The 121,896-nt window shown below is 41.6% G+C and overlaps 1 protein-coding gene across 1 annotated transcript; it reads right to left on the bottom strand.

Moving 5' to 3' along the window:
• Window positions 1-22,061: 22,061 nt before the first annotated feature.
• On the bottom strand, window positions 22,062-114,837 carry CD109 (CD109 molecule). Its single transcript, XM_068408608.1, has 33 exons — window positions 114,767-114,837; window positions 114,250-114,410; window positions 94,383-94,411; window positions 90,479-90,709; window positions 90,208-90,333; window positions 79,208-79,247; window positions 78,497-78,581; window positions 71,519-71,615; window positions 70,297-70,432; window positions 69,293-69,402; window positions 66,828-67,067; window positions 66,373-66,474; window positions 66,216-66,278; window positions 64,550-64,726; window positions 62,068-62,220; window positions 61,252-61,326; window positions 60,746-60,806; window positions 60,062-60,197; window positions 59,173-59,290; window positions 56,311-56,424; window positions 55,879-56,097; window positions 54,804-54,948; window positions 53,618-53,794; window positions 47,930-48,011; window positions 46,414-46,642; window positions 45,704-45,869; window positions 44,366-44,556; window positions 38,705-38,860; window positions 38,554-38,619; window positions 32,095-32,231; window positions 27,711-27,867; window positions 27,072-27,174; window positions 22,062-22,252 (listed from the first exon to the last, which is right to left on the bottom strand). The coding sequence occupies exons 1-33, from the start codon at window positions 114,835-114,837 to the stop codon at window positions 22,062-22,064; spliced, it is 4,344 nt and encodes a 1,447-aa protein (XP_068264709.1).
• Between the last annotated feature and the right edge of the window lie 7,059 nt (window positions 114,838-121,896).

Raw genomic sequence — 121,896 nt, forward strand, 5'->3', positions numbered from 1 at the left:
TAACATACAGTTCCTCAATAGTCTGACTGGAGATGCTATTGATAGCAATGTATTCATCTGCTAGTATTAAAGGTGATGTTCATTGTTTTATGAGTTTGGAGCCATGAAACTGGAATTTTAAGAACAGATAAACTCAAACCAGGCCAAAATCAGCTGTTTTGGGAGGTTTTGGGCTTGAGGTTTTGGTTTTCAGCAGCTGTTTCTTCTGAAGCAACTATCTCAATATTGTCTCTCACCAGAATCCGAAGTTTTGGTTTAGTTTGAACGCCACTTCTTCCAGTCTTCTTACTACTTCGGTGTAGTCTTGATTTCTTTGAGGTTTTTAATGACAAAAAAAAAAAGCATTACTATAAGGTATGTCTTTTGGCTTAATAGTTTTTTACCCAGAGCTCAGAAATGTAAAGAACTTTTTTGGGGAAGAGTTTCTTTAATTCTCAATCAGAATTTCTGGTCCAAAGAAAATCAGTCCGTAAGAGGATAACAACAGCTGAATATTTAGGTATTTATTTGGAGATGCAGGTTTCATGTGATGTACGTCTTAAAATTCAGCCTTTTAAATAACAGGTGTGTTTAGGGCTCCATCAAATCAGACATTGTCTGATACATAACAAGAGCAATAGGCACTACCATAACTGGACTCTTCTAGACAATACTGTGAGAAAAACAGTATCTTTTTCAATATTATCAAAAGGGTTCAGGGAAGTGCAAATACCCCCCACTCAGTGTCAAGTTTCTGAAATATCAAAGACTAAATCAGTCTGGAGTTTAAGGTATTTTTATTAAATGAAGTGAGAAAGATCATTTAAGGAAAACTATCACAACTTGGTGAATCTGGAATATTTGAATCAAATCTGAACCTCAGCTTACTCAAATTTCCAAGCTTCTGCTAGGTGAGTTAGACTTCGCAATTTTTCTGCAATTCCAGCAATGTTTTATGGTCTTTTCCCTAACTTTATGGTGAATTACAACTTTTACAGAATGAAATCATTGCCATAAAGTGCTGAATGATGCTATTGCAAAGATATGTAATGCACTCATCGTGAAACACTCTCAAAATAGAATTCTCTCAAGAATATCTTGAAAATTCACATTCAACATCAAAACTGAAAAGAAGAGAAAGAGAAAATCAGAAAATTCTGAGAAATTTCTGCTGGTATCTCCTGGAATTATATCAACATGATCAATACTTCTTCTTTTATCCCAATGCACTGGCAATAATAAACCTCAGGCTAAATCAGCCACCTGAGCCATCTTGAAATCTCGAAACTGGGCAGTCAGGTCCTTGTGCTCACACCTCAGTTTGGCAGGTAAAATATGCTTTCTGAATGTGTATGTCTGGGGATTCACATCCACTTCTTGCTTATTTTCCTGTTGTTTTAAAATTCAACCCTTGCAAACAAATGCTCAGCTTTTGTAGCACCTTCTAACAGACCTCTGGGCTTGTGAAAAAGTACAAAATGATCGTAGCGCTGTTTATCAAAAATACTATCTGCTAGTTCCAGATGTTCACACACATCACACACCACACACAGAGCAGTACATACAGTGTTCTGAAGTACAGCCAGATGAGCACATATCTTTTTTACCTATATAAGAATGTATGTTACCATTCACTCAGACCAAAATATTTCCCAGTATAGTTGACGGATAAAGATTTTCCCAGTCCTAAAATACTTTGCTTCATAAGCCCTTGCAATGAGGTCAATCTCTTGGAGGCGTAAAACTGTTGGCTTTATTACAGTACTCAGCAGCATGTGTGCCTAAGTTGCAGAAGCTCTCTGGAGCTAACTCTGAATTGAGCTGCTTTATCATCTCTCCCCAAGCTGCAAAAAGTCAAGTATTAAACCACTGGACAAGTTGCACAGTTCTGATATTTCCAAATTACAGGACAGAAACTTGGAAACTTTAATGAAGTTCAGGTTTGGTTCAAATTTTCCAATGTTATTAAATCTGGAATCCTCTCTTCTCACCACCCCTATTGTTCTTCTGGACCTCCTCCGTTGCTGAATCACCTTCTGCACGGCAAGGCAGTTCCAGAATACCGTGGTCAACCTTTCTATTTATGAATATGGTATTTGCTGATCAGGAGACGGAGCCAGCAATTTTAGGGTGCTTTTAATTTCTTTCATTTCTCGGTTTCTTGTGTGATTTTTCCACTCATCAGTTCTGCACACAGAGGTGGAGCAGCAGTCATCCAAAAGGGAGAAAAGCTAATCATGGGAGTGTCACTTCTATTTAATTAACTTTTTCTTTTAAAAAAGCACAACAATTACATCTGCAGAGCTTTGACATTCAATTACATTAAAAATCTACTGTTTTCCATGGAGAAAACTGAACGCAATGATGAAACTTCTCTTACGGGTAACATTTATTTTTAATCCATTTTAATGATATTTCCAGAATAACTATTTAGTTACATGGGGGAGTAGTAAAAACAAAGGCAATTTTTTTTAAAATATTTATACCGAGAGGCTATCTGTCACCCTCAAATTCGCAATCACTTCAGAAGTTTATAGCTGAACTCAAATCCCACTGTGGTTCCTCCTCCGACCCCTAAAACTGATCATGACACCACTAAGAGTCCTACTCAAAGCAATCTTAATGATCTTAACGTGCCCTTAAATTATCAATCATGCAAAGCAGCATAAGCCGCATTTAATTATACAGATAAAGTAAGTTTATCAGTGCTCTACCCAACACATACTATGAAGCAAAATTGATCTACCTGCTATTTTCTAGTTGTCTCCCTGTTTCCTCACGTTCCTTCATCTGTCCGCATCCTTCTGTGTCCTCCCTGTTTCATGTGTTGGTAGTGAGTCTTCTGGAGTAGGAACCACATTTTTGCTCCATGATTGTACGATGCCTGGCACAGGGGGGTCATGGCCACTGAGAAGGACTCCTTAGCTGTCCCAGCTAACAGTAACAATACAGTCAGTGACAACCACACGTGCACCAAGTCCTGACCTACCTGAGCATGCTGAAGTGAAAACTGCTCCTTCACCACACCTTTTAAAACTGGATGTTGTGTGTGCACGCCTGAAGTTTCACATATCCCAGGAAAAATAACATGAAGCAGCCGTTTAATGATCTGACTAGAACATTTTTGGTTGACAAGTTTTCAGTTAGGTTACACTCAGCTGAGGCTGGACGCCATAGTCCATTAGTTTAGTACCTGAAAGGCTATCCAGAAGGTTGATCTGAAGTAGAATCTGGTTTCAGAAAATCTGTTTAGGAAATGAGTGAACCATTTACAATCAGTTACAGGAGGTTTTTCAAAATGGGAATTTGCTGCTTATAGCAGCTAGGGACTAAACTGCTTCTCAAGCTGTTGAAGTTCTTCTCTTTGTTTACAAAATATTTTAGTGAATGCGTGTCCTGGTGATTGGGATTTTGTTTCAGTTTGTGGCCAGTCATGGTGATCAAGTTAAATGCAGGGCAGCAGACCCAGGCTGGCCCAAAGGTGTATTCTATATCATTAACATCAAGTTCACTATAAAAGGGAGGGCCTGGGGGAGGGAAAGGTTTTTGCTTTTCTCTTTTCTGGTCTTTTTTTTTTTTTCTCTCATTGCCAACAATTGGTATTCCTGGAACAACCTGCTGCAACTCTGTAGCTAAGTACACTTTTGTGTGTTTTATGTTATCATTTATATTGGCTTCTTTATTTTATTAAATCTGTTTAATTTTAACCCATGAGTCTCCCTCTTTTTCCCAATTTCCTTCCTGGGTTGGGGAAGTGACACTGGGTGAGAGAAAAAACTGTTATTGTTTAGCCCCAGGTGTGGGCTAAATGAAGATAATGTATCTGAAATACTTTACCCAATACATTTCTATAAAACCAGCTATAAATTCTTTCTATAATTACATTTAAAAGAAAATCCGGTTTAAAAAATCTTTGGGTACTGAACTGCATAGTCTTTCTTCAATTAAGGCATCTTATTTTGTATCATGAGCCTACACAAGACTTACTGAAATACTTGTAGATCATCCAGAAGCTTGAAAGGGAACTCAGTAAGTTCCTGTGGCTTTGGGACTCTGCAATACGATGGTTTGGGCGTAAGATCCAGTGAAAATGGACTGTAGTTGAATGCGCGTTTTCTCTAAACTAGTGGTGTTTCTCAAGTAAGCTAAAAAGGTGGCATTTTCAATCACAAATTATATGTGAACCTCTTCTACTTGAGCATCAGCCTCCTTCATAAAACATGATGGCATATAAGCTTTGTCTGCTCTGCTGTAAGTAATAAAAGGAAAAAAAATCTAACAGTGTAGTCATTTGATCTTTCTACCTCCTTTATTTTCTCTGGTTAACTTCATGTATGGAAAGCCTTGCACAAAAACTGACTACTTTAATAAAACCAGATAAAACCCAATACAGCAAGCTGAGGAGTAGAACTAGAGTTGCACCGGGCTGTTTGTTGGCATCAGGAGAAAAAGAATTAAAAAAACTTTTTGTCACCTGGTTCTCGGACCCTGCCAGGCTCACTCACTAGGCATTACCCAAGTTACGCCAATACTGTATGTGCAGATTTTTTTATTTTGACTATTGGCAATGTTTTTTCTAATGTGAGCCTACCAGTAAGCTCTTATAATTGTAGTTAGGTCACCAGAGAGCAGTGAGCTCATTTTCGAAGAAGCAGATCACTTACAGCTCCCTGGGACTCTGGGATTTTCAGAAACCAAGAACTGAAATTCATCTCCATTTCTGATTCTGAAATATTCAATGTAAGTACTTGAAGATGGCCTAAAAAATCAAAATATGTGCAGCTGGCAACTGAGCATTACATCTGCACTTTGAGAAGGTGCCTCTGCTGAGACTCATTGGTGGCCTCCACAGAAAATTCCATGCCTGACTCTGTCTGTGCTCTAAGTGATGCAAGGTGTGCACCTATTGGTGCTAATATTTAGATTACTGCTCTCACCAATAATAATTTAAAAAAGTTAATAACACAGCAGCTGATTTTTAAATGGACGCAATTAATTGTTTCCCATATGGGAAAATTACAATGGCTCAAGGGCAGCAATTCTGGTATTTGCTCTGGCCAGCATTGTGGTTTCTTTCATGGGCATCTGCATCCCAGAAAAATGGAAATACAGAAAGTATCTGGTGAGTGTGTATACCTCATCAACACTCATTTGGACATGTTGAGTTGAACTCCTGCCAGGATATAAGACCTGCATCATTGGGGATTTCACAGATTTGGGAGGATTTCAAATTTAAAGTTTATATATGCATCTGCAAGATGTAGAACAGAAAATAACAAACTGCTGTGCTTCTCTTCAAGCCATACACATGTGGATATGCAAAACTACTAACTTGCAGAGGTCAAAAATCTCTCCCTATATTTATTGCTGCTCCCACATAACCATGCAGGTTGGGTTTGGTTGATTTCTGCTCAACAAGTGTGTGCTACCGGCTACGTTCTCTGCCATTCTCTCAGTCGCTTGAAATGGTGACTAGCAGCTCTAGCAAGCAGTGTTGCTGAACAACCAGGATAGACTTCCTTCTGTAAATGTTAATGGGATATTTGAAAAGACACAGAGCAGTGCCAAAGAATTTTTCAAGAGCTATAAGTTTAAAGATGTTGTATCATTGCTCCTTCTGTCTCCGAGTTGCCTTTATGCAGGTAGTGAATATTCTCACTGGGAAGAGAAATTCCCTGTTTGTTTTATTACCTATGTCATCAATCTCCATCTTGCAATTGTGTCAGCCTCCCAAGGAACAGGGATTGTTTCTGTTTTGAATAATCAGGCCAACAGTTGTCAGCTGTCATTGTCAACAGCCATGTCCAGCAGCCAGTGTCTCCTACCTAGACTGATGCCCTACAGTAGTCTGTTGCACAGTAGATGCCTTCAAGGTTCAACCCTCAACACAGTCTTTCCTGAAAAAAGCAGTTTGTTGATAAATATGAAACAACCACCTATCATACTGTGCTTTCCAGCACACCAGTGAATGTATTACGTGTGATAAATATTTAGTCACTTAAATAAGGGGTCTTTTGCCCCCTCCACCTTGGTGCCAGGGAACAGCAAGAGCAGGACTACTTGCTAAGAAAGTTCATGAGGACTCCTAAGCCTACAACACCCTAGAAGGGCTCTGACACTTGGGGTCTTGTGTAGTGCTGGACTCCTAAGGCCCTTGCACATCCAGCCACAGCACTTAAAATGTGGTAAAATGGCAAGTACAGCAAGAAATATGATAATATGAAGCACTGGGACCATGCCAGCCTCATCTATAGATGTATTTTAAAGGTACTGGGTATAGAGCTGCACTTCTGCCTAACAGCCTGCCTTCAGCACACACTTAATTCAGTGACAAATAGTTCATCTGTTCAACATCTGTTTGGACAAGCAAACATCAGCTCTGGTTTCATAGAAAAGTGTAACTAAAAATCAAAATGTTCTTGTTATGCTGGTTATCACAATCTTGTCTTTTGTGAGTGTTATTATGTGCCCAAGGTATATTCAGTATCGTTTTTCTGGTTTTGTAACCTCTCGCATTTTGATTTTGTCCTTGGGGAAGAAAATGGTGAAGAAGTAGGAAAGTTCAGGAGAAATATGATATGGAGGACAAAGCTTGGCACAGAATTGTAGCCACTAATGAAAACACTCCCCGGGTAGTTTGCTCGTACTCTGTAAAGCTGAATCTGCACACTGTAATCTACCAGCACAGCTGTAACCAGCACAGTCACAAAGACAACATTTAAATATCTTTATAATAATGAGAGGCTGGGCTTTGAAACCTATAAAATGTATGATATGATTCGGCCTCACCTTAGGAACAGCCTGGGAAAAAGGTACCTGGTGTATGTTTATGCAACTCAGACCTGTAGTTAGGTTGCCTGCTCACATTTATTAGGCATAGACAACCCCTGAAAGACTCAGGTCACTGTATCTGATACCCCTTCTTATAGGATGCCTGATCCTACACTTTCCAATGAGGCATTTTCAAGAGCAACTTCTTCATTCTGCAAATACTGTCAACCCTGTTATAAATTAGAAGACTGATGTCCTGGCAGTCCCAGGGTGCTTTTAAGAAACAGCATTGACTTATGGAGGGAATTACGGGCTAGATTTTCGTTTACACCACATAACCCCACTGTAACTCCAGTGAATTCAAAGCAGCTTTTCAGCACTTACCTTAGCATCAGAAGAAAGTTACGCTTAGCACATCTCAGTAGGTCTCTTATAAAGGCCATCCAATGCTGTGTCATTGCAGCAGAGCTTGCAGACATCAGCTCATAACAAAACAGTACTGGAAAGGACATCAAGAGATTACTTATTCCATCTCCACCACCTAGACAGATTCGTACAGACCCAGGTCATTATTAGCAGATGCTTGTCTAACTCACTCTTAAAGAGCGTCTTGCTGAAGAAGCAGGCCGTCTCCCACAACAGCCTATCCCACAGTTTCTTTGTCCTATTAGGAAGATTCTCCCTGATGTTTAAACTGAAAGTTTCTTTCTGCAATTTAACCACCTGCTTCTAATCTTACCTCTCATGGTCACAGCAAACAAATTATTCTCCTCTACTTTTCAAGAATCATAGAATCACAGAATGGTTTTGGCTGGAAGGGACCTTAAAGATCACCTAGTTCCAACCCCCCTGCCAGAAGCAGGGACACCTTTCCACTAGACCAGGTTGCTCAAAGCCTTATCCAGCCTGGCCTTAAACACTGCCAGGGAGGGGGCATCCACAGCTTCTCTGGGCAACCTGTTCCAGTGTCTCACCACCCTCACAGTAAAGAAGTTCTTCCTAAGATCTAATCTAAATCTACCCTCTTTCATTTTAAAACCGTTCCCCCTCATCCTGTCACTACTTGCCCTTGTAAAAAAAAAAAGAAATTTTGATATAGGTAGACATAGTTGACAGAGACACTTCTCATCCTACATCCTTACCTCCAGGGGCTTCAAGCAATCCTAATTCATTTCACCTTCCCATGGTGGCTGTGCTTTCTAGACAATCCTTGTTGTCTGCCCCTGGGAACCCCACAGCCAAACCACTGGTTTCCTGTTGCAGACCTCAACAAAACACAGCCGTGGCATTTCCAGTAGCTGAGAAGTAGAAGGGCGTCACGCGTCTCCCAAGCTGTACTCTTGTTTATATATCTGAGTCTGTTGTTTGCCTTTTTCCACTGCAGCTTGATGTTGTTGACTCTTACTCTGCTTGTTTATGTTAACATGTCCTGTTCCTTGACATCCCTCACAGAGTGACCTACATTACACGTACACTGCACGTGATACAGAGCAAGAGATTCATGTTCAGGCCAATAAAGCACATCTTGAATACATGTAGGAATGTATTTTGCAACCTGTAAAACAGGTCACGTAATGTCAGTCTGAAGAGTCAGTTTTGCTGCCATTAGCACAGAATAAATACTGATCTGTACATTGGTCTAGAACCAACAGTCCAACACCAGCCTGATTAAAGTTTTGCTCCTTCTCCCTCTCTTGCTTTCCTTCTTCCACACAGCCAGCTTTCCCCATGTCTCTCAGACAGACTCATGTCCCATTGCCAAAGGTGTTTTTTGGCTGGTGAGCAGGCACAGAGGCTGGCTGGTGCCCTGGGTGGCTGCTCTCATGCCTGGGCGTTGGGGCAGGACAGTGCAGAGAGCAAGCGCTGCCTGCCAGGCTGCTCTTGCTCCAAGCAGCCACCTTTGCTCACTGCCTCACTCCTCGTCACCCCATGCCTGCAGCTGCCCAGGCTTGGGGAGCACAAGGTGGCTCTTGGCTTTGCTTGCAGTTCACACAACTTGTTTTCAATCAACTCCAGTAAAAAGGGCCAGGTACTAACCTCCCACAAACCAGATCTGCCCCACCAGTTTCCAAGCGAAATGTGCCAATCTAGAGGGACTTGAGGTTTAGGTTTGTGTTCCTGTGCTTCCTCACAAAGAATTCACACTTTTTTTTTTGGCTTTGCTTCTCCTGTATTCTGTAATAAAAATCTTCTAGACTGTTGTTGGTCTCTGTGTATTGGAAACATGATGGACGGAGTCAGGGAAGGAACCACAAAAACTGTAGCATCCCGTTTTAAATGGAACAAATAGAATATGAAGCAATGGCAAACTCACTCCTTACAGCTGTCCCAATATAGTTTAATGTTGTTAAAAATTAACAGTGTTCACATTTTTATTACTGTAACTAAGATCCAATTAAAATCAAGAAGGGAGAAATAACAGACCTAAGCTGCATGTGAACAACTGACCAAGGAAGATGATCATGCACAGGAACAAGACACATAAATCATATTGACTCTCATCTAACAACCAGCCAAGCCATTAATCTTTAAATGATCACTATTGTGATGATGCATAGATCATTCCTGAAATCAAACTGCAAACTATAAAGGAAAAATCATATGGCACCTTGCTGATACATGCTTTTGTACTGAACTTAGAATACAATGTACAGAGAGATCTCTGGCTTAATTAGTTGCCCACTAAGCTAGAGTTGGCTGCTATCTTTTTCTCCATATGAAACCACAGAACTTTCTCAGTACATTATTTCCACATGTGCTTGTATTACTATCCTTGCCCCTTGATCCAGCATTTTAATAAGCATTCTTCTCTAAAAAAATATAAAGAAATGTCTATCCACTTACCTAAAGTATCCCTCAGCCCAGTCCTGCCTTTCCATCAACGTGAGCCAGAAGAATCCCCAGGGAAATCCATAGTCTCTCCCTGGTAGGCGGCTGCTGTAAGGCAGATCAAGAGGCTCTTTTTTATATCATTTTATTCCTCCTTATTAGGGATAGATTTCTCATGCTTTCCTCCAGACATATTAAAATCCTCTCTTGCCTAAGTAGCAATGCCTAAGGTCTTGGCTGGTTTCAAGACGTGAACACCCTGCTAGTGCCAGACAGACATGTGCTACCACAGCAAAGGGAACGGGATACTGAGGTCTGAAAGTGAGCACCAACAACTTGCTCTTCCTCTGCAAGTGGTAACAGGTATTTTAAAGGCGTCCATGGGTCAGAAAAAAAGAAAGGAGTCAACACTTCTGTACCACATATGTATCTGCCTGACACTTCCAGTACTGCTTGTGTAGGAAAAGATGATATGTTTATACCGATATTTACACTTAAGCTCTGGTTGCTTCTATGTTTTATCTTGTAGCCTGCACCAAAACCACCTTTCTAGGAACTGGTCTGTAGTCAACTTGTCTCGTCTTCCCAATTTGCTTTATTTAGGTGTAATTTCAATATTGAAACCAAAAATTTTAAATCTAATACTTTGAGGAGGCTCAGAGGTGACCTTATTGCAGTCTACAACTACCTGAAGGGAGGTTGTAGTGAAGTGGGAGTCGGTCTCTTCTCCCGGGCAACTAGCGATAGGACAAGAGGACACAGCCTCAAGCTTCGCCAGGGGAGGTTCAGGTTGGACATTAGGAATAATTTCTTTTCAGAAAGGGTTATTAGACATTGGAATGGGCTGCCCAGGGAGGTGGTGGAGTCACCATCTCTGGATGTGTTTAAGAAAAGACTGGACATGGCACTTAGTGCCATGGTCTAGTTGACAGGGTGGTGTCAGGGCAACGGTTGGACTCGATGATCCCGGAGGTCTCTTCCAACCTGGTTGATTCTCTGATTCTGTGATTCTGTGATTGACAGCCAAAGTTCATTTAAGATGTTGTTTCATGTTACATTTATAAAATCTTGGTTTTGTTCATATTTAATACGAAAATCTTTTGAAATTAAACAATTATGGACAAAACTGAATAATTCAAATTTCCATGTAAGTGACTCAGTCTGGAGACCACAGTACCAAGTATCTCCAATCAGACTGCATAATTAACTTCCTGATATCTACCACGCCACAAATTTTAAACTGTCTGAAAATTTAAATTTATATGAATTTCTTTTCTAATAATAAAATGATTGGCATTGTAATAAACTCAGTGGGTTTCCCTTTTCTTACAGGCTTTCACGAACAGTGAATCGGTCTTATTGCATTCTCAATGACCGTAACAAAAGTGTTGGCCTAGAAGATAGATACACTTTTAAGTTTATTAATCTGTTCACGTATCAGCTGGGAGATTATGGCAGACAATAGTGCATAAAACTACATAAAATATATTACAAGGTAAAAGTACAAAGCAATCCTTGTAGTCAGTTTGGAAGGAATCAGTGGTGTGGATTTCAGATAAGACTTAAAATTGAAGGCAAATGAAGAAAATAAAACCGGATACCAAATGCAACAAACAGTACGTAAAACACAAGACAAAACCTAAATGTAAATTTCCAGTAGGAATATAAACACAAAGCAAGTTTTGCATCTAAATAAGCCTATTCTGCTATGCAACTGTTTATTCAAGCACTTGCTATGGCCTGATGGAAGTAGAGTCAATGATAGGTTTCTGGACCAGGATAAATAAGAGTGTCAGGGACACAGAAATCATGTCCATGCCCCAGGCAGGATTTACAACAGCTCCTCCATGACCTGCCAGTGTCTTACATCGGCCTTTGTTAGTCTCCCAGTTCAGTACAGGCATTCCTAGCTCGTTTGTACCCAGCTGCTTAAAAGCTCCGCTATCAGGCTTGTCCAGCTACAACAGTTGGGTTTCATATCTTAGGCTTCCATGATATTGTTTAGCCTACACGCTATTTTCAGAAACTTAAATATTCAAGATCTTTTTACTCTTTTTATTAATGTCTACACTAAATGCTCCTTGCTGCTATTTAAATCTTTTTGTTATTTTTATTATCATCATAATAACCTCTATGATAAACTGTTATCACATTAACCTCTGCTCTCTGTTCTGTAGATTAAACCACTGCTTTCTTTAATCCCTTCCTCGTACATCTCATCTGTGAGGTCCCTGATCATTTTGGCTGCTGTTTCCATTGGGAGCTCCTTGTCACTCGAGTGCTGTGCAGCTGCTCCGGCTGAGACTGCAGCAATGTCGGCTGGAGAAAGCACTGCTTTTCAGACAATGCTCCTGTTTACGCAACCCAGCATGTTTGCTTCTTTTGCTATAGCTTGACAAATGTTGTCAGATGCAATAGCTTGGCCAGTGTTCAGTGTATGATCCATTCGCATCCCGGCTTTTCTTCTGCAGAAGTTCTACTTTGTTCGTCATTCCCCAGCCTGCATCTGGACAGCTGAGCACTGTCCTTCCTGAGAACAGAGCTTTGCTGTTATCTTTGCTAAAGTGGAACTGATGCTTTTAGAGCATTTCTGCATATTGTCAAGGTCAACTTCAATTCTGGTCTCTGTGGTGCTGTAAGTTCCCCCAGCCTATTGCTGCCTGCAAATTTAATAAGGCTCTCTTCTAGCTTTCCTATTTGGATCCCAGCACACCCCTGTGAAACTTGACTCAATGTAACTTTCCCTTCTTGGGCTTCATAAGAACTGTCAGACCTGAACAGTCCTTCCTCCACTGCCACTGTCAGTTGTTTTAAGGCTTTCAAAGTCCAGAAGAGGATGATAAGCAAGTGGCAGTTCCATCCAGGGATCCTTCCACCAGAAAGACTTAGGGTTTGCCTTGTTGTGGTTAACAGCACAAACACATCCAGCCCACTAGCGAGGATGAGGATGCTTATGAAGAAAGGTATGAAAATCTAGCTGCACAATACTCCCTGTTACATCCAATTTACTTGTCATCTCTCACAGTTCAAGGCTAATTTAAACTCTGATGCATGAGGTTTTAACTTCTCCTTTGCCCAGGTAAGTACAGCTGTACTCACTCACAGTATGCTCAGAGGTAAAATCAACCCTGGAAGTCATAGCTGTGTTAGATTGCAATATTTTTTTGCATGGAAAATATCTTACCACAAAGGTGGACCCTGTATGAAGCAGCTCCACGCCTCATGGGGCATGTCTCACTGCGGGGCTGCTCTACCTCTTGACAGAGACCCAGGACTTTCTATATCATGCTGGGGACTTGGGTCATTCCCAAGAGAAGCCAAAGGGTGCACTGGTGGTTAGTAACTAACCCTTTCTCACCCTTACATGCTAACTTTGTAGATGATCTAGACGTAGGGATTGAGTGCACCCTCAGTAAATTTGCAGATGACACCAAGCTGGGTGGCAGTGTCGATCTGCTGGAGGGTAGGAAGGCCCTACAGAGGGATCTGGACAGGTTAGATAGATGGGCCAAGACCAATGGCATGAGGTTCAACAAGAACAAGTGCCGGGTCTTACACTTCGGCCACAACAATCCCATGCAGCGCTACAGGCTGGGGGAAGAGTGGTTAGAAAGCGGCCTGGCAGAAAGAGACCTGGGAGTGCTGATGGACAGCCGGCTAAACATGAGCCAGCAGTGTGCCCAGGTGGCCAAGGAGGCCAATGGCATCCTGGCCTCTATTAGGAATAGTGTTGCCAGCCGGTCTAGGGAAGTGATCGTCCCTCTCTACTCAGCACTGGTGAGGCTGCACCTTGAATACTGTGTCCAGTTCTGGGCCCCGCACTTCAAGAAAGATGTTGAGGTGTTGGAGCGAGTCCAGAGGTAGGCGACCAAGCTGGTGAAGGGTCTGGGGGGTCTGACCTACGAGGAACGGCTGAGGGAGCTGGGGTTGTTTAGCCTGGAGAAGAGGAGGCTCAGAGGTGACCTTATTGCAGTCTACAACTACCTGAAGGGAGGTTGCAGTGAAGTGGGAGTCGGTCCCTTCTCCCAGGCAACTAGCGATAGGACAAGAGGACACAGCCTTAAGCTTCGCCAGGGGAGGTTCAGGTTGGACATTAGGAAGAATCTCTTCTCAGAAAGGGTCATTAGACATTGGAATGGGCTGCCCAGGGAGGTGGTGGAGTCACCATCTCTGGGTGTGTTGTAAGAAAAGACTGGACATGGCACTTAGTGCCATGGTCTAGTTGACAGGGTGGTGTCAGGGCAATGGTTGGACTTGATGATCCCAGAGGTCTCTTTCAAACTGATTGATTCTGTGATTCTGTGATCTCATCTCTCCCCCTAACTTATTGAGTTTGATGGATCTTAAGATACTTTCAACAGAGTATCAGTCTCCTTAGGCTCCCTCTATAGCAGAAGCACAATAAATAAATAAATAAATCAAAAAGTAGATAATTTAGGTGCTCTGACTTACCCTTTTCAGAAACCCATCTCCTTCCATCAATTATTCAGACAGTACAGGAAGATCTGCCTCCTCGGTTACTCCCCTAAGGTCACCCCTCAGGCCCGCGCTGTGTTTACCAGGACTGCAGCAATATGCTAGCGACAAGTAAACTCAAATGAAAGGAATCGAAGGGAAAATAAGAAAAGGATAATTTGCAGAACACGCAAAGCATGAAAACAGCATCCACCATTTTATATTATTAGAAATTTATATTCTCCACGTTCCGCAGTCACAGCATGCTGCAGTTCTTGTTGCCATTAAAGATTACCACTCCTCAGTCCCTAATGTGCTACTAACAGGGAGAAAGGAGGCAGAAAGGGAGCAAGAACAAATGTCAGATATCAGGCAAGCGTCTTGAGTGTATGGGAAAATATTTTTAGAAAACAGAAAACCATGAAATCATCTTCTGCTTTGGGAAGTGCTTTTCTATTAAAGGAACATCAGCATAAGTTATGTGTTAAGAACACACAACTAAGACATATGGCAGTAAGACTAAGCAGAGTATTTTTATTGCTTTATTATCTTCTCATACTGGGCAAAAAAAAAAAGAAACCTACAAACCTGCAGCTCTTAAAGCAGTTACACATACAGGAGGAAAAAAACAAGACTGAAGCATTCTGTATCTTTTATCATCTGCTGCCATCTGGAAATAGGTGTCTTTTCTACAAGGCCTGAGGACTGCAGGGAGAGCTCTAGGTGAGCAAAACAAATGATAGAATGGGATTTTTTTTCAAAGCTAACATACAGTCATTTTACTTCAGTGGATTCTTGATCTGTACAACTGAGGTATTTTAAATTCTATCAAAATAAAATATTTCTGAATTTACACTCCTAGGCTTTGCTGCATATTTCCCTGTAAAAGGGTATTATTGGAACATACAGTGAGAGACCCTATTGCAACAAACTTGCACCAACGCAGGAAAAGGCAGGCTTTACCTGGATGGCAAGAGGCTTGCAATCTCACTAGAAGGGAAGAGACAGCAGCAGATACACACACGCAGAGGGCACAAGAAACAGCGAGGAGATGCTGGTCATCGCAATAGCTCTCAGCTCCATGGGAGTGAGCATAAAGCTTGTCAGTGCTGACACACACCACCACGTGAAAAATCACAGCAAAGGAGACCTGCTGCCTGCAGGAGGGGTTTGCAGGTGTACCGATCTGGCTGGGATGGAGTTCACTTTCTTCATAGTAGCCCGTATAGTGCTGTGTCTCAGATTTGTGACCAGAACAGTGTTGATAACACACCGACGTTTTAACTGCATCAAGGTCTTCTCATTTCTCATGCTGCTCTCCTAGCAAGCAGGCTGGGGATGGGAAAGAGGCTGGAGGGTGGGACACAGCTGGGACAGCTGACCCAAACTGACCCAACGGATGTTCCATACCATATAATGTCATGCTCAGCAATAAAACCGGAGGTACTTTCCAAAGCAGCTGTGACTCAGAGACTGGCTAGGCATCAATCTGCTGGTGGGAGGTGGTCAGTGATTACCTTTGCATCACTTGCTTTTTCTGTTTTTTTTTCTCCTCTGTTTTCCCTTTCCCCTATTAAACTGCCTTTATCTCAACCCATGAGTTTTTCTCTCTTTGCCCTTCCAATTCTCTCCGCCATCCCACTGGGGTGTGAAGCGAGTGAGCGGCTGGTGGGTGCTTAGTTGCTGGCCAATGTCAACCCACCACAGCGGGAAAGCAGTGATGCAGCTTTCTAAGTGCATATAAGAGCATGTAAAGCATCATGCATGTATCAACCCCTGAGGTACGCCACCAGTGACTGCTCTCCAGCTGGGCTTTGTGCTGCTGATCACAACCCTTTCAGTCCAGCTGGTCAGCTAGTTTTCAGTCCACCTCAATGCCAACCCATTTAGCCCACATTTCATCAGTTTATCTATGAGGATGTTATGAGAGGAAGCCTTACTAAAGTCTATGTAAACATCCACTGTTTCTCCTCATCCACACAGTCAATCCTCTCATCATAGAAAGCTATCAGCTTGGTTAAACATTATTTCAGCTTTATAAATCTGTGCTGACAAGTCTCAAGTGTCTTTTATCCACCCTGAGTTTGAGTTGATTATTTATCCGTAAGTAAGACCGAAAAGGATTTTAGTTTTCACAGGCAACAAAAGCTCTGAAGGAAAGGGTAGATCTGTGAGAAATCAGTACAGCGATGGCTGCTGAGCTCATGGGCGAGATCACTGAGAGGTCAGGGTAAAAGAGGTGAGCAAGGCTGAACAGAACGTGACCTCGAAGCTTAAAAAGGCCAGGAAGCTCTTCCGAAGGCAGGCAGGAGGAATGGTTAGAAAATTGTGAGGAGAATTAGGGAAAGGCAGCATCATGAAGGCCAAACCTCTAAAGCATGAAAAAGGATAGTTAAAATAGCAGTTCACCTGAAATAAAATTAATTTGCACATCAATTAAATTAGTTTTTTTATAAAATACTTTGGTATAAAGATTACTTGGAGCTCTTTTACTGCCAATTCAGGCTCCATGCAACAATAAGCTCTGTATCTGAAAGGTTTGCTCCTGTTCACAGAAACAGTACAGTTCCTGAGGTTCTCCATGGCCACAAAGTGCCTGCCTTGAGTTCACCACATAATCTTAGGTGTACTACTTCTGCTGACGTTAACAGCAAAGCTTCCAATAACTTCACGTTGACTAAAATAATACGCTTTTAAAATGCGGCAACCCCTAGTCAGAAAAGTCCCAAACAATGATCTGTAAGGTCATGGTTAGCAGTCTGACCATGGAAGTCACCATTGCACCACTTCCAATTATGAGCTTTAAAACACAGGTGAGGCAGCCTCTAAGACATGCTGAGGATGGGCAGTGGTCAACACAATACAGAAACTGCAATCTACTACAGGTGGCTGTATTGTTAAACAAGCAAACACTAGACATATATTATTAAAAGTCATCTTTAATAGAATTTAAAAATAGCTATTGCAAACTTTATTTGAAGAAAAATAAATCAATGACAATTTTCCAAAATCCTGTGAAACAGTCTAGTTCCTTAACATCTGTTTTATTATTTGAAAAGACAGAAGTAATTTGCATAGCTGGCATGTTAGTTCACATCTGTTTGCTCAAAACAGCTCATAAAAGCATTCTTTTTCTACCATTTCTGATTTGATCAAACGTGGAAATGCATATGATGATCCTAAACTAGATCAAAGTGGGTATCCGACTAAGTCTCAAGGCAGCCAAGAATTTTAGTTCAAATTGCTTAAGGCCTGATATGGAAAAAGAAGAGATGCAATAGCCAGTAGGACAGGTAATGCATGGTACATTACACCTGCTTGTATGATCCTTCCTTTGAGTCAGCGTTTTTTATATTTTCTTCCTCATATAAGTATCCCACCCAACATAACAATACTAAAAACCGCAACAAAAAAAAAACAATGCATAATATAACATCATAAGATCTGAGCAAGGCTGATGAAGCTTTTGGGTAACCACTAAGGAATACAAAAATGAAATGTATGATTTGAAATTAAAAAGAAATCTTAACACTGGAGTTCTGGTGACTCAAATGTAGCATATAAGCAATTAATGCTCATACACATCTGAAAATAACTAGCTGTTCATTAGGTAAAATAATCACTGGATTGATCTAATACAGCACACTGTCAGACTTGGTTGCATAGAATAGCATTAGTGCAATGATATTTCCAAGTGGCACACAAAAATATAATAAACTGAGTAAGAAACAACACTGAAGCCAAGTATTTTGACATGGGGAAAAGAAGAATCTAATAATAACTCAAAAGACCTGATCACATAACTGCTGTTATTTTTTCTGGATAAATTACTAGTGAGAACATATAATTTCAAAATCTTCTATGTATTTAGAAGACTAAACACAAAGATAGTTCACTGCATAAAGATTTTTGGTAGAAGAACAAAGGCTATAACCGAAATATTACTGGCCATCAGAATTAAAATTGAATACTCTTTCTTAGTGTTTGAGACAGAAAAATTATGCCATTAGGCACCAGTTGCTTTCGACATATAATCTTTTCCAAAAACCTAACTGTATGTTTTGAAAAACAGAACATCACACAGTGTTGTTGGTTTGGGCACTTTGTGAAGATCTTGTATGGTTTTAACTGCACATACATTGCACACTGCAGTACGCTGGAGCCTATATAATGGCTACGTGTATACATATGCTTTCTACAGGAATCTGCTCAAACCAAATATTGTCAATACTCGTACCAACTTGAACAAGACATTTGGAGAAATATTGTTAGGATAATATTTTTAAAACTGAATAAAACCAATTTTTGAATCTTAGGTTCATTTTTCAACAGTGACTTTCAAGGCAAAAGAGAGGCACATAACTTTGGACCTTGGCTCTGCTATTTCTCCTGCACCAGTCTGGCCACTTCCCCATTTATCATGTGCCATTGATGTGCACAAGCCGCAAGCTCCTGCTTGTGAAGTAAATGGGAACATGGCAGTGCCATGCTGGGAACAAACCCAGCTATTGAGCTGGCCCAGCACACAGACTCTGAGGTGCTGTGAACCCGTTAGGCAGTACTCGTTCCCTGTTCTGTACAACAGCGTTTGGTATAGAAGGTTTCTAGATGACACACACAGAGAAATCCATAGAGAAAGCCTCAGCTAAGATCATGGATGACAGTGAAGGTAGAATTTGGGGAGGGAGATCCTTTAAAATGCATTATGGTTTTGTTTTAAACTCAATCCTAAACAAATGATTATTTCTTACTGATTTAATAGTGTATTAATGGCTCTGCATAGACTATGTCCATTGACAGCATGTGGCTGAAAAGGGCATGGGGAAGTACCAGAGAATACTCCAATTTCAAACAACAAGCAACCACACAAAGATGTCCAGGCAATGCAACATGAAGACTTCACAAAATACTTTTTCTTTTTAGCTACTTTTAGCACCACACCTTAAAGCTCCTTGAAGACCTTGTTTCTAAAGAGTTCCCAAAGATCTTTTGCTAAAAGATTTCCTAGTAACTAAGGGGGAGCATGGCCCCTCTAACATCAAAAACTGACACTACAGAGCAATGGTAAAAATACATATGCTGAGCATTTGTGTAAAGGTTCCTACAAAACAATGAGGAAAACAAAACAAGTCACTATGCCACATAATATTCCCTTTCCTGTGTTCCACTCACTGTCAACACACAATGCAAAATTTATCCTCTGTAACTCATTCAAAGCTCTAGCCGCAACTGCAAAGTGACCAAAGGCATCAGTGTAGGAAAGTTCAAGGCTATCTAGTGTAAACATTTGTTTGAAGTCATATGATGTACACTGTTCCTTTAAAATAGTTTAGCACAGAGACAGATTTGGATGTCTGTCATGATATGCCTATAGAAAAAAGTAAAATAAAAGAGGATGTTTGTTCACTGACTGACAATTTCCATGACATGGTGCATTATGACTGATGCTTCTTAGTAGGGTGTGCAAAGCAGCCAAGAGTCATTTAAAAACATGTGTTGTTTGTCTCAAAAACAAATGTAAGGGAATACTAATAAAAGCTGCCCTGTCTGAAATTAGGCTGAGCAGTTTAAATTAATTTTTCTGGAGGATATTCAGGAAGCTGGGACTGCCTGCAAAATAAAACTAATTTATTCCTACTATCAACTGCAAAAGAGTAGTTTATCTCCAGTACATCTTGTCTAGAAAATAAGCCTCTTTATCCTAACATTAATCAGGTATCAATGTTCTTCTTAGAAGCTCTACGTATAGTAAAAATTGAAAGTATGTGAGCTTTGGGTTCTTGAAATTATAGTAAATGGAGGCAAATGACATGTCAAGGCTGCTGTCCTCAAAGGCAAAAAAAAGACCTGCTTTCATAGTTCACCCACAGCAAAACACATCCCAGTTCAGAGTGTGAATGCTTTCCAGATCTTAGACTTGGCACAATTCAATCTATGCTCCCATTGAGAGACATTGATTTGAGACACAAAGATATATTTCAGTTTGTATCTTGGTTTCTTTTAGCTCTGGACCCATGTAACCAAGGGCATGATTTATAGAAGGTCAGATCCTGCATCCTATTGACTAAGCAGTGCTTTGTATTTCAATAAATACGATATTACTTCATGTGGGTCAGAGAGTAGCACAGGCACTCGTGTTAAGGCACTAATCAGCTATTCAAGGGGCTAGATCCAAAGAGCACAAAAGGCAAGTGAAAAGCATGAACTGACTACAAAGAACCAGGTCCAAGCTCTGCCAGAGAGACAGAACAGAACTCCAAGTTTGTGAAAAACATTGAAAATTCTAAATACAGCTAAAGTAAAACAAATAACCCCACCTAAACTAGTTTTGCCATTAAAAACCTATACTTTGGTATTAGAAGGCACTCAGTTCAGGAAGTTTGGTCCTCTTCCCATGCTACCATGCACTAATTTCCTTTTTGAACAAAAGTATAGATGAACATAAAATACAAAAATATATATTTTAAGCAGTAGCAAAATTTGAATAAAAATTATAAATTGCTCAAGGAAAGTGACTGCCATATTATTACATGTGCACACGTACACACTCCGTCTCAAAAAGGTATGAAAGAAAGGGAATCAATAGCCTTAAAATTTCTAACTCTGTGAGCTGGCATGACAGCTATTAACCTCAGTTTAGTAACTAGGAATGTTATCAGCTTGAATTCCTTATCAAAAAGAAGCAAGCATTAGATATCACAGGCAGTGTTCAAGAAGGATAAATCAGTTGCAAGACAAGGAAGACGTTCATACACTCAGGAGGGAAGAGCTCCCATGCTCACACTTTTCCACATTCACAGAGACCTGAAATTCTCCCCACGTGCAAAGAGCAGGATCGGGTGTAAAAGTGCCTGCTGCTCTTCACCGTCCCTCTCCTCCATCCCACTTCAGCAAAGCACTTAAGCATACAAGGATGTGCTTCAAGTTAAGCAAGCATGTCAACTGTTTTGCTGGACTCAATGCACGTGCAGCCCACACCTCCTAAATGCCTCTCCCACCAACCAACAACAGGAGTTGCACATGCAGAGGGCATTCAGGGCCAACCAGCTGACATGGCACAGAGAGCAGTAAACAGCTGTTTAGGATTATGCCACTTAAATCGTTGACAAGATGACACTGCAAACACAAGACATAAATGATGCCCCAGAGTGACATTTCTAGAAGACTTCCAAAAACCAGAAAAGGATCAAAGCAGTCTTCATCCTGCTGGCCACAAAGTGGACACCAGTATTCTCACATGGAAAGAGAACTAGGTTTGTTTCTGAATAACCCTGGAAAAATGAAGTCTCCAACAAAGACTCCATCTTTGATACATTTACAGTAAAAGCCTTTCAGAGTAAAATGCATGAGAACATCCTGAAGCCTTATTTTCTAACACGATTAGCTTATGAATTGGCAAAAAATCCACCCAGCTTCTCTGTGATGATAAAAAAAGACTGACAATTTTCTGGAGTGTTCAGCAGTTTGTGAATGCAGCACTTTTTGGCTCTTGGATCTGCTCTGAAGCCAGCTCCTTTTATTTTTCATATTATTCCCCATGAGCATACAGAGAAATTCAATATTAATGTTAAGTGTCATGCCTGCAGAACAGAACAAAGCGAGCTCTGATACCAAGCTCCCAGCACTCTGCTTACCAACACCCCAACAGAGAAGCAGATAGTGTTTCAGAAAAGCACGGTAAACTAACATATGTCCCATAAAAACAAGCACAATTGAAAGCTGGGGTGAAAAGGGAGTGGGAACATGGAGTTAGGTTTGTATTTTCTCAGACTTCTTTCTTGGTTAACTCCGTGCTTCTTCAGAAAATAACTTCAGTATGAAACTAACACTTGGAAAGTTTTTCCAGCAGACACTTAAAGAAGTTTTCTGGCACAGCCAGAAATTTACCATATGGGCCAGCCCAGCTCTCCCTGAACGCAGCAGGAGTTTGGTCACTGTAATCACTAAAGACAGGCTAGTATCTGAACATAAAATTTTCTTTGGATAATTTATGGAAACCTTAAATGTGAAACATAATCTCTTTCCTTTTACAGCACCCAACTGCACAGCAAGTTTACATGAAGGACAAATAGCACACAGAACAAGGAGGCCAACGAAGAGTGCTGAAGCAAGGCTGGAGAACCATCTCGGTGGCAAAGACTGCAATCGCTTTCACAGAAGTCACAAGTGGTTACACTTTGCATTACTTCTGAATTGTAGCTTCTCACCGCTCTTCTCCCTGTTCAGAAAGGTTAGTTAACATTAGTTAATGAAATTCTGAGAACTGACAAACAAATTAGCTTCACAAAGAAAGCATTTTTAAAGGATGCACTGAACTCTGATGCAGACCTCATCATACGCTGCAAAATACTTTCCAGAGTGGGTGTTTAAGCCTAGGCATTAATCTTTGCTCTTTTCCCAAAACATCAAAACGTTCTCAATATATTCAGGCAAATGCTTGGTGAAAGGCACACTTTCATAGATTCAGTCTCAACTGTTAGACCCAATCTGTTCAGAAACCTCAGTGAAACATTTTAAAAGGAATTTTGCCCCTACCTACACAGCAACCCCCATGACAAAGGAATTGGGACAGTTTACCTGGCAGGTTACTGGCTATGACATTTAAGAGCTAGCGCTCTCATAACTGATGCTTTCTCTCTCACTACATTTGGGAGCTTCAGCTTCCTGAATGTGAGACTGCCCACCTCACCTAGCTCCTGCTCCTGTATTTTGCTCCCCAGTTTCCTGAACGGTTGCTACAGAGCTGAACAGACTAGAAGCCTGGAAAGCCACATTAATTTCAAGCACACTTCAATGCATGGTAGTTGCTCACAGAACAAGCTTTTGCAAAGTTTCATTCCCACAGTGGGTTTTGTGGTTTGAAGGCTTTCATTCCAACTAGAGACACTGCAAATTTGTATATTAACCCTGCCAGATCTCCTTGCTGGCACTGCTATATTGGCATCCAACCCACCTCTTACACCTATACCAGTTGTAATATCTGCCACATAGACATAACTTTTTGATAAATGCCAGAGAATTGGGAATCGTTAAACATCTCCTAGCTCTGAAAATGATGTGAATCTGATTGTTAACATCACATAAAATATACACCTGCAGCTTGGGTCACCAACTATGAGTGTGATGGAAAATAACAGATTAAAATAAAAGCATGTTACAGAATCACAGAATCAATCAGGTTGGAAGAGACCTCTGGGATCATCGAGTCCAACCATTGCCCTGACACCACCATGTCAACTAGACCATGGCACTAAGTGCCATGTCCAGGCTTTTCTTAAACACATCCAGAGATGGTGACCCCACCACCTCCCTGGGCAGCCCATTCCAATGTCTAATGACCCTTTCTGAAAAGAAATACTTCCTAATGTCCAGCCTGAACCTCCCCTGGCGAAGCTTGAGGCTATGTCCTCTTGTCCTATCGCTAGTTGCCCGGGAGAAGAGGCCGATTCCCACTTCACTACAACCTCCCTTCTGGTAGTTGTAGACTGCAATAAGGTCACCTCTGAGCCTCCTCTTCTCCAGGTTAAACAACCCCAGCTCCCTCAGCCGTTCCTCATAGGTCAGACCCTCCAGACCCTTCACCAGCTTGGTCGCCCTCCTCTGGACTCGCTCCAACACCTCAACATCTTTCTTGAAGTGCGGGGCCCAGAACTGGACACAGTATTCAAGGTGCGGCCTCACCAGTGCCGAGTACAGAGGGACGATCACTTTCCCTAGACCGGCTGGCTACACTATTCCTAATAGAGGCCAGGATGCCATTGGCCCTCTTGGCCACCTGGGCACACTGCTGGCTCATGTTTGGCTGGCTGTCGATCAGCACTCCCAGGTCTCTTTCTGCCGGGCCGCTTTCTAACCACTCTTCCCCCAGCCTGTAGAGCTGCAGGGGGTTGTTGTGGTCAAAGTGTAAGACCCGGCACTTGTTCTTGTTGAACCTCCTGCCGTTGGTCTCGGCCCATCTATCTAACCTGTCCAGATCCATCTGCAGGGCCTTCCTGCCCTCCAGCAGATCGACACTCCCACCCAGCTTGGCGTCATCTGCAAATTTACTGAGGGTGCACTCAATCCCTACGTCTACATCATCTATAAAGATATTGAACAGCACCGGCCCCAGAACTGAGCCCTGGGGAACACCGCTAGTGACCGGCTGCCAGTTGGACTTTGCCCCATTCACCACCACTCTCCGGGCTCAGCCACCCAGCTAGTTTTTAACCCATTGAAGAGTCCACCCATCCAAGCCCTGGGCAGCCAGTTTGTCTAGGAGGATGCTGTGGGAGACAGTGTCAAATGCCTTACTGAAGTCTAGATAGACTACATCCACAGCCCTGCCCTCATCTACTAAGCGGGTCACTTGGTCATAGAAGGAGACCAGGTTGGTCGAGCAGGACCTGCCTTTCATGAATCCATGTTGGCTGGCCCCGATGCCCCGATTGTCCTGCATGTGCCGTGTAATGGCACTCAGGATGATCTGTTCCATCACCTTGCCTGGCACCGAGGTCAGGCTGACAGGCCAATAGTTCCCTGTATCGTCCTTCCGGCCCTTCCTGTAGATGGGCGTTACATTTGCTAATTTCCAGTCAGCTGGAACTTCTCCAGTTAACCAGGACTGCCGGTAGATAATAGAGAGTGGTTTGGCAAGTTCATTTGCCAGTTCCTTCATTACTCTGGGGTGAATCCCATCCAGGCCCATAGCCTTGTGGGTGTCCAACTGGCACAGCAGGTCACTAACCGTCTCCTCCTGGATTACGGGGGGTTCACACAGCCCCCCGTCCCTAACTTCAGGCTCTGGGGGCTGAGTCTCCTGAGGACAACTGGTCTTGACATTAAAGACCAAGGCAAAGAAGGCATTGAGCACCTCTGCCTTTTCCTCATCCCCTGACACTACACTACCCTCCTCATTCAGCAAGTGGTGGATGCTCTCCTTGACCCTCCTTTTGCTGTTGATGTATTTGTAGAAACTGTTTTTGTTGTCTTTGACCGTAGCAGCCAAATCGAGCTCTAATTGAGCTTTGGCCCTTCTAATCTTCTCCCTACACGACCTGGCAACATCCCTATAGACCTCCCAAGTTACCCGACCCTTCTTCCAGAGCAAATAGGCTCTCACTTAGTCATAGAAGGAGACCAGGTTGGTCAAGCAGGACCTGCTCCTGAATATTTAGCAATTCCTTTTTAAAGCACGTCCAGCCTTCCTGGAGTTCTCTGCCCTTCAGGACCGACTCCCAAGGGACTCTGTCCACCAACCTCTTAAACAGGCTAAAGTCTGCCCAGCGGAAATCTAAGGCAGAAGTTCTGCTCTTGCCCTTCCTTACTTCCCCCACTATCGAAAACTCGAACATTTCATGGTTACTATTCCCAAGACGGCCACCGACCCTCACATCTCCCACTAGTCCTTCTCTGTTCACAAACAACAGGTCAAGCAGGGCCCCTCCTCTAGTGGGCTCATTTACCACTTGCATGAGGAAGTTGTCCTTCACACATTCTAGGAACCTCCTAGATTGCTTCCTCTCTGCCATGTTGTATTTCCAGCAGACATCCGGCAAGTTGAAGTTGCCCACGAGTACAAGGGCTGGTGACCGGGCGGCTTCTGACAGCCGCTTGTAAAACACCTCCTCCGCCTGCTCATCCTGGTTGGGTGGTCTATAACAGACTCCCACCGTACCGTCTGCCCTGCTGACCTTCCCCCGATCTTCACCCATAGACATTTAACCTTGTCATCCTCCATCTTCCTCAATTTCGACACAGTCCAAGCACTCCCTAACATACAGCGCTACCCCACCGCCTCTCCTGCTTCCTATATTATGTTCCTATATTAGATAGGAAGGAGTTCTCTCAGAAGAACTCAGAAACATGGCATATGCATATATGTTGATCAATAATATGTTTATGCCACATAGTAATAGGAAAGGTGTCTTTTAAAATAATATTTGAAGCAATCTTGTTCTTAAAGTTAAAGCCTTCTATTGCAGCACTGATTATATCATACAAATTTTAGTCCTTAAGGATATTTTTTCATATCTTTAAATTAATATTGATTTATTAATTGAGAATTTATAGACACTAAATGTATTTAAACAGAATAAAAGTATTTACACATGCATTTCTCTGTGAATTTTTTATACACATATTCACTAGCCTTAATTTGTTAGGCCACTAGGACTTAAAACATGCTCTAGGTTAATGGACAGTTTAGTTACATCCGCTAATTTTCTATTTGAGTTTAAACTTCTGTGATTGAACAAATGTTTCAGCCCACACAGAGTAAAGGTGATCTTCATCTAGCTAAAGTAGTACACATCATAGCGTATTTGGTTGCATTCTGTCTTGAGCTAAACCAAACCAACATGAAGAAAATTGCCTATACAATATTTTTATGCTTTATCTCAAACCAAGCCCAAATCCTTAGTAATGTTTCAGCTGGCTAGTGTAATGAAAACCTCTCTAATATCTTCTCCAGCAGCTTGTAATCTTTCTTTGCTTTTCATTTTGATCAAGAGCTTTGTACATTGCTGCCTTTCCTAGAACACACTCTATACAAAAAAAAAACACCACCCAAACTAAAAAACTTTGAAACTGTTTTTCCCATGTACATCTTCTTTACATAACTATAGAAATCAAAACACGGGCATTTTCTCCAGCGAAGGACTCTTAGTTTAAACATGAAACAGATGAAAAAGCTACTTGAAAGATAATCATTAACTTGGTAAGTGAACCACAGTGAAGTTCCTGCTTCATTTTGGTAGTTTTGGGAACGCATTGGGCCAGATTGAAGCCAATTTATACCAGCTGACAATTAAGTTATGACAATTCACACCAGCTGAGGAACCAGCCCATTAGGATAGCAAGTATGCATATTGAAAAACATTACTATTTGTTAGAAAATTTGGCATGTCCATGTCCAAAAAGGCTGCAGTTCAATGAAAAAAGTAAATTTCAGTGCAATGCAGCTCTGTCTTCACTAAAATTTGTCCTATTTCTATGAAAAGAAACTTTGTTTTAAACATCTAAATCACTAAGATCCATTTGGAATGACTGACACTTACTAGGTTCATAGTAATCCACTATAGTCACTGAAGCATCTTGGATGTTTGCCACTTTGAAGTCTCTCACAGCTGGAATATCCACACAAACCTGTGTTTCATTTAGCTAGAAAAACAGAAGAGAAACATCCTGAGAACCGTGGTGATGGCAGTTTCATGGAAGAGGTAAGGACTTCTGTCTCAGTGGTAGTCCTCTTCATTTCTAAAGACTTGGAGTCAGGATGCATATGAAGATGCTTATTTCATTCACAGAATCACAGAATCAATCAGGTTGGAAGAGCCTCTGGGATTATCGAGTCCAACCATTGCCCTGACACCACCATGTCAACTAGACATGGCACTAAGTGCCATGTCCAGTCTTTTCGTAGTCATTTTGGCCAACTTACGAACTTCTTGAAATGTCTGCTTTCTTATATATAATTTTAAAGAGGATTTATCTAGAAACCTTTTACAAATATAACTGAGTTATACCTACCCAATCAGTCTCACTAAAAAACAGTGGAACTGCTAATTCAATCTGAATAGCACATGTTGACTTCCCTGAAAAATACAATCATAATGTCTTTCTAAATTTAAAACAAACAATGTCAGAGTCAAGATTAACATCACTACAAACACATTTCTTGGTTATTTTCAACTTACAGAATCTAAGTATAGGTTGACTTTTCCATTGTCCTTTTCCATCTTCTTAACTGTATTGTCTAACAGAATGAAATCTGGTGACACAGAGAAACCACTGAGTAAGCCAACCTCCATCAGGACCATACCACTACTGGGAGCTGTGCCAGAACCCAAGTACCTTTTCAAAACACAGAGACAAAGAAACTTTTAGTAGAAATACAGTAGTCCACTCTCCAAAGAAACAGTTTGATCATTAAATCCCAACTATGGAAGCAATAATGCTTAGGAATACTTAAGAAACAAATGGAACAAAATATCAACAAGAAAATTTCTAATGATAAAGAGGTAATAATAGATTTCTCTATTATTCTGTCTGATAATTTCAACCACATATGCAAAAGCAGGTTTAGCACTGAGAAAACTACACCACATAAATCATATGAGAGACTACACTGGCACTACTAGGAGCTTTCCATTGGCATCTATAAGTGCAGGTTTATATCACAAATATGCATGAAATATTGCAATTAAACAGGTTTCAAAAGAAGTAATTATGAAATTGCTGTAGGAACTCTTGAACTGAAGAATACATATTTCCTCTTATGGATGCATTGTTTTGCCTTTATTCATTTTTGGAGGGTGAGATAAAGGTATACAGCAAAAAAGGCTCCCAAACCTTTTCATATTTCCTTCATAGAGATCAGTGGTTCCACTAACAAAGTCATCATCAGATTACTTCTCAAAGTTCCAATTTTAAAATGCATAGCAATGTTATTCATCCAGTTTTGGAAAAAGAAGATTTAATAAGTTGAGTTCCTTCTTTTTTCCTAAATAATTATTATTACATCTTCTTCCAATATGAGAATCAGATGCTGGACCAAAAAGGCTTTGGTCTATTGAGCACGCCTTACATACTATTGTGCACAACAGAACTATCAAAATATATTTATGGTGTTCTGTGCTACAAGTGATACTTAAATGACCTGCAAAAGATTGTGCTGCTTTAAATAAAGTAGGTGGCAGAAGAGGTTCCCCCCCCACCCTTGGCATGGAGGGTAAATGATTATTGTTATAATAGAATAGAATTGTCTCCAATCCTCATTTTGAAAGCCTGACAGTAGTTGAAAGTAATTGGATAAAACTATTTCTTTGTAGAGCTGGATGATTTAAAAAAAGGGAAGACTTGCTTTCAAAGCAATGCTGTTAAGCCTGGCAGCACAGCTGATTGAATGCAGATATGACTTTGAAAGAAATACAGCACAACTGCTGACTTCAGTTGGCTCATAAGATTAGAAACAAATGAAACCATCTGCTGGACGATGTGGTGTGCCAAAGTAGCTGCTATTGAAAACAAATAACTGAATTGGAACTGGATGTAATTATTTCTGTATAATTACCAATAAGAGGGGAGGAAAATACCCAAGCTGCCTAGCCAGCCTGGCTGGGATGCTACCAAAATACCAACAGGTAACCAAACCAGCTTGGTATTGTCAAGAAGTGAATAAGATATATCACTAAAAGTTATGACAATCTGGCTCTCTTAACAAAGAAGAGAGACAGCCTTGGGGGGTGGCTCCTGGTATCATCTCTTCAACTCCATGGTCTCCTAAAAAAGAAAAAAAAAACACCATGCAAGAAGAATGGCCAGTAAGAGGGAAAGCGAAGAGAGAAAAGAGAAGAGAAAGACTTGAAACTTGTACCTGAAGAGAACTGAGAATATTTTGAGTTTAATTTTGTTTCAGCTCTTCAGCACGTGAGATCTGTGTGAGACCCTCTCAACAGATGATACAAAGAGGAGAGAACACCACCAAGCTAGTGCAGGCAGAAAGCATAAATAAGAGAGTGAGAACCATCAGCAATCAGTTTCCTATGCCTGGAAATGGTATGCGGGCAACAAGACTGACCAGAGAAGAAACTGGCAGCCCTGGGTATTTGCCTCCCAGACAGTGAGTTAGCTCCTCTAACCAAGAATCAGTTCAATTTGAATCAGACATTATCTGCTCCAGTGTTACAAATGAAACGCAGTTGAGATTACCATGGTCAATCACTATCAAGCTGGTTGAAAGACAGTGGAATATTCTGCAGATTAGAGAAAGAAAAAAATTGCAAAGCTGCATTCTCCATTACCTGAGTATGCATACCTACAGCTAGCTAACCTGGTTGAGATTTCAGCAGTCTGTCTGTATTTGTCTACTTTGGTTTCTCTACTAGAAAGCCACACCATGCGGTAAAGGTTATAAGTAGACAAACTTTAAACTAATTCAGGAATTCAATACATATAATGCGTATATTAGATACAATATATAGGGAAAAAGAGGATGACTAGTCTATCAAGCCAAGCAACCAGAGATGAAGTTTCAGCCTAAAGAACAAAAACACAGACTTACTAGAACTTATACCACTTTCCATGATAAGAGTTGATGGATCTTAGTGTTCCAAATATTCTCCTGGGGCAGTTTTATAATGCCACTAGATTTTCCCCTATCCTTTGAATACTTTGCAATTAAAACATCATCACCCTAGAGCCTTCCTAGAGAGATGGACCCCTTCCTGTCTGTATTCCTGAGCCAAAGGTCTTAGCTAGAAAATCAGAATTCTCAGCCAAGACTTATTCCAGACCCATCATGTAAGCCCTTTACATGTCAGGAGTTTGTGCTGGACTTTAGAAAGCTGTTGACACTTCATAGAAAACTTTAAAAGAGAAAAAGCCCATTCTATTTCAAGAGCTCTCATGTATTCTAGTGTCCCTGCCCACCATCTGTATCACTGAACTGGTTACCAGAAACGCATAAAAACAGGGCTCTGGCTTGGTGCCTGCTGGCTATTTCCCAAATTAAATCAACCCTCTCTGCACTGAAATCACATTCACTATAGCTGATTATTTGTATGATGGTGTCACCTAGAGGCTTCATCTCCCGTCACAGCTCCCTTGTGGTAGGCAGAGCATAAAAACAGTTCTAAGCATATGGTGTTTAAAGTTGAAATAAATAACAAAAAGAGGATGTGGAGGAATGTAAGAGCAATCATGGTGGATCAGGTGGTACTTCGCAAATCTTGCATTACAAGGAACCCCTTGTAATGTCACAAGAAGAAAACACTGTTTCTAGAGATGAAATCCTAAAATACAAAGAATGTAGTCACCTCAACATCCCTGTAGACAATAAAAGATATAAGATAAAAACCATAAATATATATAGATTCAATGTCCCATAGGGTTTTCTGTGAAATATGCAGTGCTCTTTAACTGCAATAAGAAGTGCATACTATAAGAAACTGCCAGAGAACAAACATCTTCACATATTTCTTTTAAATACATGTATAAACACTTTCACAGCAAGTAAAAATGAGGCAGCAAAGCAGTCAAAGAAACAACTTGGTTTAATGACTGGCTGACCTAGTAATATGCAATATGACTGTTCAATGTCACCTGTTCTCATCTGATCCAAATTCTATCCAGGTAACATCTGGTGGCTGTTCTGTGGTCTCTGAGATGATGCTTCAGCAGTCTCAGCCCAGTTCTTAGTAAGTGTTTACTGAACACGAAATATCATCCCAGAAGCACACACAATGCCCCCCCCCCCGCCCCCCACCCAGTTCAGCAAAAAGAATAGAACTAGACTGGCCAGAAAACTCATCACCTTTTTCAACTCCAGAGTGATGCTTACATTATATCATATTACCAAATTCATAACTATAAGACTTATTGGTAAATGAAAGACCACAAAGATACTTGCACAATAAGAAAAAAAAACAGCTGAATTTATCATTATGTAAATATGGATTTTGACTTCTGCCAAAATTGTTTCGAACAAAGTTTACTAATAGAGATGACCAAAGAATGATTACTTCTATTTCATGGTGTTTTCAGCACTTCTGAACTTCCTTCTCTTTTTACAAAAAAAAAAAAAAAGTATCTACTTCTAGATCAAAAGAAAAGCATTCTGTTCATGAAAGGTAAGAGTAATGGGCAGTTTTCACAGTCTGCTACTAGAAGTTAGAATGTGGAAGACATTGGTTCAATTTTCAAGTCTGTCCACAGTTCTCCATATAGCTAAGAAGCACTTGCACTAAAGAAGCCTTTGAGCTTTCTCTCGTATTTCACACAAACTCTTGCATATACCTCTAGCATTTAGGGTACCACTGTATTTATGCACATCAGTAAAAAAATATGACCTGGCCAGGAATAATTTTGCACAAAAGATCTATCACTCTATTTACTGACTTATGAATTGCTTCTTAGTTTAACTACTGCCGTTTTTACAAATTCTTTTATTCTCTTTATATATGTTTATATCCCATACATTAATAAATCCATATAAACAAATCGATAATTTAGCTCATTTTAAATCATTTAAAAGCTGTATAGACAAAGAGGTGTATGAGATGCTCCAACTGAATTACCTACCTTGTGCACACATTCAAGGTCAAATGGTTTTTATCATCTTTGTCATCCTTTACATCAACACTCAAGTCAAAGGCTTCTTGTTTTCGGACAGATCTGAGCCTCTGATCAGTGTGTTTTGTGTTGTAAATAACATTGAGCTGTGGATTGTGAATAGAGACATTAGTTGACATGAGTAAAGCAAATCTGTCTGGTTAAAACATTACGTTTGTAACCGTATAATGCCAGAGGAGTGCTTGCATGAGACAGGATACATGGTTTTGTAACTGACAATTGCAACACATGAGATTCATTGGAATTCTCTGACAGAAATATCCTTTCTGAACACTTTGTAATGCAGCAGAACCAATGCAATTAGCAGGACACAATTGAGACAACCAGCAATTTTCTCCCTAGTTTCTGTCTGCTGGTTTATAATATATGCAGCTACTTCCTGACAGCGTGAAATGGGATGAATAAAGGCAACCTTCAGAGACCAGCACCCACTGGGTTAAAAGAGACAGGCTATATATGAAAGCAGAGAAAGAACAAATACATAGCATTTGTACAGAATTTGTTGTCAGTCTTCATGTCATAGCATTCATACACTCAAAACAGATGAGGAATAACATGTTACTCCAAGCTTAGAGCAACAGTTTTCTTGCAGTTAAGTAAGTAATTTCATCATTCTCCTTCATCTGTAGATGTGTATAAGACGCTTGAAACAGTGGTAGAAAAGTGGTAAAACCAGAAGCCCTTATAAGAGGTCTGAATAATTAGGAGGTAGCCTGATTATCCTATAAAATTACCAATGCCAACAGCCAAAGCAGAAATGCTGGAGCTGGAATTGAGCAACCAATGAGTACTCTCACATTATCAGCCATGATAGAAAATTATGCATTAAAAAGCAGGCTGTACTGCCTACAGAATTGAACTTAATGAGGTAAAGAAACAGCTGAATCATCACCCGCAGTGTTTCTTTAAAACTACCTTGGTACCAAACTGGAGGATGACAAATGTGACAGCAATTTTTAAAAATCTGTTGAGGAAATATCTACCAAGCAAGAGAGAGCACAGAGATGACCTGCGGATTGGGAAGGCCCTGTGTTGCAAACTGGTGAAGGGCAAGAGGGTATACCAGACAGATATCACTTCATGCTTGCCCTGTTCTAGTAGCCTTCATTGGTCATCCTCTCTCTACTGGCCACTACGGGATACAGGACAGTGAACGATATTAGTTGTCCTAGCACACCTGCTCTAGTGTACTTGAGTAGTTATACCCAACAACATTCTAAGGTGCTTCAGACTGATTAACGCCCAACGCGATGTTGATGGTAACTGCAGCATGCCTTTGCTGTGGCACAAACAGGACACCACCTCTGACAGAGGACAAGAGAATCGGTTGCTGACTCAGCACTTCAGTGTGATGAATCAGAAAGCTCAACTTTCAAAACCACAGAATGACAAAATGAAATACATGAAACTAAGAAAATATTTACTATCAAAGAATAGTTGACATTATTTGGCAAAACAGTGATTTTCACCAACAACAGAGCAGTAAGTTTGCATACAGTTTTCACATACAAACTAATAATCATTATCTGTTCCCCTAGTCACCAAGATAAAACACATCCCAGGGCAAAGAAGGATCTTCTTTGATTCTGGTAGAAAAATAATCAGAAAGTGGCTCAAATAACTCCCCTTGCAAGACCCCAACATGCACTTCACCTGGCTAAGGAAAAGGGAATGAAGAGTGCTTCTGGAAAATCATAGTTCTTTTACAACAGTTTCTCACAGCAAATGGAAAACTCTCAGTCCAAATTTAAAGGTATGACAGGGGGTTGTCCAAATTACAGGTTAGCAAGTCAGTTATAGGCTAGCAAGACTGTACAAACAGTCTTTCATTTCTGATTTTTGCTTTTGCTGCTAAGTCCCTCCTTGATATGGAAGTTATTCTCTTACTTTCAATGTACACACACAATTCCCCCTTTGCTCTGCCCTGCACTGCTGAATTAGAAGGCTGTATGAGTACAGAGCCAATTCTGTAGAGGCGCTCAGGACAACCATGGTGCATCAGTGAAGATTTATCCCGTACAACTGCTCTGCAGGAGAAGGCAGTACCAAGGATGAAGCCAATCTAGAAAGCCTGCCAGTTAAAGGCATGCAGAAAGTTTGGTAAAGACAAGCTGGCGGTGCCTCAACGATCTGTCATCACGGAAACAAAGCTGTTTTAACTTTTGCCAGAAAAAGCTAATGAATGGGAACTTACTGCCAATGCAGGATGTCTGAAACCACATACTGAACAGGTCAGTCAGCTAGTATTTTCATGGAATAAGTTATCGCTGTTACGGTCTGACTTTCCTTTCCTGATTTCTCATGACAATGAAATAAAACCTTCACAACACGGAGTTTAATTAAAGCCTCCTTCTTTATACACTCTTACTTTGGGGACAGAAGGCTATTATATAGAAACTAGCATTAAATCAACAAAACGAGAAACTGCATTTCTTCTTAACCCTTTTAAGAAGCAGCTGCCAAAGCTAAAGGTAGAACCGGTCCAGTATTGTCATACTGCAACTAGTCCTGGTAAGAAGACCAAGAAGAGGAAACTAAAAGCTAATCTTCTGCACGAGAGAGATGCTTGTAACAGTATCTGACCCAATCAACTGCACTATGTTTCAAAAAAACATGACTCACTCACAATGCCCTAATCAATGTCTCTTTCCCTACCCTTTTTGTTCTTCAACTAGCAGCACAAATGTGCTTGACTGAGGGCATGAATTCAACAAAATCATCTCCAATATTTTTCTATCCCTTTTTGACTACTTAGTATCCACTCAAACTGTAATGAAGACATACGTGTGCATTTCACAGTGTACCTTTTTCAGTACCATCACACTGAATAACATTCAGTCCCTTGCCTAAGTCTAGTAAAAACACTCTGAGTGGAACAGTCAGTCAGTGCATTTCAGTAACAAGTAATAGGTGATTCTCAGTTTTTTCCTCACTCCCTCTCTATACATGACCAGGAGATCAAGGAGATCTTGTTCACCTATCCACTTTGCCCATACCCATCCTCCTTGAGCCTGCCCACCCACCCCTCGTTGCTAGTCCTGGATTTCAGTGGCATTCTTTTTCCTTCCAGAAGGCATGGGCCACGCCAAATTTTTGAGGCATTTGACAAGCCCAGTTCACAGTGGTTCCAGACAGCAGAGAGGTGTTTCTTCCAAGACTTTCAGCAGGCTACCTAGGGAAGATTGCTTCTTCAACTCCTTTCTCTAGAAAGTGCCTTTCATACACCCTAACGCTACAATCATTTTCTCTTTCCACTTGCAGAGTCAGTGTCTCAGGTCATCCATAGTATGTGCTCACATAGTGAAGGGGTGAGCTAGGAGACTTTATTGACAGCAGGACCACAAAGCTACAAGTAAATGTCTGCTTTTGCAATTATACTATCCAAAATAAATACATTTTATGAGATCCTGCAGGGTCAAAAGTGAATGCTCTGCCAACTCGCACACACAGACAGTGAGATTTCACAAAAAAAATAAGAGCTTTTTTTTCTAAAAATCCATTGTTGGGAAAGCAGCCTTTTCCATTAATGGACTGAATCTTGTGTTTTGTGATATTTAAATGAATTACTGTTCTGACATGCTACATTTGGCCAGAAAGTCAAATCCCAGAACAGTGAATCTCACCACTGCACTTTGGCGGGCCTAAGACAATGAAACCCAGCTGAAAAAATGTGATCGCAATGTCATATGCTGACTTATTAAATGTGACCCAGATCTAGCTTGTGTCTGGGAAAAAGAGAAATCTCATTCAAATGGTATCAGTGCTCTTTCTTTTAGAATACCAGACCTGCCAAAGGAAGCAGAAGGAAAGAATTGATCCCAGCAAAGAAAAGGGTTTGGAGAAGCTACTCCAGTATGTTATGTATAATATTTTGAATCAAGTCACAGCATCTCTGACTCAAACCTGCAGGAAAAAAGGTAACAGCACAGTGACTTAAATGAAGAAGATAACCTGGCATTGGTTCCTGAACACCAGTTGTTTGAGAGCACATCTGCATGTTCATACAACAAGCCAGGAACTTAAACCATGGTGCTATATACCCCCAAGGAGCCCTCTAACCACGGAGTCAACTACTGGCTATTCTGGGTGGAAGACTTCTGCTCAGTCTTCACCAGACATGCTGGTTTGGATGTGAAATTTTCCTGCTGGCAAAAACGTAATTGGAACCAATGTGCTTCCACAGAAGGCTTTCATTTCAACAAATCGGCATCTTCCAGCAAGAAACAATTTGCTGAAAAGTTTTTGATCAGCTTGCCTGACAAATTAGTTGACTTAATATCAGGGAGTATTTCTCAACAATGATTAAGGTTAAGTAGTCTTAACTATTCTGGAGCCCCACTTTGTTACATTTCACATACACACACACACACACTCTGAAACCACAGATGTGTGAACGCAGTCCTGCTGAGATGTTCATTCCTATCTTGGCCTGCAGGTCTGAATCTAAATTATCCTCTGAAACTTTTGAACTTTGCTGTAAACTTCATTTGCACTTCCAGGAATTAATAAATATGGGTCATGATTTATGGCACTGTGGGTTTTGCAGTCTGGTGCTGAATGAATGAGGCGTACCTCTAGCTGCTGTTCACTGCTGATTGATAGGCAGCTGTGAAGGTTTCTTTGTAAAGGTCTTTTATCCAAAAGCATATTTACCATGCTTTTTTGTTTCCCAGATGCATAAGAACACTGAAGTGAAGGTCGGGTTGGAAGGAACTTGAGATGGAATCTGATCTGGCATAAGACTTTGAGACCATTAAAGGCAGCCTAAGTTCAGTTTTCCCAAGTACGACTAGAGGAGTCTAGTAGGACCTCTGTCGGTTTTGCAATGCACTCAGCAATTATGAGTTTATCTATATACTTCCAATATAATGAGTCTCTCATGCTCAGAGACATGCATTTCTGTATTATCCATAGTTTTTCAAAAGTCTTCTCTTTTACCTGTGTGGTTCTAAGCAACTATCATGGACAGGACAGTTCTGGGCCCCGCACTTCAAGAAAGATGTTGAGGTGTTGGAGCGAGTCCAGAGGAGGGCGACCAAGCTGGTGAAGGGTCTGGAGGGTCTGACCTACGAGGAACGGCTGAGGGAGCTGGGGTTGTTTAGCCTGGAGAAGAGGAGGCTCAGAGGTGACCTTATTGCAGTCTACAACTACCTGAAGGGAGGTTGCAGTGAAGTGGGAGTTGGCCTCTTCTCCCGGGCAACTAGCGATAGAACAAGAGGACATAGCCTCAAGCTTCGCCAGGGGAGGTTCAGGTTGGACATTAGGAAGAATTTCTTTACAGAAAGGGTTATTAGACATTGGAATGGGCTGCCCAGGGAGGTGGTGGAGTCACCATCTCTGGATGTGTTTAAGAAAAGACTGGACATGGCACTTAGTTGACAGGGTGGTGTCAGGGCAACGGTTGGACTCGATGATCCCTGAGGTCTCTTCCAACCTGGTTGATTCTGTGATTCTGTGAAGAGTGACCCATTAGTGGCCATATCAAATCAGGTCCAATACTGTCTTCTTCTCATATGATATTTCTCATAGGGTTAGGGAAAATCTTGGAGGTAGAATTTCTTCAGAACATAATCTCTGTTATGGGGGAAAAGCATGCAGCTGAAAAGCATAAAAAGGCTATTTATGGTTTGCTAGTTCTAAATACAGTATGCGCTGATCCAAGCTTAATTTGTTTAAATATAAGTAAAGATGTTTGAATTTACACTACCGAATCACAGTCTTCCGCAGGACAGGCAGAGAGGGGATCACTATACCTCCTTCCGCTCTTCGCCATGCACTCACTTTTGGCTTATGCTAAGTATCTATTACTGTCAGCAGTTTGCAGGATCCTTTGACTCTCTTTCATGCTATTTCAGAACAGTGTAAAAACTGCTGGACAACCTGGCCATAATACTCTTATTTTTAGCTTTTGCACTATTGTTGTATTCTACTTCAATAAAAAGAAAATAACTCTAATAACTAGCAGTGTAATCTTGTTCTGTACTGATCTGTGGCCACAGTTTACCAGAGGTTCCTGATGAGGTATTTCTGCCTGGTCCACAGGCCTTTTTTACTCTGACCTTTGTGCCTGCCAGTGTACCACTGAAGTCCTTTGTCTTGCAAATGGACACTGCATTTCTGCAGGAGGACAGGGCTGCTTTGCTGTGGCTCTGGCCCATGGAAGTGCCCCAAAACTGTCAATCATCCAGCAGTACTTAAAAGGCCAGGCCATCAGACATAAACAATCATCACTTGAATATGTCCATTCACACAGTATTTGGTTTGCAGTATTCTTTAATTAGTAAAGTGCTTTGGTACTGATTTAAGACATGTCAGAAGGTTGTTCTTAACAACACGTTTTATAAAGCTTCCAAAATATACCACCCTTATAGAGAGCGTATCTTTAGCAAGAATAACAGCATTGCATACCTGAAAGACAGCGAATCCTGTTCCCTCTGCTGCCACTGTAATTGTCATTGGTTGTGCAGGGGCAATCTGAAAGAAAGATGAGTAAAACAGTATTTTCAAAGTACTTTCAGTCAGCAGACTTTATGAAAGTATTCCTTGCTTTCTACAGTACCTCCTTGGTCTGAAGCAGAAAACGATTTAGACTATCAATTGAAAATATTTCTGGCATTTTCAAAGAGGGTGCTGTCACTGTTACATCCATTTCTGTTTTGCTTGCAGTAGTGAGAGTTGCGAATAGACTCAAGGCTTGCAGAGCCACCACCGTGTCCTGTTGAGAGAAACAAATCCTTCTGTATTCAACAGAATAAGCCTGCACAGTGAACTACCTCTGTATAGGCCATGCCTTGGGGAGCTCACAGTCCCTGCATTGTTGCTTTTGTTGATTATGCTGGAGTCTTCATGCAGACACTTCCACATCTCCACTGGGATTCCACTGGCATGAAGTATCCCAGCACAGAAGAGGGATGGCAACACAGGACAAGAAGTTAGCTACTGTGACACACAATGGAGAATGAGGTGGGAGCCACCTAAGAAAGTTTTCCTCTTGTGCAAGGTACATGGAAGACCCGACACGCCAGTGGACACAACAGTCGGAATCACACACTCCATGGACAGTGAAGAGAAAGCCAATGAGGAAAGTAACGATACTGCTACTTTCTAGATTTATTTCGTGACTATGCATTAAATATCCAGTATTGCACAAGAGTTATTCAGGGTACCTTGATCACCGAAGCAAAAGCTAAAACTCTGAAAAAACTACTAACATTTATTAAAAAAAAGCCTGAAATTAGTTTTTATCAGACCCCCAGCAACAATTTCAAAGTGGTTCAGCCCAGTTTTTATACTCTATATTTGATCAAAAGGTTTTGAGCAATTGTTTAACCACTGCAGAATATACTTATAAATACATTATCATACATATATCCAAAATTCTCTTTTAGAATCATAGAATCATACAATAATTTTAGTTGGAAAAGACCTTTAAGATCATTAAGTCCAACCATTAACCTAGCACTGCCAACTCCACCGCTAAACCATGTCCCTAAACACCACACCTACTCGCCTTTTAAATGCCTCCAGGGATGGTGACTCCACTGCTTCTCTGGGCAGCCTGTTTCAATGCTTGATAACCCTTTCCATGAAAAAATTTTTCCTAATATCCAATCTAAACCTCCCCTGGCACAACTTGAGGCTGTTTCCTCTCATCCTATCACTTGTTCCTTGGGAGAAGAAATCAACACCCCCCTCACTACAACCTCCTTTCAGGTAGTTGTAGACAGTGATAAGGTCTCCCCTCAGCCTCCTTTTCTCCACACTAAACAACCCCAGTTCCCTCAGCCGCTCCTCATAAGATTTGTTTTCCAGACCCTTCACCAGCTTCGTTGCCATTCTTTGGACTCATTCAAGCACCTCAATGTCTTTCTTGTAGTGAGGGGCCCAAATCTGAACACAGTATTCAAGATGCAGCCTCACCAGTGCCAAGTACAGACAGACGATCACTTCCCTAGTCCTGCTGGCCACACTATTTCTAATACAAGCCAGGATGCTGGTGGCCTTCTTGGCCACCTGGGCACACTGCTGGCTCACATTCAGCCAGCCATTGATCAACACCTCCAGGTCCTTTTCCACCAGGCAACTTTCCAGCCACTCTTCCCCAAGCCTGTAGCAGTGCGTTGAGTTGTTGTGTCCTAAGTGCAGGACCCGACACTTGGCCTTGTTGAACGTCATACAAGTCCGAGGACCATTGATCCAGCCTGTCCAGATCCCTCTGCAGAGCCTTCCTACCCTCAAGAAGATCAACACTCCCAACTCAAGTTGGTGTCATCTGCGAACTTAGTGAAGGTGCACTCGATCCCCTTGTCCAGATCATTGATAAAGATATTAAAGAGAACTGGCCCCAATACTGAGCCCTGGGGAACAGCACTTGTGACCCGACGCCAACTGGATTTAACTCCATTCACCACCACTCTTTGGGCCCGGCCATCCAGACAGTTCTTGTTTATCTTTGTGTACGATTGCAGGTTTAGCTCTCCAGGTTTTGAACAGAAGAGGCAGTTTTGGAACATTTGGTCCAGCACAGCTTAGTGAATGAGAATGTTAATATCCACTATTTTCTGGGAAAAAATACAGTAATCAATTATATGTCTCTAATGCTTCTCAGGGATTTTTGCTGTTCGTGTAGTTCATTTTGCACCTAGTTTTTAACACTAACAGTGAAGGAATTGGCCTTGCAGGCTCAGCATACAGGGCTGTTTTATTCGTTCTTAGGTCACTTCTAGTAACAAAACTCTAACATAACAGAAGCCCTCTAACTACGACATGGTGACTGTGCCATACCTTAAGGTACCAGCACGTGCTGCCTATTCACTCTGGTTAGAAACCACCCTTCTTCCTGTGTCACGTCCTTGTCTGAGATAACCTGCTTCAGTGATTAAAATCCAGAAAGATCAGTTGATTAGCAACAGTGCCAAAGTTGCTGGTACACTGAACCACTATGGCTGGGATCACAACTCCAGTGCTTAACATGTTGTGACAGAATAGATGCAAATAATGGGCTACACAAAGATTGAATACTCTGGAGTAAGTCGCAGACTTTTCCAGTCAGAGGCCCATATTTACCCTGAAAGAGTGTCTTCGATTACTCCTTTGCAGAAGACAGTGACAAAGCATCTGAATGACTGCCTTTACTCAGACTACTCACATGTCAGTTTCTGATGAAGTTCTATGTCTTGGAAGTCCAAACTTACAAAACATCTTTCACATTGAAATGAATGAAACTACAGCAGCCTATCAGGTCTATATATCTGATCTATCTTATAGACCTAAGGAGCTACAAGATCTTGTTGGAGAATCCGATTTTAATCATCTGAAAGCAGAAATAAGCCTGCCCTTACCTAAGTTGTAAAAACCAAGGAATACCTTGAAGTGCCCTTTCCAAGTCTTTACAATTACATTTCTCACATTTACACTTCTTGCTCTAAATTCAGAGACAATTCAAGATGTCTGTAAACGCTATCTGCCATTTCTGAAGGTGACTTCAGTCACTCAGTACTGAGTCCAGTCTTGTTCAGCTTATTCATCAATGACCTGGACGAAGGGACAGAGTGTACCCTCAGCAAGTTTGCTAATGACACAAAACTGGGAGGAGTGGCTGATACACCAGAAGGCTGTGCTGCCATTCAGTGAGACATGGACAGGCTAGAGAGTGGGGCGGAGAGGAACCTAATGAAGTTCAACAAAAGCAAGTGTAGGGTCCTGCACCTAGGGAGGAATAACCCCATGCACCAGTACAGGTTGGGAGTTGACCTGCTAGAAAGCAGCTCTGCAGAGAAGGATCTGGGAGTCCTGGTAGACAAGTGCACCATGAGCGAACAACGTGCCCTTGTGGCCAAGAAGGCCAATGGTATCGTGGGGTGCATTAGGAAGAGTGTGGCCAACAGGTCAAGGGATGTTATCCTCCCCCTCTGCACTGCCCTAGTGAGGCCACATCTGGAGTACTGTGTCCAGTTCTGGGCCCCCCAGTTCAACGAAGACAAGGAACTACTGGAGAAAGTCCAGCAGAGGGCCACGAAGATGATTAAAGGACTGGAGCATCTCTCTTATGAGGAAAGGCTGAGGGAGCTGCGTCTGTTTAGCCCAGAGAAAAGACGACTGAGGGGGGATTTTATCAATGCTTACAAATACCTTAGGGGTGGGTGTCAAGAGGATGGGGCCAGACGCTTCTCAGTGGTGCCCAGTGACAGGACAAGGGGCAATGGGCACAAACTGAAACATGGGAAGTTCCATCTAAATATGAGGAAAAAATTCTTTACTTTGAAGGTGATGAAGCACTGGAACAGGCTGCCCACGGAGGTTGTGGAGTCTCCTTCTCTGGAGATACTCAAAACCCGCCTGGACGTGACCTTGTGCAACATGCTCTAGGTGAACCTGCTTTGGCAGGGTGTTGGACTAGATGATCTTCAGAGGTTCCTTCCAGCCCCAACCATTCTGTGATTCTGTGACTTCAGAGCTCTTCCACATCCTAGGTTCAAATTACTCTCAGAAACACAGGTGAAAAACAAGAGGGCAAAGAACTACCTACAGAGAAGATAAACATTCCCCTTGGCATGCTCTAAAGCAGAAAGCATACCCAAGGCTTTTCACCAGTGAAAGTTCACAGTTGAAGCACGAGGTGCACGGATCAGTATGACAATGCTGTGTCCAATACACAACCTGAAAAGTTAGGGAATATGGTCTCAAGCCAGACTCGTAGGCCCCTCTTGCCAGCAACACGGGCTTTGCAGAATTTGCTACTCTTCTCTGCCATTTAAATCTAAGTTCATATATATGCTATTTTTTGTACGAATTGTATTTCTGTATATATGAAATATGTACATTTTATGCCCAAACATTAGAAGCATTATAAAGTAAAATACACTGATTGCAAATTCATAGTAAGCTATACCATGTATACAAATACGCTAACTTACAAAACATCACACATGCAACTGATTAGTTTCCTCCTTATTGTTTAACAATATATTAAGTTTCTAATGTAATAAACTCATGGAAGGAAACACTCCAAACATTTTTTTAAAGCAATCTCAGAAGTTAACAAAAAGTATGGGGTCATTTCCACAAATTAAAAAAGGCATCTAGAGAGACACTGGAGTAATTTTGAAATCAAAATAAAAATAATTTAGACTATGGAAGAACAAAAGGATTAAATTCATTTCTTAACTTCACCCTCAGGGGTAAATGGTACACTGCTGGATTTTCAAACTTCCAAGTAAAAATGGTTTCTGGAGAATAGAGAAAAGTTTTTTCAACTCATTTAATGCTTCAATCAGCCTCTTCAAATAATAAGCAAGAATTAACACATTAGGAAAACACTAGAACCTCAGGGGAACCAGGCTGGCAAGAATTAACACATTAGGAAAACACTAGAACCTCAGGGGAACCAGGCTGGTTCTTAAATTGCATTTTATTTAGTAGAACTAATTTCTTTCAGATTAATACCAACAAACATTTGAAAATAATGGAGAGCCTGTACAGCTTGGTACCAAGCAGTATGATGAAATGTGACATTTTACTGTGACCAGCATTTGTAGTTAATTTAAAAGCTAGTTTAAACTAATGCAATCCAAAGTACTATATAAATTTTCTGGATGCCAGCACAGCTTACAAGATGTGGTTTCAATAACATGGAAACCTCCTGGAGATAATGAAGATCTTCCAAATTTCATGGCCCATCAAAAATCTATGCAATAATGAGGACAAAGTACATTATTAAGTTAAGATCAACTTCCAGCAGAGGCACTAGATTAGACTGTTTCTCTAAAACCTACTCCTCTTTCTTATCTTAGTTAATAGCCTTTCAGGAGTTTGAGGACCCACATATGGAAAGAATAGAAAGAGGTTTCTCTCCTTGGCAAGAAAGTAAGAACAGATATTTATCATACTTGCTTGGAAAATGTGATTATTTTTCCATGGGCGTAATTTCTTCTTCTTAATTTAAGATCTTCTGTTATTAATATTTTATATAATCAAGGTGACCCTCTAATTCTTTTTTTTTATTATACTTGCCAAAATACTAAAAACTGGTAGTCCAGGTTTAAGATGCCAATATCGCAAAGAATGCAAGCTTTTATGTAACCAAGGCTGTTACAGCAAAACAAAATTCATGAATTGTTACGTAAAGAACCAAATGGTCTCTTTTTTCTTCTTTTTTTTTTTTTAAATATACAGTGCTTATTTGGAAAGTATAACAAAGCCCCTTGAGACAAGGTATTACCTGAGTAGATGAAAATCCCCCAAGGTGATTTCTTTGTCGACTTAACCATTTCATAATAGGGATCCCCTCTGCTAATCTGTCTTGATGAAAGTGTGAGAGCAGAGCATATGCTGCAAGTTCAATATCGATGGATCGTGGCTGCCATGAATCAGAAATTTCAGAAGCAGGTGTTATCCAGAAACGAAATTCTCCTGCAAAAGGAACCAATAACAACCTCAGATCCACAGACTGAAGTCTTTGGACTTCTGGGAAAGACTTAAGGGAAACCCCTCAATTAATGCTTACATATGGGATCTAGCAAGGTTCTTTAAAATTGTGTTAATGTTTAAGCGGGTGTCTTGTAAAGGACTGACTTTAGTACTTCCTCAGCAGTGGCTGAATCTAGATACAAAAAAAAGCTGGAATCCAATAGTCACTCCCATTGATTTCAGTGAACTTTAGATTGATCCTTTTGTTGTCAGCCTGAAGCACTCACGTAAAGGAGCCCTTGTGAAAAGGCCACCTTGTTGCTGGGGTGCTCCTTTCTCTTCAGGACTAGAAAAGGCACCTCAGGCAGCACGGCTGCTCACTAGGCTCATTCTTGAGTGAAGCCTCCCAAAAAAAGTTACTTCCTCCCTTCCCAAAAGTGGCTGTACAAAAGGCCTAACTCAGTAAACACAGAGGGATACTCAAGAGGCTCCATTTCTAGGCTACAACATGAATTCCTTCAGATTTTTCAAGAATACAGTTACTATTTTGATCCATAAACTTCCATTTCTTGTACTCCATGTGGTCTGCTCTTCCCCCAAAACAGGGAACAAAACGCAGTGATGCTGAACTTGTAAGAGGTTAAATGTAATGAGATGATGTGTCCTTACAGAAAATACAACAGACCTCTGTACTGTCTTACAGAAAGTCCAATCCTTCAACTCTTCTGATACTGATTTTAACTAATTGCCCCCCACACACACACCCTCCTGAACTATCCAAACCACTTTGGAATAGCTAACCTCATCCATCTCTCTTTAACCATGCTGATCTTACAAGTGCACATAATAACACAGGAGAACTGACAAGTAATGTTGTTCAACAGCACCACAGTACTCCCATGAGGAACATGGTAACTGAGACAGACAGGCCTAGATTTGTTGTGAATTGTCATTCATTTATGGACACTTTTCATTAAGGCTGTCTTGGAAGTTCTTAGCTTATTCTCTGTATCATACTCAAAACAGATCTGAATTCAGAAGAAGGATTCTCTTCATCTCTAATTCTATATGCAGCTGTAGATATACAATAGGTACTTTTAAATTTGACAAAAATCCATCTATACAACTGTATAAGATAGTTGTGCAATACCTTGGTGTTCTGCTCTCTGGTTCAGTATATTCAGTGCTTCCTTTGCTTTTGCACTTTTTGCCCAGGACAATGCATATGTCACAAGTGCCAAAGTGTAATTATCTGAAATGCCTTCTTCTAATTTATCTTCCAGAAAGTTTGTAGCACTCTTGATGACATAAGCATGCTGGAAATGAAGATCATATTGAAGATCATACAGTGAATAAAATATATATTGAAATATTATACTTCAAAAGAAAAATTTGTACAGAAACAGAAATATTACTATCACCAAATAACAACCAAAAAATACTGAAAATCTCTTTCAGAGTCAGGCATGAACCTCAAAGGCAAGCCTTTTGATCTGGCACTGTTCTTTATGAACGTGAGTAATCTCAATGAAATCAAGTGGAATGACTTAACACACCTAAGGATAGCTGTCCCCATAAATTTCTTTGCAAGTTCTTGGACTAAAGCCATGACAATATTCTTGCTAAAAGCAACTGCCTTTAGATTTTGCAAAGGCACATAAAATTGAAGGGCCTAACAGCACAACTTTTATTGTCTCTGGTAGATAAGCCAAAGTACAGGGAAGTTTAACAAAATCAGGTTAAATTTTGTCTCTGTTCAGATGTCCCTCTATTTCCTTAAACTACCAAGTGTTTGCCATATAGTAAGACAATTTATCAAGTGTTCCAGTAACTATGAATTCTACTTATGAATTCCAATACCTGTTTATTTGCAAACCCTAGGAGGGATGACATGATGTAAGCTGTGAGAGTGACTGGATTATTGGTGCCTCCCTGAAGATCACTGTGTAACACTTTCCCAGGCTCTTGAAATTCTCCATTTAATTTCTGGTGCCGGACAATCCATTTAGCTGTATCCATGAGTACATCTTGGTCAATATCTATGAATGGACGAGCTTGAAGGAAACATCTTAATACAAAAGCTGATAACCTTGGGGAAAAGGTTAATAAAATATCGCAAAATTAGCAACGTATTACAGCTTCTTCTGTTTATGATGATGTAAGAATACTGTGATGCATGAGGTGTTCTACACACACCTCCCAGGCATAAAGGAAAACACACGCCTCACTCAGAGAAGCAAGCAGACTAAGCTTAATCCTAAAAACTCCCTTTTGCAGATATTATGTTTCAAAAATAAACACAGAGTATAGACTCTAATTCTGCCAGCACAAGTATATCTTTATTCAAATGTTGCTCTCCTGCTTTCTGCTGCTAGGCTAAAGTGGCAAAAATCATAGTTTACAAAGTAACGCTGTTATGAGTGTGATGTTAATTATCACAGTTATCCCTGTAATGATATCATTGGAACACCCTCTGTTGTTTTATTCATTAATAATCCCAAATTCTGCCTTGAATCCCTTCTTTGCCAAATGTGCATTCATGTAACCTGTCACTGCACTATTTAAGTACCAGAGTTGCCAGTACAGATAAATTACCTTCATTTTCCAATCCATCAATACTGAGTCTAAGGCAAATCCTGCTGATGTCAATAAAAGATGCCCACTGACTGCACAAGGAGTGACTCCATCAGTGGCACAGCAACTGGGATGGTTCCATTTAAAGTCAGCAACGTGTACTGAAATACGTAAGCATACTTAAACTAACTGAACATGGATTAGCTGAACAAAGTGCTGGAACTTGTCTCTGTTATCTATCTAGATTCCACTGCTATGCTCACTATGCTTCTCGGAGTGAAATTCAGTACTGAAAGGGCTTTTTCAGCTGTATTTACAGTCTCAAAAAAAGGAGGTGTAAGAGAGGTAAGTAGGACAAATTTTTACCACCAGTAGCTCTGTTCACTCCCTAGGAAATGCCTCAGACAGTCTTCAGCCTCCCATATGGAGGGAACTGAAAACCTGTTTGAAGCAATGATGGTGACAGTCCTAAATGGTTTCAGTCAACTGCAAGAGTAAGTCATTTATTATTATTCTTCATTCCTTTGAGAAAAGCAACAGAAAAAGTTCCAGATCAAGCTACTCCCCTAGCTAAAATAATTCATTGTTTATATTTTGCAAAATTAAAAAGCCTTGCCCTAATAATGGCTTTGACTGCATGTTATCCAGCAGAATGACCTTAGAGTTGGCCTAAACACCTAATGAAAACCAGGCAGAAGGCTAATATAGCTGGAAATTTTTACCAGCCTCACAAAAAATTTTAGTTGCAGGGAAAATATCTGAAATACTCAAATTCCACAGCGAATCTGGAAGAACTACTTACCACGTGCTCCCAGAGGGATCTTCATTTCCAAAGGCACTAAAAGAGCCATCATCCCTCTGGAAAAGCAGCTCTCTTTGGTAGCCTGAAGTGGAAAAGCAGAGACAGGTATTGAACACATTCCCGTCATGCGGGTTCCAGCATAAACTTTCTGCTGACATGAAGCAAGGCACTTTCTAAGGCTGAGAAGGGCAGAACTTGAGCTCGTATTTCACAAAATATCTCCCAAACATGTAGGAACGCATAAAACTGCGCAAAGACGATGAGAAAGCGGGCAGCAGTAACACAAAGGATCCGTCTACAAAAGCAGAACTAGAAGCTTCTGTTCCTGCTCATCTGCCACCCAAACATGACAGCGCGGTGCAGAGACACGCTCCCACATAACTCGGTGGCTCCAGGAGCACAGCAGCGAGCGCAGAGCAGAGTAGCAGCTATAGTTCAGTGCTTCGTCGCTTTGGGGAACTAGAGTTGTGTACCTACAGAAATGCTCTACCTTTCCACTAGAAGGAAGGACAAGCAAAAATAAAGTATTTTCTAACCGGAAGGGCAAGGGTACAGTAACACTACAGACACTGCTGAAAAACAGACAGTTTCAGCAACTTGCTTTTGGAAAATCAAAAAGACTAGCTACCAGAAAAAGCATGCTGGAAGAGGCTATTCTGAAATGAGTGGAAAATTTCAAAAGACCCGAAGATCCTGAAATCCTGAGAAGGATGCATTTAAAATGTATCCAAAGATGTTTCAGCATTCAGAACAAGTGCAGCTTTCTCCTGACTCCTGAACATCTATCATAAAAGGGCCCCAAGGGCTCACTAGCTGCTCATGACCACCAGCAGCATCCTTCCTCAACAGCTGACTTCAGTGCAGAATCAATGTTTGTTAATGTTAGAAATGAAGACCTTCCTATGATAAGCTACTCACTATAGCTTCTGATATCTAAATCCTTCCTTCCCTTACATTTTACTTGTATTCAGAACAATAATCATATCTATACACAGCATTTCAGTAGACATACTTTCTTCTTTCCCTCCACCCTGTCTTTTCCTTAGCTTTACTATTTTGGCTATTATAATTAAGAAAGTATATTCATTAGTCTAACACCTGACAGATACAGAAACAATACTGAACCAGCCAGGCAGAAGGAAAACCCTCAGGCAACCATCATTAAGTCCTATGCAAATGAATGAATTTACAAATACACCCCCTGAGGTCCATCTAACTACAACCGTTCCCCTGCAAAATGTTCCTTGCTTTCACTGATAAAGGATTAATCACTTGCTTACATACTATCCTGAATATAGATACATAGTGAGTGAACCAAAGCCTTAATTCCTGATGAACAAATGGCCTGGTCCCTCAATCGAAGTTACACTGTAAGATTGTCATTACTAGGCCACTCTCCATCATCTTTGCTAAGTCGTGGGCAACGGGAGAGGTGCCTGAGGACTGGAGGAAAGCGAATGTCACTCCAGTCTTCAAAAAGGGCAAGAAGGAGGACCCGGGGAACTATAGACCGGTCAGCCTCACCTCCATCCCCGGAAAGGTGATGGAACAACTTGTTCTTGGTGCTGTCTCTAGGCACATCAAGGATAGGGGGATCATTAGGGGCACTCAACATGGCTTCACCAAGGGGAAGTCATGCTTAACCAACTTGATAGCCTTTTATGAGGACGTAACCCGGTGGATAGATGATGGTAAAGCTGTGGATGTGGTCTATCTCGATTTCAGTAAAGCGTTTGACACGGTCTCCCACAGCATCCTCGCAGCTAAACTGAGGAAGTGTGGTCTGGATGATCAGGTAGTGAGGTGGATTGTGAACTGGCTGAAGGAAAGAAGCCAAAGAGTGGTGGTCAATGGGACAGAGTCCAGTTGGAGGCCTGTGTCTAGCGGAGTCCCTCAAGGGTCGGTACTGGGACCAGTACTATTCAATATATTCATTAATGACTTGGATGAGGGAATAGAGTGCACTGTCAGCAAGTTCGCTGATGACACAAAACTGGGAGGAGTGGCTGACACACCGGAAGGCTGCGCAGCCATTCAGAGAGACCTGGACAGGCTGGAGAGTTGGGCGGGGAGAAATTTAATGAAATATAACAAGGGCAAGTGTAGAGTCCTGCATCTGGGCAAGAACAACCCCATGTATGAGTACAAGTTGGGGGCAGAGCTGTTGGAGAGCAGCGTAGGGGAAAGGGACCTGGGGGTCCTAGTGGACAACAGGATGACCATGAGCCAGCAGTGTGCCCTTGTGGCCAAGAAGGCCAATGGCATCCTGGGGTGTATTAGAAGGGGTGTGGTTAGCAGGTCGAGAGAGGTTCTCCTCCCCCTCTACTCTGCCCTGGTGAGGCCGCATCTGGAATATTGTGTCCAGTTCTGGGCCCCTCGGTTCAAGAAGGACAGGGAACTGCTAGAGAGAGTCCAGCGCAGAGCCACGAAGATGATTAAGGGAGTGGAACATCTCCCTTATGAGGAGAGGCTGAGGGCTGAGGGAGCTGCGTCTCTTTATCTTGGAGAAGAGGAGACTGAGGGGTGACCTCATTAATGTTTATAAATATGTAAAGGGCAAGTGTCATGAGGATGGAGTCAGGCTCTTCTCAGTGACATCCCTTGACAGGACAAGGGGTAATGGGTGCAAGTTGGAACACAGGAGGTTCCACATAAATATGAGGAAAAACTTCTTTACGGTGAGGGTGACCGAACACTGGAACAGGCTGCCCAGAGAGGTTGTGGAGTCTCCTTCTCTGGAGACATTCAAAACCCGCCTGGACGCGTTCCTGTGGGATATGGTCTAGGCAATCCTGCTCCGGCAGGGGGATTGGACTAGATGATCTTTCAAGGTCCCTTCCAATCCCTAACATTCTGTGATTCTGTGATTCTGTGATGAAATCCTAGTCAGGGTCTCTCTGTAACAGGAGAGATATAAAGATGTGAAACTAAACTGCTACATTACACCAGCGTACCTTTCCATATCAACCCTTATCCCAGTAGCATCAGGTTTAGTTTTTGTCTCTTTAGAAGAGTTTGAAACTACAGTTTCCACTTAAACATAGGGTTTTTTAAATGTATTTAGCACAACGACAGTGGTTAATTACATTATTAAAACTGGTGAATCTTTCCCATACAGACAAATCTGTCAGTTAATGATCTGGAGGAGTCAAGCACTCTTGAGTGGGAGGAAAAAAGAAGGAATAAGTGACATTTCTCACCAAGGAAAGCAAAAGTCACTGTCAAAGTTTAAGCCTCAAAACAATGTGCTCTGAGGAACATGAATATATGTGTATATATACTAATAGATTGCTTCCTCTTCAAAAGTATCTGACTGCAAGGCCTGAAAACTAAGGTCTTCTGCTTCTTTGCAGGCAATATACAGCAATAAGTATTATAATCACCATCCCGCTGGTAGCATAAAAGCACTAAACTAAGACCAACAGCCTGCTTAACAAAGACTGCTGAGCAGCCCTTACACAGGGATAAATTTATCTCAGAATTCGTTAAGACTGGGAGGGATCAGAAAGATGAGCAGAACCAGAGGGAGGACGGAGCGATCCCTCAGCCATTTCCTACAGTCTGCTTGCTTTCTTCTCAACGCCAGCCCCATTGCAGTCACGCAAAAGTCTCCAAACACGAGCGTATCTAACATGGGGAAGCCTGCAGAAACGCTGGAACAGGAGACCTGGGGGCTGTGAACCACCACGTTCGTTCCAACAGACACTCAATCAGACATGAAAAACGATACTTCAAATGTCAACACATACGAGTGGAAAGACAAGGAAAAGAAGGAACCTATTATGAAGATGTACACCAGTACTCCCAGAGGACTGGCTGGAACCCAAGAGATGTAGGCTGGGCGAGGCTGACAGAGGAGTGCATCAGGATGGAAAGGACTTCAGAAATATGTGAAAGACTAAAGGGTCTCACATTTCAAACAGCTTGGAAAAACTGCTCAAACTCGTTGCTTGCTTTGGGTCTAGCAGCAAAGTTTTCAGACCAATGAGGATATTTTTATTTCTGAAGAAGTGATTTCAAGATGGGATCTGTCATTCCTACAACTGAAATCATTTTTTTAAAAGGCAGCTTTTCTTTTGCTTTGCCTTTGTTCTAGGTAAACAAAAACTGCTAAAAGAAAGATCACATAGCAGTCTCTGCTAGCTATATGATCCCTTCTCACAAGCATTTAGCCTTAAAATTAATTATATTTACTTCAGATTATGAGGTCACTTTTTCAAATATTTAGTGAATTCTGACATGTGAAATAGTCTGTTTTAAATCAAACATCATGACAATCCTTTCAAAAACTGAGCTTATAAAAGTTACATCTCAAACTAACGATAAATTTCAACTTTAAGGTTACATTTTAAAAAAAAAAGTGCAGCAATTGAAATCAATTGTTAAAATAAAGCAAAAGACGAAATGTTTTTTAGATTGTGGTTCTTTTCTATCTTAAGATTACAAATATTTCAGCATACTTACTGTCTTGGCTATTACAGTGTTAAAAACACGTACCTAAATTCAAAACCCCAGGAACAAGTTAAGTAACACAATGCTTTGTATATAGTGACATTTAATCCTATAATTTTCACTTGCTTTGAAATAACTTTAATAAATCTGTTACTGGAAAACTTGAGAAAATTATGGTGGCACAACTCATGCTTCAGAAAGTGGTAGGTTGTTTATAAACTTCAGAGCAGCTGTTTACATAACACATCTCTTTAGCCCCCTCCCTTACTTTTCAACTAAACCACATAGTAAGGAAGGGTTTAAAAAAATCATTTAACTGCTTTTGACAGAAAACTGGGATCTTGACAAAAGGAACATTTATTTTGAGCTGTGTCTTTTCCAAAGGAACTGTCAACAACTTAAAAAAAAAAATCAAACACAAAAAAAAAATCAAAGTCTTACAGAGAGTAAACAATTTGAAAATGTCATCATGGTGCCTTAGTTGGGCTGTAGCTCACATGAGGACAGTCTCATTCCTCTCTCTGAACCAGGCTCTCAGCATGCAGACTGACATGTGGCGAGCGTGGTACATTGCAGTTAGACACTGTCTGATCCAAAAGGCACAGAGAAGCATAGTGCAACTATGTTCTCCACACTTTGTGATGCCCTGGAGTATTTGCTGATTAAAATATACAACAATTTCCAACTAAAATTTTCCAGCTTTTGATTTCCAGCACAGACTTCACTTCTGACCAAGTCTAAAACCTGGGTGCATGAAAGCCAGCCACCACAGCAAACGCCATTCCTTGACCTCTACGAGGACACGGCAGGATGGAGATGGTGTCACTGAAGACAGATACACACATGGAATGAATATGGCTCACACTGCCCACTGACTAATTTTCAGCCTCTGTGCCTCAAGAAGAGGTCAGAAATGTTTGCCCACACGTGGTTTTATCAAAGGAGAGATAACAATTACCAAGGAAAACCATATAAATTACCTTCTAAACCACCATTTTCCTTTGAAAATTAACTACATGTTTTTTCTAAGGAAACTTGCCCTCGTAAACAAAATTGTTTGCTCTTTAATTCTGTCAGCCCAGAAGAAAGAGGAAAAGAAAGAGGAAGGTGGGCTTTTCTTCCAGTTCTTATGACACCAACAGAGCAGTACTTCAAAAAACAAATGCAGAGTCACAGGTATCTTTTACTAGTAAGAGTCCTTAAAAACCTTAACATCTTTCTTTTAAGCATACAAACCTTTTCGCATAACTGATACAGCTTTTGATTTAATATCCTCTCTCAGCTGCCTGGTTTTAGTCAGGTATTGCAAAACATAAACACCTGGAGCAAAATTGATCATATTCTGTTCACCGCAGCCATAAGGCATCTTAATCAATGACGACAAACCACTGATAGAAGGCCCAAGTAAATCACCTGAAAGATAAAATTTAATGAAAAGATATTAAAGCCTATTGCAAATAAATGCATACTTAACACAAAGGGTGATATCATCTAAACTGGGAGAAAATATGATACATTGGAAACGTTTGTACTAAACACCACTAATTGGGCAGCAAATTGCATTAAACATGCATTCTTCATTTTCTGATGAGCTTTGTGTCCACTGACCCATCTCCCCACATATCTTTCCAACTACAGAGTAATTTCAAACAGTTACTGTTAAAAAAAAAAAAGGCAAAAAGATATTTAATCCAGGAAAACGTTTCAGTAATAGTACATATCTGAAACTCCCTGTATTTCTTCTCTCACCCACAGTTATCAAAGCCTAGCTGTCACAAGAAACAACAATCAGTTGGGTTTTAGGTTTTATTCTGCAGACAAGCAGAATTAAAACAGGACACTAGCAAACTTTGCAGGACCTTCCTTACTAAAATCCAACTCCCTCTCTAACTCTGAAGAAGGATAGTCAATATCATAATATCATAAATTAAATAAACGAAAGGAATAATACACTCCATCTATAAAGTCTTCCTATGCTTAGTCCAATGTATGATGATAAATGATTTTGAATTAATTATTCATCATATTAATATAGCAATTAAATAAAAATTAATGCAATTCCCTAAAAACCTATAAAGCCACATCCATACTGGGCAAAATCTTGTAAGGGTCCTTCAGAAAAGACTGAGAAAAGCTCTGCCAAATCCTGCTAGGGTAGCTCAGGTTATTACACAGCAGCCTTCCTGCCCTATTTGACAGGCTACTACTTCTAGTTACCACTGGCAACTGCTCTGTTCTTTAAAAGCCACCTATGCCTGCAGGGCAGAAGATGCCAGCAGTTGATTATGGACACATATATCTTAGATACTGATTTCAACAAAAGCCCAGCAGGCAAGAAACTATTTCAAAACAAAACAAAACAAAAGACAATACAGCTGACCAGCAAATAATAAAGGTGGAAACAGAACAAAATAACCCTTACCAACAGCAGTGACCTGCACTCTTTCACTGCCACTTACAACATCAGATGGAAAAGTGAAATCCAAAGTTTTTGACACTGCGTGTGGTTTACTCCCAGTTAAATCCAAAAGGACTGTCTGAGAATATGTCTGTTCCAATCCTTCAGCCTATCAAAGTAAAGACAGGATTATTGCAATCTCCAACAGCGTGTTGCTTTTAGGACTGGGGTTGCATTCTCACTGTACTAAGGGATCTAAAACAGTCAGGTATTTTGTGCTGCTTGCTAACACATCAAGAACCTGAGCTATTGGCCCATCCAAACTGACACAGAAATGTTTTTCTTACAAACACCTACCTCCACTATTTGCTTCTTGAGACCATGTGTTAATTACAAAAACACACTCACAAAGCCAATGAGAGCATCTCTGATTCCAGTCAGCTCCACACCAAGCACAGAGCTCCATGGCCAAGCACATGCCAAGGCCAGAGGTGGTACCTTTCATGCTGTCTGCAATCCTACCGCCTGCCATACAAGGAGGATTTAAACTGAAGTTAGGTACATGACCATAAAGGTTTCATTTCCTCATGCTTGCAAAATCCCTTGAGAAAAATTGTCCTTGAAGCAGAGAAAACAAATGAGTTTCTTTCCTCAGCCACCAATTACCACCAATTACCACCACTAGCAAAATACAAAAATGCTCATATAAAATAGGCTTTGAACTAAAGCCAGGTGTATGTCAAAATTGATTGCACTTATCCATAATACAGTTATTTGGTCCACTCTCCAGATTATTAAGCTAGCTGTAGCATCAGGTGCTCACTGATGAACAAGTAGGTTTCACTTTGCTTTCAGAAGCATTTGAAACAAGACCTGTTGTAGAACAGATCTATGTGTTCAGTCCTGGAAGAGGATCTAAAGAATTTTAAAGGAGAAATTATTTTAAAAGAAGTGTTTTCTACTTAAAGCCACCTGACCCAAAACCAACCTTACAGAGCAAGAGGCAGACAAGTAAATTGGTTTGCCTTTTTGCTGCACTCTGTTGTCTATTTCAGGGAACAATTTATTTTTGGAACAAGCCAAGCTGCAGACTGTTTACCTTTACTAAAACTTTCTGGAGGATAGCATCAGAAGCAGCAGATGATATTGCAGTCACTTTGATGGGAATCTCTCCCAGCTGTTTCGGCTTGATTGGGAATTGAACAGTTTTCCCATCTTCTCTTGGTACAGATATAGACTGTTGATTTTCCGTAGCATTTATTTCATTGGATGTTAGAATAATTTCAAAAGCCTCATTCATATCCAAGATCACAGTAACCTATAAATATGGTAACATTTGCAATACAGAGTGTTAATTTTGAAAAACTGCTTTCATAAGCTGCTATCTTTTTTGTGTACAGAGAAATAACTTTATGGCCCACCCGCTGAAGACAATATTAAAGTTCTCACAAGAGAAAGACGTGGTCTCCACCAGTGATGAAAACCCTGCAGTGTCTAGTAACATTCAAGTACAAAGAGACTGTTATTTTACCTCAGCTGCTTCTTTTAAATAATTAAAGATGTTCACTTCCAAAATGAACTGCTCTCCTCTGATGACAGAGTATGGAAGGTTCAGAAAAATGAAGAAAGGTTGAAAAGCTTCTAGCTGCAAAACAAAATCAGCAGTGAATCCCTACAATCAGATACTAGCAAGAAAATGACTATACAGTTTTTCTGATCACTTTTAAATTCCGATGACAGTGTGTTTACTTGTACTCTACAGTTAGCAAAATGTATTACCACAAGGCTGAAGCAGATGCTTCTGGTTGTTAGGACCTTTGTGGGAACTCAGCATCGCCATTCACATGAGAGCCGCTGACAGCTTTGACAGGGCACGTTCCAACAGAGGCACCTGAAGTGGGACTAAGAGTCTATCATTTGGCAAGTCTGGAAGCTGTGATCTGTCCTGAGATACCATTAAGGCAACTGCGAACTGTTTTGAGTGCACAAGTAATGGATGATTAAGAATCTGTCAGTTGCCCTATTCCATGTCAACAAAGAAACGCCTGTTGGAATACAGAATAACCAACTTTTCCAAGTTCTGCAATTCACCAACACCTTAGAATGATGTGTTATTTTGTAAGACTAATCTCGGCATAAGTTCTTTAGTTATATTTCTAAAAATACATTTTTTCTTAATTAAAAAAACAACTGCAGAAATATACCAGCAAGCAGTTACTTTTATCTGTGAACAGAGGTTTCTGGATGAAGTCTTGGCTCTAAGAAGTCAGTGATCAAGCTCTCGTCAAGCTGAATGGGATCAAAATTTCACTGCTTATGAACATCTGTACAATAAGAATGGATGAAGTATGATATCCTTTATTATTGAAATGTCAACTAAAAATGGTTTTAATTTGGTTTTCATTTAAAAAATTCTTCCAAGTGGTTTGAGTTTCAGATCCAAAAAACCCTCCAGATTTCTTTCTAGCTAGCAAATATTCCAACATTTGCTTTTTAAAACTTTGAAAAGCTGTTTGCTAAAGCTTTCAGTGTCAAAAACTTCTTTAGATATTAAACGTTAGAGAAGTTCTGATGGAGAATTTTTGATTAATTTTCATTCGAGGTTTTCTCTATGCATCTATTTGCTTTGTCTTTTTTGTTTTGCTTTTCTCCAAAACTCTTGCAGTACTAAAGTTTTACACTTAGGAATATCCTGGTATATTATAATAAAATACAATAGGGTAAAATTATTGACACTCTGTGTAGTAGAAGTCAAACAAAAACAAGATGCAAAGAAGTAAATTACATTAAGCACGCAGATGTCACTTACTTATTTCCCCATTACAGTTTTCATGCATTTATTTTATTTGTCCCTCTGTATGGTACTGATTAACATGTTTCAGCCATATGGAACTCTAAGTGCAATCTAAACATCCCAACGAGGGTGAAGTACTGAACAGTGCATGTGGGTGATTATAGTTAAATAATAATCTCAACATCTGTTCTACTTGCAGCCTTCTCAAATTTTAGTATGAGAGGCCAAGTATATAATTTCATACAGTTTGAATCAGAAAACTGTTCCTCTTTCTGTTCCATCTCTGCCAAGCCGAGTGAAAGAAATGAGAATCATGATTCCAGTCTCAAAGGAGCCTTAGCCACAAAATCCAGATCGGGCTCCAAATTCTGTAGTGGAGTTATGATCAGGATGTTCAAAGCACATGTTCTGTGTCTGGTGTAGCAGCCAACTATGAAATCTGGACCCAGATCTAGGTTTGGATTCCAAAATTTGCCCCTCCCCAGGAACTGGAGGGCATGGGAACTTCAATGGGTAAAGAGTTGTCTCCAAGCTACGCTTGCACTAGTCCTGGCATCAAGTTGGAAATCTATGACCCAGTACTGCACAGTTTCAACTTTTCTAACTTTAGGCACTTAAGTGGAGTTGTCTCAGTTAGGAACGTAGTTTCTCTAGGATCTTTACATAATGAGTGGAAGGAAATAACTACCTTCAAAAGATTATTCAACGTATATAAAATACTAGCTAAATGAGACTTCAAAACGCAATTCCTATTTTAAACAGGCTAAATAACTCTCTCTAAGTAGCTGTTTCCATGAATACAGAGTGAGCCTAGGACAACTGCACTTGTACATTGGGAATCTCAGGTTAGAGATCTAACCTGAGGAATTCTGAATTTAGCTTAGATTGCTAAACTCCTCGAACACTTGGAAGCACAAAATGAGCCTCAGGAGACAGGAACTTGGTACCAAGAAGCATCGCATCCCACCAGTGGCTCTCAGTGTCCACAAGCTAAGCCACCCAAAAAGTAGCACCTATGTTTAGTCCAAGACTGGTTTTGACAGATAAATGAAAGCGAGGCCAGAATTTAGCCTTCAAGCAATTCTCCCGTCCTCCCTCCTGGGGTTAAGTGTTAGAAGAGCAGCGCAGTGGCATGATCTTTCCAGTAGACAACGTGCCTCTTCTATCCCAGCCACCTCTTCCCAGGTAGTCTGTGCAAACCTCCCTGCATGCACTATCAACTCATGGAAAGCCCTCTTGGCAGAGCCAAGAAAACATGGAACTATGCTGTCCTCAGGCAGCCAATCTGCCTTTCTACATATGAAGATTCTGAAGTGGGCACATCCTGAAAGTGATCTAACAAAACAATTGCTCCAACAAAAACAGGCACCCAAGTAACTGTGTAATGTCTGAGATATTTATATGAGCAGGAAGGGGAGGCAGATACAGTATCATACATGTCTGCAGTGATAATGTTTTCTTTACAGTTTGAATACACACAGCCTCTCAATCACTTTATTAGTATAAGGAGATGGCTGCTGTTAGAACTAAAATACAGCTTCTAGCAATAACCTACAGTGTTACCCGCGTTTAAAGGAGAACTGTCTAGTGCCACGGTACCTCCACTGGAGCAGTCGTCACACCAAGCCCACTGTTTTCAGACATCACAAAAGCACTGGCTACCCAGTTTGTGATGGTATCAGGTACAATGACTTCCATGGTGGTGTCTGTGTCAGATCTGAAGGGGAGAGCAGACTTTCAAAAGCATCCATTTACAGACATCAGTAAGTGGACACGAGTGTTTAAAATGCATCCAAAATTAAGTCCAAACTCCTGGCAGGAAAAACTGCTGATGATCTGTTTTTCTTTTCCTATTCATTTAGAAATATTTGTGATAAGATCAAAATGATTAAAACAAGTTTAAATTATTTTAAATTACATTAATTGATGGTAATTACATTGAATCACATTACATGTGATTTCATCTGTAAAAATCTACTTTTACAGATCCTTTAAAACAATCCCAGATGACAGTTGCTTCCCAAACTTCTCAGCTGTGAAAGAATACAACATTTGTGCTTCATGACACAGGTCAGATTTCACCATCATTTGACTGGTTGAACTGCTCCTTGAATTAGGTGCAAACAGGAACAGATTTCCCTTTCTGGGCTAATCACCATCTTCTCATGTACCGTAGAGAAAAAGACTAAACCTCCCTATCTGTTATCTCCCCATCTGTAAAAGGAAGAGAGTTTCTCTTGTCTCCAGGATTTTCATCTAGTTTTGATTGAAACTACAAGGTATTTAGTCAGGCATTGTCCTATTTTGTGCAGTTGTACAACGCCTCATCTGGTGGGTCTCCAATATCGTGGCCTCTAGGTGGTAGTAGAATACAAATAATACTACATCTTTAAGCCATATTCTTCACCACCAGTGCAGAATGCTGCTAAAACCTACAAAATAACAACGGCAAGTGTAAATCAGTTTCCATTTGCTTCTAATCTTATACCTAGTTTTAGTGTCGATCCAAAGCCAGGTCTCTGGAAAATGTGTCCTCACATAGAGATTGCTGAAATCAGGAGGTCCATTTTTAGATACTGGCATATCATCACCGAAACCATCCTCTATGGGTATCATTCCACCATCTACGAAATAAAAAAATATTGTCCTACCTACAAATATCTAGGTTTGAGAAAAATCAAATTAATACAGTTAAGAAAAATCAAATTAATACAGTGTCTGGAGTATAATCTATAGCTTTGTTATATATGGTAACACTACTCTGTGACATTAGGAACTCTTTTTTTCTCGCTTTTTTTTTTTAAGAATAAAAAAGGTTTCACACAAACTTAAATTTCTAAATGGCCTCTCTGGAATGCTTATGGAACTGGTGTAATATGGCTACACATGACAAACCACTGCCACATATATCAACTGGAACTGCAAATAAAAACTCCATTCACCCTCAGGCCTTTAACAGGTAGTGTCACCCAGGACAGCAGCAAAAAGAAAGTTTTTAAAATACTAGTCATATGCATTTTGTATGTTTTGAACCTTGGAAACGGTAATGGTTTTCAAGGCTGGATGTAGCCTGTATGCAGTATAGTAAGAAGACCTAATAGGGGCCCTAACCCATGGACCTCCTTCCCCACTCAGTAAATTAGATTTGGTTACATTTATTTTTATTACTTACAAAGAAAATGTTCCTTATCCTCCTCAAGAATCGCATCAGTTGATACCCAAAGGCTGCATTTCTGGATAAAATTTACACAGTATATATCAATAGAGGACATTCAGGACATCAACAGTGGTTATCTATTTTCTTTTTCTTTTCTTTGTTTTTAAGAAAATAAAGTCATCATAATAAAGCAATTACAGAACTGAAGCAAGTAATACACAAGAACCAACAAAACTGAGATCATCTGAATCTGAATATTGCCTTAATGACTGAAAACTTTTAAAAGAGAAGACAATATCAAGCATAAAGCAATCTGTCTTTATGAAAGTATAAATGTATTTGCACTCAGAGTATTTACATATTGATAGATTTCACAATTCAAAACCCATGTAAGCCATGGAAATAGTATGTTGTCTACAGTCCCAAACTTTAAAAAGGGAATTTTCTTCTAGCAAGTGATGTGCAAATCACTAAGCAGTAAAAAAAAATCCAGCTTATAATTAAAAAAAAAAAAAAAGTACCTGAAAGACACCAAAAGAACCTCTGACCAAGGGGAAATACTGCCCTGTGCTGTATAAATTGAGCTCATGGAAGACCTAAGACAAGAGAAACAAAATCATCCAAAGAGTAAATGCAAACTCACATTTTTCAGAATGTTCACTGTTGTAGATGCTAATTCATAGAGCTATTCCTCAAGCAGCAGCTTGCTTAGCTCTCATGTCAAAAGAAAAAAGAATTTGTGACAGGATGAAGGGGATTAGGCTGCAACGGTTTCATGATTAATGGAAGAGTGACCAAGACTACATAAGCCTAAAACAGGAGCCTACAGCCCACTGATATTCTATGGCACTTAGGCTATGTCATTTGAGCACTTTAGGAATGATGTGTATTGTCAGCTCTTTCAAATTGTTGATGCACTAGAGCTTCTAGCAAGTAAAGGGAATTCAAAAAGATGAATAATTTATTCTGTTCTTCAAAAAATAAAATTATTTATTTTATATTACTAATTTTAAAGAGCACAAAGCACAAATTTTTCTGACTTTTTTGTCTTTCCTGAAAGAAGAAATTGCCAAGTGTTAACTGAGCAGTTTATCAAATAGAAGAACAATAAAGTATTAATTGGAATTAGAAATGTTGGGCCTATTACCTTGTAAGCCTTACAGGCTTTTCCGCTTGTGTTGATAAACTACTTGCAGAAGTAAAAAATGTTTGCATAATTAAGGACTAAAAATCCTGCCCAAAGAATATTACTCATTCAGTATATAAACTGTAACATTTCCATAAACATATATCTTTCATACACACAATAATGAAAACTCTTTTTCCTGTTTACTTACAGAATCTTCTGTTATGTCACTACTTTCTCCTAGAAGCTTTGTACTTTTATCAACGACTGCAAGTCCAATTACTGATCCTGGTTCTGTTGTACTGATTTTAAGGGAGACTTTCTCAGATGGCTTGACCTTATCTTTGCTCCAAGAGATTTTAATCTAGGAAAAAAGTAAAAAACAGCACTGGTTTAAATCGTACAGTGATATTTACAGCCACTAACAACTCTGAGGGAGCATATTCTTAGCTTAATTGGCTATAATCACAACTCTGGATTTCCTAGGACCTTTGGGAAAATACTACAGTATTCATTTTGCTCTCTTGTTCTCCTAGCTGATCAGTTCCTTGGACTGGTGGGAAGCCAGCATCAGGATCCATTACCATTTCAACCAGATCTTAGTATACAAGCAGCAATCTCTTGAGCCACAAGAATACACCAGTTTCTACAGCTGAGGACAGTAAAAGAAATGCATTCACCGTTTATCAATGCACAACACAGCATACAACGTATTTAGGGAAAGATCCAGCCTTCAAAGATTACACCTAAGTGTTCCACAGTGAGATCAATACAGAAAAGGGATATATGTAATAGATGCATGGGTAAGGAAGAAGGAAATAAATAAGCTAATACAGCATCAATATGTCTTCCACCGGGGTACTGAAAAGAGGAAAGGTCATCTGCTCTAAGGTATTTCTAACGCGTCCCATCCCCACTGCACCGGATGACAATGCAGAATGTCTGTTTAAAATTAACAATTTCACTCTTTTCCCTCATCAAAACACCACTACTATCCAGTCTAGAGGTAGAATTCAGCCCCACGCTTAAGTTACCTACATTTTGCTGTCTACATTTCAGTTCAGTGTTTAAGCTCTCATCATACACAGAGTCAATGGAAACTAGATAGCAGTTTGGCTCACCATGAAGCATAAATCCAAGTGGTGGTGAAGAAAACAGTCCTACAGGCTCCACTGACTGTACTGGCTGTGGGTGGGATTCAGTTACACAAACACTGGCACTTAGTGCCATCTGAGATGTTCAAAGGTATCCAAGACATGTCCAGTGGTGCTGCCAGACAGAACACATAACTTACCCTTCTGGAGCAGGCATTGGAGTCCAGGAAGAATAACTTAAAACCACACTCTTTTTGGGCAACTGATTCTCCATAAACTGAGTTTAGACACATAACTCACACAGAGAGATGAGACTCAGACACCTGAAGGCTCCTGGAAGCACTTGAGATGTCCCACAGCACGCTGTCTGACCCTCAGCTCCCATTCCAGAAAGGGACAGGTCTCCCATAGGACCTGTGAAACATCCACTCATCCCATGATGACATCTTGAATACCCTGTGGCCTCTTGGGAGGACACTAGATGTCTGTGCTTAAGCAACCGCATCCCAACCCTACATGTAAATACATGTATTTAGATGTCTGAATCTGCAGTCCCATCACACCCTGCCTCTGATAAATCCGTGTAGCGGTATCTTCCACGTGCATTTGGTATGAAAATCACAGAGCAACAGCAAATACACTAATGTTGCCAACAGAAATGGAATTAGCACCATGTGCTTCCCTGTAAATTGGCATCAGACTGATTCACACAGAAAAACAGTTTCTGGGTAAGGACACTGGCACTGCAGCTCTGTATATTCAATTTTACCAGCTCATTTACAGAAATAAAATGCTAGGCAAGGTAACAAATTACAGAGAAAGCAGCTTTCTGCAGTACTGAATTTATTTCAGTAGCTAGCGTTCAAATGGGGAAACTGAAACAGCCTGAAATTTTGAAGCCTTTGAGATAGTTCTTTCTTTATCATACAATTTTTCATTACCCAGTCTTTACAGCATATACAGTAATACTGGTATTAAATTCTTACAATTTATCACCTCAAATTTTCATCCTCTCTGCATGTATACTAGGATCGTGGTTTTCATGCATAAACTACATTTAATTAAACCGGTATTTTCAAGATCAGGCCTTACCTCACTGCTACAGAACATACTGTAGTCTTATTTGTGAAATAAGAAGGAAGGTCCTTCTGCAGTCTCCTCAGAACACTGCTGTGTGCTGGGCTCCCTGTGCTCATACTACATACAATGTGACCACTGCCTGGCTAGAACAAGGTCTTCGTAAACATTTACAGTTCCATGCTTAGAGCACTTATGAGTAGATTTCCACTATATTGGCCAGAACAATCTTTGGCTTAGTAATTGACCAAACTATTAAAAACACGAAGAGATGCTGTGTGTCTATATGTAGAAGACATAGGGTTAGTAGAAATTTCTTTCAGATGTTAAGTAGCTCTACATTTATAGTTGGACCCTAACTGTACTGGTATCATCAAAAGTCTTTCTAAGGACTTACATAAACCTCAGATTAGATCCTCAATGAGGAAGATTTTACATTCACAATGCTATGATCTAAAACACTGCTTACCACGCAACAAACAGACAAAAACATGGTCTCAGACTCGAGTTCAATATACTTACCTTGTCATCCAAAACAGGCTGAATAGGGACAGTGAGAGCATCATTTACAACCACTCCAAGCTCATCAACATAGAACACAAGTATACATGCAAAAGGAGCCCAGGAATTTTCTGCTGTTAAAGTGAATGTTTTTGCAGCCTTTGTGCCAAAAGCCATAATTTGTTCCTTAGATAGCACCTGAAAGGGAAAAACGAAACACTCAGTCTGTTGGGATCTCAATATGTCATAAGCTCTGCAATTCCTTCTACAAAGAACCATTAAAAGAAGAGACATATAGCTGTGATTTTTTATTTTCACTAAGTGGTTGACCAGTTCTATGAGACTGGGTATGGAACAGGGGGGCAATGTAATATTTAAATGTTAGAAATAGAGTTTTCTCATGCTTTCATTCCTGCACCACTATGGACAAGTAAAGAACTACAATGACGAGTGCACAGCAGAACATGTGCTACAAGACTATAAAAATGCAACAGTAATACGTCTGGGTCATGCGGGTCATCTATAACAGCATTTGAGTTTGGATCAGGAACACTATTTCAAAAGCAAATCTCCCAAACACCCCTACTTACCACACCTTAGTTTGCACCATGGAAAGTGGGAACTGAGGCCCACTAACGTATCCCAGCTAAGAACAGGTATTCATTTTACTAGATCAGACTAGATCTGAAGCTACCTCAAAACACCTGGAGTTCAGGCTCACAGAATCAACTTTTTCACTCTAAATCTGTTCCTGTTGGATCATATCACTTACTAATGAAGACAGTCATGAAAGGCCGTTCCCTGCCTTTGACTGCATGGACCTGATTTTTTTTTCATCTTCTAAAGGGTGCTTCTATTTTAGAAAATACACATGGTTGTCCACACAATTGTCCTAAGGTCTTCCCTATCCAGTTTACTATTAAAGTCTCTGAAAGGAAAAGAATTGCAGTTATCATGATCATTATGGTGTAGACTGTGCACAAGACATGTATGTGTTAAGGACAGGATGGGAGACTGATGATGGCATGTATCATAAACCCTTCAACCCAGATGCTGTAAGATACAGTACAGCCGAGCCGTTAAACAAGCTATTAGCCAAGTCATGTATTTTAAAAAGCTTCCTACAAAGTTCCCTTGTTAACAATGCTACCCTGCCCACTGGACCATCTGTTTTCTCAGCACGCAGGTCTTCTCCTCGCTCTGTGCCTGCAGCCTCAGCACTGACAGTCCTCAACCTGCGTACAGGCTCTGCCAGCCCCCTGCTTCCACCTGCATATGCAGGACCTGCTGACAAGCCCCAGTTTGGGCTGCTCCTGGAACATTCCTGCCCCTTCTCCCGTCACGGGTGCTCTGCACAGTCTGATACAGTATTGCTCTCACAATTGTGCCTTGTCTCACGCATCTGCAAGCAGAGATAACCCAACACCCAAATCAGAGACGTGCTTCTCCCAGACAGCACCTCCTTACAGTGCCAGAGGCATTTCTGCTAGGTAGCGAAATGGAGCGCTCCTTCAAAAAGGACCATCCTCGTGGGAACGAAGTGTTTGGGCCACTTCTTTCACAAAGCACAATAAAAAAATGCTGAATCTCTCTAATGTTCAAACATGTTCCATTCACTGGAGTGAGCATTTCTCAGGTTTGTAGAAGTCATCTTGGATTGTCCCCATATGTAAAACCAGTAACTTACCAGATAGTGGAACTCTCTCACTGGCTTGTTGCTTGCAATACTCAGCTCAAAAGGCTTCCCAGCCTAGAAAAAGAATATGATTGATATGGATGAGCATGGAAACATGATGAGTAACTTGAACCATTCTTATCTTGGCCAGTTTTGTCTCAGACTGTACCTTTATATCCTGGCTCTTCGTTTTAACCTGGAGATAAGTCTGGCTGGGGGAGCTGAACACATCATAAACACCTATGTCAGTCCTACTGCTGAGGAACTCTGCCTGCGAGACAATGTAAAACAAAGCCTTTGACAAAACGGCAAAATCCTTATGATGTTCACATATATATTACTGTTTACAAGAGCATGGCAGCCTTAATGGCAGTAAAAGGCCACTTTACTGCTTGTTTTGGGTATCTGTTTTCTTTTTTCCCTTGCTGTCTTGGTGAAATTATTTAGATCACATTCAGAAAGGATCCATCACTTTCTTTCCAGCTCTAACATGAATATGAGCTAAGGAAAATAACTTTAGGCGACGTATCAGCTGTTGCAAAAGGCAGGAACAGCATCCCATTCATCACATCCCACTCAATTTGGTGTGTTGCTGTTCCAAAGCAACATATTGCAAAGCAATACCTGAACTCTCAGAGTTTTTGTGTTAGACAGGATTGGAAATTCGATATCAATAATTCCATTTTCTGGGACTGTGTAATTCAGGACATGGAGTGTCAGATTTCTCTCCTCTGTTGCTTCATTCTCAAGGTGAGAAAGTGAAGAGTGCTGAAAAAGCAGGTCTGACTGTTGTGCAGTTATTGTGACAAGATTCTGCCTCTCTTCAGCTGTCAGCTGGTTGCTATCAGAACGTGTCACCTTTAGCTAAAAACAAAAACAAAGAAAAGACCTTTCAAACAGGCTAAAACTATACTTCCAACAAATAACAGGTAGCAACATATCTGCATTCACATCGTATCAAAAAACCAAGGGCATCCTCAGATTTCTCACACATCAGTAACCTTATTTTTAATCCCTTGAGAGCACTGCAGGTAGGCAAGTCAGCAACAAAATTATTCATAACTCCAGGGAGTAAAAAAAGAACAAAAGCAAAGCAGATGGAACCAAAAAGGTGACCTGTCTTTCAGCTCTCCCAACTGCTCTTCCTGTTGAAAAAGCTTGTCTCTCAGGCAAATTATGCTACTACCTACAGCCTGAATACTTAATTTTATCACTTGTATCTCATCACCACCACAAAGGACAACTTAATATCACATCATGTGCAGGAAATGTGTCAGATGAGCAGAGACGGTACTGAGTCACGTGACTTTACAGACTCATGAAATGAGCTGAAGATGTTACAGTCGTCACTTCCTAGCTCGAATGGAAAGCCATTGTATAGCATTAGTAGAAAGTTCTGCTAAAGCCTTAGGCAGCAAGCTATGAACTTTAACCTAGATACTGCTGAACTTATGCTGAACTTCACTTAGTTACATGAAGGAAGGCCCCAAAACCAGTGCAGACCAGAAAGATAAGGTAACCACATTCATCAGCAAAAGCTGCTTCATGGATATAAGAAAAGGAACAGCCCACCTGGAGACAGGGAAAGGATCCAATGAAGAACAAGAAGACCCCAGACCCAAATATAACTATTGCACTGAACCGTCACGTGAGCGGAGGGGAACTTAGATTGTAAGGGTATAACTGCCCAGAGATTTCTTTGTTCGGAGTCCCTCTCCGGAGGCACCCAGCTCGAGCTGCTCCTACAGCCGCACAATTCTATTAAATTATTTATTTTTCTAAGACCTGGCATCTGAGACTCTCCTTCAGGAAACCTAGGGTGAAAAAACTTCTTTATCAGGAGAAAAGACTCAAAAACAGGTCCGAAATTGACAGTCTGCAACTTCTTCACTCCAGCATCCATGAATCAGTGCTACGACTTACACCAACCTTTATTCCCACATTCAAGCAGATTCTCATCCACAGTAAAACCATTCTCCTTCCACATTACATGCTCCAAAAATTCAGCTTCTAGATTTAAAAGCACTGAACTAAGGTTTCCCTTTTCTTTTTCAAACCAGAGGTCTGTCACTCCATTACCTCTCCTCCTCTGCCATTATTTTCCTATCCTCTCTCTGTGCAGACCTCCACTTACAAGTAATAGCAGCAGCTGATCTTCACACTCCTCTGGGAGCATAACTGATACCTCCTTCTCTGCCAGCTGCAAGCATCACTAAATGCTTCAGCTACCTCTCACTCAGCTCATCTTTGGAAGAGGAAGCAGCAGGTCAGAGCTGGAATCAAACTGAGGTGCTGGCAAGGAAAATGAAAAGGACAGAAACGAAATACCCAAACGATCAGGCTTAACACAAAGCTACAGCTTGAGCCAATCTCCTCTGAGAATGCATATTCAGCCTATTTTAGTGGTATTTAGGTCTGATTTCTACAAGGCAAAGGCTCAAGAATTGTAAAGTTGATTCCCCTTTTCAAGCAAAATGCAGCGATGCAATATGCAGCCTCTGCTAAATGTAGAAATACTGAATGCAAACTATGGACAGCATGAAGAGCATGAAATACTTCTATGAGAGGACTGCAGCCGGCATGAGACAGACAGGACAGAAGGCAGAAAAGACACTTTCACTTGAGAGCAATGTGGTCTGATGAGTTTTACTGAACTTTGTAACAGATGCTTAGTTATACATATGCATTATATAAAGTATATATTTGTGTGCATACACACACATGCACTTCCATATACAAATATTATTAGGAGGGACTCAATAACTACTCTACAGTTTTAAAGCACAGTCACCTAATGGAAAACAATCAGCTAGCAACTGAAAAGCTTTCTCTTCCATAAGAATGCTGACAAACTATACTCAAATATATCCTGCCAACACTACAGCATTCCCTGCCACTTTATCCTTTTCTAGAGCAAACACCTCTAAGTTTAGTATTTACCAACATGTATCATGAAAAAGAGGTAATTTGAAAACAAATTTGTAAATTATACTTAAAAATCTGTGGCAAACTTTGGCATCTAAGCAAAAATACAGGAGAAGTCATCACATTTGTTTATGTACAGATCATAATAAAACAAAAGTACTTACAGTAGCTATGAAGTTCAGAGAAGGTTTTATAACTCTAGAGTAGTCCATAAATTCAATAAAATAGTCACTTTGCTTTGGAAATATGATGGTACTTGAATTTTGGGAGACTCCTGTTGAATAATTGTATGTGTTCAGACAACAGGGTTTTAACATACATATTCCTTTAGCAGCAATACTATTTACTGTCCATGATTTTTAAATAATTCTATCATATTTTTCACCATTTCCACTCCTATCACTCTTCATCATTCCAGCTAAGGATCAGTACAAAGATGGTATACATGCTGGTAGTCTTCCACAATGCTAAATAAGCCATACCATGTAGTGCTCTACTCCATGCAGACTATGTCAGAGTGACACAAGGAAGGAACTTACAAATCCCTAATCAGCCAACTTCACCTTGCTGAGGTTTCTACAGAAAGTCTGTAACGAAATCTAGTTTCTGGGACAGGCAGAAATTCTGTACAGATGATTTTTTTCTAATACGGAAGGTGCAGTGGAACATGAACTCACAAAAAGGCTCAGTTTGCAAATCAGCTGGTCTAGAAAAGGGTAAAAAGACAGTGGACAACATGGGGCTAGAGAACTCCTTCTACTGATGTGGTTTACAAACAAACAAATAAGGTAAGTTTATGATTAAACTTAAGTTTGTAAGACTCAGGCTAATGCTAGCAATTCTTTATGCCTGCTCTTCATATCAAAAGTGATCAGTCATTGACTTTAAGTTCCCATCTGCACATATTTCTTGGTTATTTAATAAATCATTTATTGTAGAACTGTATTCAACTGAGTCAACAGCTGGTTAAACTATTTAATATCTAGGCAAGGAACAGTTCAGATAGATAATACTTTTTTTCAGGTAATATATTTGCATGACGATGGTTCATACTGCCATCAGCACATGATGCTTTTCTAGCGCTCCAAGCCCTTCCACATAGTGGTAACTTCTTCCAGCACCACCTACTCTTTGCATTTCTCTCAGAACACATCACACAGCCACATACCTGTGAGCGACTCGGTGACCACTGCAATAATTTCTATCGGCTCTGTGTAATCACTGTCACCTTGGTGCCACGACTGATCAGCGTTCAAGTTTTGCAACATAAGCTTGTTACAAGTTACATTCACAGATCCATTTATCTGCAACGTAGGAAAAAAAAACTTGTTGAACCAGCAAAGCCAAGGATGCATTTTCACCTAAAACAGCTTATTTGTGGTTAAGTCCTATAGCTTTCCCCACATACAAGTTGTGGAGTGTCAACACCAGAAAATTATGAATGCTGACCTTTATTTTTTGTTTTCAGTAACCATTTTTTATTAAATCCAGTAAAGTTCATTACTATTTAGAGCCAACAATGCCTTATGGAGAAAGTTACTTATTTTTTTTCTAATATCTAGAATTATCCACTTCTACATGGCCAGAGCAGTGGTGCCTATGCTTTACAGAAAATACAATGAACGGGTTCCTGCCTGAGGAGAGGTGTATGCCCTCCCTATCCAACACCTCTGAGCTCAGAGTTTCTGTAGGCTAACTGCTGCTGAAGGCATTGAAGTCAGTCATCTGCTGAAGTTAGCCAACAGAAAATGACAGGCACACCATTTAGCAGAAACCAAACCTGTTTTAAACATAGTCCACAACTCAAAAGTAAAATGCCTGATTTTGCAAAAGGTTGCCATGAATCTATCACCACTTTCAAGTCTTCAGATCAAAACTGCATGCCTTTTTAAATTTCATGCTCCAGGTTACAACTAGTACAGTAATTCCAATGTAATTACTAGGCAATTAGTAGGCAAAACACTTTCGTCTCTACCATGCTAGAGCTCCACCTAGATAATTGCAGTGGTCTCCTCTGGCCTTGTAACACAAAGGTGTGCAGGGGCACACATGGGGCCAGGGAGTGCTCCTGGGCATGGGCCCTCCATCACCTACGCTGCTACAGTGGCTCCTGGGAAGCTTTTCTACCTGGGCCAACTAGTACTCTCCAAAATAACTTCCAGACACAGTTCAAGGGACCACAGTGGCCAAGTATCATTCCCAATAAGCAGTCTGAATGTAGGCACTTTGTTCTGGAAATGAAAGAGAGTTTAACACTATCCATGAAAGTCACTGCATAGACCATGCCAGCTGAACTCAGCACTCAAGAATGGTCCAAGGCATATTTAACCTACAAAAGGAGACACAGCTTTGGAGTCTACGACACTAAAAACTCATAACAGAAGACTCACCTCCATTGTTGTTGTTATGTTTCTTTTGTTTGTCCAGTAAGAGACAGAAAGGCAAGTGACTGTTACAGTTCCCTTCACTGGCTTTCCATACGTGTACCTAAAACATGTCAGTCAAAGTCAAACAACACACTACCTCCAGGGCTTGGGCTCCTGAAGAGCTCTGAAGGCAAAAGATTCCATTAAAATATTTTTTCCCTGGTCTCAATATGGCTAGAACGCATTTGTACTTTGAAACATGGAGCTTTCAATACTAAGACTGCTTTATTGACACTAAAATCAGGAGCCCAAAACCTGGAGAAGACATACAGCAGTGGGAAGCGCTGCTCTTTCCTGCACATGAGCTCTATAAACCTATTACTATTATTACTAAACAATGTAGAAAAATTAACTATATTAAGCTAAACTGGAAGCAAGTTATTGAACAGAACACCAATGTAGCATCATAACTATCATACAGTAGAGTTAAAATGGGACACGGAAAGTGCAAGTGTTATGCTTCCCAAATGCTGCAAATACAAAAGTATAGCTCTCAGGATATTTGTATTCAAACTATTTAGTAATCACAGTGCAAAGAAATAATGGCATTATTACATGGGAAACATAATTTGCAGCTGTGGCAAACCTGAAAACTGTAACATGGTCACTTCGTAGAATGCCATTAGCAATCTGCAGTTAGTGATCAGTAATAAAACAAAACTTTTGTACAAATATTTCCAAGTTATGCATAAGCGAAACCATTACATTATCAGATTCACACCTTATAGAACAACAGAGAAAGCAAGGGGGTGGGGAACCCAAAATCATTCTAGTCTATCATTATTAATATATTCAGATGTGACAAATTTAATTACTTAAAATCATATGGATTCGCAGCTGACAGCGGCGGCAGCAGCGAAAAGCAGCGGCGGCAGCAGCGAAAAGCGGCGGCGGCAGCAGCGAAAAGCGGCGGCAGCGACTTGAGGTTAGTGCGGGGGCGAGGGCGACATCGGGCTTAACCGGGCGGTTTTTCGTACCCCGGGCCCCCCCTGAGTCCCCCGCGAGCATCAGCCCCGAGCTGCTTCCCTCTGACCCCGGACCCGGAGGTTCCCGGCAACGAATCAGGAGAGGAGGGGGCGTAGCCGGAGGCACCACCCCCTGTTACCGTTGATAAGATCCTCCTGGAGAGCAGGGACTAGTCCCTGGCCAGAGGGGAGAGGGTGAGGGAGACTCAGCAGTGCCTGGGTGAGTCAGCAGTGACTGGGTGTGTCCCAGGGCAGGAGAGGCTGCAGTTGTTTGCAACTCGTTGGGGAGGGCACTGACTCCCTCCCAGTGCACAAGGCGAGGAAGGTGCCAAGGAGCTGTGAACCAGGGGTGCCACCAACAGGTATTTCCCAGTTCAGTGAAAGAGCAATGGTATCTACCCAGCGGAAGAAGACCAAAATGGATGTGGGAACCCAGACAGAGCTCCCACGGAAGGAGGCGATGGTGCAGGTTGCAGGCTGCAGGGAATGCTACAGCGTCTCTGTGGTGTCAGGGGGCTGTGTGCGCTGTGAGCAAGTAGATGATCTGCTTGGCCGAGGGGCACAGCTGCAAAACCAGGTTGAAAGGCTTCAAGCCGAAGTAGAAAGGCTTAGGAGCATTCGGGAGGCTGAAATGGAGATAGACTGGTGGAGCCAGGCTCTGCCCTCCCTGCAACAAAAATGGGAGCACCTGCCGGAGAGCTCCCAGGATCGAGGGACCCCTGTACTCTGCCCCTCTCAGGTGGAAAACAGTAACCTAGAGGGGAGGAGTGAGTGGAGACAAGTCTATGGCCGTGGCAAAAGGCGAGTGCCCTCCTTGCCTAACTTGCCTCCACAGGTGCCTCTGAGCAATAGATATGAAGCCCTAGTGGAATACAGCCGGTCCAATGGGGATGTGGTGGAGAGGCAACCTATATCAGAGGTCCCACCACAGTCAGAAAAACCTGACGGGCGTATAGCTACCTCCTCCACAAGGAAGAAGAGAAGAGTTTTAGTGGTTGGAGACTCCTTCCTAAAGGGATCTGAGGGCCCAATATGCAGAGCTGACCCCCATAACAGGGAGGTCTGCAGCCTGCCTGGAGCCCGAATCAGGGATATCACCAGGCAACTCCCCAACCTGGTGAGGGCCACAGACTACTACCCCCTGCTGATCTTCCACACAGGTGGGGAAGAAGCTGCATCCCGTAGTCTGAGGGGGATGAAGAAAGACTACAAGGCCCTAGGACGGTTGGTGAAAGAGTCTGGGGCACAAGTTGTTTTCTCCTCCCTCCTTCCATTTTCAGGTGATGACGTGGGATGGAATAGTAGGATTCTCTCTATTAATGCCTGGCTACGAGACTGGTGCTACAGGCAGGGCTTTGGGTTCTTTGATAATGGCTGGTTTTATAAGACACCAGGTGTGACTGTAATACATGGGAAAGGTTTCTGTCGTAGGGGCAAAAGGGTTCTGGGACAGGAATTAGCAGGGCTCATTCGGAGAGCTTTAAACTAGAATCGAAGGGGGATGGGGTGGTAGCTGGGCTTGCACCACTGGGGCAATGCTCTAGTGTTGAGGTAGACCAGGAGGCCCCCCATCCCCCTGGGGTGAAATCAGGGGGTGAATCTGGGATGAAATCGGTGTGCCCAGCTCGCTCCCTGAAATGCCTGTACACCAATGCACGCAGCATGGGGAATAAACAGGAGGAGTTAGAAATCCGTGTTCGGTCGGGGGGCTATGATCTAGTGGCAATTACAGAGACATGGTGGGACGCCTCGCATGACTGGAATGTGGTCATGGATGGCTATGTCCTGTTCAGGAAAGACAGGCCGCTAAGGAGAGGTGGTGGAGTTGCTCTTTATGTGAGTGAGCAGCTAGAATGTATTGAGTTCTGTCCAGAGGCAGATCAGGAGCGAGTTGAGAGTTTGTGGGTGCGAATTAAGGGGCAGGCTGTCAGGGGTGATACTGTTGTGGGTGTCTATTACAGGCCACCGGATCAGGATGAGGAGGGTGATGAGGCCTTCTACAGGCAGCTGAGAGCAGTCTCGCAATTACAGGGCCTGGTTGTTGTGGGGGATTTCAACTACCCTGATATTTGCTGGGAGGCCTACTCAGCCAGCCATCCTCAGTCCAGGAGGTTCCTCCAGTGCATTGATGATAACTTTCTGATGCAAATGGTGGATGAGCCAACTAGGAGAGGAGCGCTGCTGGATCTGATCCTCACTAACAAGGAGGGTCTGGTGGAAGAGGTGAAGGTTGAGGGCAGCCTTGGTTGTAGCGACCATGAGATGGTAGAGTTCAGGATCTCATGTGGCAGGAACAGAATAGCTAGCAGAATCGCAACCCTGAACTTCAGGAGGGCCAACTTTGGCCTTTTCAGGCAATTGCTAGGGGAAATCCCATGGGACAGGGTACTAGAAGGTAAGGGGGCCCAAGATAGTTGGTTAGCATTCAAGGACTGCTTCTTCCGAGCTCAAGATCAGAGCATCCCAGCAGGTAGGAAGTCAAGGAAGGGTAGCAGGAGACCTGCATGGTTGAACAGGGAACTGCTGGGCAAACTCAAGTGGAAGAAGAAGGTGTACAGATCGTGGAAGGAGGGGCTGGCCACTTGGGAGGAATATAAGTCTGTTGTCAGAGGATGTAGGGAGGCAACTAGGAAAGCTAAGGCCTCCTTGGAATTAAACCTTGCAAGAGAGGTCAAGGACAACAGAAAGGGCTTCTTCAAATACATTGCAGGTAAAGCCAACACTAGAGGCAATGTAGGCCCACTGATGAATGAGGTGGGGGTCCTGGAGACAGAGGATAAAAAGAAGGCGGAGTTGCTGAATGCCTTCTTTGCCTCTGTCTATACTGTTGGAAGCTGTCCTGAGGAGCCCTGGACCCCTGCGGCCTCAGAAGAAGTCAGGATAGAGGAGGAATCTGTCTTGGTTGATGAGGGCTGGGTCAGGGACCAATTAAGCAACCTGGATGTCCATAAATCCATGGGCCCTGATGGGATGCATCCGCGGGTGCTGAGGGAGCTGGCGGAAGTCATTGCTAGGCCACTCTCCATCATCTTTGCTAAGTCATGGGCAACAGGAGAGGTGCCTGAGGACTGGAGGAAAGCGAATGTCACTCCAGTCTTCAAAAAGGGCAAGAAGGAGGACCCGGGTAACTATAGACCGGTCAGCCTCACCTCCATCCCCGGAAAGGTGATGGAGCAACTTGTTCTTGGTGCTGTCTCTAGGCACATCAAGGATAGGGGGATCATTAGGGGCAGTCAACATGGCTTCACCAACGGGAAGTCTTGCTCAACCAACTTGATAGCCTTTTATGAGGATGTTACCCGGTGGATAGATGATGGTAAAGCTGTGGATGTGGTCTATCTCGATTTCAGTAAAGCGTTTGACACTGTCTCCCACAGCATCCTCGCAGCTAAACTGAGGAAGTGTGGTCTGGATGATCGGGTAGTGAGGTGGATTGTGAACTGGCTGAAGGAAAGAAGCCAGAGAGTAGTGGTCAGCGGGACAGAGTCCAGTTGGAGGTCTGTGTCTAGCGGAGTTCCGCAAGGGTCGGTTCTGGGACCAGTTCTATTCAATATATTCATTAATGACTTGGATGAGGGATTAGAGTGCGCTGTCAGCAAGTTCACTGATGACACAAAACTGGGAGGAGTGGCTGAGATGCCGGAAGGCTGCGCAGCCATTCAGAGAGACCTGGACAGGCTGGAAAGTTGGGCGGGGAGAAATTTAATGAAATATAACAAGGGCAAGTGTAGAGTCCTGCATATGGGCAAGAACAACCCCATGTACCAGTACAAGTTGGGGACAGAGCTGTTGGAGAGCAGCGTAGGGGAAAGGGACCTGGGGGTCCTAGTGGACAACAGGATGACCATGAGCCAGCAGTGTGCCCTTGTGGCCAAGAAGGCCAATGGCATCCTGGGGTGTATTAGAAGGGGTGTGGTCAGCAGGTCGAGAGAGGTTCTCCTCCCCCTCTACTCTGCCCTGGTGAGGCCGCATCTGGAATATTGTGTCCAGTTCTGGGCCCCTCAGTTCAAGAAGGACAGGGAACTGCTAGAGAGAGTCCAGCGCAGAGCCACGAAGATGATTAAGGGGGTGGAACATCTCCCTTATGAGGAGAGGCTGAGGGAGCTGGGTCTCTTTAGCTTAGAGAAGAGGAGACTGAGGGGTGACCTCATTAATGTTTATAAATATGTAAAGGGCAAGTGTCATTAGGATGGAGCCAGGCTCTTCTCAGTGACATCCCTTGACAGGACAAGGGGCAATGGGTGCAAGCTGGAGCACAGGAGGTTCCACTTAAATTTGAGGAAAAACTTCTTTACGGTGAGGGTGACTGAACACTGGAACAGGCTGCCCAGAGAGGTTGTGGAGTCTCCTTCTCTGGAGACATTCAAAACCCGCCTGGACGCGTTCCTGTGTGATATGGTCTAGGCAATCCTGCCCCGGCAGGGGGATTGGACTAGATGATCTTTCGAGGTCCCTTCCAATCCCTAACATTCTGTGATTCTGTGATTCTGTGATTCTGTGGTTGGCAGACACTTAAGAAATATCAAAGCTGAAAAGCAGAAGGAAATAATAATCAAATAGCGTAGTTACAGGAAGAACTCTGACAACACTGTCTTGTACCTGAATTCAGTCTTTCCGAGCAGACCTAATTACAGTAATAAGCTGCCATCAACCTTGAAGTGATACTGCCATTGGGTAGCATCCATGTACTTAACTTAATCTAATAATAGTCCACATATGAGAAAGGAAAATAGTTTTATGACATCTACAAGTTTAAAGGACATATAAACTCTTTGTATACAGAGGCATTACGCCTATAAAAACAGTCACCAGCAATGAAGTCGCTCCCTATAAATAATTATGACATATCAGTAAAACAGATTTAATCATCTCAGACAATTCACTGGCATCCAAGTCTGGAATTACTGCAGCAGACAGGTACACTTTCAAATACCTTATGAGAGTCTAATGAAGGAGCTAAGTACCCTGTGGAAGACCAAAACAACTTAGGAAACAAAATTCACATTGGCATATAATAGATTGAAAAAGCAAAGCACAATGGGGAAAAAAACTGAGGAAAACTTTTTTTAAAAACCTTTTTTTTAAAAAACCCTTATGAGAAACCTAGATGGTTTATAATATCAGGTTGCATTCCCTCAAGGAAAGGAAGCTTTTTCTCAGAAGTCCAAACATTTAATTTAAGTAGCTTATTAACCAATCATTTCTGCATTTCCCTTATAAATGGAGTGCTTGCTTAAAGGTATGTATTTTATGGAATTAAACAACCCAAGAGAGACCTTTTATTTCAGGTCTTCTTGAATAAATCTATCAGGTAGCTCTATCTGGCTCTCATCTTCCCAAAATAAAATTTATTTATATTTGAGATTAATGCACATTACATTTTTTTGTCTAGATATTTGTTCAGATGAAAAATAAAATATTATTTATACAATAGTCTACAGTGACATCTCTTCTGAATTTCTCAAGAGTTTTTATTTCTTCACCCACTTACAGGATCAGTATTTTGTTAGGCAGGAGAGGCCTATACTTCAAATCCACAATGTGGATAAATTGGATCAAGAAAGATGTGCATAGAAGCTTGCATAATTTTCCATATGATCTAATAAAATATAGTTTACCAACAGATCTTGACATGATAAGTTGGGGGGCACCACAAAAGGGCCATAAGAACAAAAAAAGCCTCAAAATATACATTATAAGAAAAAGACTCAAGAAATGTTATGAATAAGGCAGATAAAAATATCTTGGCTATAGTCTAGAAATACCTTTATCAGACCAAAAAACTAATTAAAAGTCTGAAGACCTTTCTAACATTGTTACAACAAAATCCAGTAACTAGAAATGGAAGCTAGCCAGCTAATTTAGATTAGAAACCACTTTTTTAGCATTCTAAATGAGAGTTTTCATTTTGACACTTAGAGACTCACAATAATTTTCTCAACAGTGAAGGTGACAATGTTATCAATGATTTACTTACTTTGCAGTGACAACACCAGTTACATCTTCCTCTCTCAAAGAGTAGTATAATGGTGTTGTTATCATAACATCAAATTTTGGTAAAACTAAAAAAAAAAAAGAAAATTACAGAAAGTATTAAATTCACACAAGAAATAATATCTGTTTCTTTTTCTTAAGGGTAGAACATGTAATATGATAAAGATTACTACAGTTTCCTAAGGAATATAAGGTAAGATGTACTTTTAACCCAGGCCTACGTATGCCCCAGACTAAGACGTTTTGTTGAAAGGAGAACACCAAGCATCATAAGAGCAGCCTGCACACAAATTTGTAAAGCTGAAATATGAAACACTTCACCTATTCAGCCTTTACAGAATCATCAGCAAGCTTCATGATCAGACATTACACAGATATTTTGGGATGAACACATTGCACAATCCCGGGAAAACAGAGAAAATAACTGCATCTCATAGGCTTAAAATAAGTATTTTAAAGGTTGCATGACATCCTACTACAATAGTAGGTCATTAAAACTACCAAGATAAACAGGGCCGCTGATGACGGTTTTCCCAGGATGGAGAGTGAGACTCAGAGAAGCAAGAGATACGGAAATTAGGCTTTCTGGGAGTATTCATCTTAGCCAAGGGAAGCTAGTCTCTCTGAACTCTAAATTAATGGAGAATCAACTACCAATTTTGGTCACTAATAAATGCACTTAAGTAACACTTACCATATTCCATCACTTTAAATCTTTGATAATGAGCTTGACCCTATTGAAAAAAAAATATATAAGAACATACATACAATTGCGGTTAGATTAGCAAATTCTTCTAGGCCCCATCCCACCCACATTCAAGTTAAATTACAATTTCTGAAATGATGTGATTCTAAATCATGGCTCAACCACTATCAGCTCCTGTTAAGGAGCTCCTGCAGGAACCAGTAGCATGTATTTGCACCACAAAGTACGCAGGAAGCTCACACATGGCAGATTGTAAGTATATATAATGAGGAGCTCAGAGAGCTTCAGATCTGCAGACATCTACATACGGCTGGTTTCTGTATAAAAAACAAATATCCAAGCTAGCTAGCATAAAACTACCTAGCATAAGTATTCACATTCATCATGATGAACCATGACTGACGTACCAGCAGTATCTTTACTAGCTCATTTTAAATTAACTGAAGTATCTCTATGCAAAAGGAAAGCTCCTACAGTGTCTATCTAGAGGCCAAGACCATTTCAAAAGCATGTATAATCTTAAGGTTCTTCATTTACTCAGCAGACAGCTAAAACTTTGTTACTTACTTCAGCAGAGATAATCTTGGGTTATATCTTCCTGTCTTATTTATTTGTTAGTTAAAAATCAATGGAAGAAATAAACAACTATACAATATATTATTACTTGTGTTCTTCTCTATTTTCCTGTTTTTTAATTTTTTCACTTATTTCCTGATTTTCCTCAGGAGGGTATCTGAAAGCATATTCTGGCATATCTTTGACGTGTGGTACATCAGGCCATATATGGCACATCATGGGGAAATTAATCTTAAAGTTTTTTTAAGATTATATTCTCTGCATATTAAAAATTCAGCAGCTATTTTTGTTCCTCAGTACAATGACAGTTGACCAAAAAGTCATGGTAGTCACACACATAAATATTACTTTTTGTTGTCTTACTTTATTGTTCCTCCTTGCTAAAGTACGAGTAATTCTGACCAAGCATGTATGTCATTTGTCTGCAGACATATAAACCTCATTGAATGATTTTTTTTTACAGCATCATACCATAAACTGCCATCAGCAGGGCAATGGCATGAGGTGATTTACCAGCAGTGCCTGGAACTGGAGCTTTGAATCTCTGCTGATCTGCTTGACACACAGATTACACTGGAGCAATGATTTTCCAAGAGGAAAATCTGAGCTCAGCTGGGCTGGAAGAATGGGCTGAAAAACTGAAGGAGTCTCCAGTTCCCAAAGGACAGGAAGGGAGAGGCTCCTTTTGAAAGCCTATTTTGCCTCTTCGCTTAAGACTCTTCTGGGAAATAGGGGAAAGATCAAGACAGACAAGAGTCTGTCACTAGGAGGTGGCTGTTTTGAAAGGTTACTATCTCCAGCTGCTGCTCAACTGCTTGATGAGGTTATGCTGATGTGGAGCTCAGAAGTCTGATTACTTTGATTATTCCTGAGAACAGTGACACCACTAAAGTTATCATATGTGTTGGAGTGTGCCAGTGAACATGCTTTGAAATGTGGGGCAAAAGAGACCGAATATGGATAATCAATTGTCAGGTAGCATAAAGATATGTCAGATGGGAATGAATGTATGTGGCAAGAGAAGATAATCTGAGAACTCCTGTGGGAAAAATCCTGGGACCAGGATCCAAGCTGGAAACAATTACAACTGATCTCTCTTACCTGATCAACAACTTTGCAAATTAGGCATCTCAGACCAAGCCCCTTATTCCTCTATATTTACACTTTTCCTACCAAAACATCTATCAAAGTAAAAATCAGATTGCTACCAATTTCATTACTAAGTCACTGATCACCAAAATAATTGCCATATGTATATTCCTAGGTTTGAAAAGGTATATGCAGAATCTATTACTTTCACAATATTTGTGCAGATCATAATCCTTACAACACAAAATGCTACAGCACTGACATGGAGCCCACAATCAGATTACTATCAGGTAATATGAGGAAGAGGTATCTTAGGAAAATGACCTGTAGTGAATTTATCTCATGTCTGGTTCTCTGTACATCTTTTATTTCCAATGTTAAGCATATATATGTCACCCTCACCATTACGCAAACTATGAACAGAACATTACCCCAGCTGGCAGGATGAAAAAGCATCTCCCTTGAAAATGAGATTTTGTCTCACGTTACCTTAGAAGTCAAAAAAAAAAATGAAAAGCTAAGAGAACTGTAAGCAGTGGAAAACAGAGATTAAAGTGAGACTAGTGCTCTTGGCTGCACCTTCTCTAAAATGACAACCTTTATGACAGAAAGCAAGCCGTGCTTCACAGTGCAGTGAAAGGAAAAGACCCTACTAGGTCATCTAGATGATTTGAACACCAAGCCAGATTTCCCACTAACACACACTTTTCAGCCAAACCGGTTTGGAATAGGACAAATAACAGCACTTGAACCACTCCATATCATCTTAGTTCCTCAGGGCAGGGCTGTCTCTCTGGCAAATATTGTTCGAATATTTTGGAGTGGAAGTTGTTAAACCAGTTTCCAGGAATGGTGTCTTTTGAGACAGGCATTTATATATACAACCCAACGGAGAATTTTTTTTTAAGATAGGAAAACACCACCATGCCTATTCCACTTGTTTCCAGCCCTGCTTTATTCTAGTGTGGTTTTTGTCTTCCATGCTTTCTCCTGCTTCTTAAACACACTCACCCTTCCAGACTATTAGCATTTTGCTCTAAATCAGCATTTCTTAAACTGCAAAACGTCTATTATGGTCTGCACATTGCCCAAGGAATTAAGAAAACAGTGCCGAAGAGAGACCCATATAAGTATTCTGAGATCATGAGGATGATGGAGCCTTTCTGCAGTTGAGCCTTAGATGCTGTGGACCCTGACATCTAAGAATCACTAACAACTACAGTCCAGATTTTGCTCTGCTGTGATGAACCAGTGCTGTTTGAAGTCATTTGTGTCTAATCCAACAAGTGAGATTGCAGGAATTGTTCACCCAAAATTTTTTCTTCTCTGGCAATCGAAAGTCCCTGAAACGAATCTGGTCTAGGTCCATTTTCTTATTTATTTCTAACATTTATGTGCGTCACCAACTGTAGCATCAGGAACGACTCTGGGCGTGGTCTCAGGGCTTTGCCCTGAAAAAGCACAGTGCTGGCACCGGCTCTATTCCAGTGGCTACCCTGCCATCTCACAGCCTCTGCTGGAAACACTTCTCTGCTTCTGCTTTACAGCTAAATGAAATACATTTTTATCTCAACAGAATTAACAGAAGCATTTCATGATCACTTTTGTGCTTTATTTTCACATGCAGGAAATAAAACTCAAAATAAAATTCTGTATGAATTCCCAAACTTCTGTTCAAATCCACCAGCATGGTCTCCAGAAGCTAAGAAGAGTCTCACCAGTGTCACCAGTATTCACACTATTAGATCCTGATTAAATATCAGTGCTAATTTGTGAACTACTGAATACACAGACAATTCCAAAGATTTTACGTACTGTCTGATTTTGAAGGAGTGTGACACTTTTTTTAAGTAATGATATAATCTCAAACTCAATGGACCAAATGTGAAATCTGTAGCTGACTTAGCAGTAATACACCACAGAATTCACTGTGGATACACTGTAACATGCACAAAACCTCAAAAGTTAAAAAATTCAGAGTGTAAAGTATATAATCAACCCCAGTTGACTTTGAAAGTTGCTATAAGCTTTTAAAAAAAATATAATACTCTTCAAAAGTATTTTAGAAAGCCCTCATTGCATCTGAAAAATTACTACTCTTCAATATTTGATCATAAATTTGCAAATAACAACTTCCATAAGTCAGATTACAAAATGCCTTATAACTAGAAACAACTTCTGGACAGAGATGCCTACTACTGAAACTCAGGAACTAAAAGCCTTTCAGCACCAGGCTCCACAACAGGAAATATAAGATATCCAACTAAAATACAAGGTGGAGACTTGGGAACCAGACTGTAATTACTCTGTCTTGAGTTTTCTTGGAACAGCTGTACTAACACCTGAACTCTTTTTAAGAAGTACTACAGGATGTTTAACAGCAGCAAGCAGCCAGAACCTGATTTAAAACAGGATTCAGAGGCAATACTTCCAGGAACCCAAACTCAGTACACTTGGGAACTGATCTGTAGCCCCTGGAAGGGAAATGTTATTTGCTGACTTAACAACACTCTTTAAAGACAAGAGGGAAACCTGAGATAGAAAGGCTGGACAGCTGACTATTTAACTAGAAAGCTCAGGTCGTGGCATGAGAATAGCCAATTCGTGCGGAGACCAGCCTGGGTTTGCCATCTGAAGATGTTCCTAAAGCCCTGAGTAGATTCGTAAGCTGTGCTGGATCCTATGTGGACCCAGGGCTAGCAGTAGTAGTTAAGGATAGGTAGACATATCTATTAAAAATGCCAGACGTATACTAAGTATTCCTTAGCAGTAAATCCAAGTTCTCAGTGACCTCTGTTATCAGGAAGGGATTGGTAAATCCATACAACTTTATATATGACACAGAAAAAACCTGTACCTCCCTTGGACAGCAGAACAGCCGCAGAACAGCCAGAAATATCCAGGCAATAGCTAGGAATATCCACTCAGAGTGCTCCGGGTCACTCACTAGCTTTCACTGAACACCAACTAAATCTCCACCACATCACCTACATACAGAAAACCACTCATTTTAAACCTCAAACTGGATCCCATCCCATATGACCTTGTATTTCAGGGCATAAGCTCACTTGTAACCAAGAGAATCAAAAAGAGTTTCCCCATTAGAAAAATTATTTTCCTTTATTCTGCAAGGTTTCTTGCAGGTTTCATTAAACCCATCATATGACATACTATCAGAAAAATAACAGTCTGTGAGACAACCCACTAGGACAGACCTAGTATAATAGTGTGAATATTGCAATAGTTATTTATTACACTCTGCACGATAGCCTTATCCAACGTAAGATGCTATGCACGCACACGCTACAGAAATAATGCATATCACTTTGTAATTACATTCAGTTAACATAGGATTTGAAAATTATAGAAGAGTAGGTGTGAATGATGGAGGAAAAGGAGAAGTCTGAAAGCAAACAACGTAAGTGTCTATGTGTGGGACTTGGGGTTGCTGTTTCATTCCCACAGGATAAGAATTGTAAGAATAGTAAGGTTTTTCAGGACCCCAAAGCCTACAACTCTTTTTTTAATATAATATACTGTTCTTTTTCTCCTCTATTTTAATTTTCAATTCAGAGTTTAATGACAGAGGGAACCATTTACCCTGACCTGCTTTTATCCCAGGTTTGGTTACTCAAGTACTCAGCTACTCCAGCAACCTGCATTATTATAATGCATCTTCCAAAAAGGCAACCATTCCTGATGCTAAAACATTACGTAACAGAAACCTTCACTCCCGATTTGGTTTTCTTCTGTTGCAGTGATTAAGAGCCTCTTTTATGAAAGACATATATGTCAAAGAGAATCTGTTTGGCTCCAGTTTCTACTAGTTGCTTCATACTATGCCTTTCTCCACTAGATTAAAAAGCCTTTTAAAACCTGTGATGGCACTCACAGACTGTAATCAATAAATCCATTGATTCACTTGATTCTTTGATATACAGTTAACAGGAAAAACTTCTGCAGTCTCTCACCATGGAGCTTTCTTCCCCAGCTCCATCCGCAAACTCTGTCATAAGTTTATATTAGAAACACCCTGGGTGAGTGTTGATTGCCCAAAAATCAATCCACCCTTTTTTGACAAAGTTTACATACATTGCTGTTTTTCATTAGGATTTTGTACAATGAAAAGCCTTTACAAAAATTTGTTACATCAGTTAATCTACCTTATTAACCAAATCCATAATAGCATTAAAGAATTTAATCCTTTATCAGTGGAATCTCAAATCACCTTTGTTGTTTTTCTCATGTCAGATGACAGATCTAGAGTTGGATGAGCCAACTAGGAGAGGAGCGCTGCTGGATCTTATCCTCACGAACAAGGAGGGTCTGGTTGAAGAGGTGAAGGTTGAGGGCAGCCTTGGTTGTAGTGACCATGAGATGGTAGAGTTCAGGATCTCATGTGGCAGGAACAGAATAGCCAGCAGAATCGCAACCCTGGACTTCAGGAGGGCCAACTTTCGCCTTTTCAAGCAATTGCTAGGGGAAATCCCATGGGACAGGGTACTAGAAGGTAAGGCGGCTCAAGATAGTTGGTTAGCATTCAAGGACTGCTTCTTCCGAGCTCAAGATCAGAGCATCCCAACAAGTAGGAAGTCAAGGAAGGGTAGCAGGAGACCTGCATGGTTAAACAGGGAACTGCTGGGCAAACTCAAGTGGAAGAAGAGGGTGTACAGATCATGGAAGGAGGGGCTGGCCACTTGGGAGGAATATAAGTCTGTTGTCAGAGGATGTAGGGAGGCAACTAGGAAAGCTAAGGCCTCCTTGGAATTAAACCTTGCAAGAGAGGTCAAGGACAACAGAAAGGGCTTCTTCAAATACATTGCAGGTAAAACCAACACTAGAGGCAATGTAGGCCCACTGGTGAATGAGGTGGGGGTCCTGGAGACAGAGGATAAAAAGAAGGCAGAGTTACTGAATGCCTTCTTTGCCTCTGTCTATACTGCTGGAGGCTGTCCTGAGGAGCCCCGGACCCCTGAGGCCCCAGAAGATATCAGGATAGAGGAGGAATCTGTCTTGGTTGATGAGGGCTGGGTCAGGGACCAATTAAGCAACCTGGACGTCCATAAATCCATGGGCCCTGATGGGATGCACCCGCGGGTGCTGAGGGAGCTGGCGGAAGTCATTGCTAGGCCACTCTCCATCATCTTTGCTAAGTCGTGGGCAACGGGAGAGGTGCCTGAGGACTGGAGGAAAGCGAATGTCACTCCAGTCTTCAAAAAGGGCAAGAAGGAGGACCCGGGTAACTATAGACCGGTCAGCCTCACCTCCATCCCCGGAAAGGTAATGGAACAACTTGTTCTTGGTGCTGTCTCTAGGACATTAAGGATAGGGCGATCATTAGGGGCACTCAACATGGCTTCACCAAGGGGAAGTCATGCTTAACCAACTTGATAGCCTTTTATGAAGACGTAACCCGGTGGATAGATGATGGTAAAGCTGTGGATGTGGTCTATCTCGATTTCAGTAAAGTGTTTGACACGGTCTCCCACAGCATCCTCGCAGCTAAACTGAGGAAGTGTGGTCTGGATGATCAGGTAGTGAGGTGGATTGTGAACTGGCTGAAGGAAAGAAGCCAGAGAGTGGTGGTCAATGGGACAGAGTCCAGTTGGAGGCCCGTGTCTAGCGGAGTCCCTCAAGGGTCGGTACTGGGACCAGTACTATTCAATATATTCATTAATGACTTGGATGAGGGAATAGAGTGCACTGTCAGCAAGTTCGCTGATGACACAAAACTGGGAGGAGTGGCTGACGCACCAGAAGGCTGCACAGCCATTCAGAGAGACCTGGACAGGCTGGAGAGTTGGGCGGGGAGAAACTTAATGAAATATAACAAGGGCAAGTGTAGGGTCCTGCATATGGGCAAGAACAACCCCATGTACCAGTACAAGTTGGGGACAGACCTGTTGGAGAGCAGCGTAGGGGAAAGGGACCTGGGGGTCCTAGTGGACAACAGGATGACCATGAGCCAGCAGTGTGCCCTTGTGGCCAAGAAGGCCAATGGCATCCTGGGGTGTATTAGAAGGGGTGTGGTTAGCAGGTCAAGAGAGATTCTCCTCCCCCTCTACTCTGCCCTGGTGAGGCCGCATCTGGAATATTGTGTCCAGTTCTGGGCCCCTCAGTTCAAGAAGGACAGGGAACTGCTAGAGAGAGTCTAGCGCAGAGCCATGAAGATGATTAAGGGGTGGAACATCTCCCTTATGAGGAGAGGCTGAGGGAGCTGGGTCTCTTTAGCTTGGAGAAGAGGAGACTGAGGGGTGACCTCATTAATGTTTATATATGTAAAGGGCAAGAGTCATGAGGATGGAGCCAGGCTCTTCTCAGTGACATCCCTTGACAGGACAAGGGGCAATGGGTGCAAGCTGGAACACAGGAGGTTCCACATAAATATGAGGAAAAACTTCTTTACGGTGAGGGTGACTGAACACTGGAAAAGGCTGCCCAGAGAGGTTGTGGAGTCTCCTTCTCTGGAGACATTCAAAACCCGCCTGGACGCGTTCCTGTGTGATATGGTCTAGGTAATCCTGCTCCGGCAGGGGGATTGGACTAGATGATCTTTCGAGGTCCCTTCCAATCCCTAACATTCTGTGATTCTGTGATTCTGTGATTTCCCATGTTACCACACTCACTCTTTTAAGGACAATTCATCTTCCACTGGTATTCTCAAATCCCCCCACACTGAGATTCACTTAACCACACAGAAGCATCACCCCTATTAAATGCTTCCATCTCTGCCACGTAATTACTGTTTCCTCATGTTACTGGGCTCTGCCACCACTGGATTTTCTTTTGTTCCTAGCAAACTTTAAACACTTTCATACTTTTATTAACGATCAAGTTTTCCTTGGGATCTTTAGATTTCCTACAAATATGCAAGAGTCCAGACTTTCATTTATATTGATATCTATCTCCTAGTTCCCCTTTTATTCACTTGTTAAATGCAGTGTTTCTTAAATATTAACCGTTTCCTCTGACAATGAAAAAAAATCTCATTTCTGTTCTGCCCAAGTTTACCTTTTCCCAACAATTTTGTTAAACGTAACATAAGCATTTTGCTGTACTTTCCACCTTGATCTGTCTCCTTTAACAATGGTGAATAGAGAAAGATACCCTAGTGTGATGCGCAGTATCCCAGCACCTGGATATGCCACTGAAGCATTTAGAGCTCTATTAAGAACCACAAACACTGCATTCAATGTCACACTTAATGCTAAAACCCTAAGCTTTAAAAATGTAACAGTAGGGAAAATGAGATGTTCTTAATAAAATACGACAAAGACAACCTAGGAAAGAGCGCACCCCAGCAGATCTAATATGAAGGCCAGTGTCCGGTCTTTGGCAGCAGCCAAGGTTCAACACCTAGAGAACTGCATCAACCAGGGTAGCCAGCAGTTACACTGTGCCAGCCTGAGCCTTGGGGCTTTCCAGTTAAGTTCTTAATAGACCATACTTCTGTGAATTTGTCCAGAAATTTTATGATCCAACCTGAATTTTCAGTATTCACAACACCTGCCAGTGCTGTGCTCTACAGTTCAGTTATGCTGTTTTAATTGTTTTGAAATTGCTCTGTACCTCTTTCACCTGGTGCCCTCTAGCCATGCATTGGAAGAGACAGTGAACAAAATGTTTCCTATTTGTCTTCTCCCTGTTACTCATGACTTGAGAGATATTCCCACCGTGTCATATGTTTTCCGTGCTCATTAACCTTCTGTAGCACACAGTAGAGGGCTAAAATTTAGAATACCGTCTCCTATGGTCTACTAACATTTCACTTCACTTGTCTGTTTTCACACAATTGTTTCATTAGCCCAGATGAATCTAAGGCTTTTTTCCTTCAACTTTACAATTTTTTTTTTCCTTTTCTTTTTGGTTTTGTTTCAGGAGGGAGTGGCACACATATTCAGATCCTGAAAACAGCTGCTGCAGTTCCTTCAGCAGTGTCCTCCTGACTTAAGGATTACTCAATACTTCACAGAAAGACGAAGCAAAATTTCACAAATGCTTTTTTGCCTGGCAAAGCAAGCTCACCACTGTCACCAGCCTTTGTTCCCATGTCTGAGCCACACTTCGCCACCTCCTGAAAAGCACCTATGCAGCTGTGAGTGGGGCTGTGCTGTCAAGCGGATCAGTGAGCCGGTCTGGGTTAGGCAAAGAAAAACACCGTGATGCTTTTCAATCTGGGTCACTTCCCCGGCACGCTTTAGATCTCAGCCTTGCTACAGCTGCCTCAGCATGACTGAGAAGATATCGAACAGCAGTGCAGGGATGGGAAAGAGCGGCCGAGCACAGGGACAACTTAAACATTTTTCCCATCAAAGACAATAGCAACAACTCCACATCCACATGAGAACGTGTTCAAAAAATCCAGTCCTGACACTCACTTGAGCACTACCCTCACCTACCTCAGCCTATAGAAATCTATCAAGCATATAACTAATACTGGTAAACATTACTCCCAAGTAATAAATGATCACATGAGTTTTTCTGCCTTCTACCTCATTATCTCCCTTATTAGGGAACATTAAGCAGTCCTGTTTGTACTTGCTAAATGTCTCTGAACGGCCATGGCAAGCCAAGTTGGAAATGCAGTTCCCAAATTACAGGCACTTAAAGCAGGCTGAATAAACCTGACACACAGAGTTTTGAACAGCTAAACCTCCAGCTGTTTTTTGCAACATGTTCCATGGTGTATGAGGAGTGTACAGCTTAAAGGGCTGGACTAATAGAACTATTACCAATAGCAACGTGCAAACTAGATCATACCAGTTTTGTTAGGCAATAGTTCTGCTTTACTATTCATCCTTTCTATTTTGTATAGTTATTTTTTCCTCAGTAACTCCTCAGTCACTGTGAATTGCTGAAACACCTCTAAAACTAGGCAGAGATTTGTAAATGACAGTCTTTGATTCCCACACCCCTTGAGACAGTGACTGGCTGCACAGCAGGGCACAATGAATTTCTGTATATTCACTTACAAAATAAACATAAGGGCATTTCACTTAAAAAAAAATTAGTACTCCATAAGATCTTTCTTTTATATTAATATTAAAACCCCTCACTTTTTAAATAACATTTGTATTTTAGAATCAAAACACAGACCTTAGGATACAATGTGTATGCTTTTTTTATATCTTTCCTGATAAAATCATACTACTGAAAATCTTGTGAGGTTTGCACAATATCTTTGGTTTGCCATGAGGGGCGGACTTCCTCTTCTCATGGTCCATGCTTATTTCTGGTTTTGCTTCACCAAAGTAAACAGAATTTTATTCACATCTATCGGGAGAAATGAAATCTCTCTGTGATTTGGCAATATTAATACTCACATTCACTTCCACCTCTATGGACCAGTCTCCTAGTGGAGGGTTCATCGATAACTGAAATTTTTTGGAAACTACGCCCAAATCACCCTCCTCCATCAACCACTGCTGAATCAATTTCTTCCGTGGGTCCTAGAAGAAAAGTCAGGCTGCATGTTAAATGCAAGTGGTCTTGCTAGCAAGATTTAGGTAGCAATACATATGACCTTTATTTGTCAGGTAAAGTTGGAACATATGACAAATTCCAATGTATAACTAGGTTCCTGTGGATACTCACTCGGATATATATATTCAGAGATGCTTTGTAAGGTTTGAGATCAGGATAGATGGTGACAACCCGAAACATCACATCTTGTCCCGGTTTATACATAGATTTATCAGTCTGGATGAATAAGGAGATGCTCTTTGACATGTACATCAAACTGGTACGGTTAGAGAAGATGCGCTGGCCATCAGCATGGCCTTCCACCAGTAACTCATAATTCCCAGAAGCACTGTTCAAAGGTAGCTAAAAAGAAAATAGTGACTCTGTTAACTATCCAAAATATTCCTGAAGATATTATTATTCCATAAACATTTCACACAAAGATCTGACATATTCCTGAGCTTGTCAACTTATGTAAATTCTCAAAAAGAGAAAGAAGATTTCAGGGCTTTAAAGTGTCATTTCAACAACTACCTGAATATGTGTTAGCAGAAGCAACTTTTCAACAAAGTGGCATCTAATTTTCGGTAGTAATCAGGTCTTCAACAATGTAAGTATTTATGTATTCATATAGCATTCATAGACTCACACACACATTGTACTCTTTCTTTTCTTTTCACAGTTATTTAGAAATTTCTTGGGTTTGATTTTGGGGGCTAAATTTTTTCTGACTTCATCACTTTTTGGTAATGAATTTTCCAAAAACAAAAGAGCTGAATAAGCTGTATGTGAGCAAGATGAGCAGGACAGTAAGAAAACCTTGCACTTCTTTTTACAAGCTTTAGCTTCATGTTCTATGGGGCAGAAAAATCAAATTCAGAATGAAGAACTCATGAGGTGAGGTACTGTTTTTCAATCAAAACCTCACTGATTTTGTCTCATTTCAGTTTAAGGATTCATAATTACAGCACATATTGCAACTCATCTAGAAAGTGAAATAATTATTCTTTCCCAAAATACTAAGGAATAAAGGAAGAAACATTTTATATGGTTAACATATTTAGGACAGACACGGAAGGCTCCTTCAGTGCTGGCAGTAAACACAGACAGACATCACTGGCAAGGAAATTTAGGCCATGTACGATCAGAATAACCGTGCACAGGTCTCTCTGTCTCTCCAGTGGACAGAGGACATCTAGAGGTCATAATTCAGATGCATCAGTTCATTTCCTAAAGTTAGGTGGGAGGAATCCCAGCCACAGGGGTCAAAAGGCTCGAAGCAGAGCTGCTGCAACACACGAGAATTTCACCTCGAGCAGAGACTCTACAGACAACAAATGACCGCAGGGACATCCCAGCCCAGATGCCGGCTTCTGCACCGCCGTCTGCTTAGGAGTGTCTCTTTGAAGAAGGAAAACGGTTTTAACACAACACACAGCTGGTTCCAACAAGTAGCCCTGCTAAAAAGCTTAAGAGTCACAAGCTTCTGTTTGCAGTTACAACAGTAAATCTGGAGTAAAACCTCTGAAGTCAAGACAACTAAAACAGACAGGCTTGGATTTTTCGGCATAACATATGGAAATGAAGCACTCGTCCTGCACTGGTAATGAAAATTACAGCTGTTAACTTACCAGGCACAGCACTTCAAAAGTATCCCACTAAGCTTTATAATGAAGGGCTGTTGTGCTGTCAAAACTCATTTTAAGAGCACATAGTGGATCAACGGAAATTCCCAAACAGGGAAAAATGTCACAGGGTGACAAATCAGGTAGATGCAAATGTCTATATTGAATACATTTTCTTCTCTGTGTGTTTACATATAAAGAGGAATCAACTACAATTTCATCCCTCTCTGTTGACTTCTGTATTTAAAAACAAGCCAGGAAAAAAAAATCAGGAAGGGGAAAAATAAATAGGCTCTCTTTTTCACCCATGTGCAGGTGTATGCAGTCACAGGAAGAAGAAATTCCCCCTTTAAAATCTGGACTTATATAACTAAATTGTAGGTGCAAAGCACCACACTGAAATAGATTCTGCATTTTCTTCAGCTGCAGGTTTTTGTATACACATTGCCAAGAACATATGATTCACATATTTCAACACTCTCCAACTTCCATGCCAAGTATTCTGGAATACATTAAATAGGAGGAACAGCCTTAGCTACTGCATCTGTCAAATATTATCTCAAAATTAATTCATTTACAAATATTGCCATTGATTAAAGAAGGTGTATTTCCTAAAAAGCAGACAGGATTCCCTACAAGAAGTCCAGGAAACATTAAAACATTCAAAATAAAAATGGGGGGAAAATAAGCTTGTTTTGTCTCATCATAGCAGTGAATTGTGCTCTTAAGCATTATTTTAACACACTTGCAAGGACTGTCTTCGATTTCTTCTTTAAAAGCCTGTAAATGCCATTTAGAGACCTCATATTTTTCTGTATTTTTTTCCTATCATGACTAATGATAGATAGCATGGGTTGCTCCCTTGATTTTTATATTTTTATATTTCAAAAGATCTTTCTTTCCTGCAACATGGTGACAAAACTGCCTGTTGTACCTTTCTTGATGTAAAAGCCAGCGGCAATGAAGTTTGCATTGCCGCAGCAGTGTACTAGGACCGCTGAGGTGCAAAGTAACCCACCTTCTGGTTCACACATCTATGCTAACAGAAACTGCATTAATACAACACTTCCTGAAGGTCACTGCTACAATAATGGCCACTATTTACCTCAGCCCCATCAACTCCTTCTCTAAAGGGTTGTTTCTCAACCCAAATATGAGTAAGGCAGCTTTCAACAGTAGGTAGTAGGAATTCACTGTGAAAATATTTTATCTTAGTCACTATATCCATCAAGTGAATGGTATTACTATCCCCGTTTTTGCACTCCTAATATAGAAGATGAAAAGGCCTTCTCACGTACTTCTGACCACACTAGCTACCGTCACAAGCACCTCAGACAACGAAGCTCTGTTTCCTCTGGAAAAGATGATGGCTGAAACCAGAAACTCATTACCCACCTTCTGTTGCCAGCCAACTACACTTCGGGCAAAACATAAGTCTACCATGGCTACACAAATGACAAAAAAAAAAATCTTACTATTAAAAAATCAGTCAGTTTTCATCCTTCAGATAGTGGTGACAGAGGCAGGAATTCACCTCGCCTAGTTTCAGGTTCTTGAACACTTTAAGATCTGGCCAGATTATGTTATAGGAACTTGTTAATTTAATCTTTTTTTTCAAACTCAGTTTTCTATGTTTGCTAATTTACAGTTCGTACAGATGCATTTCAACCTAGTAGTCTTCATAATGTTGAGCTGCTCATTGTCATTGATTATCCATCTATCAAACATTTCTAGATTATTTCATCAGACATACAGTTTATTTGAGAACAGAATTTAAACCCACTGTATTTAGGGATACTCAGACTTACAGATGTTTAAAAAAATAAAGACTTTGGTAAAACTTCTTTCCTGACACAAATATATAATTCTCTAGATCGAGTTTTGAAGATGAACATCCAGGATTATAAATTCAGGACTCATACTCAACACACAATTCAATGTTATACATTTTTGTTGACTAGTTAGCTTATTATGTACTTTCACCGGATGTGCATTTCTGAATCCTTAAGAAGACTGTGTATAAATACATTTTTATTTTAATATTCCTCAACTATTGCTTAGTACAATTCTTTCAGCTCTAATTAGCCCCCATGGTGTGACTGAAATAGAGATGTAGGTATCAGCCAGTCAGAAAAACCACAAAGCAAAGTTCTGTGTTCAAGTTTTATGATGGCTTGTGCTGACGCTGGAAATCAGCTCCCAAATCCTGTAATTACTTGTAACAAACTGCAGAGCGCTTGATCTGAAAACTCCTTGGCTTATTGGTCAGTAAATACACTCATCTGAGAACATGAAAATAGCTAGGATCACATATAAAATACATCATCTCATCAACACCAACTGATGAAATGTTACAGAGAGTCAACATTTTCTGAGGAAGGAAAGAAGGAAGGAAGGAAAGAAATACTTACTACTGGAAGAACAAGAGTCCCAAAGGAATCTGAATAAAAAAGAAATACCACACTGTCAGAAACCTTATAAAAACTTACAAAATATCAATATTATCAGCTTAATTAGAAGAGCAGTGCTCCTCCCCATTCCCACACTGCCCGTAATACCCATTGGACAACTGAATTCCCTTGATGTAGCTGCTCTGGAGCTCAAGGCACGTGGACCATCCAGCCAACACACATGCAATGTCTGCAGCCAGCTGGCTGGCATGCACACGCTTATCAGCCAGCTGATTGCTGCCAAACACCATCTGGACATGAAACTGAAAAATATACAGCCTGGAGCAATGGCTCCTGCATGCAGCAATGCCTGCTGCACTAGTCAGTATTGATATACCATGTTCATACTTCATTCAACATCTCATTCCCCGCATTTATTCCTCCCAAGCCCTGTCAAGGCCACTGTCAGCCACCATTAGGTTATAGGATAAGCAGCTCATCTCCACAAACACATGAAGGAGCACTAAGGAAGGACGGCAGGTGAGGGAACCCAACAACACCCAGCCCCACCCCAGGGGAGCACTAAGCCCATCACACACCCATCACCACAAGCCCAGAGGCACACCAGCAGGAGGGAACCCCAATACCCCAGTCAGAGACACGATTCCCCCACCATCAGGCTACCAGATTCAACAACTCCCTACCAATCACTACCATCCCAAATCAAATCTGCTAAAAGAACCAGCCAGAGCAGAACAGCCCAGAAAAACTGAAATGTAGTGCTCCACTTAAATAACTGTCTGAGGGTGCCAACAATGTCCCAGATGGGAGCTACCTGAACAAGGAGAGTATGGCTTGACACTGCCGTCCTTGAGAATGACTCGCCTCTCGGGTACCACTGCCCTAAGACCAAAGCATCCCTCTGCTTCTGCAAAGAAGTTGATTCTGCAACTCCTTCACATGTAAGAGAAACCCAGGATATTTTGTATTAATCTCCTCTGCGGTTTAGTAGGAGACTGCTTTTTATAGTCATTTTTACAAAGATTAACAACTTTTCTAGAAGGAATAAAAAAGGAATAGACTTTAAACTACATGTTATTAGAGAAAGGCAAAACGGCAAAAAACTGCCTTAATCCTGGTCATTCCCTCTAACGGTAACCTCCTACCTGGTGGTTTCACTGCTATGAAACAAAGCCAGCAGCGTGGCAGTATGTCTATGCCGAACCATTACCTCCACGACAACCTAAAGCTGTTTCTTCCCCGAGCACCGGCTCTTGGCCTCCTCTTCACCTCATACATCCACTCCACCCCTTCCTCCCTTACGTGGTTGATGTAAGATGGGCAATACCTCTTGCAGGGCTGCGAAAGTATGAACTCCAGTCTACAGCAACATTACTTCTCTGTTTGGTGGGGGCTGACTTCCATGTTCTCCACTTGAACATTTTCCTTTACATTCACATCGACTGAAATACCTTTACAATCTATTCAGTCCTCCACTCCACCCGAGTTATTATTTTCCATTGATTCTGCAGCTCAGATAAAGGCTAAAATTTTCAAAACCACACACAGGATTTGCCACTCTTAAGCAAAGAAGCACCCAGAATTAACCATCCTCACTGCATTAAATCACCATGGGAATAAGTAACCAACATATTAATGTATGAGGGTTAATATAATTTTAACTATTTTAGATAATGTGGCCTCAAATATTTTTAGAATCTAAACAAATGTGCTGTTAAGCTCCTGGATATCATTACATCATGGAGTCATTAGTGCCATAGCTTTTATTTGAATTATGTAATGTATTTTAGAATAGAATAGAATAGAATAGAATAGAATAGAATAGAATAGAATAGAATAGAATAGAATAGAATAGAATATTTCAGTTGGAAGAGACCTACAACAATCATCTAGTCCAATTGCCTGACCACTTCAGGGCTGATCAAAAGTTAAAGCATGGTATTAAGGGCATTGTCCAAATGCCTTTTAAACACTGACAGGCTTGGGGCATCAACCACCTCTCTAGGAAGCCTGTTCCAGTCACACACTGCTGACTCATATTGACTCATATTTTCTTTTGCTGATTCCATTGAGTTAGACCTCTTTATATCTCCTAAAAAGCTATGGGTTTATACCCCATACCTATCTTTTACTCATTTGTTTCATGGAGTAAGCAAAAAAAAAAATTATTTAATTGATGTCCTTCTTGATCCTGGACATAAAGCATTCCAAGATAAAGCAATCACTTGATCTTTGGACTCTAATAAATGTTGGAGTTAAAAGTCAAAGAATTCTTTCCTTTGACAGTGGCAAATAGAAGGAAGACTCGATGGACTGAACACAGGTTGTCCTGGCTGCTGACAGAGAACTAAAGGAAAAATCCTGTCCAGCATGTACCATCTATTCAAATTATAACCTAGGTTAAATCGAATGACTCACATCCCACAAATGAAGTTTGTGGGTAGCACACTCCAGTATTTCATTCTGGTATTCAAAAGCTTAACGGGGATGGGTGGCATCAGGCCCTAAGCAACGCAGTTCTTTCCACAACATGTTTATGCTACTGTTAAAGCCACAGTTTTTTTTCCTGTCATCCCTCTCTCCTCTTCGCTCGAGAAGCAGCCCATGCAGCAGTTGACTCTGAGCAACCCCACCGGCCTTTGAGTCTTACCAGACAGGAGTCTCAGGCAAAATACACCCTTCTTTTCTCAGCAGCCAGTGGAGAGGGCACTTTGCCCCACTGCACGGTGGCAGGGAGCCACACGCTCGGCCAAGCTTGCTTGACACACAGGGCTACAGGACAGCCATCAGCTACAGGAGAGGAATTACACAGTCTTGCAGAGTATCCAATTCATAGGCAATGTAAACCCCTCTCCACTCACTGATATATTTATTCCCAACATCTACCCAAACAACTCCATGCCCAAACAATCGCACTAAAAGAGGTATTTCAGCTAAAGGAAACTTGTGTCTTCCTAACTCAGGAGGGACAGAGTTACTGTTAACTAGGAAGACCTTTTTTTGAGGAATTACGATATTTCACTGGTAATGGAGGCTGGATGTAGGGTAACTAGCAACAACAGAGATGGTATAAAGCCACCTTCTGAAATTTCTCTCAGTTGTATACTAGAAGCGTAACCCTTCTCTAGTTCCCATCCCTCTGTGAAGTAAGGCTGTGCTAAAGCTGGGTTTTGTATGACCACAACCCATGACACTGTCACCAAAAAAGAAAAACTAACCTTTGTCACTGCTGATAATCAGTTATGAAAAAGGAACAGGAACTTGGTTTTATTTACAACACGTGTCTGAGTGGACGTGCATGTGGCAAGTATTGTTACACTAGCTTTAACTTATCCAACACAGCTAATTATAGCAACAGCTATAGCAGTGACTTCAGTATGTTGGGAGACACCAAGCACAAATCTGATATTCATACCATAGCCCCCACCATGGGGTTTCTATTTCCATCTTTACCCACGCCAATGCAAACACACTAGTACACACGCACCGCAAGGGCAGAGCGCTGAAGGGGACTGCTACACATCGCCCTGCGCAGCTTCTAACAGCTTTCAAAGCAACCTTTCACATAACAGGGCAAGTACTTTGCAGTTTTCTCATCAGGGTGGTGCCTGCTTGCCTCCACCTATTTTTAGAGCAACTAGCATGCAAAAGACAGAAACCTTAAGGTAGAAATACTGTGTTTCTTCCACGTTCCCAGGCCTGGGAGACCTAACATCAGGTCTGAGCCAGATACAGCCATGATGCAGAGGGGGAAGCAGTTGGGGAGGAAGGAGGTTTAAATCACAGTCCCTTCTCTTTTGTGCAACTCATAAGGTATTTACCTTCTGAAGCGGTGTTAGGGAGCTACAGCTTCCCTGGCTGCCTTGATAAAGCCCAGAACGCTGTCTCATCCCCAGCCAGTGAAAATCATAAAAGAGGCTCTGGGGCATGAGGTAATCCTCCAATTCATGTCACTACATAATTATTTTGTTAGGAACTGAGCAGCCTGGGCAGATCCGAAACTCTTTGGCGTTGCAGTGAATTTCCCTGTCATGCAAGATTTTCCCATGTTCTCAGACACTACCAAGCTGCAGTCAACCCCTTGGAGCTCTGCTCAGCTATACCCAGGGATGGCTTCAGATGTGCTCACAGGAGAGCCGTAGGCAAAATATTTCCTTTATGCCAATGCTGAATTGCTGAAATTCACCACATTTTTCTGTCTACTTGATGAATTAAAGTTATATTTAATCATACAGCAATCTCAGGTTTTTAAGGAGTTAACCACAGCCCAACAGCTAGCGTGTGGCACTGCTCTGCTGGAAGCTCTGCTACCATGCAGCTGGACACTTTTACCCACATGCAGTGTGTAACACTTCCACATGATTTATACATGACATCAGTCAAGTCCACTGTCCCCAGAAATGGCAACAGTTGTCACCCTCCTTCAGCACATCCCTGCAAGGGATCTCTTCAGATATTAAATACAGCACCAATGACTACAGGTAACTGACTCCAGGCAGCAGAAGTAGGTTTAGGAAGGAGCCCAGAACAGCTACACCACCTGCACCAAGCGTCGCAGACTACAAAACGCTTCCTCCTGACTCATCACGTCTGCTCTCCGCAGCAGCAGACAAACCGTCACGCCTGCAAGAGGCCATGGAGGGGAAAGACCAGGCAAGAGCACAGGTCCCTGCTACCACAAGGGATTAGCTGAAGAAAACTCCCAGCTGGGAGCCATGCCCTAGCTGCAGGGGGAGGCAGGAAAAATTCAGTGAATTGTTCCAGGCTAATCTTGAGGAAAGTTAAAAAACAAACAACCAAAAATTCCCCACAGAAGTCACATGATCCTGGAAGAAAAAATATCCTTCCTCATCACTCACAAAACCATTTCTCTCACAGAATTCCTGAAGCTTGTACTGTATTCATTCAATAAATACTGCGTTGAGGAAATACATGGAAATACTGTGGAAACAAATATCACATTGTCCAGCTTCCTTTTCCTCAGAGTCCTTGGCATTTAGGACAGTCCAGCAGAACAGGAATCAAAGGCAGTGTGGTAGTGACATGCCACCAGTATAGACAGCAATGGGAAATTAAGTTGTCTTTTTAATGTACCCTGCCACTATGCCATTTTTTTTGAGGCAATTTTCTAATAGTCTTGTTATCAGCACAACAAATAAGAAAAAATTCTACAGAGCCAAAGACATGCATGTTTTTTTAGACTTATGGAGAGCCGCACTAACGATGGCATCTTACATTCTTCCCATTGCACGGGCCTGACCCAAACCCAGAAACTTATGCTACCCCTTCTTCAGCTGACACCACCAGCACTAGGACTAGATGTAAATGTTTCAGCTTCCACTCCCCAAGAAGGACAGAGGTTCCAGAAAAATGACTGTACGGCTTGGCAGAGTGAACTAGAACTTGTGCCAGGATAAATCAGTACAGCAGCGCTTCAGTCTCTAATTTACACAAACTCAGGTCTTGACTCTGTATTCTAGCTCATGTGGCAGGTATCGCTACAGACTTTCTCACTTAACATTTCTACCTATGTCCTCATTCCTTCTTAGTCCTGTGTGAGAACAGAAAAATATAACTGGAATCACTTCACATTGATTTACTGAAATGATGCCATGCCTTTCTTCTATCAGCTGTGTTCACATATCCATGCTTAGGAAATGTTTACAGAAAAGCATTTTCTTTGCAGTGGTAAATGGATTTTTTTCTACTGTGGAGTCTATTTCAAAAACTCACATCAGATAAATAAAAAGTAACGTTCTTCAATGTCCTTCCAGATTTTTCTTCCTATCCAAAATAAACACTATTTTTGTGTTTTAAAAAAAAAAAAGGGATGCATAAATACCAAGGCTTAAACTGTCCAGGGAGTGCAATTTTTTCTTCATAAAAGAAGGCCTGCAAATCTGTCAAGTTCACAGTTTTCTTTAAATGTGTTATACTCCTCATCTATCATCCTAAAATTAGCACCCAAATTAGCACTGGTTAGTTACGCAAGTAGCCCAAAATACCTAGTGTGAGCCACTGCTGTTAAGTTACAGCTAAATTTGGGCCAGACTATAGAAGGAGAGACAATACAGCGCTCAAACGCATGCAACAGGGATTGCTAATGGACATCAGCATACGGCTAACATCCAAAGCCAAACAAAGACAATAGGCCTGTAGCAAAGGGGTCTATACTTGCTCCACAAAGCTTCCTAAACCCTTCCTGCCTGCCAGCACTATGTACACTTCCCTCCACAGCCACTTATTACCCTACTCCCTATTTCCACCACCCCTTATCCTTTTCAGTCCTTTTTTGTGATTTTGGAGGCTAAAAGATCTCAGAAATTATAAAGGGAGAGAGAGAGGCAGGGTAGCAGCACTGTCTACGGAGAAAAGTGTAAAGGGACAGAAGGAATAATCTGAACCGAACCAGAATTTATCACCTGAGGGTCCAGTCAAGAGACAGGGCACTGCAGCTCTAGAGGACAGGAGAAAGGCAATATGCACAGACGTTTTGGTAATTAAGCCACATTTAAACAAACTCTGCAGCAGCTAGCAAGTTCTAGCTTCAGTCTGCAGTGAAGAGTGTAGGGATATTTTCCTGACAACCAGGACAATTCATGACAAAAAAAAAACCTTCTCCAGCTAAATCCAAAGGTTTTACCCCAATTGGCTTTTACTCCATGATTGGAAGGATGGTGGAAACCCAACCATACAAAGCACAACCAAAAACACTCCTGGCCAGGACATAATAGATACAGATTTACCAGAAGGTATGAAGAGAAGGGGTGCTGTCCTTCCTCTCCTCTGCCCCCTCACCATGGCATTCCCTGTGTCTTCCTACTTCACATGGCAAAGAAGTTGTGGTACCTCCTTGCTTGTCCTTTTACTGGTTCAGCCCTTCTTCTCTCACCAGCACTGCCAGATCCACCCCTGAGGAAAACCACCATCTCCCACACCCTCAGGAAGACAGACAGACCCTGACGATGTTGGCGACCCTTTCTTTGCCCTCCTGCATCCATGATCCCTTCCACAAGCAAGCAGCAAGTTTCCTGCAGACTGGCCCTTCTAATTTCTTTTTAGACTCAGGTCATAATTCAGACATTTAATTCTCCACTCAGTCTTCTAAAGTAAAACAATCAACTCTATTGAGTTGATTTTGAGTATTGAGTAAAACAATCAACTCTATACTACTATTACCACTTTCAGCTGAGTGGTCAAAGCGGCCACTTGCAAGAACACAATACTTAAAAAGCTCCGTGGTTTATCTGAGACACTGCATGCGGAGTAGGAAAACAAAACAGCTTCATATTTCTAAAACTAAATCATCTCTTTAATCCGAGATCTTCTGACAGCTCTCCAGCAGCTACCATCCCAGACGCTTAAACACAAGTACAGGCTCTTTTCAACTTTTTCCACAAGACCAGCCTCTAAGAGACATCCACGGACTTTTTGTCAGGCGCATGACATTACCACTGCCTACCACACCCAAACAACTATATTCCCATGAATTATAAATTCATAGCTGTTAGCAAGACAAGTTTTGAATACTACAGAGAAAACTTTATTGACATCAGATCCAGTTTATGAAACTATGCAGACAATTCAGAATAATCTTGGACTTAAGCCTTTTACACAACTAAATGAGAAATTCATTTCATTCACTGAGTTTTCCCTTGGTGACCATACACAAACACACAAACTCACAGGCATCTGCACATCCTGCTTTCAAGGCGCTATTGGCCATCATTATTATCCATTCAGATGTCCACGAAATAAACACAAAGCCACTATTAATGCAATTTAAAGTAGCTGCAGTTTTTATTCCAACTTAAAACATAAGGAAATCATGCTAGGACAAAATGTGGCTAAACCTGTCTATGCCAGAGATTTGGCAGTATTAATACCACCCTCATTGCATCAATTGCTGCAACTGGAGCAAAATTCGAAAGTCAAGTCACCTCTCAAACTCATTCACTGCAAATAAAACATTCAGGAACTATTTAAGCTTCCTCTTAGAGGGAGTGAAAGAAGAAGGTTTGTTTTCATATTGGTTTTCTTCCATTTTCTGGAATGCATTCAGAGTCTGTGACGACAAAGCCACATAACTTTTCTAAGATCACAAAATTATTTACGCATATAAAAATATTACCAGAGACTTCCTTCATCAGTAAATAAAAGCGATATAAATCCATAACCATACAAAATAAGCATCTGAACTTCAAAGCTGCACCTTCAAGAAGCTGGAGAAGTGGGGGAGAAGGGGTCTGTCACTCTGTCCACGTTTTCTACGCACATACTTATTTGGACTGCACTGAATCCAGGCGAACTAGCATCATCTCTTGCCATGTGATATTCAACTTCTGAAGATAGAAGATAGAACCCTGCCTTCATAAACAGGTAATCAGGGATAGCAGAGCACAGGAACCATCAATGCTGCCAGTGCAAACAGTCGTAAGAGCCTCATGAAAAGAGAAGTCACACATGCATGATTGGAGACCCATGAATTTCCCAACTACTTCCTACCTCTGCAGGTACTTCTGTAACCCTGAATACTTCAGCTTGGATCTCTTTCTAATTAGACACCACTAAGGACATCACCCTAGACCCTTCTGGAGATCCGCTGTTAGCTCCCATCCCTTTCTCTTTAAAGCTACCTTTTATGTACCTGAAGGGTAATAACCAGATGCATAGCACACTTGTCGTGACACTTCACCCCAGTTCCTCCCATCTCTCCTCAAATACTTTCCAGGATGTAAAAGAGACTCCCAGGGTCAAACCAAAAGTCTGTTTAGCCCAAGGTGCCATCTCCAGCAACAGTCAAGGACAGACATCTGAACAGTGCAAAAACAGAACAAGTACACAGTGATCCTTCCTTGGGTACTCTTCCCATACTATGCACCCTGAGGCTTGGGGCTTGAAAAGCCAAAATTAGTGTCTTTATACTGGACCAGCCCTTGATGGACTTTTGTCTCATGAATTTGTGCAATCACATTTTCCATCCACAACACCTGGGACACAGAGTTCCACAATTTATTTCCATCTCAGGTGAAGGCCCACCTTCTTCTGTCTGGTTTGAACTTGTCTCCTGAGAGATCTCCAATCTTTCCCTCTGCTCTCCCTGGAATTTCTCCAGTTGATTCACAGCCTCCATGAGGAGTGCCCCAAATCAGGCACAGCACTCCCCAGGATGCCTAATTAGAGCTGTCAAGATAACTAGATTACTTTCTCGTAACTTACAGAAAATATTTCTGTGTATACATTTGAGTACAGCGTTTGCCTTCTTTTTTGAGCATCACAGTATTACTTACAAGCTTTCACCCTTTGGTACCTTTAAACCATCACCCCACACATCCTTTTTTGCAGGACTGCTGCCTCACCTTGTTCCCCATTCAGTAAATGCATGCTCTTTTATTCCTCAACAAGAGCAGAACTATGCAGCTGCCCTAGTGAATCACACTCCAGTTTTTCCCCTAATCATTTCCCACATTGCCAAAATGAGTTCAAAATCTAATCCGTCCTCTCAGCATCCTCGCCACCCCTTCACTAATCTAATAAACATTCTCCCTTTTTCATCCATGTCAGTCATACTGAACAATATAGTTTCAGGGTAACCCACTTCCAGTTTCAGAGTGAACCACTTAGACCTACTTTGTGAATATTATTTTCCATCCAGCCACAAACGTATTTAATAAGAGTTCCATGCTGTCCCCACTTCCCCAGCTGGCTTGTCAGAGTGCCACACCAGACTATCAAAAGCCTTACTAAAGTCAAAATATAACTATACCCTGCTGCTTCTCCACCTACAATCCTTACCAGCCAATGGTGGAACACATTTTATTTGCAGGTTTTCAATCTTCCACAACCTTTCTCTTCACTCTTGCTCTCAAAACTTCACTAGCAGTTGTAAAATTATTTCAATCAATTTCCTAAATATTCTACAGGCAATTTTATCAGGCCTAAACATCTACTTTATCAAAGTACTCTTTAACCTATTCCTCCCCTTTTGTTGCATTAATTCTTAACCCTTTTCCACGGCAGTTAGTTGATCCTCTTAGTTAAGACTGAACACTGCCTCTCAGCATCACCGACCAATGCCCTTCTCATCAGAGTGAATAGCAAGACACATCCTTTGCTAGCTTTCTTGCTACCAACATGATATTTAAAAATCCTGCCTTATTACCCTTCACATTCTTTCCTACTCATGGTTTGGCCTTTCCAGTTTTGTCCTTTCTTACCCATGCTACTCCTTTAAGCTCAAACTTTGTAATCTGATCTAATTTTCAGTTTATATACAGGGTTTTCCTTTTTTCGGTATGTCTTACCCTTCTGCTATGTTAGGGTAATGTGTACTTATACCTTTAATATGAATCTCTCAAGAGCTTTCTCCTTTTCTTCTTGTTTCTGATAGCATCTTATCTCCCAATTCCTGTTATTTATTGGAATCACTTTTTTTTCCCCAACCCTCAAAATTCACAGCCTTTACTTTGGTTTTCTCTCTCCTCCCTTTCCTAAAAGCTGTAAAGCCCCTCCAGTTCACAGTAGCAACAGGGAACCCCACACTGGCACATGTAATATTCCTTCCTCTGTAAGAGTTGCCCCACTGTCACCATTTCTGCTATGAGTGAATTATTCCACCCTTCTCAAGGTACTGTGAAACAGCCTGTAGCACTCGATCTGCCAAACTCTCCTTGGCTGGATATTGGTGAAGAATATGGTGACCAGAACGACCTTGCATACAAACAGGTAAGCCTTGAGCCACAGAAAGACTCCTTCCCTCAAGTCTCAAACAGCATCCAATCAATAAGATAAAGCTCAAGTACTGGATGGGATTGCTACTTCAATTTTTCTGCAAACTACTTAATGGGCCTGTTACCAGGATGGATTCAACAACAGGCACAGAAACCTGTTTTTTTCCATACGTACTCCAGCAATACAAAAGCCCAGAATCACAGAATCACAGAATGTTAGGGATTGGAAGGGACCTCGAAAGATCATCTAGTCCAATCCCCCTGCCGGGGCAGGATTGCCTAGACCATATCACACAGGAACGCGTCCAGGCGGGTTTTGAATGTCTCCAGAGAAGGAGACTCCACAACCTCTCTGGGCAGCCTGTTCCAGTGTTCAGTCACCCTCACCGTAAAGAAGTTTTTCCTCATATTTATGTGGAACCTCCTGTGTTCCGGCTTGCACCCATTGCCCCTTGTCCTGTCAAGGGATGTCACTGAGAAGAGCCTGGCTCCATCCTCAGGACACTTGCCCTTTACATATTTATAAACATTGATGAGGTCACCCCTCACTCTCCTCTTCTCTAAGCTAAAGAGACCCAGCTCCCTCAGCCTCTCCTCATAAGGGAGATGTTCCACTCCCTTAATCATCTTCGTGGCTCTGCGCTAGACTCTCTCTAGCAGTTCCCTGTCCTTCTTGAACTGAGGGGCCCAGAACTGGACACAATATTCCAGATGCGGCCTCACCAGGGCAGAGTAGAGGGGGAGGAGAATCTCTCTTGACCTGCTAACCACACCCCTTCTAATACACCCCAGGATGCCATTGGCCTTCTTGGCCACAAGGGCACACTGCTGGCTCATGGTCATCCTGTTGTCCACTAGGACCCCCAGGTCCCTTTCCCCTACGCTGCTCTCCAACAGGTCTGTCCCCAACTTGTACTGGTACATGGGGTTGTTCTTGCCCATATGCAGGACCCTACACTTGCCCTTGTTATATTTCATTAAGTTTCTCCCCGCCCAACTCTCCAGCCTGTCCAGGTCTCTCTGAATGGCTGTGCAGCCTTCTGGTGCGTCAGCCACTCCTCCCAGTTTTGTGTCATCAGCGAACTTGCTGACAGTGCACTCTATTCCCTCATCCAAGTCATTAATGAATATATTGAATAGTACTGGTCCCAGTACCGACCCTTGAGGGACTCCGCTAGACACAGGCCTCCAACTGGACTCTGTCCCATTGACCACCACTCTCTGGCTTCTTTCCTTCAGCCAGTTCACAATCCACCTCACTACCTGATCATCCAGACCACACTTCCTCAGTTTAGCTGCGAGGATGCTGTGGGAGACCGTGTCAAACACTTTACTGAAATCGAGATAGACCACATCCACAGCTTTACCATCATCTATCCACCGGGTTACGTCCTCATAAAAGGCTATCAAGTTGGTTAAGCATGACTTCCCCTTGGTGAAGCCATGCTGAGTGCCCCTAATGATCCCCCTATCCTTGATGTGCCTAGAGACAGCACCAAGAACAAGTTGTTCCATCACCTTTCCGGGGATGGAGGTGAGGCTGATCGGTCTATAGTTACCCGGGTCCTCCTTCTTGCCCTTTTTGAAGACTGGAGTGACATTCGCTTTCCTCCAGTCCTCAGGCACCTCTCCCGTTGCCCGCGACTTTGCAAAGATGATGGAGAGTGGCCTAGGAATGACTTCCGCCAGCTCCCTCAGCACCCGCGGGTGCATCCCATCAGGGCCCATGGATTTATGGACGTCCAGGTTGCTTAATTGGTCCCTGACCCAGCCCTCATCAACCAAGACAGATTCCTCCTCTATCCTGACTTCTTCTGGCGCCTCAGGGGTCGGGGGCTCCTCAGGACAGCCTCCAGCAGTATAGACAGAGGCAAAGAAGGCATTCAGTAACTCTGCCTTCTTTTTATCCTCTGTCTCCAGGGCCCCCACCTCATTCATCAGTGGGCCTACATTGCCTCTAGTGTTGGTTTTACCTGCAATGTATTTGAAGAAGCCCTTTCTGTTGTCCTTGACCTCTCTTGCAAGGTTTAATTCCAAGGAGGCCTTAGCTTTCCTAGTTGCCTCCCTACATCCTCTGACAACAGACTTATATTCCTCCCAAGTGGCCAGCCCCTCCTTCCATGATCTGTACACCCTCTTCTTCCACTTGAGTTTGCCCAGCAGTTCCCTGTTTAACCATGCAGGTCTCCTGCTACCCTTCCTTGACTTCCTACCTGCTGGGATGCTCTGATCTTGAGCTCGGAAGAAGCAGTCCTTGAATGCTAACCAACTATCTTGGGCCCCCTTACCTTCTAGTACCCTGTCCCATGGGATTTCCCCTAGCAATTGCTTGAAAAGGCCAAAGTTGGCCCTCCTGAAGTCCAGGGTTGCGATTCTGCTAGCTATTCTGTTCCTGCCACATGAGATCCTGAACTCTACCATCTCATGGTCACTACAACCAAGGCTGCCCTCAACCTTCACCTCTTCAACCAGACCCTCCTTGTTAGTGAGGATAAGATCCAGCAGCGCTCCTCTCCTAGTTGGCTCATCCACCATTTGCATCAGAAAGTTATCATCAATGCACTGGAGGAACCTCCTGGACTGAGGATGGCTGGCTGAGTAGGCCTCCCAGCAAATATCAGGGTAGTTGAAATCCCCCATGACAACCAGGCCCTGTAATTGAGAGACTGCTCTCAGCTGCCTGTAAAAGGCCTCATCACCCTCCTCATCCTGATCTGGTGGCCTGTAATAGACACCCACAACAGTATCACCCCTGCCAGCTTGCCCCTTAATTCGCACCCACAAACTCTCAACTCGCTCCTGATCCGCCCCTGGACAGAACTCAATACATTCTAGCTGCTCACTCACATAAAGAGCAACTCCACCACCTCTCCTTAGTGGCCTGTCTTTCCTGAACAGGACATAGCCATCCATGACCACATTCCAGTCATGCGAGGCGTCCCACCAAGTCTCTGTAATTGCCACTAAATCATAGCCCCCTGACCGAACACGGATTTCTAACTCCTCCTGTTTATTCCCCATGCTGCGCGCATTGGTGTACAGGCATTTCAGGGAGCGAGCTGAGAGTGCCCTCTTCTCTACTAGCTCCCTTGTCTCTGGATCCAGCCCCAACACTTCCTTCCCCACAAGAGGGTAGATTTAGATTAGAGATTAGGAAGAAATTCTTTACTGTGAGGGTGGTGAGACGCTGCAACAGGTTGTCCAGAGAAATTGTGGCTGCCCCCTCCCTGGAAGCGTTCAAGGCCAGGCTGGATGGGGCTTTGAGCAACCTGGTCTAGTGGAAGGTGCCCCTGCCCATGGCAGGGATGTTGGAACTAGCTGATCCTTAAGGTCCCTTCCAACCCAAACCATTCCATGACTCTACGAAAACTTTTCCTCATTCTGATTTTACATAGGTTATCTGCATGTGCTGACTATTTGACAACTTATTTTTCATGAGGCATAGTTACATATACATTTGGAAGTGGAGTTTATGGGCACAAAATCATGCTCTCTTGATGTTTGGCTTTTTCGGCATTGATGCAGAATTAGGCAGAAAGGAGCTGTCTCACTAAACTGACAGAAAACCCTTTATCCCACAGATTTTCAGCATAGATTTTGTGGTCACCAATGAGTCAGTCATTTTATTCTGAAATAAGGTACAGAGGCAACTCAAGGTTAACAAAAGGGACTGGTATATTCAGGCCATTCATTCCCACTTAGCTGTTACTTTACTACCTACTATTCCTAGTGTTTTGCACTGTTTCACATACTAACGTGGTCAGAACCATATTATTAAGTATGCAAAACATGCCTTCCAGTAAAAGCAGATTTTCCATTGTCTATATGAATGATCACTACATGTCTGAGCTTGACAGACATTCTCACAACCTCTATCATGTTTTGTAAATCCTACATGAGTATTCACCACACTCTAGCTCAGTAACCTCTGTTAACAAGTACATTTACTCCTCTCTAGAAGTCCAGAACAGCATTGCAAATTAATTAACATGTACAAGTAATTTACAGGGGACCCAAACTATGCATGTTACTGTAAACCAGATTCCTCAGTTCACCAAGTAGTTCTTACTCACCGTGCCTTAAATACATTATGTTGTACCTTAAATACCAGAAGGTCTAACTAAATCTTATAAGAATTAAAAACATTCACACGGTCAGGTAAATTATGACACCTCATTACACATGAAAACTTTTCTTAAAACTAATTTGTTTTTTTAACTCACATGCTACTTACTCTTTCCAAATCATTCAGCACCAACAAGGAAAACAGACTTTTCAGAAGCTCTCGCAATTAAGGTGTAAGGTTTCTCATACACTAACACACACTGCAACGTCTGGGTAGCAAATCCTGTAAGACAACACTTCTTGCCAGTTCACACTACATCTTTATTGATCAATGACTGGACAAATATGCATGGCAAGAGTCACTCTTCACTGTAATCGCTGAAAATCAAGCCATTCATGCATAAATTTAACTTGCCTGTCTGTTATTCCCATCATTTTTTCTGTTGTTGTTGATCCAGAAAACACAACAGCCCAAATTGCACATAAGCCATTGTTATCTTCTGCAGTCACTTTCAATCAGGGTGAGGATCTTTCTGATACTGCATCTCCACAGAAAATGTGTCAAGGCTTGATACAGTGCACAGAAACAGCTTTAGTTAGTGCTTCGTGTTTTTCTGGAGTCTGCTGCAGACAATGGAAACCTATTCTCTCCCGGTGACGCACTGACTTCTTTTTTTTTAATTGTGCTTGCTCACACAAAGTTTACCTGTAGCAGCAATACCCTGCTTCAGACTTTCAGTTGGTGTGTTTTCACTACATTTAATCTAATTAACTTAATTTCTGTACCAAACATTGGTCCTAAACCATCTCCCTTGCTACAGTACATTTGGATTCTAGAATATTAAGCCAAGCTCAAAATATCAGCACTTCTTTAAATGTGTGTGCATGCACACTTTCTTCTTCGCTCCAAAGAATACAAACTAGCCACTTATTAAAAAATATATTTATTTTCCCTTTGTTGTATGAAAAGCATGATGAAGATGTGAACCAACGTCCACGGCTAAAGCCTTTCTCTAATGGACAATTTCCCAAAAATAACTCAGATATCAAAATTCCACTTCCAGTAACATTAGAACAGTGAATTTTTTATCAACCATCAGAGGGCAAGCACTCTATTCCTTATATAAAGCAAGAGTTATATTATATAAAGAAAAAATAACTGTGCCTTTAATTCAACAAGATCTTTTTACAGAGTTAACTCAGAAATTTAGACAAGTACGTGCAGTACCATACTGAGCTGCTGTTGGAGAACCACAGCACAACCTTAACTTTAAGCAACTGCAGATGCACTTTGCCAGACAGGTATGTAATAGCTTTTATGCTTAGGTACTTGGCTGAACTTGGCCTGCAAGATTAAACAGCACTAACAAAAACGGTGTCCTCAGCCTGTCTTCTGTCCCCAGCATCCAATTCCCTACTCTGCGCCCATCTCAGTTCCATCAGCACAAATGTTTGCACACCAAACCAGGGAATCTGTCTGCCTAAAAAAATATTCAACAAAATAAAAACTTTATTTTTCAGTCAGATCAGTTTCTCAAAGCAGTTAATCCTCTGCTTTTGCTGTCACCATGCAAGGAAAAATACAGAGCATAATTGAGCCAGCTTAGGCAACAGTGCCACTGAATTTGCAGCCTAACCAAGGCAGGCAATCAGTTCCAGCTTTCTGGATATTCAGCATAGTCAACAACTTCAGCTACACCCTGCCTCCCTTAATACTTTTTTTTGCATAGACATATGGCAATAAAAGTCATCAAACTCATTTGCACCACAGGAACAGTAATACCACTGTATTAGCCACTCTGTGTAACCTAATGGGCCCAAGTGACAGATAAAGCAACATTTTCTGGGCACTAATATATGCAGCAATTACGTCATTTAAAGAAGATTTTGTGTGCCTGGAGATACGTTTGGGTTTTTTCCTTCAACTGCAACAGCTGGCCTAATAAAACCTCTCCAGTGTTCCTTCAGTCACATTCTTAGACTAACACAGCTACAACAATATCGCTACATATTTTATCTTAAGGTTGTTTTGTTCTTCAGTGAAGAATTTAAAGCTTTAGAACCTTATTCTGACAAACTGCTTTCTCTCTGAGTAACTCTATTCACAACTGATCCACTCTTTTAGCACCTTCGGGTACATGCCTTCAACACTACATCCTCTGTTACAGGGCAGTTCCCTTGCTCCTGGCCCGTAACAGTTTTGCTTACATATTTGTTCACAGGGAACAAATGACTAACAAATTATATAACTTGACTTTAAAGAATGGATGGCCACATACTAAATTTTAAAATTTTTGCAAGAGGGAATACACTGCATGCTCAGCACCTTTTCTTTTTTATTATTTTTGATGTTCCATTTATCAAGTAAAAAAGCATGGAAAATCCAACTATATATTTAAAAGACAGGAAAAAGATAAAAATTAACAATAAATCCATGCACTTCAAGTGATGCACTATAGCATTTCTCCTTTTTCCTCACTGTATCCAGACTGATACAGTGTCATACCTGTTCCTGATCACCCACCATTCCCTCTGACTTCAGCAACTCCCAGTGTTAAGCATCGTTCTGTGTGCTATGCAGATAGAGACATCCACATATTTTCACATGCTTGGAATTAGCAGTTGCTTGTCTGCTTTTTAATGTTGAAAAGGACAACAACAGACAGGTTGAAACTCATGCAAGGCTCACTGAACTTGATGTTAAGCAGAACAGAAGCAGGAAATAAAAGACAGTGTAGTTAGAAGAAGAAAAGGAGAAGACAGTCTTTCTTTTAAAAACAATAAATCAGTTGGTTTGGGTTTGCTTTGGGTTTGTATCAAAATACTGCCAGGAAAGGTTTGAAGAGGAATTGTGAACTTAAAAAGGCAAGCTCACTACCAATAGCATAATAAATAAATCAAAGTTATTTTCTCCACAGAATAAGAATGTTCCTTTATCCACTGCTGAATCCTCTGCTATGTCAGTCCAATAGGCTGGGTCTGTACTTTTGAGTATGCAAAATCTAAATATGGCATGTAGTGTGTGACGGAGACTTCAGATAAAGGACCGTAGGCATAACAGCTGGTCTGTTTTACTTGCACCCAGATTTTAGGTGCTAGCAAATCCATCCTCCTAAAGTAGTTGCCTTAGGCATACATCACCATAACTATTAGTATTAGATTTAGACACTAACAGATCAGGTGTATAAATTTGATTTAAATCAGGAATGAACACTTAGATTTTTTTTTTTAATTAGCCATAGCACTACAGGAAATTTGCCTCAGCTTTATGTTTTTACACTGGCTGCTGGAGGACATATACCTGATAGCAATATAAAATCAGAGTGGATAAACAACATCCAACCTGAAGTAAAGCCTGCCAATGCATAGTTCTGGAAAACTTTTTCAGAATATTTGAAATAGCAAGAAGAGTTTTGCTCAGATATGCTTTTCTGCATCATGGGGCCATGAATTTTTTGATCTGGTCAAATGCACTCCATCACACTCAAAGCCTCCATCTTCGCTAGAGATTGTGAAGAGAGGTGAGCTTTCACAAAGGCTTTGAAATGAAGGTGTGATGCTTCCAATTAAGGCATCTACATTAACAGAAAAATTAGTTGACACCAACAAGAAGAAAGTGCATTATAGCAGGGTAGATTTTTCTAGGACCTCATACTGCCCCCAGACTTTCTACTTTTGACAAATAAAAAGCTAAGAGTTAGGGTGTCATTTATATTGCCTCATACTAAGAGCAGTTTGAAAGCTGGATTATCCGGACAAAATATTTTCTTTCTCATGAGGGCAAATCTCTGGCAGAACATCTCTATGCTTCTGTTCGCAGCTGGCCTTTATGAAAAGGAGCAGTGACCAGCAGTGACCAGTAGTTCTCCAACTACTCAGAACTGCCACCTCATCCTCTACTGCTGCCCAGGGGGTACATATTAAATCAGCCTGCTCTAAGGTTTACTTACCTTCAACCCCCAATCTGTCTCATGATTCACAGAATCACAGAATGTTAGGGATTGGAAGGGACCTCGAAAGATCACCTAGTCCAATCCCCCTGATGGAGCAGGATTACCTAGATTATGTCACACAGGAACACGTCCAGGCGGGTTTTGAATGTCTCCAGAGAAGGAGACTCCACAACCTCTCTGGGCAGCCTTTTCCAGTGTTCAGTCACCCTCACCGTAAAGAAGTTTTTCCTCATATTTATGTGGAACCTCCTGTGTTCCGGCTTGCACCCATTGCCCCTTGTCCTGTCAAGGGATGTCACTGAGAAGAGCCTGGCTCCATCCTCATGACACTTGCCCTTTACATATTTATAAACATTAATGAGGTCACCCCTCAGTCTCCTCTCCTCCAAGCTAAAGAGACCCAGCTCCCTCAGCCTCTCCTCATAAGGGAGATGTTCCACTCCCTTAATCATCTTCGTGGCTCTGCGCTGGACGTGGCTCTGCTCTCTCTGGCAGTTCCCTGTCCTTCTTGAACTGAGGGGCCCAGAACTGGACACAATATTCCAGATGTGGCCTCACTACCTCATTCAGTTCTTGATCCTTAAAAATTTCTGTTTCTGCAAATGCACAGAGCTTCCAAGTCTGACGTGGTCATCTCCACTTTCCTATTGCCCTCAGGTCCCCCCTTTCCTAGGACATGAGAAGCAGCCAGCACCAGATGCTTTATCACCTTGTCTGTTCCACCCTTACCATTATCCCACTTGCTTCCACCCTGCACCTTATCAACAAGCCTACCAGTGAGCACCTCTTCGGCTACTTCTTCAGCGGCCCCGCTACATTGACCAGAGTACTTCCTGGCTCCTCAGAAATCCCACATCCACCACACTTCGCTACTATCTGTTTATTTTCTGAGTTTACAATGAGATAGCACACCTATGTAACCACTCGCTACCCAGCTCAGCCGCCCACCTGCACACACAGCCAGCAGAGTACAAGGTTATTTTCCAATACGTGACCCCTACTTGGTAAAATAACATTCCTATTTTAGTGCCGTTTAGAAGCTGTGATATTTTGGAAACAACAAAATATTTGTGGGAGAAGGCAAATCTAAATCTTTCCAGGACAATTCCATTCTCTTACCTTTCTCAAAGATCATTTCCCTGCTCAAGATGGTCTCGTTATCCCTGATCACTTCTCCCCTTACGGTGACCTGTGCTGGGCTGTCTGGCAGCAGAGCTACCCCAACAGTCACGTTTGCTCCAGGCCTGATGTTCCAGGGAACTGCCACCAGGAACGTTGGTCTGGAAAATCCAAATGGGCAGAGGGAGAAAGGGCAGAGAGTGAAATACAACGCCCAAAACAGTAACAGCATCCACATAATAACGTACGATAGATGTTGCAAAGCTCTCCCCTTGCATGCCGCTGCCGAGGCTGGAGGTGATGCTCGCTCACCAGGCTCTACCGAGCGCACCCGGGGTTTGCAGGACGGGGAGAAGGCAGCGCTGCTCCGCCCGCTCTCCGGCCACGCTGACAGGCGGGCGCCGGGGAGCCCCCGGGGGAGCGCCCCGCTGCCCCGCGCAGACTCCGCGCCGGGCGGGGAGGGGAGGCGCGGCGCCCCGCGCACCCACTCGCCCCCAGCCCACCCGGCCCCACGTACCCGGCCGCCGCGGAGCTGCCGAGGAGGAGCACAAGGAGGAGGAGGCGGGCAGCGCCGAGGGTCCGCGCCATGGCGCTCCGTGCGTGCCGCCCGCTGGGTCTGCCGCTGTGCGCAGGGCCGGGGCCGGGGCCGGGGCCGGGCGGGAGGCGCCTCGGCGGGCGGGGGAGGGAAGGGAGCGGCTGCGGCCGCCGCTGCCCCAGCGCCAGGCACGCTCCGCCGGCGGCAGCCGCATGAGCGCCCGCGGGGGCGTTCCCGAGGCCGGCCCGGGGGCCAGCGCGGGGGGGCAGCCGAGCAGCGGGGTCTATACACACACCCACACCCCTATACCCGCGGATGCGTTTCTGCTCCCCGCAGCCCTCGCACCCCACGTTTTCGGGCAGATGCAGCTGGGGGTTCTCAGACGAACACAACATCCTACAAAACAGACACCGAGAGGAATGTTTTCTGCCTGTGGCATCGAACACAGTGGCAGCCTGCTGTCGGGAGCTGCCCGTTCATCGACAAGGCGTTGCACTGCAGAGACTTTGGAGAGCCCGCCGAGGCGCGCTGGCATGGGGCTCCGGCTCTGAGGCAAGTCGGGTCTGAACGGGGAGAACGATGCTGGCAGAAACTCAAGGACCCTCGTAGCGACTTAAATGTGAACCAATTGGTGATGTAGCTCTGGCTGGACTGTCTTCTGTGCCCAATATCTGCAAAATAAGGTCATATCTGCACATGCATCTTAACCCACTTTCAGAGTCCAAAAAGTGCACTGAAGCAGCTTGGGTGACATTCTGCTCCTTTAGCATGCTCTTTGTAACTGTGTAGACTAGGCACATCTAACGATGTTTTGATTCATCTGAATTCTTTCATCCCTGCACAAGTCTAATTCTGCCCAGTTCTTGAAGTCTGCCTCTTCAGAAGTACTGGGCTGGCATCCTCTGCATTGCGTTACGCAGACAAAATACAGTCAGTTATAGCCCTGAATAGAAGCATCATGTTTTGTTCCTGTGAAAATCAGATATGAACAGTAAACGTACATAAACACTGTGCTCTAACAGTATCCCAGGTATGCATGCAGTCTTTTCACATCTTTTAAATTTGCTTTTGGAAGTTTTCACACCTGCTGATTCTTTTTGGAGCGCCAGGCTTTGTAGCGACAGGAGAGAGGGTGCCCCCTCTGTAGACTAGGGAAGGAGTGATATTACAGGAACGACAGCTGATGCCTGGAAGGTCAGTCTTGGCAGCTCCTCACCTGCAAAAGGTGAGGCAAAGTTTGGGAGATGTTTCCTGTTGTTATTTGTAACTTGTTGCTTGTGCAAAACAGGCAGGGAAGATGAACAGTCACTGCCACTCCTTTTCTTGGAGGTGGTGGGAAAAGGTGCTTACAAATAGTGCTGCATCCCAAGCACCCCAGCCTCTGATGGTAAAGCTACTCATAGTACACATTTCTCCAGTCTCTGGCACTGAGCCCAACTGGCACTCCACCATACCTACAAATACTAATCAGCTCTCTTAGTCTCTGAAACAAGGTGGCCACATCCAAACTTCCTATTGGGTATGGTCCATGCTAATCCCCAAACCGCACCATGAATTGTTCAAGAGAACACTTGCTGGCCAGGGCAAAACCATGCCAAGGTCATCTTCAGGGTAGAGGCAATCAGCTTCCAGTCCCAAGAACATTTGCTGGCACTGTTTAATTCATTAGCATGGATGTAGCCCAAAAGTCCATTACTGAAAATGCTTGCAAATGTCACAGATTTTGCCCAGTTGTGCAACAGTATTGTGGACTCCCATCTTCCTTTTTTTTTTTCCTAAGGGCTTGTTATTTAAAAATACTTTTGTAGATGTATTTGATCTCTTCTACAAAAATACCAGTAAAAGAATCCTACAGCAGGAAGTAAGAGAAGAAATGGATTATTAATATTAGGATTTCATGTGTCCTGAATAGATTTATCACCGATAAGAAATGGATAAACAGAAATTAAGTGTTAGATGCCATTCCATAACAACATGCAAGCTCTATTTCTTACGGGTATACCCATGTACTCAGAAACAGGTTAAATTAATGGAGGACCATCCTAATACTTAGAGATATCTGAAGCCCCAAATCCTCTGAACATAACTTCATTCCCTTCCTAATCCAACAAGGAGTTTCCTCTACTGGAGTTATACCACCCTCTGGTTCCCTCTGCCTTGTCAGAAGACACTTAAACCCCTTTTCATCATTTCATTTCCAAACAGGATATACTACACTGTAGGTACATGTAGAGGGTTTTCATGGTTAAACATACCATTTAGGAATGAAATGTGGTACGTAAGGATTCAGTAAGTTCCCAGTTAGCAGAAAATGTAAATACATAATAGCTCACTTCAGACATTATTCTAAGAGTCATGTCTTACCAGCATCTAAACAAGGTCTTGATTTTCAAAAGTGCTCTGCAGCGGCTAATTTTCATTGTTATGTAAGTTGTGATTTCCCCAAAACACCACTTCAACTCCTACATTCTTTTATCAAATGTGGTCCTTCTTTGGTACCCAAACGACACTAAATACTGTATCTGAACAGGGAGTAGTTACACAGTGTGATGGTTCCCATGAGAAAGCCAGCCCCAGGAGCTCCCTCTCCCATTCTGCACTCAGCACCTCCCCACTCTGTGCCCTGCAGCCCTCCCAACCCTGTTCTGCAGCCCGTGCCATACAGCTCTTTCTGGAGAGAGGTTTACTTCTAACACAGCTCATTTCAGTGGCCCCATTTGCAACACAGCCCCATAAGTGGCTATCAGCACAGTATGTAGATATGAAACTGCGAAGCATGGGCAGATATGAGGTAAAACAAGGAAATTTTAAGCCAACTTCAGCCCTATAGCCAGTATATGCTATAGCTGCACGATGTATCTCAAGCCTCCTCTGCATATTCCTCTGCACACAGAGAATAAAAATGAGTCTGGAGTAATTGGAAAATAAGTATAATTATAGAGAATTGGGCTAAGCTGGTATCCTATTCACCCTCACTAAGCGTTAAACTATTTGTTCTGTTGGACTTGACTTGTGTTTCAGGTAAGCATAATTTATCATACCACCTTACCAATTACAGGACTTTTACATTCCCCTGTGCTCTGTTAATCTGCTCATTTCCATTTACGGTTGTCTACACTAGGGTTTCGTTCTGCAGTTACATGTCACTGTTTAGTTTGATCTAGGTCAGGCTGGTAACTCAAACAAAAACAAGCAGCACTTCAGTTTGTGCTAAATTGGTCAAATTTAAACTTAGGGGTGCCTAGAATTGAAAAGTTTTTGCATACCCACCAGCTTCTGTTACAGGGCACAAAACAACATGTTAAGGGAACATCTCCCTTACGAGGAGAGGCTGAGGGAGCTGGATCTCTTTAGCTTGAAGAAGAGGAGACTGAGGGGTGACCTCATTAACATTTATAAATATGTAAAGGGCAAGTGTCATGAGGATGGAGTCAGGCTCTTCTCAGTGACATCCATTGACAGGACAAGGGGCAATGGGTGCAAGCCGGAACACAGGAGGTTCCACATAAATATGAGGAAAAACTTCTTTACAGTGAGGGTAACTGAACACTGGAAAAGGCTGCCCAGAGAGGTTGTAGAGTCTCCTTCCCTGGAGACATTCGAAACCCGCCTGGACGTGTTCCTGTGTGACATAATCTAGGTAATCCTGCTCCGTCAGGGGGATTGGACTAGATGATCTTTTGAGGTCCCTTCCAATCCCTGACATTCTGTGATTCTGTGATTCTGTGATCCTCAGCTAAAAAATACCTGTCCATCCAGAACAGGCAAATGAAACGGATTACATTAGTCCTACTGAACTGCTAGGAGATCTGTGTTTAACTAAACAAAAGACCTAAGCTGGGCTATGTGTCATTTTCAAGACCACAGAAACAACTATTTGGCAGTGTCTCAGGCCTAAGTAGGTTTTAAATGCCTGACTCTGACAAACACCTGAGAGACTAATTTGTGCACAAAACTGGAAGCAGGGAGCTGCACAGCAACTTATTGAGATCACCATGTGAGGAAAATTTGTTTTGGACCTGACTTCTGCATATTAGGAATAATTTTGAAAGAGTATAACCTAGCATGAAAGGATTTAGTAATCTTCAACTACTCCAAGCTAGTGAAGTGGATACTCTGGAGACACAATTTGGGAGGTAAAACAGGTTACCATTGTGTTCGGCACGCCGACCAGGGAAGCTAGTTGAAAAAACCCTCTCTGTTCAATCTGCATGTTTTGGAGTTAAGCAAGCATTACCAGACTCAAGTTTTACACCCATCTGTGATATATCACCATAATGAAAATTCCACTTTTACCACCTTCACTGCTCCACAGGAACCTAATTTTGCTAATCCTTCATGCTGTCTTACAAACAAAGCCTGTAAAGACTGCAAAAGTCATCTACAGCACTGGCTATGGTCTCAGGCAGCTAACAACTATACTGTTGTCTGTTCCTGTACAGCTTAGTTTAAGTCTAGCCCGAATATATGTACCAGTATCACACCTTTGAGTTGCAGCCTAGGTAGACTCTAAATAAAAATGTGTTTAAGTAAATACAGAAAACTGGAATAGTTCCTTAATGAGTCTGGAAAGCAACTTCTGCCTTGTTAAATCAGAAGGATCGCAGCACCTAGCAAGCTCTACTAATTGTATGAAGATTGGCTGGAAATAAACACAGGCACAGCAAGGTCTGCTTTTCTCTAATATCACACGTAGAAAACAGTACTGTTTGGTAAATGTAAAAACCTAAGCACTACAGTACTTAAAATACCAGGCAAAACTCAACAAAAATTACGGCAGTGAAGACTTGAATGGTCAATGCCCTGTCCTGCTTTTAGCATTAGACGGTGAACTTGGCGGGTCAGACATTCAGCTGGATTCAGCAGGTATTCAGCCAGATTGTGGTGCAAACAAAGCGTGTTTCCACGAAATGAGGCAAATTCAGGGAAAGCTGAAGAGCTATGTTACGTGGAAATTTGAACTAGAAGATCACTATAGTCTCTTCCAGCACAATATTCTGTCTTTTCAAAAGCTTAGCTGGTTGCCTTATGCATCACTGAACTCAAGGCCTCCAACAAAGCTCATTTAGGGGATGGATAAGTCTTTTAATTAATCTCGATAGGCTTTGGATGAGGTCCTAGCAGAAACTGTGATTCAGCAGCTCATAGAACTAGGAAGGAAGCAAAAGTCTGTTTTATCACTCATAGTGAGTGGACAAGAATTATAGTGAATGCTAAAAACAGGTGGGTAGAAGATCATTCCGTGGCAGTAGGAGGGCACATTCCTTGCTTGGACGTAAGCCTGAAGAATTAGTGTTTGCTGGAAAGTACTGACAGGAGCACAGGATATAAAGCTCTCCCAGAAGTGCTCAGTAATAACACTTCTGATGATGGTTCTGATGATGGTATGTGTCAAAACATTTTACACTACACTGATGAAGGGTGTGCCATGCACTGAAACTTGCCCTGAGCTATCAGGGTGGAGTTTCATGAAAATCTGGTCTGTACTACAATTAAGATCTTTTTTCCTAGTACCTGAAGACATCTCTCTTGATAAATAACGTTTTTTGCAAATTCATTTCCAACTTGAACTGTTTGTCCAGGTATAGTGAGTGAGATTCACCTGGTCAAATGTGGACACTGCAATTGTCTACAACTAGCTATTTACATTCGCTGGATAGACAATGGAGCGAAGTAGGCACTTTTCAGACCAGATTGATATCACTTATTAAGATTATAACATTCGAATGAGCAGACATTCAAAAGTGGCCTTCTAAATGAATCAAGTGAATCCCATCCTAAAAGTACCAATTTCTATTAGATGTCTAAACAGGGAGTCAAGACAAGTAGTTAAAATATATCTTGTTATCTCCAGAGCATGTAAGATGACTATAGCTTAACTGTCCTCATTGAGTATTCAATGAATCAAACCTGAAGATAAACAATAATTTTGACAAGCTTTGGATCAGGACCTGTTTGAAGGAATCAGATTTGGCATAAGAACAAGCAAGCAATGTCCAAATAGGAGAAAAACTTCTTCATAAATTTAGCATAAAAAGGGCTTATTATCTTGGAATTCTATGCTTATATTTTCATAATATTTTAATTTTTATTATTACAATACCTGTATGCATTTTAACCATACCCATAAAAAATTAATGTGATAAAATCTATAAATATTGTATTATTGTATTATATGCAGGATTATATGTGTGCTTTGAAACACCGCAACAAAGTAAAGCACTGTCTTTTAGGAAACATATCAAATGTAGAAGGACACCATGGTAAGACTTTATGAGGTTTTGAGAGATTCACTTTTATAAATGAGATCAGAAAGAAAGGGAATTAAAGAAGGAATGACAATTATACTATGGGAAATGTGAAAGTCTGTGGAGCAAATCTGCAAATGATACACCTAGGAGTTCCCCTACAGCAAAGATAATCCTCAGTTACCACGTTCCCTGTCCTGACAGCCCTTTTGAACTTACTGAACAGTGCAGAAGGCCTGTAATGGAATGAAAATGAGGACCTTGCCCCGTGTTTTTCCCAGAACAATAGCTCTTGGCAGTTGATGGAGCTCACAGAACCATAATGAATTACTATGAAATGACCATAAATTCTTGTTGCTGATGTGCTGAAGATCCTCCAAGGTGCAAGTAAATGTGGTATCCGTAATAGGTTTTTATGTGGAGCTGAATTTTCAGATTTCTTCTGCAGGCATCCTCAAGCACTGAAATCATTGCCTTCAATGAGGTCAGGACTCAAAACTGTATCCTCCACCTTGCTCAAATCTCTGTAACTTTGTTATGAACAACTGAGTTTTTTTGCATTATTTGCTGCATTTAGCCCCTTAACTTTGACTGATATACTGTATCTTATCTGATACACATGAGCAGAACATTTAGGAAGCAGGTTCACATAATGCCTTTTTTATTGTGAAGTAGAAGTTGTGCCTTGATTTTATTTTATTTTAGCATTTTTCTCTGATTGTAAAAAGTTCAGCCATACAGTATGTTAAAACATGTACAAACATGCTGTTTTTATAAACATGAGAGAAGTTAAAAACTTTTACAAATGATGACAAGTTGTCCTCAAAATTCTGTTTTCCTAGGGCAGTATTTTTTACAATTGTA

Source organism: Nyctibius grandis, chromosome 1 (genome assembly GCF_013368605.1).
Source record: "Nyctibius grandis isolate bNycGra1 chromosome 1, bNycGra1.pri, whole genome shotgun sequence".
Lineage (NCBI taxonomy): Eukaryota > Metazoa > Chordata > Aves > Nyctibiiformes > Nyctibiidae > Nyctibius > Nyctibius grandis.

What these genes read in the sequence shown, in the direction of transcription:
- CD109 (XM_068408608.1), bottom strand. Translation starts at nt 114,837, where the DNA reads ATGGCGCGGACCCTCGGCGCTGCCCGCCTCCTCCTCCTTGTGCTCCTC. An exon ending in CGAAGAGCCAGGATATAAAG is followed by an intron (nt 66,279 to 66,372) that starts GTACAGTCTGAG and finishes TTCTTTTTCTAG; the next exon opens with GCTGGGAAGCCTTTTGAGCT. An exon ending in CAGGATTCGCTGTCTTTCAG is followed by an intron (nt 32,232 to 38,553) that starts GTATGCAATGCT and finishes CACAATCCACAG; the next exon opens with CTCAATGTTATTTACAACAC.